We start from the raw sequence: 144179 nt of genomic DNA, 5'->3' as shown, positions 1-144179 counted from the left end.
TGAAAGAGAAAACGAACCTAGTAAAGTTAATAATATTAATATAATTCAATAAAACACACACAGAGACGTCTCACACAACGGTCAACACCCTACCTGGTTGATTGACGTTGGAAGACCACGCCCACACACGTGATCGTCTAACACGGTCGATTCCCACGTATTTACAGTAGGAATCGATTAATGAAGGTTCATTTTAGACCACTGTTGAGTCCCATGTTATCACAACGGAAATCGATTTCATTAGCCTAATCCATTATAAATCGATTCCCATGTTATCCCAAAGGAAATCGACTCCATACATTCATAACTCACCTATAATCGATTCCTAATTTTATCCCACGAGGAATCGACGCGTGTAAAGTTAATCGAACCTTAAATCGATTTTCTCTGCACGTGACTTGGCGTGTTGTGAATGGCGATGCGGAAACTCTTCGTCCTCCACCTCGTCACGTGGTGCAGCAGCCACGGTGAGCCGAGCCAATCGATACATCGGTGGAGCGGTGGTGCAGTGGTTAGCGCACTGTGTGTGTGTGGGGAGCGGTGGTGCAGCGCACTGTGTGTGTGTGGGGAGCGGTGGTGCAGTGGTTAGCGCACTGTGTGTGTGGGGAGCGGTGGTGCAGTGGTTAGTGCACGGTGTGTGTGGGGAGCGGTGGCGCAGTGGTTAGCGCACTGTGTGAGTGGTGTGTCTGTGTGTTGTGTGGTGTGTGTGTGGTGTGTGTGTGTGGTGTGTGTGTGTGGTGTGTGTGTGGTGTGTCTGTGTGTTGTGTGTGTGTGTGGTGTGTGTGTGTGGTGTGTGTGTGGTGTGTCTGTGTGTGGTGTGTGTGTGGTGTGTGTGGTGTGTCTGTGTGTGGTGTGTGTGTGTGGTGTGTGTATGGTGTGTGTGGTGTGTCTGTGTGTGGAGTGTGTGGTGTGTCTGTGTGTGGTGTGTGTGTGGTGTGTCTGTGTGTGGTGTGTGTGGTGTGTCTGTGTGTGGTGTGTCTGTGTGTGGTGTGTGTGTGGTGTGTGTGGTGTGTCTGTGTGTGGTGTGTGTGTGGTGTGTGTATGGTGTGTGTGGTGTGTCTGTGTGTGGTGTGTGTGGTGTGTGTGGTGTGTCTGTGTGTGGTGTGTGTGGTGTGTCTGTGTGTGGTGTGTGTGTGTGGTGTGTCTGTGTGTGGTGTGTGTGGTGTCTGGTGTGACTGTGTGTATGGTGTGTCTGTGTGTTGTGTGTGTGTGTGTGGTGTGTGGTGTGTCTGTGTGTGGTGTGTGTGTGTGGTGTGTGTCTGTGTGTGGAGTGTGTGGTGTGTCTGTGTGTGGTGTGTGTGTGGTGTGTGTGGTGTGTCTGTGTGCGGTGTGTCTGTGTGTGGTGTGTCTGTGTGTGGTGTGTGTGTGGTGTGTGTGGTGTGTCTGTGTGTGGGGTGTGTGTGGTGTGTGTATGGTGTGTGTGGTGTGTCTGTGTGTGGTGTGTGTGGTGTGTCTGTGTGTGGTGTGTCTGTGTGTGATGTGTGGTGTGTCTGTATGTGGTGTGTGGTGTATGTGGTGTGTCTGTGTGTGGTGTTTGTGTGTGTGGTGTGTCTATGTGTGGTGTGTGGTGTTTGTGTGTGTGGTGTGTCTGTGTGTGGTGTGTGTGGTGTTTGTGTGTGTGGTGTGTGACTGTGTGTGTGTGGTGTGTGTGTGTGGTGTGTGTGGTGTTTGTGTGTGTGGTGTGTGTGACTGTGTGTGTGGTGTGTGTGACTGTGGTGTGTCTGTGTGTGACTGTGTGGTGTGTCTGTGTGTGGTGTGTGACTGTGTATGTGTGGTGTGTGTGGTGTGTGACTGTGTGGTGTGACTGTGTGTGTTCTTCTCAGCCCCTCCTCAGAATTCACGCGTGCATTAACGTTAATGGAAGTCAGCTTGAACTATTTGTTAAAATAAATTAAATTACCCCGATGTGATTTGTTAAAATAAATATCACCCTGTATATTTCATTTCAGGCAATGTTATTGACTGTTTATTTTTTGTAAACGTTTAGAAGGTTGGTTTATAAAGGGTAGCGCTCAAAGCCTTACAGAAACCAATGAAAATATATATTTTTTAAAACAAAATATTTAAAGTGACTGAAACATATTCTTGGTTCTTAATTACTTTCATCCAACTTGTTTTCCATTTGTAGGAGTTCTCAAAGTGAAGAAAGGAAGCATGTCCCTTCCCATCGACGACCTTTCAAAACACATTTATCGCCTTGGCCGGTTTGTAAATTGCCCATCAAACTTACAGCCGCTGATGCAGGATCTGGCCAAAGCTGGATTTGTTTTTACATCGGAAAGGTAAGACATTGTTGAATGCTTCTCCTGCAAAGGGGTGATCGGTCATTGGAAGTCAGGTGACTCAGCTTAAAGGTCGCGGTCTGAGCTTGGCTGTGTTCGCTCCAACGCTGTCCTCTGGACAGCCCGGTCCCTTCACCTGATGAAGGCTGCTTGTGTTGTGGCCGAAACGTCGTGAGAATTTTATAGTGTTATTTTATCAATTTATTATTTTATTCTCATTCTACGTGGTGGTGACTTTACCGAAAGAACCAAAGAAGATGAATCCTTGCAGTCACGAAAGCTTTAAATCGAAATTTGGGTCGAACTTGCCGCACTATTACCAATTATCTTTCGTCGTTTTATTTTGGCAATCCGGTGTTTGGGAAATACTTTCCAGTGTCGCTGATTAGAAGGAATCTAATAGCTGGGGGTCCCTTTGATTAGGGGTAGGCAATGAAATATTTGATTGTGTTTACTTCTGCTTTGGATTTTTTTAAAAGTTGACCTTCATTAGGAGTTGGAATCGCCATTAACCCCCCCCCCCCCACCCTGTTTCTACTCATATCCTTAATTGTGTTACTGAGGGCATTCTTCCCTCGGCAGTGGTGCCTCAGGAAGTATCTATAGCTACAACTTAAAACGTATTGAAATATCTTCTGCATATCATAGCATAAACATGATTCATCGAGAAAATATGAATATCGAATATGCACAAACGCTTTTTTGTTACTTTCTGTGTATCCCTCCAGCAATGTGTGAGTGCGTGTCCATGAGATAGGTCAAATGCAGCGCAGGAGAATAACGTGCGGTACATATGTGTGTGGTCACAGGCGATGGCGACGGCGTGAAGTGCTTCCACTGTGACTGCGGTTTACCCAACTGGGAACGAGGTGACAATCCTTGGCATGAACATGCCACGTGGTTTCCCAGGTAATGCATTTGGGCACCTGCTACGTGGTGAAACGAACACCAGGTGGGTGGACATCTCGATTTGAAGCTTTCGCGACTGCAAGGGTTCATCTTCTTTGGTTCTGTCGGTAAAGTCACCACCTAGAATGAGAATAAAATAATAAATTAACACCATAAAATTCTCACGTCGTCCCGACAGTTCTGTACCTTTCACCTGAAGACGGCCGCTTGCGTTGTGGCCGAAACATCGTGAGAATTTTATTGTTTTATATTTTTATTTTTCTATTTAAAGCTTTCGCGACTGCAAGGGTTCATCTTCTTTGGTTCTTTCGGTAAAGTCACCACCACGTAGAACGAGGATAAAAATAATGAAATGAAACGGAACGTCGCGAGAATTTTATTGCTTTATTTTATTATTTTATTCTCATTCCACATGGTGACTTTACCGAAAGAACCAACGAAGACCAGATGGGCACTTCAAATACCCGAGCAACGTGATGTTCTATCAAGAGCTCTGACAAAGGGCTTGAAGTGAATGCACTTGAATGTTGAATCACAAATGACGGCTGTGGCACTGACACCTGCTCTGTTTTGCTCTACAGATGTTCATTTCTTTTGCAACAGAAGGGTGAAGCTTTCGTGAATGAAATAATGATGCAACATCCACAATTGATAGGACTTAGGGTAATGCGCACTCGTTTTGTTGGGTATTATATAATGTGCATACTGACATTGAAAAACACAGTTCCCGTTTGTCTTAAATGTAGTGAAAAATACAATTGTCCGAGCCGACTTTCGTTTCATGTAGTTGATATAGATTTATGTTTATAGAGTATTTAACAAAAAAAATGTTTTACGTGATTGGGTTTGCTCTGAATTCTGTTTGGTATTTTGAAGCTTTTGTCTGTCGTTGTTTTGGCGCTGATTCTATTAATTCTGTTCTGATTTAGATTTGCTTCGATGTATGTACTGCTACGTTATTGCTTTTGTCATTTTGGTGACCTACGTCAGTGAGTTCTCAGCTGTTAAACAAAACAGACTAATGTTAAACTAAGCATGCAACAGAAATGCTGTAAATCGTTCAGCGTAATAATCTAGAGTATTTGGCTGGTCACCAATATGCTTCGTGGTAAATAGAGCCTAGACTTAACAGGGCCTAAGCCCTCTTCCACTCGATACAAACATTGCCCCGGACCAATGCAGATGTCACTCCCCCACTAATATTAGCCGTGGCTCATCTGTGTACTGGACGTCTGTGAAAAAGAGCTTCATAGCTCATCAGATTCGCCCAGTATATTCTGATTGCAACGCGCCAGCGTCTGGACCAAATCTCTAACCCAACAGCATAAAAACCCAGTTTGAATAGCTGCCAATTAAATATTGAATGCACAAGTTGTTAAAATGCAATTATTTTATTTCGATTTAAAAGCTTTCTTGACTGCAGGGATTCATATTCTTGGTTCTTTCGGTAAAGTCACCACCACGTAGAAGGGAAACGATAAAATAATAAAAAATAAAACGATTAAATTCTCACGACGTTTCGACTGCAACACAAGCAGCAATCATCGTCAGGTGTGAGAACCACAGCAAGAAATTTTTTGGAATTTTTTTCTCTTGCTCACTCACAAAGACAAAGGTCCCCCGTGTAGCCTTAACAGACTGTAGGGGCAAGTGCTGTTAGCGAGTAGCAGCGCCTATGAAGGCCGGTACGGCACACGTGGGGGTGGGTGGCCAGCACCACGCCCGGCCGCTTTTGTCTCCCCAGTGCTAGCGATGTTGACTACTACACACCGCTACACCAGCTACCCATTTGAGTCTGAGTCGACCTAGGGGAGGCCCAGGACCGGTTCAGATAATCGTCACTGACGGTGTTTGACCGTGAGCGGGAATCGAACCCGGGTCGCCAATTTCGTAGCAAAGCGCAGCGCTAACCACTACACCCACCACTCCCCCACACGACAACATAATTGATCGTCGATTCATAGCATCGATCATCGATTCCACCGCCCCCTTTGTTGAAATGGTGGAAGAATCGATTCGCAATTTTTTATACGAAGCGAGTATCAATTACTATGCGCGTGCTGGTTCAGTTTCAGTTTATTTTGGTGTGACTGTGCAAACAGCACTCCCCCTGCTCTAAGCCACTCCCTCACCCGCTATAAGCCACTCCACCCACTCTAAGCCACTCCCCCACGCTCTAAGCCACTACTCCCCCCGCTCTAAGCCACTCCTGCCGTCCTAAGCCACGCCCCCCCCACTCTAAGCCACTCCCCCCCGCTCTAAGCCACTCCCCCCTGCTCTAAGCCACTCCCCCACGCTCTAAGCCACTCCCCCCACTCTAAGCCACTCCCCCACGCTCTAAGCTACTCCCCCCGCTCTAAGCTACTCCCCCCGCTCTAAGCCACTCCTGCCGTCCTAAGCCACTCCCCCCCGCTCTAAGCCACTCCCGCCGTCCTAAGCCACGCCCCCACCCGCTATAAGCCACTCCCCCGCTCTAAGCCACTCCCGCCGTACTAAGCCACTCCCCCCGCCGCCGTGGCCCCTCCCCTGGAGGCGGGGCTAGTGGCTTCGAACCGCCTCATTCCTGTTTGGCGCCAGCAAGCGCGACCGCCATTGTCTTCACGGGTCTCAGGTAAATGTTTACTTTAAAACTTTCGTGGCTGAGGTAGCAGCAGCCGCCTCCTCCTCACCACCTCCTCCTCACTCTCACCACCTCCTCCTCACTCACCACCTCCTCACTCTCACCACCTCCTCACCACCTCCTCACTCTCACCACCTCCTCCTCACTCTCATCACCTCCTCCTCACCTCCTCACTCTCACCACCTCCTCACTCTCACCTCCTCTCTCTGAGGGGAAGGCGCCAAGCTCTCTCTCTCACCACACTCACGGTGTGCGCCCTTCCCTCTCTCTGTTACTCACCACCTCACCACCTCCTCCTCCTCACTCTCACCACCTCCTCACCACCTCCTCACTCTCACTACCTCCTCCTCACCTCACTCTCACCACCTCCTCACCTCCTCCTCACTCTCACCACCTCCTCACTCTCACTACCTCCTCCTCACCTCACTCTCACCACCTCCTCACCTCCTCCTCACTCTCACCACCTCCTCACTCTCACCACCTCCTCACCTCCTCACTCTCACCTCCTCACCACCTCCTCCTCACTCTCACCTCCTCACCACCTCCTCACTCTCACCACCTCTCTCTGAGGGGAAGGCGCCAAGCTCTCTCTCACTCACTCACGGTGTGCGCCCTTCCCTCTCTGTTACTCACCACCTCCTCACCACCTCCTCACCACCTTCTCACCACCTCCTCACCACCTCCTCCTCACCCTCGCCTCTCTCACCGAGGGGAAGGCGCCAAGCTCTCTCTCACGAACCCTCTCTCTCTGTTCCTGACGTGGTGTACTCTGTGTGTGTGTAGATACAGTCTGTGTGTGTACACACAGTCTGTCTCTACACACAGTCTGCATGTACACACAGTCTGTCTCTACATACAGTCTGTCTCTACACACAGTCTGTATGTAGAGACAGTCTGTCTCTACATACAGTCTGTCTCTACACACAGTCTGTCTCTACATACAGTCTGTCTCTACATACAGTCTGTCTCTACACACAGTCTGTCTCTACACACAGTCTGTCTCTATACACAGTCTGTCTCTACATAGTCTGTCTCTACACACAGTCTGTCTCTACACACAGTCTGTCTCTACACACAGTCTGTCTCTACACACAGTCTGTCTCTACACACAGTCTGTCTCTACACACAGTCTGTCTCTACACACAGTCTGTCTCTACACACAGTCTGTCTCTACACACAGTCTGTCTCTACACACAGTCTGTCTCTACACGCAGTCTGTCTCTACACGCAGTCTGTCTCTACACGCAGTCTGTCTCTACACGCAGTCTGTCTCTACACGCAGTCTGTCTCTTCTTGTACACTCTCTGTGTACAGTGTCTGTGTACAGTATCGGTCTGTTTACAGTATCTCTCTGTGTACAGTATCTCTGTGTACAGTATGTGGCTGTGTACAGTATCTGTCAGTGTACAGTATCTGTCCGTGTACAGTATCTGTCAGTGTACAGTATCTGTCCGTGTACAGTATCTGTCAGTGCACAGTATCTGTCCGTGTACAGTATCTGTCCGTGTACAGTATCTGCCCTCACACCCACCCACACGCTCACCTCTCCCCCACTCTCCCTCCCCCCCCCCGCAGACTGAGGGACACAGCCACCACCACCACCACCATGGTCACCTCCACCACCATCATGGTCACCTCCACCACGGCCCTCACGACCCCGCGCCCTGCCGCCGCTGCTGCTGCTGCTGCTGGCTCCCCGCACCGCTGGTGGAGCTGCTTCCTGGGAACCTTTAGACGCCTCTTCACCAACACCACCACCTCCAACACCACCAAAAACACCAACAACAACACCACTAACACCACCAACAATTCCTCCAACACCAACAACACCGCCAAAACCACCACCTCCAACACCGCCAACAACACCACCTCCAACACCACCAAAAACACCAACAACACCACCTCCAACACCACCAAAAACACCAATAACAACACCACTAACACCACCACCTCCAACACCGCCAACAACACCACCTCCAACACCGCCAACAACACCACCGCCAAAACCATCAAAACCACCAACAACACCACCACCAACACCACCACCACCAACACCACCACCGCCGCCACCAGGGTGTTGCAGCAGGCAGCGAGAGGGCGCCGCTCCGTGGGGGAGGGCGTTGGCGGTGGCGGTGGCGTTGGCGGTGGCGTTGGCGTTGGCGAGCAACCCAGTGAGTTGGTGCTGGCGGTGGTGAGGGCGGCCGGGTCGCTGCGCCAACTCCTGACGCTGCTCGCTGCCCGTGAGGTCGACGACCAGGTGAGACCACGTGTGGGGCAGTGGGAGTCTGTGTGTGTCTGTCTGTGTGTGTGTCTGTGTGTGTCTGTGTGTGTGTGTCTGTTTGTATGTCTGTGTGTGTGTGTGTCTGTCTGTGCTCGCTAACAGCACTTGCCCCTACAGTCTGTTCAGGCTATACGGGGGATCTTTGTCTTTGTATCTTTGTCTGTCTGTGTGCGTGTGTCTGTGTGTGTGGGGAGCGGTAGTGTAGCGGTTAGCGCTACACCGCGCTATGAACCTGGCGACCCGGGTTCGATTCCCGCTCACGGTCAACACCGGTGACGATTATCTGAACCGGTCCCGGGCCTCCCCTAGGTCGACTCAGCCTCAAATGAGTACCTGGTGTGGTGTGTAAACATCGCCACTAGGGAGACAAAGGCGGTCGGGCGTAGTGCTGGCCACCCACCCCCTCGTGTACCGTTCCGGCCTTCATAGGTGCTGCTCGCTAACAGCACTTGCCCCTACAGTCTGTTAAGGCTACACGGGGGATCTTTGTCTTGTCTGTGTGTGCATCTCCTCACCTCCGCGTGCCCCCACAGGTGTGTGTGTTCGTGTGCGTGTGTGTGTATGTGTGTGTCTTGTGTGTATGTGTGTGTGCATCTCCTCACCTCCGCGTGCCCCCACAGGTGTGTGTGTGTGTGTGTATGTGTGTGTGTCTGTATGTGTGTGTGTGTCTTGTGTGTGTGCGTGTGTCTGTGTGTGTGTGCATCTCCTCACCTGCCCGTGCCCCCACAGGTGTGTGTGTTCGTGTGTGTGTGTCTTGTGTGTGTCTGTGTGTGTGTGTCTGTGTGTCTGTGTGTGTGTAGTCCGGCAAAACAACCCCCGACCTCCTCGCGGTGCCGGACGGGCAACTCTGTCGTGGACAGTGCTGTGGGGGAAGATCCAATTTTGATTGGCTCCTCCCCTCATGGCATATGTGTCCACCACAGGGGCTAAACGGGGGCTCTGGACGGGCGCGAGGGGCTGGTAACCCCTTCACCTTCAATTAATTACCACGAAACCACGAGTTAAACTGAAATATGTAACTAATAAGCTTGTGCCGGAGGCCCCGGGGGGCCAGGCGTCTATGACGTCTCCTGGCCAAACCCCAATTGGCGGAGCCAGGAGATTGAATACCTACCCTCGGGGCTACTCCAGAAACAACGAAAAGCCACTACGGGTGGCCACGTGGAATGTTCGAACGCTCACTGCAGAGGAGAGGCTGCCACTCCTCTGTCGGGAGCTGGACCGGTACCGCCTGGATCTATGCGGCATTCAGGAGGTCCGGTGGACCGGCTCTGGCTCCTGCCACCATGAGGGGTGGACAGTCCTCTACTCGGGGCAGCAGACTGCCAAACAACAGAGTGTGGGTCTTCTTTTGAACAAAAGAATGAAGGGGGCATGGGAGCGTGGCGGTGAGGTGTGGGAAGCTGTAAGCCCCAGGCTACTTTGGGCTCGCCTTCCCATCAACCGGAGGCGAGGAATAATGGTCGTGGTTACTTATGCCCCCACCGAAGATGAACATCCGTGGAGGGATGCAGGCAAAGCCGATGAGTCAGATGCCTTCTATGACCTCCTGTCACAGGTGCTGGCTAAAGTGGCCCCTCGGGATAGAGTCATCATGTTGGGTGACTTCAATGCCCGAGTTGGTCATGATACTGGCACCTGGTCTGGAGTGATTGGAGGGCATGGGCCAGATCAGCTCAATAACAACGGTAAGAGGCTGCTAGATTTTTGTGCAGCCCATGGGCTTGTAATTACCAACACGCTGTTCCGGAATTGGCGCATCCACACAACATCATGGATGCATGCCGGGTCCAAGCAAGAACATCTGCTGGACTACATAGTGACGGACCAGCGAATGCGAGCCCATGTTCTTGACACCAGGACCTACCGTGGAGCTGATCTGCCCTCTGACCATCGACTAGTCATCTGTAAGATGCGCCTGCCATTCTTCCACTCCGGTGGTGGGTGTGCACCCAGGACCCCATTCCGACCTAAAGTGGCCTGGTCTCAGTTATCTGATGAAAGTTGCAAGCGAGAATTTCATCATCGCTTGCGGCTGGGATTGGCATCGTCCCCGACTCCTCCTGATGTCGAGGGTAAATGGGCGAGGTTTAGGACTGTGACTCATGCAGCTGCAATGGCTGCTTTAGGTACGCGGTCCAGACCTCCTCAGAGACCCTGGCTGACAGAGGATGTGTTCAGGATGGTTGAGAAAAAGCGACAGGCCCACTGTCATCGGCTACAGAATCCCACGTCAGAGAATGAGGAGGCTTACCGCAGCCTTCGCTCGGAGGTTCGGAGAGCCGTGAGGCGCTGCAAGGATGGGTGGTGGTCGCGGGTTGCTGAGGAGATGAAGTCTGCCTCAGTGGCCCGTGATCACAAATCTCTATTTAACTCCATCAAAAAAGTAACCTGCAGCGCCACACCTATTACCATCATTAGGGGAAAAAACGGTGATCCAATCTCCGACCCCCAGGAACAGGTTTGCAGATTTGCTGAGCATTTCTGTGAGGTCCTGGGGGAGGGAAAATCCCTCAGCCAGGAAAACATCGTGGCACAAAGTGAGGATGACCCTGCTGAGGCTGCGGTGCCTCAAATATTGGAAGAAGTCACCCCCTGTGAGTGGCTGGCTGAGGTGACGTCTGCTGAGGAAGTACTGAAGGCGATCCGGAGTCTGAGACCAGGAAAGGCAGCGGGCAGAGATGATCTCCTAAGCGAAATGCTGAGGGAGGGTGGCGTTTGTGCACAGACTGCCCTATATGACATCATAACAACAGTCTGGACCACTGGACGGGTTCTGCAGGATTGGAAGGATGCCCTGGTGGTCCCCCTTTTTAAGAAGGGGGACCGCACAGACTGTAACAACTACAGGGGCATCTCACTCAGTGTGCCAGGAAAGGTCCTGGCAAGGATTATTCAGCATCGCCTTGCCAGGCACGCTGAGGAGAGGCGGAGCCCCAATGTGGTTTCAGGAAAGGGCGGTCCTGCACAGATGCCATATTTTCTGTCCGTCTGCTACAGCAGAGGTGTAGGGAATTCCAACAAGACCGACATCTCTGCTTTATTGACCTGGTCAAGGCCTATGATACCATCAGTAGGCCTGGGCTCTGGGTCGTTCTTCGTGCTTTTGGAGTACCTGACCCTCTGCTCACGATCATTAAGGACCTTCATGATGGTGAGCGGGCCCGGGTAAAACTACGTGGCCGGGAGTCAGAGCCATTCCCTGTACACCTTGGGGTGCGACAGGGATGTCCTCTGGCTCCCACATTATTTAACATCTATTTTGACCACGTAGTTCGTGAAGCCTTCAATAGCTCTACCGGGGGAATCTCCATATGGTACAGATATAATGGGAGGCTGATTGATGCCCGGGTGCGGTCAAGGGATGGCTCCCTATTGCTCAAACACGTTATGTATGCTGATGATTTGGTAATAGCTGCTCAGTCAGAGGAGGAGTTGGAGACGCTGCTGCTGAGACTGGAGCATGCCACTAAGAGGTGGGGCCTTACCATCAGCCCCACCAAAACTAAGCACCTGCCTGGGTATTTTGTACCATCGGACACTCCACCCCCACAACTCCCAATCGGTGATGGGGCAGTTGTGGAGAAAGTGGAGTGTTTCCCATACCTGGGCAGTGTGCTTATGACTGGCTCCAGTTTAACAGCAGAGGTCTCACTCCGAATCAGTCGAGCGGCAATATCCTTTCATCGGTTGCGTAACGCTGTGTGGAAGCTACCTGGTCTGTCGCTCTGCACTAAGCGTCAGGTCTTCTCGGCCACGGTCATTCCCTCCCTTCTCTACGCTTGCGAAACGTGGACCCCGCTAATGGAACATCTTCGCCGGTTAGAAACATTTAGGCTGGCCTGCCTACGATCCATACCGGGTTGAACCAGACTGGATTGTGTGAGGAGCTCACAAATCCTTGAAAGATCTGGGCAAGGTCCCATCGGTGAGCTTCTCCGGCGGGCAAGGCTGCGATGGCTGGGTCATGTAGCCCGCATGCCCAGCCACCGCATGCCGAAACAGCTTTTGTTCGGCCGGATTGAGGGGGCTAAGCGGGCGCTGCACGGGCTAGAGAAGAGATGGAGTGATATGGTACAGGAGGAACGTGGAGCTGAGTGGACTTGCCGATGACTGGTACCAGCGGTGTCAAGATCGGCCTCTGTGGAGGAGGCTCGTGAAGGATGCTACTGGGCAGTTGGAGGTAGTCGCCCTCCAACAACAACGGAGGGCGGAGGAGCGACGCTCACAACAACGAGCGGAGCGCCGGGTGGCGAAAGCACAGCAGGTTGGCACAGTAGGGGGCACAGGTGGTGCATCAGCCAGTCATCTCAGTCAGTCGACCCGTGGCACCTGGGTCTGCCCCGTGACCTCCTGCCAGCGGGCGTTCGACACTTCACGTGGCCTCAGGGTGCACATAGCCTGGCACAAGCGTCGTGGTGACGTCACCGCCACTTAGTGGCGAATGGCGGTTGTTATTGTTGTGTCTGTGTGTGTCTTGTGTGTGTATCTCCTCACCTCCGCGTGCCCCCACAGGTGTGTGTGTGTGTGTCTGTGTGTATGTGTGTGTGTCTTGTGTGTGCATCTCCTCACCTCCGCGTGCCCCCACAGGTGTGTGTGTTCGTGTGCGAGGCGTTGCAAGCCCTCAGCTCCAGCCGTGTTGGTGCGTTGGCGCTTTGCAACAGGGGCGGCGTCGCCGCCCTCGCCAGCCTGCTGGGACGCACTCGAAACCCTCACGCCCTGGAGAGGATCACCGGTAACAACGCACCAGCCTTCGTGGTGACCTGCTGGTGGTGGTGATGATCTGGTGATGATGATGATGATCTGGTGATGATGATGATGTGATGACGATGATGATGATGATCTGGTGATGATGATGATCTGGTGATGATGATGTGATGATGATGATCTGGTGATGATGATAATGATCTGGTGATGATGATGATGATCCGGTGATGATAATCTGGTGATGATGATGATGATCTGGTGATGATGATGTGATGATGAACTGGTGATGATGATGATCTGGTGATGATGATGATCTGGTAATGATGATGATGATGATAATATGGTGATGATGATGATCCAGTGATGATGATGCCCCAGGCACGCTGTGCAACCTGACGTACCACGAGTCTCTGAGGGTGGCACTGGTGTGCTGCCTGCCGGCACTGGTGGAGCTCGTGATGGTGCCGGAGAGCGGCTGGATCAGCAACCGGGGAGCCTCGCCCACCTCACCCACCTCGTTCACCTCATCCACCTCGCTCACCTCATCCACCTCGCTCACCTCATCCACCTCGCTCACCTCATCCACCTCGTTCACCTCATCCACTTCGCCCACCTCACCCACCTCGTTCACCTCATCCACCTCGCTCACCTCATCCACCTCGTTCACCTCATCCACCTCGCTCACCTCATCCACCTTGCTCACCTCACCCACCTCGCTCACCTCGCCCACCTCACCCACCTCGCTCACCTCACCCTCCTCGCCCACCTCACCCTCCTCGCCCACCTCATCCACCTCGCCCACCTCATCCACCTCGCTCACCTCGCTCACCTCACCCTCCTTGCCCACCTCATCCACCTCGCTCACCTCGCTCACCTCGCCCGCCTTGCCCTGCTCGCCTTCCTCGCCCTCCGCGGCATTCTGCAACACCCTGAAGTGCCTGCGGTAAGGCGCGCCGAGGCAGACGTCACGGCGGTGACGTCGTGGTTGATGTGACGTCGGTGACGTCGTGGTTGATGTGACGTCGGTGACGTCCTGGTTGACGTCACGGCGGTGACGTCAACCACAACGTCACAGCGGTGACGTCATGGTTGTTGTGACGTCGTGGTTAACGTCACGGCGGTGACGTCAACCACGACGTCACGGCGGTGACGTCGTGGTTGATGTGACGTCGGTGACGTCGTGGTTGATGTGACGTCAGTGACGTCAGGGTTGACGTCACGGCGGTGACGTCGTGGTTGTTGTGACGTCCGTGACGTCGTGGTTGACGTCACGGCGGTGACGTCGTGGTTGATATCACGGCGGTGACGTCGTGGTTGATGTGACATCGGTGACGTCAGGGTTGACGTGACGGCGGTGACGTCAGGGTTGACGTCACGGTGGTGACGTCAGGGTTGACGTCAGGGTTGACGTCACGGCGGTGACGTCAGGGTTGACGTCACGGCGGTGACGTCGTGGTTGACGTGACGTTCGTGACGTTCCAGGGAGTTGAGCTCGAACATGTGGCTGAGCGTGCGGCAGTGCGAGGGGCTGGTGGACTGCGTGCTGCACTTCATCCGCTCGGCACTCAAAGGGCACAACACCGAGACTCAGGTGACCCCCACACCAAGGTGCTTGTGTGTGCATGTGTGTATGTGTGTGTGCGCGTGTGTATGTGTGTATGTGTACGTGTGTGTATGTGTGTATGTATGTATGTATGTGTGCGCGTGTGTATGTATGCGTGTGTGTATGTCCACGTGTGTGTAGGTGTGTATGTATGCGTGTGTGTATGTATGTGTGTGTATGTATGTGTGTGTGTATGTGTGCGTGTGTGTATGTATGTGTGTGTGTATGTCTGCGTGTATGTGTGTGTGTGTAATGTCCGCGGCGCTGGCCATCCACCCCCTCATGAGCAACTAACAGCACTGTCCCCTACGGTCTGCCACGGGCTACACGGGGGATCTTTGCCTTCATCTGCCGTGGTCTGTCTGTGTCCGCAGGCGGTGGAGGATGCAGTCTGCATCATGCACCAGCTGAGCGTGCACATCACGACCCGTAAAACAGGTGGCCACTGTCACCCCCCCTCACTCACACCCTCACTCACACCCTCACTCCCCTCTCACACCCTCACTCACTCCCCTCTCACTCCCTCACTCACTCCCCTCTCACTCACTCCCTCACTCACTCCCTCACTCCCTCACTCACTCCCTCACTCACTCACTCACTCCCTCACTCACTCACACCCCTCTCACACCCTCACTCACACCCTCACTCACACCCTCACTCACACCCTCACTCACACACTCACTCACACCCTCACTCACACCCTCACTCACACCCTCACTCACTCACTCACACCCTCACTCACACCCTCACTCACACCCTCACTCACACACACTCACTCACTCACACCCTCACTCACACCCTCACTCACACCCTCACTCACCCCCTCTCCCCCTCCCTCCCCCCTCCCTTCCCCCTCCCTCCTCCCCGCGGTCAGTCCTGAGTCGCAGCACTCACAGATACAGCAGCAGCCTCCTTCCCTTCCTCCTTCTCATCCTCGCCTCCTCCTCCACCTCCTGCTCATCCTCCTCCCCCCCTCCTCCCCCTCCTCGACCTCCTCCTCCCCCTCCTTCACCCCCTCCTTCTCACTCTTCTCCCCCTCACCCCCCTCCTCATACCCCTCCCTCCTCCTCCTCACAGTGAGTCCTGAAACTGCGCGCCTACTTCTCTCTGTGTAGTGTATAGTGTAGTGTACAGTGTAGTGTACAGTGTAGTGTATATTCGTGTCGTGTGTAGTGTAATGTATAGTTAGTGTATAGTCGTGTATAGTGTACATAATAGAGTTTTTTTGGGTTAGATCACGTAAATATATAAATGTTGAGTCGTTAAAACCCACCACCACCCGACACAGCCACCTAGTAAGGGTTGTCACGTAAACAGAACGTGGCCAATTCGTCACTAGTACAGCACTAGTGTGTAGTGTAGTGTATAATGTAGTGTATAGTGTAGTGTATAGTGTAGTGTAGTAGTGTGTAGTGTAGTGTCTACTAGTGTAGTGTATAGTGTATAGTAGTGTATAGTGTATAGTAGTGTAGTGTATAGTAGTGTAGTGTATAGTGTAGTATATAGTAGTGTAGTGTATAGTAGTATATAGTGTAGTGTATAGTGTAGTGTATAGTGTCTTGTATAGTGTAGTGTATAGTAGTGTATAGTGTAGTTTATAGTGTATAGCAGTGTATAGTGTAGTGTATAGTGTTGTGTATAGTGTAGTGTACTGGTACAGATTCCTTGTAAAAGGTTTCAGTTTGGTGTTTTAACATCTTAACACAGCTGTTTTGTTGCCAGAAAAAGGGGAAAAACGTATTATCAGTGTAGTGTATGGTAGGGTGGTGTAGTGTATAGTGTAGTATAGTAGTTTAGTGTAGTCTGTAGTGTAGTTTATAGTGTAATATAATGTGTTGTGTATGGTATAGAGTGTAGTGTAGTCTGCAGTGTATAGTAGTGTAGTGTATAGTAGTGTAGTGTATGGTAGTGTGGTGTATAGTGTAGTGTATAGTAGTGTATAGTGTAGTGTATAGTAGTGTAGTGTATTCTGCAGTGTATAGTAGTGTAGTGTATAGTACTGTATAGTAGTGTAGTAGTGTATAGTATTGTGTATAGTAGTGTAGTGTATGGTAGTGTGGTGTGTAGTAGTTTATGATGTACGGGCGTTGTGCAGGCTGTGAGCTGCTGTACCAACCCGACGCGGTCAGCTGCTACGTGTCCCTGCTGCAGCAGTCACACAACCCGGTCGTCCTGGAATCGGCAACCAGCATCATCTACACCCTGGCCAGCAGAGACACCGAGGTGGGGGCTCACTGCACCATAAAACCAACACCCGCGCCAGGCCGTGTGCACGTCTAGGGCCGGCAGGAGGTCGCGGTGCGGACCCGCCAGGTGCCGTGGGGTCAACCGACTGAGGAGATGACCGCCGGCCGTTGCACCACCACCCGTGCCCCCTACTGCGCCAACTCGCCGCGTTTTAGCCACCCCGGCGCTCCGCTCGTTGTTGTGAGCGTCGCTCCTCCTGCCCCCGTTCGCTAACAACGCTCCCTAGCAACACTCGCTACTAAAGCTCCCTAGCAACGCTCGCTACCAACGCTCGCTACTAACGCTCCCTAACAACGCTCCCTAGTAACATTCGATACCAACGCTCCCTAGCAACACTCGCTACTAACGCTCGCTATCGACGCTCCCTACCAACGCTCCCTACCAACGCTCGCTACCAACGCTCGCTAGCAACGCTCGCTACTAACGCTCCCTAGCAACGCTCGCTACTAACGCTCCCTAACAACGCTCGCTACTAACGCTCCCTAGCAACGCTCACTACTAACGCTCCCTAGCAACGCTCCCTGCCAACGCTCGCTAGCAACGCTCGCTAGCAACGCTCCATAGCAACGCTCGCTAACAACGCTCCCTAGCAACGCTCCCTACCAACGCTCGCTAGCAACGCTCGCTACCAACGCTCCCTAACAACGCTCCCTACCAACGCTCCCTAACAACGCTCCCTAGCAACACTCGCTACTAACTCTCCCTACCAACGCTCGCTACCAACGCTCGCTAGCAACGCTCGCTACTAACGCTCCCTAGCAACGCTCGCTACTAACGCTCCCTAGCAATGCTCGCTACTAACGCTCCCTAGCAACGCTCCCTGCCAACGCTCGCTAGCAACGCTCGCTCGCAACGCTCGCTAGCAACGCTCGCTAGCAATGCTCACTAACAACGCTCCCTAGCAACGCTCCCTACCAACACTCGCTAGCAACGCTCGCTACCAACGCTCCCTAGCAACGCTCGCTACTAACGCTCCCTACCAACGCTCCCTAACAACGCTCCCTAGCAACACTCGCTACTAACGCTCCCTACCAACGCTCCCTACCAACACTCCCTAGCAACGCTCCCTAGCAACGCTCCCTAGCAACGCTCACCGTGTGACGCGCCGTCTGCGTGGTGCTGTCTTGTTGCCGTGCGTCGTCGCGAGCAGTGGTCGGCGTTGGCAGGCGTGGTTGTCGCTCACAGCGGGGGGCTGCCCTGCCTCCTGAAGCAGCTGCGGAGCCATCGACGGCTGCTGGCGTTCACCTCGGTCAACGCTGTGCGAGTCCTCGCTCGGAATGACCCCAACAGCCAGAGACTCATCGGTGGGACGCGGGGGAGGTGGTAATGGGGGGTGGAGGGAGGTGGTGATGGGGGTGGTGATAGAGGTGATGGGGGGGAGGGAGGTGGCGATGGGGGTGATGATAGAGGTGATGGGAGGGAGGTGGTGATGGGGGTGGTGATAGAGGTGATGGGAGGGAGGTGATGATGGAGATGTGGATGGAGGTGATGATGGTGGTGATGGAGGTGATGATGATGATTCAGGTGGTGATGGGAGTGGTGATGGAGGTGGTGATGGAGGTGATGATTCAGGTGGTGATGGGGGTGGTGATGGAGGTCATGACGATGATGATTCAGGTGGTGATGGGGGTGGTGATGGAGGCCGCTCACCACCGTCTCCCCGCACTCCCCAGGGCTGTACAACGGCGTGAGGATCCTCACCCTGATGCTGCCGGTTGTTGGCGAGGGTGGTGAGGGTGGTGAGGGTGGTGTGGAGGGTGGTGATGGTGGTGGTGATGGTGAGGGTGAGGGTGGTGAGGGTGGTGAGGGTGAGTGTGGTGAGGAGGGTGGTGGTGAGGGTGGTGAGGGTGGTGAGGGTGGTGAGGGTGAGGGTGGTGAGGGTGGCGAGGGTGGTGAGGAGGGTGGTGGTGAGGGTGGTGGTGAGGGTGCTGAGGGTGGTGAGGGTGGTGAGGGTGGTGAGGGTGGTGGTGAGGCCTCCCGGCTGGGTGAGGACAGGGTGTCGGCGGTGCTCTGGGCGCTCACTGCGCTGGTGTGCGGCAGCGCCGCCAACGCTCAGCGCCTGCAGGCCAGCGGTGGCGTGGGGCGAGTCGTGGACATCCACACCAGCCGGTGGGTGGGGGGGAAGTACACACTCACCACTCACACTCACACTCACCACACTCACTCACCACTCACCACACTCACTCACCACTCACTCACCACTCACCACTCACACTCACCACACACACTCACTCACACTCACCACTCTCTCACTCACCACTCACACTCACCACCATCACTCACCACTCACACTCACCACTCACTCACCACTCTCACTCACTCACCACTCTCTCACTCACCACTCACCACTCTCACTCACCACTCACACTCACCACTCACTCACCACTCTCACTCACCACTCACTCACCACTCACTCACTCATCACGCTCACCACGCTCACCACTCTCACCACGCTCACCACCCTCACCACACTCACCACTCTCACCACTCTCATCACTCTCACCACACTCACCACTCTCACCACGCTCACCACCCTCACCACTCTCACCACTCTCACCACGCTCACCACGCTCACCACGCTCACCACTCTCACCACCCACACTCACCACCACTCTCACCACTCTCACCACCCACACTCACCACACACACTCACCACTCTCACTCACCACGCTCACCACTCTCACCACACTCACCACTCTCATCACTCTCACCACCCACACTCACCACTCTCATCACTCTCACCACGCTCACCACCCACACTCACCACCACTCACCAGGCGTGGTGCTGACCACCCACCACGTGGTATGTCACAGCGCCGGCTGTCATAGGCGCTACTGCTCGCTACTAACAGCACTTACCCCTACATTCCGCTGAGGCTACACAGCTGGGGATCTTTGGCTTTGTGTGTGTGTGTGTGTATCTGCGTGTGTGTATCTGTGTGTGTGTCTGTGTGTATCTGTGTTTGTGTCTGTGTGTATGTGTCTATGTGTATCTGTATGTATCTGTGTGTGTGTCTGTGTGTGTGTGTGTGTATCTGTGTGTGTGTGTGTCTGTGTGTATCTGTGTGTGTATGTGTGTGTGTCTGTGTGTGTGTGTGTCTGGCCTTCATAGGTGCTCGCAAACAGCACTTGCCCCTACAGTCTGTTAAGGCTATATGGGGGATCTTTGTCTTTGTGTCTGTGTGTGTGTCTGTGTGTGTGTCTGTGTGTGTATCTGTGAGTGTGTACTTGTATGTGGGAGCGGTAGTGTAGCGGTTAGCGCTACGCCGCGCTAGGAACCTGGCGACCCGGGTTCGATTCCCGCTCAATGGCCAACACCAGTGATGATTATCTGAACCGGTTCTGAGTCTCCCCTAGGTCGACTCAGCCTCAAATGAGTACCCGGTGCTGTGTGTAGCAAACATCGCCACTAGGGAGACAAAGGCGGCCGGGCGTGGTTCTGGCCACCCACCCCCTCGCGTGCCGTTACCGGCCTTCACAGGCGCTCGCTAACGGCACCACTCGCCCCTACGGTATGTTAAGGCTACACGGTGGACCTTTGTATCTTTGTTGAGCGTCTGTGGCGGGCGTGTGTCCGTGCTTGCTGCTGCCTCAGGACGGCGCTGAGCCAGGATCGGTTTGCCGCCAAGGTTCTGCTCGCCGCTCTCTGGGCTCACCGCGAGTTGCACGACAGCTTCAGGAATGGCGGCTGGGGCAGGGAGCACTTCCTGTCGCAGAGATGCCTGGAGCGGCAGCGGCAGCAGCAGCGCCAGCAGCAGTGGCAGCAGCAGCACCACCAGTGGCAGCGCCAGTGGCAGTGGCAGCTGTGGCAGCTGCGGCAGCAGCAGCAGCAGCTGCAGCAGCGGCAGTAGCGGCAGCTGTGGCAGCGGCAGCAGTGGCAGCTAAGGCAGCTGAGGCAGCAGCAGCAGTAGTAGGAGTAGTAGTGGTTGTAGCAGTAGTGGTAGTTGATGATGATGTTGTTGTTGATGTTGTTGATGTTGTTGATGTTGTTGATGATGTTGTTGATGATGTTGTTTATGATGTTGATGTTGTTGATGATGTTGTTGTTGATGATGATGTTGTTGATACTCTTTGGTTCTATTGGGTAAAGTCACGTAGTTGAAAATAAAATAACAAAAAATCACGACGTTTCGGCCAGAACACAAGCGGCCTTCATAAGGTGAAGGGACGAGACTGTCTGGAGGACAGCGCTGGAGTGGAAGAAGCCACGCTTAGATCACGACCTTTAAGCTGTGTGAGAAGAAAAACACAAATTGCCTTGACAAAGGAATTAGCATATAATTTAGCATTGAAATGGCTCATTGAAATAGCTAAGTGAAAGTATACACATCCGCAGAGGTACCCCTTGACAAAGGAATTAACGCAGGAGTGGAAGAAGCCACGCTTAGATCACGACCTTTAAGCTGTGTGAGAAGAAAAAGGCCAAGTGCCTTGACAAAGGAATTAGCATATAATTTAGCATTGAAATGGCTCATTGAAATAGCTAAGTTAAAGTATACACATCCGCAGAGGTACCCCTTGACCAAGGAATTAGCATAGAATTTAGCATTGAAATAGCTGAGTGATTAGCTTGTAACTGGTCACAGAAACAGCTATGTTAAAGTTAGAGCATATACATTCACCGAGGCACCTAGTACTCATCAAACAGGAGAATTTAGCGAAACACAACCACGCTCAGACATCGGACCTGTGTGCGAGCAAACAAAGTGTTCTGACAAAGAAATTAGCATAAAAATTAGCATTTGATTGGCGGATTTTAGGAAAGAGGTGGTGTACGTGCCGGTGGACTTGCAGTTTGGCGCGGGGCGGGGGGGGGAAAGGGGGGAGGGGGAGTTTACCTATTGATGGTGTGAAAAGGGGGAATTTATAAGAGCTGCGAAAGTTTGGGGTACCACTACTTGAAAAATATACTGTACCATTGAAATTAGTTTAATGTTTAGTTCGATTTAGAACATCTTTCCAATGGTTCCTTAATTTGAAACCATCCTCTCCGTTTAAATTGTGTCTGTGTTTGTAGATCTGAATTGCTTCATGAACAAATCTCTCAAAAGCCCATGGGTTTACAAAGAACCTTGGTATCGGAGAAAATTATATCGTGATCCCCCACAGCGTTGTAACAGTGATCAGCTACGGCAGAAGAATTCATTTTCAACCGAGAGGATGGTTTCAAATTAAGCAACCATTGGAAAGATGTTCTAAATCGAACTAAACATTAAACTAATTTCAGTGGTACAGTATATTTTTCAAGTAGTGGTACCCCAAACTTTCGCAGCTCTTATAAATTCCCCCTTTTCACACCATCAATAGGTAAACTCCCCATCCCCCCTTTCCCCCCCCCCCCCACGCCAAACTGCAAGTCCACCGGCATGTACACCACCTCTTTCCAAAAATCCGCCAATCAAATGCTAATTTTTATGCTAATTTCTTTGTCAGAACACCTTGTTTGCTCGCACACAGGTCCGATGTCTGAGCGTGGTTGTGTTTCGCTAAATTATCCTGTTTGATGAGTACTAGGTGCCTCGGTGAATGTATATGCTCTAACTTTAACATAGCTATTTCTGTGACCAGTTACAAGCTAATTACTCAGCTATTTCAATGCTAAATTTGATGCTAATTCCTTGGTCAAGGGGTACCTCTGCGGATGTGTATACTTTAACTTAGCTATTTCAATGAGCCATTTCAATGCTAAATTATATGCTAATTCCTTTGTCAAGGCACTTGGCCTTTTTCTTCTCACACAGCTTAAAGGTCGTGATCTAAGCGTGGCTTCTTCCACTCCAGCGCTAATTCCTTTGTCAAGGGGTACCTCTGCGGATGTGTATACTTTAACTTAGCTATTTCAATGAGCCATTTCAATGCTAAATTATATGCTAATTCCTTTGTCAAGGCGCGTGGTCTTTTTCTTCTCACACAGCTTAAAGGTCGTGATCTAAGTGTGGCTTCTTCCACTCCAGCGCTGTCCTCCAGACAGTCTCGTCCCTTCACCTGATGAAGGCCGCTTGTGTTGTGGCCGAAACGTCGTGATTTTTTGTTATTTTTTCACCTACGTGACTTTACCCAATAGAACCAAAGAGTATGGATCCTAGCAGTCACGAAAGCTTTAAATCTAGAAGAGATGTTGATGATGTTGATGTTGTTGATGATGTTGTTGATGATGATGTTGTTGATGGTGTTGATGATGTTGATGGTGTTGTTGATAATGATGTTGATGGTGTTGATGTTGTTGATGGTGTTGTTGATAATGATGATGTTGATGGTGTTGATGGTGTTGATGTTGTTGATGGTGTTTATAATGTTGTTGATTTAAAAGCTTTCGTGCCCGCAGGAATTCATATTCTTTGGGTAAAGTCACGCAGATAGAACAATAAAATACAAAAAACCCACGAAGTTTCGATCTCCCCTGCCACCCTTTTCCTGATGTCGACCGCTTGTGTTGCGATCGAAACGTCGTGATATTTTAAATTATTTTTGTATTCACTTTATGATTTTATTGTTCTGTGCGACTTTACCGAAAAACCCAAAGAATATAATCGCGTTGTTTATGATGTTGATTGGGAATTTCCAGCGATGCGTCGCACTCAAATTTTAAATATTAATTCACTCTTCAACGTCACAATTTTTTTTACCGATTGGCCGTGTCGGGTGGTGTGAGGTTTGCGACACATTTTTACTTACGCGATCGTACCCAGAAATCCTCATTATGAATAAATACGTGTTAAACTGATGTTGTTGTTGTTCCACTCCGCACTTCCACAGTTTGGGTTGCATGTTACAAAATCGCCACACTCGACAGCGGCATTGTGACCATGTCTCTGGACTTGGTCACATGTCCAGGCGTGTAACTCACGCAGACGCTCGGACCTACTGACCAACCCACTTAGCCACTCACCCACCAACTCTCCCACCCACCCACCCACTCATTTACCCACCCACTCAGTCACACACCCACTCACTCACCCACCCACTCATTTACCCACTCACCCACTCAGTCACACACCCACTCATTCACCCATGCATGGACTAGTGGCCACGGGAGGTAATGACAGGAGAGTCATCCTGCAGTGAGTGGACTAGTGGCCACGGGAGGTAATGACAGGAGAGTCAGCCTGCAGTGTGAGTGGACTAGTGGCCACGGGAGGTAATGACAGGAGAGTCAGCCTGCAGTGTGAGTGGACTAGTGGCCACAGGGGGGTAATGACAGGAGAGTCAGCCTGCAGTGTGAGTGAGTGGACTAGTGACCATGGGAGGTACAGGAAAGTCAGCCTGCAGTGTGAGTGGACTAGTGGCCACGGGGGTTAATGACAGGAGAGTCAGCCTGCAGTGTGAGTGGACTAGTGGCCATGGGAGGTAATGACAGGAGAGTCAGCCTGCAGTGTGAGTGGACTAGAGCCACGGGGGGTAATGACAGGAGAGTCAGCCTGCAGTGTGAGTGGACTAGTGACCATGGGAGGTAATGACAGGAGAATCAGCCTGCAGTGTGAGTGGACTAGTGGCCACAGGAGGTAATGACAGGAGAATCAGCCTGTAGTGTGAGTGGACTAGTGGCCATGGGGGGTAATGACAGGAGAGTCAGCCTGCAGTGTGAGTGGACTAGTGACCATGGGGGGTAATGACAGGAGACTCAGCCTGCGGTGTGAGTGGACTACTTTTTTTAGACCATCTATAGGCCACACACATTCTGGGTGTGCATGATTTCCGCCGAATATCTACACTTGGCCAACAGCAAAAACAAACACAAAATCCAAAATAACTGTGCTGCAATACACGACCGTGACACGCAAACCTCGCCTGGCTAAAGGAAAACGATGCCTTATCTTTCCCGATGCAGGTGTACTAACTGACTCGGAGAGACACTAAGAGCAGGAGGCGCTCTGTTTATTAAAACGGCCTTAACAGTTCACACTTGCTCGCTACGGTTCCCGGTCAGGGCAGCCGGTAGACCGCCTGGCCGGCGACGCCGAGACGGTGGCGAAGACTCCAGCGGCACAACGGAGACCTCGCTGCTCCAAACGGACGGCCCCCCCAGTTCCCTCTCATACTGTCGGCGTGGCTCCCCCGCCCCCCCCCCCCCCCCCACCACGGCCACGCGCACAAAGACAGACGTCACATTTCGATTTGAAGCTTTCGTGACTGCAAGGATTCATTTTCTTTGGTTCTTTCGGTAAAGTCACCACCACGTAGAATGAGAATAAAATAACAAATTGATAAAATAAAATAACACAATACAATTCTCACGACGTTTCGGCCACAACACAAGCGGCCTTCATCAGACAGTCTCGTCCCTTCGCCTGATGAAGGCCCGCTTGTGTTGTGGCCGAAAATTCGTGAGAATTTTATTGTGTTATTTTGTTTTATCAATTTATTATTTTATTCTCATTCTACGTGGTGGTGACTTTACCGAAAGAACCAAAGAAGACAGACGTCACGCTCGCACACAAAGACAGACGTCACGCTCGCACACAAAGACAGACGTCACGCTCGCACACAAAGACAGACGTCACACACACAAAGACAGACGTCACGCTCGTACACAAAGACAGACATCATGCTCACACAAAGACAGAAGTCACGCTCGCACACAAAGACAGACGTCACACACACAAAGACAGACGTCACGTACACAAAGACAGACGTCACGCACACAAAGACAGACGTCACGCTCGCACACAAAGACAGACGTCACGCACACAAAGACAGACGTCACGCTCGCACACAAAGACACGTCACGCACACAAAGACAGACGTCACGCTCGCACACAAAGACGGGCACGCAGGCACCTTGCTCAGTGCTGGCTCCTCTGGTTGAGTTTTTTCTCTCCCCACCTCGACAGCGAGGAGCCCGCGGCCGCCCCGACAGATCCCCGAAGCCTTGGTGCTTGGGGGGAGCAGCGGTGGAGCGGCGGTGAGCGCGCCGTGCTACACGCCCACCCAAGGTTAGTTCCCACTCCTGGCCAACATCGCCGTCGATTATCTAAAGGCGGTTCTAATTCTTCCCTAGATCGAGCGACCAAACTCGGCCTTGGCTGAGTAACCGGTGCCGTGTGCAGACATCAACAGCCCGGGCGTCGCGTTGGCCATTCAACCCCCTCGCGTGTGCCGTTGCCGGCCTCGATAGGCGCTAACAGCGCTTGCCCCGGCAGTCTGTGATCTAAACCCGCGGGACTCTGGCACAAAATACAAAGAGGGCAATGAGCGAGGACATCCTCCACGGAGCTCGATGGCAAAAGACAAACCTCGACTTGAAGCTTTCGCGACTGCAAGGATTCATCTTCTTTGGTTCTTTCGGTAAAGTCACCACCACGTCGTCCCGACAGTTTCTGTACCTTTCACCTGAAGACGGCCGCTTGCGTTGTGGCCGAAACGTCGTGAGAATTTTATCGCGTTATTTTATTATTTTATTCTCACTCTACACGGCGGTGACTTTACCGAAAGAACCAAAGAAGATGAACCTCGACGTCAACTTTTCTGATGTCACCTTCAGACTGGGCCCGCATCCTCCTTCAGGACAAAACTGCACTCCATTGGTGGAAAAGACCTCACGTCTACGGGACTACCAACGCCCCCACAGGGACAACCTGCATGCCCCTTGCTTAAGAGATCCTACGTTAAATATGCTGTTATGCTTTACAGCTTCTTAAATTTACTTAGGAAAATTAACCAAAGCTTATGGATGCACAAATAGAAGCCTAAACGAAAATCTTGGGAGACATTGAGACTACAAATCGAGTCTTTTCTGTTTCCTTGATGCACCTGCCAGTACTAGGAAGACTTTTGTTTTCAAACTGCTCCTCGCTAAGGTTCCCCAGAGAGAGAAAATTGGTCTAGCTGTGGCATCATCGGGGATTGCTGTGTGAGTCGATGTGTGTGTCTTTGAGTCCATGTCTGTGCATTTAGGTCCGTGTGTGTGTGTAAGTCGATGTGTGTCTATGTCTTTTTTGCCCGGGCAACGCCAGATGTCTGTGTGTGTACGTCCATGTGTGTAAGTCCAAGTGTGCGTGTCAGTCCATATGTGTGTTAGTCGATGTGTGTGTGTTAGTCAATGTGTGTTCATGGCTCCATGTGAGTGTGTAAGTCTCTGTGTGTGTCTCTCTATCCCCGTGTGTCTCTCTCCCCGTGTGTCTCTCTCCCCGTGTCTCTCTCTCCCCATGTGTCTCTCACTCCCCGTGTGTCTCTCTCCCCATGTGTCTCTCTCCCCATGTGTCTCTCTCCCCATGTGTCTCTCTCCCCATGTGTCTCTCTCCCCGTGTGTCTCTCTCCCCGTGTGTCTCTCTCCCCATGTGTCTCTCTCCCCGTCTCTCTCCCCGTGTCTCTCACTCCCCGTGTCTCTCTCTCCCCGTGTCTCTCTCCCCGTGTGTCTCTCTCTCTCCGTGTCTCTCTCTCCCCGTGTCCCTCTCTCCCCGTGTCCCTCTCTCCCTGTGTCTCTCTCCGTGTGTCTCTCTCCCCGTGTGTCTCTCTCTCTCCGTGTCTCTCTCTCTTGTTGTATATGAGCCTTTTCCAAAATTGATATTAACAATAATATCTGCCGATATATATTTTAATAATAAAGGAAATAATGCATAAAAACACACAAACCCAAAAACCCGCAAACACAGATGGAGATCATAAACAGGCCATAAATAAATAATAAAACTCTCAAGGCGAGGATGTAACAGCTATCGGCGAAAATCTCCAGATGAACAAGAGTTTGATGGGCCCCTTAGGAAAGGTCCCTCCGAGGTCAGAACACCAAGAGACTAGACACGGAGACGCCAACAGGGTAAATCGTATACATATTTTTTTCCTTATTTGCCAGTAAAACAACAAAAAAATTAAAAGGCAACAACAAGAATAAGATGAAATTAGCGGTCCTAACGCTCACTCCAATTAAGAACAGGCCACCAGACACATCAGTGAATTATTATCCAATGATTAATTCGCTATCAAATGATTTTCACCTTTAACACTTACTGTTAAAACAAAGCTTTGAGACAAAATACAGTCACATCAAAGGTTTTCGAGAAGGAATGAGACAACGGGCAAACTTGCGAAAGAGTTTAAACAATATCCCAAGCAACCCCGACCACCTTTGCCTCTCTCGCTCGCGGGGAAGCAGGAATTACACCTTATCACAAGGGGCCATCTGGAAAAGCCAGCCGGGTTTGATGAGGAGACACACCCCACCCCACACACGGCAACCAGGCAAACAAAGTTTTAAAGAAATTGCAATATAACATTAGTAATAACGTGTTCACCTTACACGACATTCCATTATAGAACCTTACAGAACCAAGGGATATGGATTCCAACAATCAAGAAATGGACCTCTTAAACTCAGGATGATAATTATTTTTCTTTTTAATAATTCCATCATAACAATTCGAACCTCGGTAAAACCGAGAGGTGTCGGGAGGACGTAGTTACAAACACGAGTCTTGGCGAACATGGGACCAAATGGTATTTGAGAAAAATAAGTCGAAAGTATAAAGAGATAGGTACTCCCGACCACCTTTGTCTCTCCCGAAGAGCGCGAGAGAGGAATTTCACGCCAGGGCAAACAGATCGTTATCGCAGGAGCCATCTGTACACACACGAACTCACACACACAGACCCCGCCCTCCCCCTTTTCCACTGCGCAGAGAGAATTGTCTTTGAATATAACGGTCAGCCGCATTTTCAAAAGTTCAGTGAAACCTGCTGTCAGAGAAGTTAAGTCAAGAGTCAAGACATCAGCGAGTCAAGACGTCCACAGGACGAGCAGTCGCATGGAGCGGCTGGCTCCGAGCCTCGCTGAGTAGTGAGGATCGCTGAGTCGCGATGTATCAACAAAAGTGAGTCATACAGCAGTGGAGGAAACCTGCTGTCAGCGAACCAGCACGGGCGCGTTCGCGCACTTCAACAGAGAGAGCACGTGCGACTCAACTCACTCAACTGAAGAAAAAGGTTGGCCAGCCACCAACAAAGTATCAGCGAATCAGCGCTGAGAGCGCTCGAGCATCTCCACAAAGAAAGCACGTGCAACGTGGCTCAACCAGCAGCGGAAAAGCACGAGCAGCCGCCAACAACTTCAGCAAACCAGTGACCAAGCGCGTGCGACTTGAGTCATACAGCAGTGGAGGAAACCTGCTGTCAGAGAGCCGCCAACAACCTCAACAAAGAGAGCGCGTGCGACTCGGCTCACTCAGCAGAAGAAAAACTTGACCTGTCGCCGGCGAGCGCAGCGGCAGATACTACAGTAGCGGAAAGAGCGCGCGCCGGCGTAGCTCATCCAGCAGTGGAGGAAACTGCTGTCAGCGAATCAGCACGGGCGCGTTCGCGCATCTTCAAGGAGAAAGAGCGCGGCCAGCAACGCCAAGCAAGAGCGTGCAGCAGCTCAGCCAGCAGTGGAGAGAAACTGCTATCAGCGAATCAGCACGGGCGCGTTCGCGCATCTTCAAGGAGAGGGAGCGCGCGCCACCAGCGTGCCATCAGCATCAGCACCAGTGCGTGCCAACAGCGCGCCACCAGCGCGCCACCAGCACCAGCGCGTGCCAACAGCGTGCCACCAGCGTGCCACAGTGCGCAACTTCGCGTCACCAGCGCTGAGAGGGCAGCGGCCCCGCACTCAACACCCATCGGTGCGACGACGGCGAGTGTCGTGCTGACTCATCCAGCCAGCGGTGGACAGAAACTGGCAGCCGGTCGTATGCAACCCCTCCTCCACACTCTCCCCCTCACTCCCCCACCGCGCCGCAACACACAGGAAACACATTTTGGACACAAGAGATGCTAACCTCGGCGTCTGCTTTACGCAAAGAATTGAACCAGTGATAACGAAGACACAGATACGCATATCGGGATAATCAAGAAGGGTTGCCACTCCAAGGTGGTGCATTAAAAATCAATTCATAACGAAAAATACTGCTGTCATTGAGTTGCATAATAACCAATCGCCCTACTGTTAAAAACGTGATAAGAATTTACTTGAAGGTCTATGAATGGATGTGGTACTGTGTGGGCAATGTTTAAATACGAATTTACATTATAAGGTTAAGGTTTTGATAGAATAGTTCGCATGTTTTTAATCTCTCTCTCTCAACAACCGATCGATTGCGTTACGCGTCGGGAATTAACCATAGGTGCCGCTATCGAGGTGAAACAACGCAATCGTGATGGTATCATGTTAACGCTGTGTTGAAATTCCAAAATCCCGAGATTGAGTTTCATATTATCCAAAAATTAAAGTTAGCTAGAAAATAAAATTGATTAAAGCAGAAGGTTTGTGTGTGATTCTTCCTGAAATTCTGCATAATATTGTTCTGCGTATGAGATCTGAATCCTGGGGACCTATCATAAGTACACTATCACCACACATAATCCATAACACACATAATTCGTAATGTTCAATCGAGAGTAATCGTATCCTTATCGATAATACGGAATTAAAGAGCAGAGTCGAATCGACTCTCTCTCATTCACGCTCACAACGCCTGCATCACTGCATACGATTAATTGCGTCATTCCAATTCATAACACAATCCTCGTCACCGAGGCTCGACCTGATAATCCATAACGACTTGCATTATCCTAACCACGCCCACTCGCATAAATTAATACGATTATCTCTCGAATCAGCATAATTTATGCGCATAATTACACTAATTAACATAATTTCGGATAAATTATGCAAATCTCAAATTTCATTTAATTTTCATTATTTTCATCAATTTTCATAACACCTATATATACAACATGAATCTGTGGGTCTCTGTGTGGTGAGTCTGTGGGTGTCTGTGTGGTGAGTCTATGGGTCTCTGTGTGGTGAGTCTGTGGGTCTCTGTGTGTGGTGAGTCTGTGGGTCTCTGTGTGGCGAGTCTGTGGGTCTCTGTGTGGTGAGTCTATGCGTCTCTGTGTGGTGAGTCGGTGGGTCGCTGTGTGGTGAGTCTGTGGGTCTCTGTGTGGTGAGTCTGTGGGTCTCTCTGTGTGGTGAGTCTATGGGTCTCTGTGTGGTGAGTCTGTGGGTCTCTGTGTGGTGAGTCTGTGGGTCTCTGTGTGAGTCTGTGGGTCTCTGTGTGGTGAGTCTATGGGTCTCTGTGTGGTGAGTCTGTGGGTCTCTGTGTGGTGAGTCTATGGGTCTCTGTGTGGTGAGTCTGTGGGTCTCTCTGTGTGGTGAGTCTATGGGTCTCTGTGTGGTAAGTCTCTGGGTCTCTGTGTGGTGGGTCTGTGGGTCTCTGTGTGAGTCTGTGGGTCTCTGTGTGGTGAGTCTATGGGTCTCTGTGTGGTGAGTCTGTGGGTCTCTGTGTGGTGAGTCTGTGGGTCTCTGTGTGGTGAGTCTATGGGTCTCTGTGTGGTGAGTCTGTGGGTCTCTGTGTGGTGAGTCTATGGGTCTCTGTGTGGTGAGTCTGTGGGTCTCTCTGTGTGGTGAGTCTATGGGTCTCTGTGTGGTAAGTCTGTGGTACTCTGTGTGGTGGGTCTGTGGGTCTCTGTGTGAGTCTGTGGGTCTCTGTGTGGTGAGTCTATGGGTCTCTGTGTGGTGAGTCTGTGGGTCTCTGTGTGGTGAGTCTATGGGTCTCTGTGTGGTGAGTCTGTGGGTCTCTGTGTGGTGAGTCTATGGGTCTCTGTGTGGTGAGTCTGTGGGTATTATTTTGGCAATCGTCATCAGGAGGAGAAAAGAGGGGGATGAAAGCCGCTGAAGCAGCAGGCTGTTTTAAAGTTTTAAAGTTGGGTGTAGCCCAAGGGTCATAAACAAAGTGGGCACAACTTTACCGAAAGACCCAAAGAAAATGAATTCCTGCAGTCACGAAAGCTTTAGGTCGAGTCTAACTGTGTCTCTGTATATACACTACACTACTATATACTACACTATACACTACACTACACACTACACTACTATACACTACACTACTATACACTACACACTACACAGAATACGGAGAGAGACACGGATGGACTGGGCCTCTGTGTCCTGGCGGTGTGCCACTCACGGAGCCACGGTCGCCCTCCGCGTTTCTCCGCGGTGCCTTGGGGAGCGTGGGGGGATCCTCCCTGCACGCATGTGGGTAGTGGGGGGGTGGTGGGGTAGTGGTGGGGGGGGGCACAGTGGCAGGTCGTCACACAGACGACCCCGCGGGCACCGCCGACGTCCGCCCGACGTCCGAGAGAAGCGAGCGACTCACGAGGGGCCCCAGGGCTCGTGACGACGCTGACGCTGACGCTGACGGGGGTGGCAGTAGAGCAGCAGCAGCAGCAGCAGCGTGGCCACCAGGGCGAGGGACACGGCGAGGATCGCGGCCCAGCTGGCCCGGCCCGCCGCCGCTGCCGCCGCAGAATTCTCTGCGTGGCCAAACGGTCCCCCGCGTGGCGTCAGCGTGCCGCCGTAGCACGACGACAACCGCCGCGATGACCACACGCGCCAGGCTAGGCGCCCTTTGAGGCTCGCGGCGCTTGCACCCGGGCGTTGCGGGTCGAGGGAGCGAGACGGAGGGACGGACGGAGACAAAGTTCCCCCGTGAAGGCCACGGCGGACTGTCGGGGCGGGTGCCGTTAGCGAGTGTCAGCAGCTGAGAAGGCCGTGATTGTGACAAACGAGGGGATGGGTGGCCAGAACAGGGACACACACACGCACACACACACGCACATGGAAACACACACACATGCACACGAACACACACACACGCACACGGACACACACACACACACACACGGACACACACACACGCACACACACGCACACACACGGACACACATGCATGCACACGGACACACACACGGACACGCACACACGCACCAACACACACACAATGACACGGACACACACAAAGCAACACACACACGTGCACGTACACGGACACGCACACACACACACGTACACGGACACACACACATGCAACATTCAGAGATGCGAACAAACCTGTTCGTGTGTCCAGTTGCCTGTTCGGACCGAAAGTCGTGAGTTCAACCGGCGTGCAACAGACGGCGGTGGTGGCATCTACATCTGTAGAACGTGAAGAACCAGTTGCATTTACATCTGTAGAACGTGAAGAACCAGTGGCATCTACATCTGCAGAGCGTGAAGAACCAGTGGCATCTACATCTGTAGAACGTGAAGAACCAGTGGCATCTAAATCTGTAGAATGTGAAGAACCAGTGGCCTCTACATCTCCAGAAGGTGAAGAACCAGTGGCATCTACATCTCCAAAAGGTGAAGAACCAGTGGCATCTACATCTGCAAAACGAGAAGAACCAGTGACATTAATATCAACAGAATATGAAAAAACAGTGACATGTACATCTGTAGCACGTGAAGAACCAGTGGCATCTACATCTACAGAACATGAAGAACCAGTGGCATCTACATCTGTAGAACGTGAATAACCAGCGGCATCTACATCTGCTGAACGTGAAGAACCAGTGGCATCTACATCTGCAGAGCGTGAAGAACCAGTGGCATCTACATCTGCAGAGCGTGAAGAACCAGTGGCATCTACATCTGCAGAACGTGAAGAGAACGTCAATAACCAGTGGCATCTCCATCTGCAGAACGTGAAGAACCAGTGGCATCTACATCTGCAGAACGTGAAGAACCAGTGGCATCTACATCTGCAGAGCGTGAAGAACCAGTGGGATCTACATCTGCAGAACGTGAAGAACCAGTGGCATCTACATCTGCAGAACGTGAAGAACCAGTGGCATCTACATCTGCAGAGCGTGAAGAACCAGTGGCATCTACATCTGCAGAACGTGAAGAATCAGCGGCATCTACATCTGCAGAGCGTGAATAACCAGCGGCATCTACATCTGTAGAACGTGAAGAACCAGTGGCATCTACATCTGCAGAGCGTGAAGAACCAGTGGCATCTACATCTGCAGAACGTGAAGAACCAGTGGCATCTACATCTGCAGAGCGTGAAGAACCAGTGGCATCTACATCTGCAGAAGATAATGAGCTTTGGGTCTCCATGTGAGTCTATGGGTCTCTGTGTGAGTAGTCTATGGGTCTCGGTGTGATGAGTCTATAGGTCTCTGTGTGAGTCTATGGGTCTCTGTGTGAGTAGTCTATGGGTCTCTGTGTGAGTAGTCTATAGGTGTCTGTGTGAGTAGTCTATGGGTGTCTGTGTGATGAGTCTATGGGTGTCTGTGTGAGTCTATGGGTCTCTGTGTGAGTAGTCTATGGGTCTCTGTGTCAGTCTATGGGTCTCTGTGTGATGAGTCTATGGGTCTCTGTGTGAGTAGTCTATGGGTCTCTGTGTGAGTAGTCTATGGGTGTCTGTGTGGTGTGTCTATGGCTCTCTGTGTGAGTAGTCTATGGGTGTCTGTGTGATGAGTCTATGGGTCTCTGTGTGAGTAGTCTATGGGTGTCTGTGTGATGAGTCTATGGGTCTCTGTGTGAGTAGTCTATGGGTCTCTGTGTGAGTAGTCTATGGGTGTCTGTGTGAGTAGTCTATGGGTGTCTGTGTGAGTAGTCTATGGGTCTCTGTGTAAGTAGTCTATGGGTCTCTGTGTGAGTAGTCTATGGGTGTCTGTGTGAGTAGTCTATGGGTGTCTGTGTGAGTAGTCTATGGGTCTCTGTGTAAGTAGTCTATGGGTCTCTGTGTGATGAGTCTATGGGTCTCTGTGTGAGTAGTCTATGGGTGTTTGTGTGATGAGTCTATGGGTCTCTGTGTGAGTAGTCTATGGGTGTCTGTGTGATGAGTCTATGGGTCTCTGTGTGAGTAGTCTATGGGTCTCTGAGTGAGTAGTCTATGGGTGTCTGTGTGATGAGTCCATGGGTCTCTGTGTAAGTAGTCTATGGGTGTCTGTGTGAGTCTATGGGTCTCTGTGTGAGTAGACTATGGGTCTCTGTGTGAGTCTATGGGTCTCTGTGTGAGTCTATGGGTCTCTGTGTGATGAGTCTATGGGTCTCTGTGTGAGTAGTCTATGGGTGTCTGTGTGATGAGTCAATGGGTCTCTGTGTGAGTAGTCTATGGGTGTCTGTGTGAGTAGTCTATGGGTGTCTGTGTGAGTAGTCTATGGGTCTCAGTGTGAGTCTATGAGTCTCTGTGTGATGAGTCTATGGGTCTCTGTGTGAGTAGTCTATGGGTCTCTGTGAGTAGTCTATGGGTGTCTGTGTGAGTAGTCTATGGGTCTCTGTGTGAGTAGTCTATGGGTGTCTGTGTGATGAGTCTATGGGTCTCTGTGTGAGTAGTTTATGGGTGTCTGTGTGAGTAGCCTATGGGTGTCTGTGTGATGAGTCTATGGGTCTCTGTGTGAGTAATCTATGGGTCTCTGTGTGAGTAGTCTATGAGTGTCTGTGTGAGTAGTCTATGGGTCTCTGTGTAAGTAGTCTATGGGTCTCTTTGTGAGTAGTCTATGGGTGTCTGTGTGAGTAGTCTATGGGTGTCTGTGTGAGTAGTCTATGGGTCTCTGTGTAAATATTCTATGGGTGTCTGTGTGAGTAGTCCATGGGTCTCTGTGTGAGTAGTCTATGGGTCTCTGTGTGATGAGTCTATGGGTCTCTGTGTGAGTATTCTATGGGTCTCTGTGTGAGTAGTCTATGGGTCTCTGTGTGAGTCTATGGGTCTCTGAGTGAGTAGTCTATGGGTGTCTGTGTGAGTAGTCTATGGGTCTCTGTGTGAGTCTATGGGTCTCTGTGTGAGTAGTCTATGGGTCTCTGTGTGGGTAGTCTATGGGTGTCTGTGTGAGTAGTCTATGGGTCTCTGTGTGAGTAGTCTATGGGTGTCTGTGTGAGTAGTCTATGGGTGTCTGTGTGAGTAGTCTATGGGTCTCTGTGTGATGAGTCTATGGGTCTCTGTGTGAGTCTATGGGTCTCTGTGTGAGTAGTCTATGGGTGTCTGTGTGATGAGTCTATGGGTGTCTGTGTGATGAGTCTATGGGTCTCTGTGTGAGTAGTCTATGGGTCTCTGTGTGAGTAGTATATGGGTCTCTGTGTGAGTAGTATATGGGTCTCTGTGTGAGTAGTCTATGAGTCTCTGTGTGAGTCTATGGGTCTCTGTGTGAGTAGTCTATGGGTCTCTGTGTGAGTAGTCTATGGGTGTCTGCGTGAGTAGTCTATGGGTCTCTGCATGATGAGTCTATGGGTCTCTGCGTGGGGCAGTGTCAATTCTCACCGATGACAGAGAGGTTGACCCTCCCCTCGAAGTTACCGTGGGGGAAGGTGACAATGTGACAGAGGAAGAGGCCCCCGTCGCCAGGACGCACGTCCAGCAGCTCCAGCGAGACGTCGCCGGGAGGCCCCCCAACGCGGAACCGCAGTCGGCCCGCGAGGGACGAGTTGGAGTACGCCGTGCCGTGCAGCGGGCTGAGCGTGGCCAAATTGGCCCCCGCCCAGACGTAGTCACGGGAGGCCTTCAGCCAGTTGGCCTGCACCACCACCACGGCCGCACCCCACAGGACGCAGCGCAGCAGCGCCACCTTCTGGCCGACCACCGCCGTGACCTGGCCGTCCGTGTCGACACCCACACGAGGGGCTGGGTGGGAAGACCACGCAGAGACCCATAGACTACTCATAGAGACCCATAGACTACTCATAGAGACCCATAGACTACTCATAGAGACCCATAGACTACTCATAGAGACCCATAGACTACTCACGCAGAGACCCATAGACTACTCACGCAGAGACCCATAGACTACTCACAGAGACCCATAGACTACTCATAGAGACCCATAGACTACTCATAAGAGACCCATAGACTACTCATAGAGACCCATAGACTACTCATAGAGATCCATAGACTACTCACGCAGAGACCTATAGACTACTCAGAGACCCACAAGACTACTCACGCAGAGATCCATAGAGTACTCATAGAGACCCATAGACTATCTTCTTTGGTAATTTCGGTAAAGCCACGTAGAATGAGAATAAAATAATAAATTGATCAAATAAAATAACACAATAAAATTCTTACGACGTATCGGCCACAACACAAGCGGCCTTCATCAGGTGAAGGGACGAGACTGTCTGGAGGACAGTGCTGGTCTGAGCGTGGCTGTGTTCGCTCCAGCGCTGTCCTCCAGACAGTCTCGTTCCTTCACCTGATGAAGGCCGCTTGTGTTGTGGCCGAAACGTCATGAGAATTTTATTGTGTTATTTTATTTTATCAATTTATTTTATTCTCATTCTATGTGACTTTACCGAAAGAACCAAAGAAGATGAATCCTTGCAGTCACGAAAGCTTTAAATCGAAATCCATAGACTACTCATAGAAACCTATAGACTACTCACGCAGAGTCCCATAGACCACTCAAAGACCCACAAGACTACTCACACAGAGACCCATAGACCACTCATAGAGACCCACAAGGCTACTCACACAGAGACCCACTTCACACGCACAAAAATACCTCTCACTCATTCACCCAGCCACCCACTCACCCCCGGTGCTGTATGGTGGAGGGACAGAGACACACGACAGTGGAGACCACTCCCCTGCCTTCCACCGTGGCAAGTCGGCTACCATTCTCACGCGGACGCAGTACTCATCCTCGCGTCCCGGCAGAAGCATCATTCGGTGTTGGTACCGGCATCCGATGAAGCGCTCCTGGCAGTAAGCATCATCATCATCAGTAGTAGCAGCAGTAGTAGTAGCAGCAACAGCATCATCATCAGTAGTAGTAGCATCATCAGTAGTAGTGTCATTGGTAGTAGCATCATCAGTATCATCATCATCATTAGTAGTAGCAGTAGTAGTAGCAGCAACAGCATCATCATCAGTAGTAGCAGCATCATCAGTAGTAGTGTCATTGGTAGTATCATCATCATCATCAGTAGCAGCATCGCCACCCACCCACTCAACCACACACATCTCCCGCCACAACCTCCCGACCCCCGTCACAACTCCGGCAACCTCTCACCGTGAGTCTAACGCCGCCTCTTGTTGAGATGTCAACCTGATGGTGATACTTCACGTCGTGGGCCACCAGCGCCCTCCACCCCCGCCCGACGGAGACCAACAACGACAGCTTCCGCACCTCCGGCTCTCCGTCGACCGCCGCCTCCAACTCCCCAGCCACCCCAGGACCACCGTCATCACGGCGGTCATCGTCACCGCCGTCACGGTCATCGTCATCGCCGTCGTCGTTGTAGCCATCATCGTCGTTGTCTTCATCGTCACCCACAACACCGCACTCCTCATCCTCACCACCATCGCCCTCCTCCTCCTCCTCCCCCCGCGTCAGTTTGTCGAGCCTCAGGGTGAACGACGGAGCGCTGAGCACAGCTGAGACACGGGAGAGGGGGGGTCATGGCGAGGGATGTTTGTGTGATCTCTCCCTGTCCTACAGAGTGAGTGAGTGGAGTTTGTGTGATCTCCCCCTGTCCTACAGAATGTGTGAGTGGAGTTTGTGTGATCTCCCCCTGTCCTACAGAGTGAGTGGAGTTTATGTGATCTCCCCCTGTTCTACAGTGTGAGTGGAGTTTGTGTGATCTCCCCCTGTTCTACAGAGTGTGTGAGTGGAGTTTGTGTGGTCTCTCCCTTTCTTACAGAGTGAGTGAGTGGACTTTGTGTGATCTCCCCCTGTCCTACAGAGTGAGTGGAGTTTGTGTGATCTTCCCTTGTTCTACAGAGTGAGTGGAGTTTGTATGATCACCCCCTGTTCTACAGAGTGTGTGAGTGGAGTTTGTGTGATCTCCCCCTGTCCTACAGAATGAGTGAGTGGACTTTGTGTGATCTCCCCCTGTCCTACAGAGTGAGTGGAGTTTGTGTAATCTCCCCCTGTTCTACAGAGTGAGTGGAGTTTGTATGATCACCCCCTGTTCTACAGAGTGAGTGGAGTTTGTGTGATCTCCCCCTGTTCTACAGAGTGTGTGAGTGGAGTTTGTGTGATCTCCCCCTGTTTTATAGAGTGAGTGGAGTTTGTGTGATCTCCCCCTGTCCTACAGAGTGTGTGGAGTTTGTGTGATCTCCCCCTGTTCTACAGTGTGAGTGGAGTTTGTGTGATCTCCCGCTGTCCTACAGAGTGTGTGGAGTTTGTGTGATCTCCCCCTGTCCTACAGAGTGAGTGGAGTTTGTGTGATCTCCCCCTGTCCTACAGAGTGTGTGGCGTTTGTGTGATCTGCCCCTGTCCTACAGAGTGTGTGGAGTTTGTGTGATCTCCCCCTGTTCTACAGAGTGTGTGAGTGGAGTTTGTGTGATCTCCCCCTGTCCTACAGAGTGTGTGGAGTTTGTGTGATCTCCCCCTGTCCTACAGAGCGAGTGGAGTTTGTGTGATCTCCCCCTGTCCTACAGAGTGAGTGTGTGGAGTTTGTGTGATCTCCCCCTGTTCTACAGAGTGAGTGAGTGGAGTTTGTGTGATCTCCCCCTGTCCTACAGAGTGAGTGGAGTTTGTGTGATCTCCCCCTATCCTACAGAGTGAGTGAGTGGAGTTTGTGTGATCTCCCCCTGTCCTACAGAGTGAGTGAGTGGAGTTTGTGTGATCTCCCCCTGTCCTACAGAGTGAGTGAGTGGAGTTTGTGTGATCTCCCCTGTCCTACAGAGTGTGTGAGTGGAGTTTGTGTGATCGCCCCCTGTCCTACAGAGTGAGTGAGTGGAGTTTGTGTGATCTCCCCCTGTCCTACAGAGTGAGTGGCGTTTGTATGATCTCCCCCTGTTCTACAGAGTGAGTGGAGTTTGTGTGATCTCCCCCTGTCCTACAGAGTGAGTGAGTGGAGTTTGTGTGATCTCCCCCTGTCCTACAGAGTGAGTGAGTGGAGTTTGTGTGATCTCCCCCTGTCCTACAGAGTGTGTGAGTGGAGTTTGTGTGATCGCCCCCTGTCCTACAGAGTGAGTGAGTGGAGTTTGTGTGATCTCCCCCTGTCCTACAGAGTGAGTGGCGTTTGTATGATCTCCCCCTGTTCTACAGAGTGAGTGGAGTTTGTGTGATCTCCCCCTGTTCTATAGAGTGAGTGAGTGGAGTTTGTGTGATCTCCCCCTGTCCTACAGAGTGAGTGGAGGTTGTGTGATCTCCCCCTGTCCTACAGAGCGAGTGGAGTTTGTGTGATCTCCCCCTGTCCTACAGAGTGAGTGGAGTTTGTGTGATCTCCCCCTGTCCTACAGAGTGAGTGGAGTTTGTGTGATCTCCCCCTGTCCTACAGAGTGAGTGAGTGGAGTTTGTGTGATCTCTCCCTGTCCTACAGAGTGAGTGAGTGGAGTTTGTGTGATCTCCCCCTATCCTACAGAGTGAGTGGAGTTTGTGTGATCTCCCCCTGTCCTACAGAGTGAGTGGAGTTTGTGTGATCTCCCCCTGTCCTACAGAGTGAGTGAGTGGAGTTTGTGTGATCTCTCCCTGTCCTACAGAGTGAGTGAGTGGAGTTTGTGTGATCTCCCCCTGTCCTACAGAGTGTGTGAGTGGAGTTTGTGTGATCTCCCCCTGTCCTACAGAGTGTGTGGAGTTTGTGTGATCTCCCCCTGTCCTACAGAGCGAGTGGAGTTTGTGTGATCTCCCCCTGTCCTACAGAGTGAGTGTGTGGAGTTTGTGTGATCTCCCCCTGTTCTACAGAGTGAGTGAGTGGAGTTTGTGTGATCTCCCCCTGTCCTACAGAGTGAGTGGAGTTTGTGTGATCTCCCCCTATCCTACAGAGTGAGTGAGTGGAGTTTGTGTGATCTCCCCTGTCCTACAGAGTGTGTGAGTGGAGTTTGTGTGATCGCCCCCTGTCCTACAGAGTGAGTGAGTGGAGTTTGTGTGATCTCCCCCTGTCCTACAGAGTGAGTGGCGTTTGTATGATCTCCCCCTGTTCTACAGAGTGAGTGGAGTTTGTGTGATCTCCCCCTGTCCTACAGAGTGAGTGAGTGGAGTTTGTGTGATCTCCCCCTGTCCTACAGAGTGAGTGAGTGGAGTTTGTGTGATCTCCCCCTGTCCTACAGAGTGAGTGAGTGGAGTTTGTGTGATCTCTCCCTGTCCTACAGAGTGAGTGAGTGGAGTTTGTGTGATCTCCCCCTATCCTACAGAGTGAGTGGAGTTTGTGTGATCTCCCCCTGTCCTACAGAGTGAGTGGAGTTTGTGTGATCTCCCCCTGTCCTACAGAGTGAGTGAGTGGAGTTTGTGTGATCTCTCCCTGTCCTACAGAGTGAGTGAGAGGAGTTTGTGTGATCTCCCCCTGTCCTACAGAGTGTGTGAGTGGAGTTTGTGTGATCTCCCCCTGTCCTACAGAGTGTGTGGAGTTTGTGTGATCTCCCCCTGTCCTACAGAGCGAGTGGAGTTTGTGTGATCTCCCCCTGTCCTACAGAGTGAGTGTGTGGAGTTTGTGTGATCTCCCCCTGTTCTACAGAGTGAGTGAGTGGAGTTTGTGTGATCTCCCCCTGTCCTACAGAGCGAGTGGAGTTTGTGTGATCTCCCCCTATCCTACAGAGTGAGTGAGTGGAGTTTGTGTGATCGCCCCCTGTCCTACAGAGTGAGTGAGTGGAGTTTGTGTGATCTCCCCCTGTCCTACAGAGTGAGTGGCGTTTGTATGATCTCCCCCTGTTCTACAGAGTGAGTGGAGTTTGTGTGATCTCCCCCTGTCCTACAGAGTGAGTGAGTGGAGTTTGTGTGATCTCCCCCTGTCCTACAGAGTGAGTGAGTGGAGTTTGTGTGATCTCCCCCTGTCCTACAGAGTGTGTGAGTGGAGTTTGTGTGATCGCCCCCTGTCCTACAGAGTGAGTGAGTGGAGTTTGTGTGATCTCCCCCTGTCCTACAGAGTGAGTGGCGTTTGTATGATCTCCCCCTGTTCTACAGAGTGAGTGGAGTTTGTGTGATCTCCCCCTGTTCTATAGAGTGAGTGAGTGGAGTTTGTGTGATCTCCCCCTGTCCTACAGAGTGAGTGGAGGTTGTGTGATCTCCCCCTGTCCTACAGAGCGAGTGGAGTTTGTGTGATCTCCCCCTGTCCTACAGAGTGAGTGGAGTTTGTGTGATCTCCCCCTGTCCTACAGAGTGAGTGGAGTTTGTGTGATCTCCCCCTGTCCTACAGAGTGAGTGAGTGGAGTTTGTGTGATCTCTCCCTGTCCTACAGAGTGAGTGAGTGGAGTTTGTGTGATCTCCCCCTATCCTACAGAGTGAGTGGAGTTTGTGTGATCTCCCCCTGTCCTACAGAGTGAGTGGAGTTTGTGTGATCTCCCCCTGTCCTACAGAGTGAGTGAGTGGAGTTTGTGTGATCTCTCCCTGTCCTACAGAGTGAGTGAGTGGAGTTTGTGTGATCTCCCCCTGTCCTACAGAGTGTGTGAGTGGAGTTTGTGTGATCTCTCCCTGTCCTACAGAGTAAGTGGAGTTTGTGTGATCTCCCCCTGTCCTACAGTGAGTGAGTGAGTGGAGTTTGTATGATCTCCCCCTGTCCTACAGAGTGAGTGAGTGGAGTTTGTGTGATCTCCCCCTGTGCTATAGAGTGAGTGAGTGGAGTTTGTGTGATCTCCCCCTGTCCTACAGAGTGAGTGGAGTTTGTGTGATCTCCCCCTGTCCTACAGAGTGAGTGAGTGGAGTTTGTGTGATCTCCCCCTGTGCTACAGAGTGAGTGAGTGGAGTTTGTGTGATCTCCCCTTGTCCTACAGAGTGAGTGAGTGGAGTTTGTGTGATCTCCCCCTGTCCTACAGAGTGTGTGGAGTTTGTGTGATCTCCCCCTGTCCTACAGAGTGAGTGAGTGGAGTTTGTGTGATCTCCCCCTGTTCTACAGAGTGAGTGGAGTTTGTGTGATCTCCCCCTGTCCTACAGAGTGAGTGGAGTTTGTGTGATCTCCCCCTGTCCTACAGAGTGAGTAAGTGGAGTTTGTGTGATCTCCCCCTGTTCTACAGAGTGAGTGAGTGAGTGGAGTTTGTGTGATCTCCCCCTGTCCTACAGAGTGAGTGAGTGGAGTTTGTGTGATCTCCCCCTGTCCTACAGAGTGAGTGAGTGGAGTTTGTGTGATCTCCCCCTGTCCTACAGAGTGAGTGAGTGGAGTTTGTGTGATCTCCCCCTGTCCTACAGAGTGTGTGGAGTTTGTATGATCTCCCCCTGTTCTACAGAGTGAGTGGAGTTTGTGTGATCTCCCCCTGTCCTACAGAGCGAGTGGAGTTTGTGTGATCTCCCCCTGTGAGCCGAAGACACACACACAGGCAGAAAGAGTCACAGACATACACAGCGACACACACAGACAAAGATGACAAAGATCCTCCGTGTAGCCTGAAAAAGACCGTTGGGGAAAGTGCTGTTAGTGAGCACCAGACAGACACGGACAAAGAGAGACACAGAGAGAGAGACACAGAGAGACACACACACACAGAGACACAAAGAGAGAGACACAGAGAGACACACACACAGAGACACAGAGAAAGACACACACAGAGACACAGAGAGAGAGACACACATAAAGACAGAGGCATATGTACAATCTCGTGCCACTCACTTTCCATCAAGGGCAGGACTACAACGGCGACCCAGCGTGAGGATCGCGACGGCGAGGATGAGAAGGCGAATCTCACACGGAGGAGGTAGCGGTCACCGGGATCGTCCAGCGCCGAGGAGACGTCGCACCGTGTCTCCGTTGTGGAAGCGCAGACGGTCTGCCAGCGGGCTCGTCTGAAGCTGCGCAGACAGAGACACAGGGAGGAGTGGTGAGGGTGGTGAGGAGCCAGTGGGTGAGAGAGACGTGTGTGTGTGTGAGTGGGTTGGTGGATGAGTGGGTTGGTGAGTGAGTGGGTGAGTGGGTTGGTGAGTGGGTGAATGGGTTGGTGAGTGAGTGGGTGAATGGGTGAGTGGGTGATTGAGTGGGTGAGTGAGTGGGTTGGTGAGTGAGTGGGTTGGTGAGTGGGTTGGTGAGTGGGTGGGTCAGTGGGTTGGTGAGTGGGTTGGTGAGTGGGTTGGTGAGTGGGTGAGTGAGTGGGTGAGTGGGTGAGTGGGTTGGTGAGTGAGTGGGTGAGTGGGTTGGTGAGTGAGTGGGTAAGTGAGTGGGTTAGTGAGTGAGTGGGTGAGTGAGTGGGTTGGTGAGTGAGTGGCTGAGTGAGTGAGCATCTCACAGTTTGCTCTGAACTGTGTATGTAACATTCAGGAACGTTGAGTTGGTCGTGGTCGTGGTGGTCGAGTTGATGGTGAAAGGATCAACAAGTGGGGGTCTATCCCCTCCATCCCCACTGGGAGCCGCTTCAACGGGGTCCCAGCAAAGGGTCGCCAGGAGGTCTCGAGACTCCAAACGAACATTCAGTGGGAACAGCGGAGCTGGGCAGATGGGGAAAAACATTCAAGAGTGCGTTAACCACTGCACCACCACTCCTCACTCACACACACAGTGCGTGAACCACTGCACCACCACTCCCCACACACTTCCACACACAGTGTGCTAACCACTGCACCACCACTCCACACACACACAGTGCGTTAACCACTGCACCACCACTCCCCACACACACACACAGTGCGCTAACCACTGCACCACCACTCCACACTCACACAGTGCGCTAACCACTGCACCACCACTCTCCACTCACACTTACACAGTGCGCTAACCACTGCACCACCACTCTCCACACAGTGCGCTAACAACTGCACCACCACTCCCCACACAGTGCGCTAACCACTGCACCACCACTCACCCCACAATCACAACCTGGCACCCGATTTATCGACCACCTCGGGCTCTGCTCACCGTGGCTGCTGCACGTGACGAGGTGGTGGAGGAGGAGGAGAGGCAGGATGAAGGGGAAGAGTAGGCCAAGTTTGTAGAGTTTCGACATCGCCATTAACCCCACACGCAGCCACGCGTCCGCCTCACCCAAGTCACGTGCTGAGGAAATCGATTCAAGGTTTAATTAAAAACTCGGATCGATTCCTATGTGGATAACAAATGCGAATCGATAGTGGTCAAAAATGTAGCCGATGGCATCGATCCCTATTGAGACTGCATTGGAATTGACGTTGGTCGTGAGTGTAAAATGGAATCGAATACATTTTCGATAACATGGGAATTGATTATGGCGATTTGTTCTAACATAGGAATCGATCTAGCTAGTGATTTAAAGCGCATAGAATCGAATCCCATTGGGATACCTACCATGAGAATCGATTGTGTTAGAAAAGGAGAGCGTTCAGAATCGATTCCTATTGAGAATGAATCAGAATCAGAAAGGGTTTTATTCGCCATGAAATTTCACACCGACACGGAAATTACTTTGGCAGGATGGTGCATACATTCAACATATAGGAATCTAAAATCTTAAATAAGTTTTAAACAAGTCTTACTATAATAATAAGGGTTAAAAGTCTAACTAACACCAAGGGGCTGAAGTATATAAAATTGAATAAATATCGAATATAAAATAGCTTTAAGATATAATTTAAAAATAAAAAATACAAACAGGTTAACATAGTTAATATCGGCAAGGTGTCATCATGTAGATAAAATGTTAAAATCAGTGTTAGCCCTTGGCCTCGTTTAACAGGCCAGCAGCAGATGGGAAGAAACTGTTTTTATGGCGTGAGGTTTTGGTCCTGATGGACCGAAGCCTTCTGCCAGAGGGGAGTAGCTGAAACAGAGAGTGTCCAGGGTGGGAGGAATCGGCCATAATCTTCCTCGCTCGCCTCATGGACCTTGTCGTGTGCAGGTCCTCGAGGGTTGGTAGATTGCAGGCAATTACCTTCCCAGCAGTGTGGATGATACGCTGCAGTCTGCTCTCGTCCTTGGCAGTGGTAGCAGCGTACCAGACGGTTATGGAGGAGGTGAGGATGGATTCAATGATCGCTGTATAGAATTGCACCATCATTGTCTTTGGCAGGTTGAATTTCTTCAGCTGCCGTAGAAAGTACATCCTCTGTTGAGCTCTCTTGGTGAGGGAGCTGATGTTCAGTTCCCACTTGAGGTCCCGGGAGAGAATAGTGCCCAGGAAGCGGAAGGACTCTACAATTTTGACTGGGGAGTCTAACAGTGTGATGGGGTTGAGGGGGGCTGTATTCTTCCTGAAGTCCACAACCATCTCAACTGTCTTTAGAGCATTTAGCTCTAAGTTGTTCTGGCTACACCAGGTCACCAGGTTGTCAGCTTCCCACCTATAGTCAGACTCATCCCCACCAGAGATCAGCCCAATGAGGGTGGTGTCGTCCGCAAACTTCAAGAGTTTGACGGACAGATGATTGGAGGTGCAGCTGTTGGTATACAGGGAGAAGAGCAGTGGGGAAAGGACGCAGCCCTGAGGAGTTCCGGTGCTGATGGACTTGGAGTCGGAGATTTGTGTTCCCAGCTTAACGCACTGCTTCCTGTCAGACAGGAAGTCTGTGATCCATTTACAGGTGGTGTAGGGCACGTTCAGCTGGAAGAGCTTGTCCTGAAGCAGGGCAGGGATGATGGTGTTGAAGGCAGAGCTGAAGTCCACAAACAGGATCCTGGCGTAGGATGCTGGGGCATCCAGATGCTGTAGGGTGAAGTGGAGGGCCATGTTAACTGCGTCGTCCACAAACCTGTTGGCTCTGTAGGCAAACTGAAGGGGGTCCAGGAGAGGGTCTGTGATGGCTTTGAGGTGTGCCAGGACCAGGCGCTCAAAAGACTTCATTACCACAGATGTAAGGGTGACCGGTCTGTAATCATTTAGTCCTGTTGGCCTTAGCTTTGTGGGCACAGGGATGATGGTGGAGGACTTGAGACAGGCTGGTACATGGCATGTCTCCACGGAGGTGTTAAAGATGTTGGTGAACACCGGAGACAGCTGGTCAGCGCAGTGCCTGAGGATGGCTGGAGAGACAGAGTCCGGCCCGGCTGCTTTGCGTGGATTCAGCCTCTTGAAAAGTCTATTAACTTCTCCCTCCTGAAAGGAGAGAGTCGTCTCTGTAGTATGGGTGGGGGGTGGGGCCTCTTGGGTGGGAAGGGGTGGTTCAGGACAGTCCAATTGTCTTTCAAATCTACAGTAGAACTCGTTCAGGTCGTTGGCTAGGCGGGAGTCGTTAGTGGTGTGGGGGGCTCTGGGTTTGTAGTTGGTGATCTGCCTGAGCCCTCTCCAGACAGAAGCAGCGTCGTCGTTAGTAGAGAACTGGTGTTTTAGTCTCTCTGAGTACAGTCGTTTAGCCTCTCTCACCGCTTTGCTAAACCTGTTCTTCGACTCCTTGAATCTGTCTCTATCCCCACTCCTAAACGCTTCCTCCTTCTCCAACCTCAACCTTCTGAGCTTTGCTGAGAACCAGGGCTTATTGTTGTTAAAGTTCACCCTGGTACGTGTTGGGATACAGCAGTCCTCACAGAAGCTGATGTAGGACGTCACAGCCTCTGTGAGTTCATCCAGACTATTGGTAGCAGTCGTGAACATATCCCAGTCAGTACAGTCTAAGCACGCCCGCAAATCTTCCACAGCCACACTGGTCCACTGTTTAGATGTCCTCACAGCAGGTTTACAGAGTTTTAGTTTCTCCCTGTATGCAGGAATCAGGTGGACCATGGCATGGTCAGAGTGTCCTAGTGCTGCTCGGGGGACGGCGTGGTAGGCTCTACTGACTGTAGTGTAGCAGTGATCCAGAGTGTTCCCTTCTCTGGTTGCGCATTTAATGAATTGTATGTATATTCTTAGTTTTTTCGGTAAAGTCACGTTGAAGAGAAACAACAAAATAACAAAATATATATAAAACATTGACTTTTCCAAGAAGGAGGTTCTTTGTAAGCCATCTGGCTTCCATGAAAGATTCGTTCATGAGGCTATCCACATATACAAGCACAGAGACAATTTCAACCGAGAAGATGGATTCTATCTTAGCAATCATTGGAAAGATTTGATAAATCATTTCAGTTCTTGATTGATTGTTCACGCTTACAGTGGCTTTCAGACAGCATACATTATAAAAAATTTCGTCTCCCCCCTCCTCTTTTAAAAAAAAATAGATGGACTAGTCCTGGGCAAACTGCCAATCGCTGCGCGTGACGCCAACGTTTTTTTATAAATAAATAAATGTGCCGTTTAAAAATAAATTTATGCAAACCAACACACCTGATGATGACCGTTTGAGTTATGGTCTAAACGTCGTGAGAATTTTTTATTGTTTTATATATATTTTGTTATTTTGTTGTTTCTCTTCAACGTGACTTTACCGAAAAAACTAAGAATATGAATTACTGCAGTCACGAAAGCTTTAAATCAAAATTGAATTGTATGTATTTGGGGAGTTCGTGGCTGAGATTACCTTTGTTAAAGTCGCCAAGTACGATAACCAACGAATCTGGATTTGCTCGCTCCACACTCAGAATCTGATCGGTGAGCATGCGTTGGGCCTCTTTAACCTGTGGACAAGGCGGCAAATAAACTCCGACCAAAATGAGCGACGCGAACTCGCGAGGCGAGTAAAACGGTTTACAGGTTATAAAAATTGATTCAAGGAGTGGAGAACAATGTTGCAGAATCACTGTGACATCTACACACCAGCCACTGTTAATGTAAAAACAAATACCACCGCCTTTCGTCTTGCCGGAGAGTGCTATGTCACGATCCGATCTTACAAGATGGAATCCTGATAGTTGTAGCGAAGTGTCCGGAATAAAATCACACAGCCATGTTTCCGTGAAGCACAAAACAGAAGCTGAAAGAAAGTCTTTGTTTTTTACCATCAGTAGCTGAAGTTCATCCATTTTGTTGTACAGTGAACGTACGTTGGAGAGGAAAAAGCTCGGAAGCACTGTTCGGATCCCACGTCTGTGTAGCCGTACTAGAGCCCCCGACCGTTTACCCCTTTGGCGGAGTTTCGCTGCTTGAGCAAAGCCTAGCGCGGCATTGACTAGAATGCCTACTAATTCTGCCGCTGGAAGCAGAAAAGTAGGAAATAAATCCGCAGGAGTTGTTTCCCTGATATTTAAAAGTTCGTCTCTTGTTAGAGAACTCCGGAAATCTTGTCAAAACACTGAATTGACAGACAAAACAAGACAAAACAGGGCGCACAGACCAGCTGAGGCTACCATCATCGGCGCCATCTTCGCACCAGCATGGGTGTGCTGAACAGCAGGCTCCTCTCACCAGCACGGGTGTGATGAACAGTAGGCCTCTCTCACCAGCTCAGGAGTGGTGAACAGCAGGCCCCTCTCACCAACACGGGTGTGATGAACAGCACGCCCCTCTCACCAGCACGGGTGTGATGAATAGTAGGCCTCTCTCACCTGCACGGGTGTGTTGAACAGCAGGCCCCTCTCACCAGCACGGGTGTGCTGAACAGCAGGCCCCTCTCACCAACACGGGTGTGATGAACAGCAGGCCCCTCTCACCAGCACGGGTGTGCTGAACAGCAGGCCCCTCTCACCAGCACGGGTGTGTTGAACAGCAGGCCCCTCTCACCAGCACGGGTGTGCTGAACAGTAGGCCCCTCAACACGGGTGTGCTGAACAGCAGGCCTCTCTCACCAGCACGGGTGTGCTGAACAGCAGGCCCCTCAACAGCAGGCCTCTCTCACCAGCGCAGGTGTGCTGAACAGCAGGCCCCTCAACAGCAGGCCTCTCTCACCAGCGCAGGTGTGCTGAACAGCAGGCCTCTCAACAGCAGGCCCCATTCACCAGCACGGGTGTGCTGAACAGCAGGCCCCTCAACACGGGTGTGCTGAACAGCAGGCCTCTCTCACCAGCATGGGTGTGATGAACAGCAGGCCCCTCAACAGCAGGCCTCTCTCACCAGCACGGGTGTGATGAACAGCAGGCCTCTCTCACCAGCACGAGTGTGTTGAACAACTGGACAAAACAGGGCGCACCAACCGGCCGAGGCTGCCATCATCGGCGCCATCTTGTCCAAGCATTTTAGGGCCTTCGGCCAGGAAAGTCACAACATTTGCACATGAAGGACGCATTCACGCAAGCGGCCCATGCTCCGTTTTGAAGTTTTAAAATGAAACATCTTTGAATCGTGTTGTGTTTTGAATTAGATTATTGTTATTTCTTCATTAAAAGCTTATTTCATTTTACATCCGGAAGGCTTCGTTGAGGACATTTCGTGTGAATTTTCTCTCGTCATTAAGTAGATGGCCTTGCCGGGGGTTCGGTTCGATGCGGACTTTCACCTGTTTGGGATTGCGGGATCGAGATGAGGCGACACGGAGCTGCTATAATAATAATAATTATATATTATAATTATTATAACATATTATAATATTAATTATAATATGTTATAATAATTATAATATATTGGTGGGGGACATATCCCCCCACAATAATCAAATATGGTCAAAATGCCCCCCCCAATATATTGCTATAAAAATAAATATTTTTTTAAATAATAATTGCTATGCTATGTTAATAAAAACAACTTGCTAAACCTTGGCCACAAAATGTGGACTTGTCTTCATGTAACAATACGTAGATTTTTGTTTATATGATTGCCTTGTACTTTATGAATCCCTAATCTCTGCCATTACATACTATGAAACAAGAAAAGTTAAAAAAATAAACAACAGAGCAATGTAATACAATACAATATTATACATTATTGTATCAAATAAAAAAAATTCCATCCCATGTGTTAGTGAAATGTTTCAATATTTTAGGAAATGTCAGGAAATTAGTTTTCAAATTTAGATTTTTCTTTCTGGGGGGGGGGGACCCCAGACCGCCTGGTAGATTTGGTCCCCACCAATGTTGACTCCATGGCTACAGCCTTGCATTGACTCGCGGATTTCTCTACACCCCCTCCCCTCTCTCTCTGCCCCCCTCTCTCTCTATTTAAGGCCTCGACACAGAGGCGTTGTTTCTCTGTGTGCCTACAGTGAGGGAAAAAAGTATTTGATCCCCTGCTGATTTTGTACGTTTGCCCACTGACAAGGAAATGATCAGTCTATAATTTTAATGGTAGGTTTATTTGAACAGTGAGAGACAAAATTATGAATTGATTCGCATTTTAATGAGGGAAATAAGTATTTGACCCCCTCTCAATCGGAAAGATTTCTGGCTCCCAGGTGTCTTTTATACAGGTAACGAGCTGAGATTAGGAGCACACTCTTAAAGGGAGTGCCCCTTATCTCAGCTCGTTACCTGTGTAGAGGTGTTAACTACGCGCTGTTGCGTAACCTGCGTTGCAACCAGGGCAGTGCAGCATTACCCCTGGGTACAACGGGGTCAGTCGAGGTGAAACGGATCGTGGCCAGGGTTTGGTGCGAACCAATCAGACGGTTCCACGTGGGAATGTATGATTGGTTCTACCTGGCCACGAAGGGGTATAAGACGGGTGACCCAACGGACCTCGGGGAGTTCTCTCCCTGCACGAAGATAGAAGACTGGGCTGAAGCCTAGCTAGGACCCTGGACCAGCCTTTCAGCCCTTCTAAGGGCTAAGGCTCGGCATACCCAGTGGTCAGGACCCACCGGGCCAGCGGTGGGTCAGATAGACTCCCCTAGGTCCTAGCCGGAGGACTAGGATAGCGGTAGACGTGTGAGTCCCGCCATGTCCGGAGGTTGTACCTCCTTAGGTATCAAGGAGGTTGGCGGTAGACGTGAGAGTCCCGCCAGGTCCGGAGGCTGTACCTCGCTAGGGTATCGAGTGAGGGGACCGAATATCCCTCTGTGTGTGTTAAGCGTTGTATAAGGAAATAATACAATAAACAGAGTGTGCCTCCTAAAGAAGTCTGCTTGTCCTTACAACACTACACCTGTATAAAAGACACCTGTCCACAGAAGCAATCAATCAATCAGATCCCAAACTCTCCACCATGGCCAAGACTAAAGAGCTCTCCAAGGATGTCAGGGACAAATATTGTAGACCTACACAAGGCTGGAATGGGCTACAAGACCATTGCCAAGCAGCTTGGTGAGAAGGTGACAACAGTTGGTGCGATTATTCGCAAATGGAAGAAACGCAAAAAAAACTGTCAATCTCCCTCGGCCTGGGGCTCCATGCAAGATCTCACCTCGTGGAGTTGCAATGATCATGAGAACGGCGAGGAATCAGCCCAGAACTACACGGGAGGATCTTGTTAATGATCTCAAGGCAGCTGGGACCATAGTCACCAAGAAAACAATTGATAACACACTTCACCGTGAAGGACTGAAATCCTGCAGCGCCTGCAAGGTTCCCCTGCTCAAGAAAGCACATATACATGCCCGTCTGAAGTTTGCCAATGAACATCTGAATGATTCAGAGGACAAATGGATGAAAGTGTTTTGGTCGGATTAGACCAAAATGGAGCTCTTTGGCATCAACTCAACTCGCCGTGTTTGGAGGAGGAGGAATGCTGCCTATGACCCCAAGAATACCATCCCCACCGTCAAACATGGAGGTGGAAACATGCTTTGGGGTGTTTTTCTGCTAAGGGGACAGGACAACTTCACCGCATCAAAGGGACGATGGACGGGGCCATGTACCGTCAAATCTTGGGTGAGAACCTCCTTCCCTCAGCCAGGGCATTGAAAATGGATGGTGGATGGGTATTCCAGCATGACAATGACCCAAAACACATGGCCAAGGCAACAAAGGAGTGGCTCAAGAAGAAGCACATTAAGGTCCTGGGGTGGCCTAGCCAGTCTCCAGACCTTAATCCCATAGGAAATCTGGAGGGAGCTGAAAGTTCAAGTTGACAAACGTCAGCCTCGAAACCTTAATGACTTGGAGAAGATCTGCAAAGAGGAGTGGGACAAAATCCCTCCTGAGATGTGTGCAAACCTGGTGGCCAACTACAAGAAACGTCTGACCTCTGTGATTGCCAACAAGGGTTTTGCCCCCAAGTACTAAGTCATGTTTTGCAGAGGGGTCAAATACTTTTTTCCCTCATTAAAATGCAAATAAATTTATAACATTTTTGACATGCGTTTATCTGGATTTTTTTGTTGTTATTCTGTCTCTCACTGTTCAAATAAACCTTCCATTAAAATTATAGACTGATCATTTCTTTGTCAGTGGGCAAACGTACAAAATCAGCAGGGGATCAAATACTTTTTTCCTTCACTGTATGTGTGTATCTCTCTCTGTGTGTCTCTGTGTTATCAGCAAAAATGAACGCTCTGAACTCGCGAATTTAAAAAAAACAGAAGTGATATAGTCATCCTCTCAGCCGATAAAGGCAACGCTACTGTTATTATGGATAAAGATTCATACAACAACAAAATCCAGAATCTGCTCAACGATGGAAGTTACTCAAAAATAAAAAAATGACCCTACTAATAGCCTAGCGATAAAAACCAACAAGATCATCACAAGTTCGACCTCCCTAATCGACCCAACTAAACGTCCCTCCCTAAAACCTTCTGCTGCAAGACCCCCTAGATTCTGTGGTCTTCCCATGATTCATAAAGAAGGCACCCCACTTCGACCCATCGTATCCACGATCAACTCCCCTACCTATAGACTAGCCCGTTTTCTGTCAGATACCTTGCTGCCTTTCACTGGCAAGACCACCTCAGCAGTACTTAACTCAGCCCAATTGGTCTCTATGGTCAAAGACGTTGTACTGTCCCCTGACGATATCCTTGTCAGCTTCGATGTGGTCTCTTTGTTCACCAAGGTCCCAGTACCTGACACCATTGAAATAATTGAAAATTTAGTCCAACATGGACTAGACCCGACACACCTGCACTGGTTAGGCACTGCCTCAACAATACCTACTTTACTTGGAATGGCTCCTTCTACAAACAAAATGAGGGTACCCCCATGGGATCCCCCTTATCACCAGTGATAGCCAATATTTTCATGGAGAAATTTGAATCAGACGCCATCCAGACTTCCACCCTCAGACCTTCTCTGTGGAAGAGATATGTGGATGACACTTTGGAGAAAGATGGCAAGCTACCATTCTTAGATGTTCTGTTTGAGAGGAGACCTGATGGCTCATTGGGGCATTCTGTCTACAGGAAACCCACCCACACAGATTCCTACTTGAAACCTGATTCCCACCACCACCCAGCCCAAAAGAATTCTCTCATCAAAACTTTATACCATAGGGCTCATTGCATTTCGGACCAACACCACCTGACCAGTGAATTAAAACACGTACACCTGGCCCTCAAAAGGAATGGTTAGTCTGACCGTACCATCCGCCAAGCTGTCTCTCCCTCCATACAGAAACAACCACTTGATACTCCGGTCAAAACCATCACACTTCCATATATAGCAGGCGTTACTAAAAAGATTTCCAAAATTCTAAACAAACACAAGATCCAGGTCCGGTTCAATACAGTACACAAAATTCGTGATCTGATCCCATCCGTGAAGGATGTCATTCCTGATTTACAGTACCCCGGGGTTTACAAATTGAGTTGTACCTGCGGTGATTGCTATATCGGTGAGACAAAGCGACATGCCTCTGACCGAATTCGCGAGCACAAATCAGATTTGAAACACGGTAAAACGAATTCTTCTGCCGTGGCTGATCACTGTTACAACGCTGTGGGGGATCACAATATAATTTTCTCCGATACCAAGGTTCTTTGCAAACCCACGGGCTTTTATCAGAGATTTGTTCATGAAGCAATTCAGATCTACAAACACAGACACAATTTCAACCGAGAGGATGGTTTCAAATTAAGCAACCATTGGAAAGATTTTCTAAATCGAACTAAACATTAAACTAATTTCAATGGTACAGTATACTTTTTCAAATAGTGGTACACCAAACTTTTGCAGCTCTTATAAATTCCCTTCTCACACCATCAATAGGTAAACTCCCCCCCCCCCCCGCGCCAAACGGCAAGTCCACCGGCACGTACACCACCTCTTTCCGAAAATCCGCCAATCAAATGCTAATTTTTATGCTAATTTCTTTGTCAGAACACCTTGTTTGCTCGCACACAGTTTAAAGGTCCGCTGTCTGAGCGTGGTTGTGTTTCGCTAAATTCTCCTGTTTGATGAGTACTAGGTGCCTCGGTGAATGTATATGCTCTAACTTTAACATAGCTATTTCTGTGACCAGTTACAAGCTAATCACTCAGCTATTTCAATGCTAAATTCCATGCAAATTCCTTTGTCAAGGGGTACCTCTGCGGATGTGTATACTTTAACTTAGCTATTTCAATGAGCCATTTCAATGCTAAATTATATGCTAATTCCTTTGTCAAGGCGCTTGGTGTTTTTCTTCTCACACAGCTTAAAGGTCGTGATCTAAGCGTGGCTTCTTCCACTCCAGCGCTGTCCTCCAGACAGTCTCGTCCCTTCACCTGATGAAGGCCGCTTGTGTTGTGGCCGAAACGTCGTGATTTTTTGTTATTTTATTTTCAACTACGTGACTTTACCCAATAGAACCAAGAGTATGGATCCTAGCAGTCACGAAAGCTTTAAATCTAGAATGCATTTAATAACCCAACTTGTTTCTGTGATACTGTGCAAGCCCAGAGTTAATAAATACTCGTCAGGGCGCTTTGTCCGAGCTGTGTGTGTGTGGCGCTGACCCCTGGTGACCAGCACAGAGGGCACGGCACGGAGCCACAGCAATTCCACCACAGCTGTTGACGACCACGCCTTGTTCAACACCACACACACGTGACTTCCTCCTCATGCACCTAGCCTGGCACAGCAGTACAACACACACACGTCACCTGCTGGGTCTGTCACGTGACTTCATGCAACTAGCCTGGCACAGCAGTACAACACACGGCACCTGCTGGGTCTGTCTCTGTCACCTCCTGGTGCACCTAGCCTGGCACAGCAGTACAACACACACGCCACCTGCTGGGTCTGTCACGTGACTTCCTCGTGCACCTAGCCTGGCACAGCAGTACAACCCACGTCACCTGCTGGGTCTGTCTCTGTGACCTCATGCACCTAGCCTGGCACAGCAGTACAACACATGGCACCTGCTGGGTCTGTCTCTGTGACCTCATGCACCTAGCCTGGCACAGCAGTACAACCCATGGCACCTGCTGGGTCTGTCTCTGTGACCTCATGCACCTCGCCTGGCACAGCAGTACAACCCATGACACCTGCTGGGTCTGTCTCTGTGACCTCCTCATGCACCTAGCCTGGCACAGCACTACAACCCACGGCACCTGCTGGGTCTGTCTCAGTGACCTCATACACCTAGCCTGGCACAGCAGTACAACCCATGGCACCTGCTGGGTCTGTATCTGTGACCTCATGCACCTAGCCTGGCACAGCAGTACAACCCCGGCACCTGCTGGGTCTGTCTCAGTGACCTCATGCATCTAGGCTGGCTGATTTTAACGACACAACATTTATATATTTACGCCATCTAAACCAACAAAACCTCTATTACGGACTCAATCACTCACTCGGCACTCACTCACTCAGCCAGTCACTCACTCAGCCAGTCACTCACTCAGCCAGTCACCCACTCAGCCAGTGACTCACTCAGCCAGTCATTCACTCAGCCAGTCACTCACTCACTCAGCCAGTCACCCACTCAGCCAGTCACTCACTCACTCAGCCAGTGACTCACTCAGCCAGTCACTCACTCACTCAGCCAGTCACTTAGCCAGTCACTCTGCCAGTCACTCACTCAGCCACTCACTCACTCAGCCAATCACTCACTCACTCACTCAACCACTCACTCACTCACTCAGCCAGTCACTCACTCAGCCAGTCACTCACTCACTCAGCCAGTGACTCACTCACTCAGCCAGTGACTCACTCAGGAGCTCAGCTGCTTACTCAGTCGCTTGCTCACGAAATTACTCAATCACTGAGCCAGTTTGACAGTAAACTTTATGTTTATATATCCAACAACACAGCACGAAATAACATCATCGTCTGGCTAATCAGGACCTCCGTCAGCCTACCCCACACCACACAATGGTACCCACATGCTTACCCCTCCACCGTGGTGGTGGTGGTGCTGGAATTGGTGGTGGTGGTGCTAGCATTGGTGGTGTTGGATCGTGGTGGTGTTGGTGGTGTCGTTCAGTGGGTGTTAGCGGTGGTGGTGTTGGTGGTGGTGTCGTTCAGTGGGTGTTAGCGGTGGTGGTGTTGGTGGTGGTGTCGTTCAGTGGGTGTTAGCGGTGGTGGTGTTGGTGGTGGTGTCGTTCAGTGGGTGTTAGCGGTGGTGGTGTTGGTGGTGGTGTCGTTCAGTGGGTGTTAGCGGTGGTGGTGTTGGTGGTGGTGTCGTTCAGTGGGTGTTAGCGGTGTTGGTGGTGGTGTCGTTCAGTGGGTGTTAGCGGTGGTGGTGGTGGTGTCGTTCAGTGGGTGTTAGCGGTGGTGGTGGTGTTTATGGTGGTGTTGGTGGTGGTGTCGTTCAGTGGGTGTTAGCGGTGGTGGTGGTGTTGGTGGTGTCGTTCAGTGGGTGTTAGCGGTGGTGGTGTCGTTCAGTGGGTGTTAGCGGTGGTGTTGGTGGTGGTGTTGGTGGTGGTGTCGTTCAATGGGTGTTAGCGGTGGTGGTGGTGTTGGTGGTGTCGTTCAGTGGGTGTTAGCGGTGGTGGTGGTGGTGTCGTTCAGTGGGTGTTAGCGGTGGTGGTGGTGTTGGTGGTGGTGTTGTTCAGTGGGTGTTAGCGGTGGTGGTGTTGGTGGTGGTGTCGTTCAGTGGGGGTTAGCGGTGGTGGTGGTGTTGGTGGTGGTGTCGTTCAGTGTGTGTTAGCGGTGGTGGTGGTGTTGGTGGTGGTGTCGTTCAGTGGGTGTTAGCGGTGGTGGTGGTGTTGGTGGTCGTGTCCTTCAGTGGGTGTTAGCGGTGGTGGTGGTGGTGTCGTTCAGTGGGTGTTAGCGGTGGTGGTGGTGGTGGTGTCGTTCAGTGGGTGTTAGCGGTGGTGGTGGTGTTGGTGGTCGTGTCCTTCAGTGGGTGTTAGCGGTGGTGGTGGTGGTGTCGTTCAGTGGGTGTTAGCGGTGGTGGTGGTGGTGTCGTTCAGTGGGTGTTAGCGGTGTTAGCGGTGGTGGTGTTGGTGGTGGTGTCGTTCAGTGTGTGTTAGCGGTGGTAGTGGTGGTGGTGGTGTCGTTCAGTGGGTGTTAGCGGTGGTGTTGGTGGTGGTGTCGTTCAGTGGGTGTTAGTGGTGGTGGTGTTGGTGGCGGTGTCGCTCAGTGGGTGTTAGCGGTGGTGGTGTTGGTGTCGTTCAGTGGATGTTAGCGGTGGTAGTGGTGGTGGCGGCGTCGTTCAGTGGGTGTTAGTGGTGTTGGTGGTGGTGTCGTTCAGTGGGTGTTAGCGGTGGTGGTGTTGGTGGTGGTGTTGTTCAGTGGGTGTTAGCGGTGGCGTCAGCGATGTGCTCCAGCTCGTCGAGGTACCGCTGTCTCAGCGACCCCAGGTACGTGGCCAGGCTGGCTCCGTCCAGCCGCGAGTGTCGCGCCGCCTGGCCCAGCCGCGTCGCGAGGCGGTGGACGGCCGCTCGGCGCAGCACGGGCGCGGAGTCGGCCTGACGCTCCATCTGGGGGGGGTCGCGGAGGGGTCACGGGGGGGGGGGTCACGGGCGGGTCGCGGGGGGGTCGCGGCGGGGGTGTCGGCGGGGGTCAGCGTTGTTACCCAGCTCTTGCCGCCGATCCGAGCCAGCAGCCCCGTGGCGTCGCGCAGCAGGGAGGGCGGCAGCGATGACAGCGTGGCCATCTCCAGACCTGGACGCGGGGCACGCGGAGGGGGAGGGGGAGGGGGGGTGGGAGGGGGAGGTGGCCGTGAGACGCCGACCGCGTCGCGGAAGGCGACGGCTTCTTCTTCACGATGTTTGAGGCGCCGGCGGCCTCGGCAGGGCCGTCCCCACTTTGTGCCGCGATGAGTTTTTCCGGGCCGAGGGGTTTCCCCCCTCCCACTACCGGGACCTCGCGGAAATGCTCGGCAAATCTGAAAACCTGTTCCCTGGGGGTCGGAGATCGGGTCACCGTTCTTTCCCCCAATGATGGTAATTGGTTGTGGCGCCGCAGGTTACTTTCTTGATGGGAGTTAAAGAGCGATTTGTGATCGCGGGCCACTGATGCAGACTCCATCTCCTCGGCAACCCGCGACCGCCACCCATCCTTGCGGCGCCTCGCGGCTCTCCGAACCTCCGAGCGAGGGCTGCGGTAAGCCTCCTCATTCTCCGCCGTGGGATTCTGTAGCCGATGATAGTGGGCCTGTCGCCATCCTGAACACCTCCTCTGTCAGCCAGGGTCTCTGGGGAGGTCTGGACCGCGTACCCAAAGCAGCCATTTCAGCTGCATGAGTCACAGTCCTAAACCTCGCCCATTTACCCTCGACATCAGGAGGAGTGGGGGACGATGCCAATCCCAGCCGGCAGAGCATGCCACTAAGGGTTTGAATGGGGTCCTGGATGTACACCCACCACCGGAGTGGAAGAATTGCAGGTGCATCTTACAGATTACAAGTCGATGGTCAGAGGGCAGATCAGCTCCACGGTAGGTCCTGGTGTCAGGGACATGGGCTCGCATCCGCTGGTCCGTCACTATGTAGTCCAGCAGATGTTCTTGCTTGGACCCGGCATGCATCCATGATGTTGTGTGGATGCACCGATGCCGGAACAACGTGTTGGTATTTACAAGCCCATGGGCTGCACAAAAATGTAGCAGCCTCCTGCCGTTGTTATTGAGCTGGTCTGGCCCATTCCTTCCAATCACTCCAGACCAGGTGCATCATGACCAACTCGGGCATTCACCCAACAAGATGACTATCCCGAGGGGCCACTTTAGCTCGCACCTGTGACAGGAGGTCATAGAAGGCATCCGACTCATCGGCCTTGCCTGGATCCCTCCACGGATGTTCGTCTTCGGTGGGGGAATAAGTAACCACGACCACCACTCCTCACATCCGGTTGTTGGGAAGGCGAGCCCAAAGTAGCCTGGGGCTTACAGCTTCCCACACCTCACCACCACGCTCCCACGCCCCCTTCATTCTTTTGTTTAGAAGAAGAGCCACTCCCTGTTGTTTGGCAGTCTCCTGCCGTGAGAAGAGGACTGTCCACCCCTCATGGTGGTAGGAGCCAGAGCCGGTCCACCGGACCTCCTGAATACCACAGAGATCCAGGCGGTACCGGTCCAGCTCCCGACAGAGGAGTGGCAGCCTCTCCTCCGCAGTGAGCGTTCGAACATTCCACGTGGCCACCCGTAGTGGTTTTTCGTTGTTTCTGGAGGAGCCCCGAGGGTAGATATTCAGTCTCCTGGCTCTGCCAAATGGGGTTTGGTCAGGAGACGTCATAGACGCCTGTCCCCCCGGGGCCTCCGGCACAAGCTTATTAGTTACATATTTCGGTTTAACTCGTGGTTTCGTGGTAATTAATTGAAGGTGGAAGGGTTACCAGCCCCTCGCACCTGTCCAGAGCCCCCGTTTAGCCCCTGTGGTAGACACATTTGCCATGAGGGGAGGAGCCAATCAAAATTGGATCTCCCCCCAAAGCACTGTCCACAACAGAGTTGCCTGTCCGGCACCGCGAGGAGGTAGGGGGTTGTTTTGCCGGACCACACACACACACATGTACACACACACACACACGTACACACACACACACGTACACAACAACAACAACAACAACCGCCATTCGCCACTAAGTGGCGGTGACGTCACCACGACGCTTGTGCCAGGCTATGTGCACCGTGAGGCCACGTGAAGTGTCGAACGCCCGCTGGCAGGAGGTCACTGGGCAGACCCAGGTGCCACGGGTCAACTGACTGAGATGACTGGCTGATGCACCACCTGTGCCCCCTACTGTGCCAACCTGCTGTGCTTTAGCCACCCGGCGCTCCGCTCGTTGTTCTGAGCATCGCTCCTCCGCCCTCCGTTGTTGTTGGAGGGCGACTGCCTCCAACTGCCCAGTAGCATCCTTCATGAGCCTCCTCCACAGAGGCCGATCTTGACACCGCTGGTACCAGTCATCGGCAAGTCCACTCAGCTCCACGTCCTCCTGTACCACATCACTCCATCTCTTCTCTAGCCCGTGCCGCGCCTGCTTAGCCCCCTCAATCCGGCCAAACAAAAGCTGTTTCGGCATGCGGGCTACATGACCCAGCCATCGCAGCCTTGCCTGCCGGAGGAGCTCACCGATGGGACCCTGCCCAGATCTTTCAAGGATTTGTGAGCTCCTCACACAATCCAGTCTGGTTAAACCCAGGATGGATCGTAGGCAGGCCAGCCTAAATGTTTCTAACCGGCGAAGATGTTCCACTAGGGGGGTCCACGTTTCGCAAGCGTAGAGAAGGGAGGGAATGACCGTGGCCGAGAAGACCTGAAGCTTAGTGCGGAGCGACAGACCAGGTAGCTTCCACACAGCGTTACGCAACCGATGAAAATATATTGCCGCTCGACTGATTCGGAGTGAGACCTCTGCTGTTAAACTGGAGCCAGTCATAAGCACACTGCCCAGGTATGGGAAACTCTCCACTCTCTCCACAACTGCCCCATCACCGATTGGGAGTTGTGGGGGTGTAGTGTCCGATGGTACAAAATACCCAGGCAGGTGCTTAGTTTTGGTGGGGCTGATGGTAAGGCCCCACCTCTTAGTGGCACGCTCCAGTCTCAGCAGCAGCGTCTCCAACTCCTCCTCTGACTGAGCAGCTATTACCAAATCATCAGCATACATAACGTGGTTGAGCAATAGGGAGCCATCCCTTGACCGCACCCGGGCATCGATTAGCCTCCCATTATATCTGTACCATATGGAGATTCCCCCGGTACAGCTATTGAAGGCTTCATGAACTACGTGGTCAAAATAGATGTTAAATAATGTGGGAGCCAGAGGACATCCCTGTCGCACCCCAAGGTGTACAGGGAATGGCTCTGACTCCCAGCCACGTAGTTTTACCCGGGCCCGCTCACCATCATGAAGGTCCTTAATGATCGTGAGCAGAGGGTCAGGTACTCCAAAAGCACGAAGAACACACACACGTACACATACACACACGTACACACACACACGCGTAGTACCGTAGTGCGTGTCCGGCGTGTGCCCCTGCACCAGCTTGTACGTGCACGTCACACGTGGCACCGTCCGCGAGTCGTCGGCACCAGCGGCTTTACCGTCACGACGGCCGGCCCAGGGCAGCTGCTGCTGCTGCTGCTGCTGATTGCGCGACTCCACCAGGAAGTGGCTGTTGGAGACGTTGGGGTAGAGGGTAGAGAGGTGGCTCAGCTCCAGGTGGTGGGTGGCGAAGATGGTGAACGTCTGGGGGGGGGGGGGGGGAGACACACAGGGGTGGTGAGGGTGGTGAGGGTGGTGAGTGTGAGTGGTGAGTGTGAGTGGTGAGTGTGAGTGGTCACCACCTTGCGCTGCAGGAGACACTCACAGACCGAGTGACAGATCCCCAGGGCCTCGTGGACCCCGGTGCCCCTCCGAGCTCGTCGATGATCACCAGAGAGCGGTCGGTGGCTGTGCGAACTATGTAGTTCACCTGGGGTCATGGGGGTCACCGGGGGTCACCCACCCACCCACTCACCCACACCACCACACCCACCCCACTCACCAACTCACTCACTCACCCACCCACCCACACACCCACACCACCCACCCACCCACCCACTCACTCACTCACCCACCCACCCACACACCCACCCACCACCCACCCACCCACCCACCACCCACCCACCACCCAACCCCCCACCCCACACCCACCCACCCCCCCACCCCCCCCACCCCCCACCCACTCACCCAACCCAACCCACCCACCCACCCACCACTCACCCACCCACCCCCACCCCACCCACCCACCACCCACCCACACCCACTCCCTCACCACCACCCACCCACCCACCCACCCCACCCACCACCCCCCACCCACCCACCCCCCACCCACCACCCACTCACTACTCACCCACCCACTCACCACCCACCCACTCACCCACCCACCACTCACCCACACACTCACACCCACCACCAACCACTCACCCACCCACCACCACCCACCAACCCACCCACCCACTCACCCACCCACTCACTCACACACCCACTCACCCACTCAATCACACACCCACCCACCCACTCACCCACCCACTCACACACCAGCCCACCCACCCACTCACCCACCCTCTCACTCACCCACCCACTCACCCACCCACTCACACACCCACTAACCCACCCACTCACCCACCCACTCACCAACCCACTCACCCACCTACCCAACCACTCACCCACCCACTCACCCACCCAACCACTCACCCACCCACTCACTCACTCACCCACCCACTCACACACCCACCCACCCACTCACCCACCCTCTCACTCAACCACCCACTCACTCTCTCACACACCCAACCAACCACTCACCCACCCACTCACACACCCACCCACTCACCCACCCAACCACTCACCCACCCACTCACTCACCCACCCACTCACACACCCACCCACCCACTCACCCACCCTCTCACTCAACCACCCACTCACTCTCTCACACACCCAACCAACCACTCACCCACCCACTCACACACCCACCCACTCACACACCCAACCAACCACTCACCCACCCACTCACCCACCCACCCACCCACTCACCCACCCACCCTCTCACTCCCCACCCACCTCTCTCATCTCGATGGTGAAGGTGGAGGAGAGTGGCTGGATGTCGTCGTCCACACCGATGCGAGTGAAGATCTGATCAGCGATCCTCACGCAGGCAAAGTCGGCTGGCACGAAGCAACCTGAAGCAGTGGTAGCACCCAAACACTCACTCACTTACTTACTCACCTACTCACTCACTCAAACACTCACTCACTCACTTACTCACCTACTCACTCACTCAAACACTCACTTACTTACTCACCTACTCACTCACTCACTCAAACACTCACTCACTTACTTACTCACCTACTCACTCAATCACTCAAACACTCACTCACTCACTTACTCACCTACTCACTCACTCAAACACTCACTCACTTACTTACTCACCTACTCACTCACCAACTCACTCACTCACTCACCCACCCACTCACTCACCAACTCACCCACTCACTCACCAACCAACTCACTCACCAACTCACCCACCCACTCACCAACTCACTCACTCACTCACCCACCCACTCACTCACTCACCAACTCACCCCCCCACCCACTCACCGATCTGTGCCATCACCTGGCAGAGTGCCACCTGTCTCAGCAGCGTGGACTTGCCGCTGTTGTTGGGCCCCGTGACAATGAGGAAGTTGGAGGCGTCCGACAGGAAGACGTCGTTAGGCACCAGCGGCCAGCCCAGCACCCGCTCCAGGATGGGGTGGCGAGCCCCTTTGAGGGCCAGCGTGTCAGAGAATTCCGGACGGACTGCAGCTCACCACAGACAGTGGGGGGGAGGTCACGGGAGGTCACGGGGGTGAAGGTCATGGGGGTGGAGGTCAAGGGGGGGAGGTCACGGGGGGGAGGTCATGGGGGGGAGGAGTCAAGGGGGGAGGTCGCGGGGTAGAGGTCACAGGGCGGAGGTCACGGGGGCGGAGGTCATGGTGGCGGAGGTCACATGGGGAGGTCACAGGGGTGAAGGTCACGGGGGCGGAGGTCACGGGGGCGGAGGTCACGGGGGGAGGTCACGGGGGGTGAAGGCCACTCACTCACTCACTCATCCACTCACCCACTCACTCACTCCCTCACTCACTCACCCACCCACTCACTCACCCACCCACCCACTCACTCACTCCCTCACTCACCCACTCACCCACTCACTCACTCACTCACCCACCCACCCACCCACTCACTCACTCCCTCACTCACCCACTTACCCACTCACTCACCCACCCACCCACCCACTCACTCACTCACCCACCCACCCACTCACTCACTCACCCACCCACCCACTCACTCACTCACTCACCCACCCACCTACTCACCCACTCACCCACTCACTCACCCACCGACTCACTCACCCACCCATCCACTCACCCACTCACTCACCCACTCACTCACCCACCCACCCACCGCGTACCGGACTTGGTGAGCGTGGTGCGGTGAGCAAATGCCAGCAGCATGTCCACCATGGACACTGCGTCAGCAAGCTTGTAGAGACACACAATGTCCTCCCGGATCTCCGCAAACAGCTTAGACAACACCCTGGGCACGGAGACAGAGCGGGGGTCACCCTCCCCCCCCCCCCCCCAAAGGGTGTTGTGTAAAGAGTAGTGTACAGTAGTGTATAGTGTGCATAGTGTAGTGTACAGTAGAGTATAGTGTAGTGTATAGTGTAGTTCATAGTGTAGTGTAGTAGTGTACAGTAGTGTATAGTGTAGTGTATAGTGTAATGTATAGTGTAGTGTAGTAGTGTACAGTACTGTATAGTGTAGTGTATAGTAGTATAGTGTAGTGTATAGTGTAGTGTATACTGTAGTGTATCGTGTATAGTGTAGTGCATAGTGTAGTGTATAGTGTAGTGTACAGTAGTGTATAGTGTAGTGTATAGTGTAGTGCATAGTGTAGTGTACAGTAGAGTATAATGTAGGGTATAGTGTAGTGTAGAGTGTAGTGTATAGTGTAGTGTATAGTGTAGTGTATAGTAGTGTATAGTGTAGTGTATAGTGTAGTGTATAGTGTAGTGTAGTAGTGTACAGTAGTGTATAGTAGTGTATAGTGTAGTGCATAGTGTAATGTATAGTGTAGTGTATAGTAGTGTATAGTGTAGTGTATAGTGTAGTGCATAGTGTAATGTATAGTGTAGTGTATAGTGTAGTGTAGTAGTGTACAGTAGTGTATAGTGTAGTGTATAGTGTAGTGTATAGTGTAGTGTATAGTAGTGTATAATGTAGTGTATAGTGTAGTGTATAGTGTAGTGCATAGTGTAGTGTATAGTAGTGTATAGTGTAGTGTATAGTGTAGTGTATAGTGTAGTGTATATTGTAGTGTATAGTGTAGTGTATAGTAGTGTAGTGTATAGTGTAGTGTATGGTGTAGTGTATAGTGTAGTGTATAGAAGTGTAGTGTATAGTGTAGTGTATAGTAGTGTAGTGTATATTGCAGTGTATATTGTAGTGTGTAGTAGTGTAGAGTATAGTGTAGTGTATAGTGTAGTGTATAGTGTAGTGTATAGTAGTGTATAGTGTAGTGTATAGTAATGTATAGTGTAGTGTATAGTGTAGTGTATAGTAGTGTATAATGTAGTGTATAGTGTAGTGTATAGTAGTATAGTGTAGTGTATAGTGTAGTGTATAGTAGTGTATAGTGTAGTGTATAGTGTAGTGTGTAGTGTAGTGTATAGTGTAGTGTATAGTGTAGTGTATAGTAGTGCAGGGCATAGCCAGGGGGTTCCTCTGCAACCCCCACAGGTAGAAGCGGCAGTGAGTCAAGGAACAGATGGAGATTAGTCCACCACACTCTGCCTGGGGCAGGGGTGTTCCCTCACACGTTGGACATGAGGTAGATCTCCTCCACGGCCTCTTGGCTGCGGCAGTTCAGCCTCATGAGGTCCATGGTGGTGTAGCTGAGAAGGTTCCCACGTTTGCTCACCTGGTGAGTGAGGGGTGTTGAGTGATGAGTGAGGGGTGGTGAGTGGTGAGTGAGGGGTGTGGTGAGTGGTGAGTGAGGGGTGGTGAGGGGTGGTGAGTGGTGAGTGAGGGGTGGTGAGTGGTGAGTGAGGGGTGGTGAGTGGTGAGTGAGGGGTGGTGAGTGGTGAGTGAGGGGTGGTGAGTGGTGAGTGAGGGGTGGTGAGTGGTGAGTGGTGAGTGAGGGTGGTGAGTGGTGAGTGAGGGGTGGTGAGTGGTGAGTGAGGGGTGGTGAGTGGTGAGTGAGGGGTGGTGAGTGGTGAGTGGTGAGTGAGGGTGGTGAGTGGTGAGTGAGGGTGGTGAGTGGTGAGTGGTGGGGTGAGTGGTGGTGATTGGTGAGTGGGGGGTGGTGAGTGATGAGTGAGTGGTGGTGAGTGGTGAGTGAGGGGTGGTGAGTGGTGAGTGATGAGTGAGTGGTGAGTGAGGGGTGGTGAGTGGTGAGTGAGGGGTGGTGAGTGGTGAGTGAGGGGTGTGGTGAGTGGTGAGTGAGGGTGGTGAGTGGTGAGTGAGGGGTGGTGAGTGGTGAGTGAGGGGTGGTGAGGGGTGAGTGAGGGGTGTGGTGAGTGGTGGGGTGAGGGGTGAGACTCACACGTAGACACATAGACTCACACATAGACTCACACATAAACACATAGACTCACACATAGACACATAGACTCACACATAGACTCATAGACTCACACATAGACACATAGACTCACACATAGACTCACACGTAGACACACACATAGACTCACACATAGACACATAGACTCACACATAGACTCATAGACTCACACATAGACACATAGACTCACACATAGACTCACACGTAGACACACACATAGACACATAGACTCACACATAGACACATAGACTCACAGATAGACTCACACACAGATACACATAGACTCACACATAAACACATAGACCCACACATAGACACATAGACTCACACATAGACACATAGACTCACACATAGACTCACATATAGACTCACACGTAGACACATAGACTCAAACATAGACTCATAGACTCACACATAGACTCACACGTAGACACATAGACTCACACATAGACACATAGACTCACACATAGACACAGACCCACACGTAGACACATAGACTCACACATAGCCTCACACCTAGACACATAGACTCACACGTAGACACAGACTCACACATAGTCTCACACCTAGACACATAGACTCACACATAGACTCACACATAGACACAGACTCACACATAGATACAGACTCACACTTAGACACATAGACTCACACATAGACACAGACTCACACCTATACACATAGACTCACACCTAGACACAGACTCACACCTATACACATAGACTCACACATAGACTCTGGGTCTATGAGTGGTGAGTCTGTGAGTGGTGAGTCTATGAGTGGTGAGTCTGAGTCTCTGTGTGATGAGTCTATGGGTCTCTGCGTGGTGAGTCTGTGGGTCTCTATGTGATGAGTTTATGGGTCTCTGCGTGGTGAGTCTATGGGTCTCTGTGTGATGAGTCTCTGGGTCTCTGTGTGATGAGTCTATGGGTCTCTGTGTGATGAGTCTATGGGTCTCTGTGTGAGTCTATGAGTCTCTGTGTGGTGAGTCTGTGGGTCTCTGTGCGATGAGTCTATGGGTCTCTGTGCAATGAGTCTATGGGTCTCTGTGTGATGAGTCTATGGGTCTCTGTGTGATGAGTCTATGGGTCTTTGTGTGATGAGTCTATGGGTCTCTATGTGATGAGTCTATGAGTCTCTGTGCGGTGAGTCTGTGGGCTCTGTGCGATGAGTCTATGGTTTCTGTGCGATGAGTCTATGGGTCTCTGTGCGATGAGTCTATGAGTCTGTGTGGTGAGTCTGTGAGTCTCTGTGTGGTGAATCTGTGAGTCTCTGTGCGTTGACCTTGATGAAGACCTCTGGCAGACGCTGTTCGGGCTGCAGGGAGTGAGCGGACGTCTGGATGTAAAAGCCACGCACGGCGCTGTAGCTCATGGACATGGGCAGGTTGTGAATCTCGGAGAGCTGTTTGATGATCTCTGGGAGAGAGAGAATGGGCAGGTTGTGAATCTCGGAGAGCTGTTTAATGATCTCTGGGAGAGAGAGAATGGGCAGGTTGTGAATCACGGAGAGCTGTTTGATGATCTCTGGGAGAGAGAGAATGGGCAGGTTGTGAATCACGGAGAGCTGTTTGATGATCTCTGAGAGAGAGAATGGGCAGGATGTGAATCACGGAGAGCTGTTTGATGATCTCTGGGAGAGAGAATGGGCAGGTTGTGAATCACGGAGAGCTGTTTGATGATCTCTGAGAGACAGAATGGGCAGGTTGTGAATCACGGAGAGCTGTTTGATGATCTCTGGGAGAGAGAGAATGGGCAGGTTGTGAATCTCGGAGAGCTGTTTGATGATATCTGGGAGAGAGAGAATGGGCAGGTTGTGAATCTCGGAGAGCTGTTTGATGATCTCTGAGAGAGAGAATGGGCAGGTTGTGAATCTCGGAGAGCTGTTTGATGATCTCTGAGAGAGAGAATGGGCAGGTTGTGAATCTCGGAGAGCTGTTTGATGATCTCTGGGAGAGAGAGAATGGGCAGGTTGTGAATCACGGAGAGCTGTTTGTTGATCTCTGGGAGAGAGAGAATGGGCAGGTTGTGAATCACAGAGAGCTGTTTGATGATCTCTGGGAGAGAGAGAGTGGGCAGGTTGTGAATCACGGAGAGCTGTTTGATGATCTCTGGGAGAGAGAATGGGCAGGTTGTGAATCACGGAGAGCTGTTTGATGATCTCTGAGAGACAGAATGGGCAGGTTGTGAATCACGGAGAGCTGTTTGATGATCTCTGGGAGAGAGAGAATGGGCAGGTTGTGAATCTCGGAGAGCTGTTTGATGATATCTGGGAGAGAGAGAATGGGCAGGTTGTGAATCTCGGAGAGCTGTTTGATGATCTCTGAGAGAGAGAATGGGCAGGTTGTGAATCTCGGAGAGCTGTTTGATGATCTCTGAGAGAGAGAATGGGCAGGTTGTGAATCTCGGAGAGCTGTTTGATGATCTCTGGGAGAGAGAGAATGGGCAGGTTGTGAATCACGGAGAGCTGTTTGTTGATCTCTGGGAGAGAGAGAATGGGCAGGTTGTGAATCACAGAGAGCTGTTTGATGATCTCTGGGAGAGAGAGAGTGGGCAGGTTGTGAATCACGGAGAGCTGTTTGTTGGTCTCTGAGAGAGAGAGATTGGGCAGGGGAGAGAGGGGGAAGAGTGGGGGAGAAAGGAGGAGAGGGGGGGGGAGATGATGGTGGAACCCACGACCTCCTGCGTACCAGGCGAGGTAGTTGACATCTCGCAGCCACCGTGATGATGACGATGATGAGAGAGACACGCAAACTCCAAACGTACAGCAGCAGGCGGTAGAGAGAGAGAGAGGAAAAGAGAGATACAAAGACGGCCGGGGAGGGCTACGGGTGGGTCAGCCGTGCCGTGCCTTCGATGTCTCCGACGGCCTCGGAGAGGATGCGCCGAGCGAGGTCCAGGAAGCCGTTGAGGCCGGGGCGCACGACGTGGCAGCGCCGTGTCCTGGCCGAGAGGAGGTTGCCCTTGCGGAAGGGCAAATCGTCGGTCAGCACCGTGCGCAGCTTGCCCAGGATCGCAGGGAACCTGGCACGGGGACAGCGGGGGAGGAGACGCGGTGGGGGTTGTGGTGTCGCCGCCGCCATCGACGCCGCCACCGTCGCCGACAACAACAACGACGACGGCAACCGCCGTTCACCACTAAGTGGCGGTGACGTCACCACGACGCTTGTGCCAGGCCATGTGCACTTCGAGGCCACGTGAAGTGTTGAACGCACGCTGGCACGAAGGTCACGGGGCAGACCCAGGTGCCAGGGGGGGACTGAGTGAGATGAGTGGCTGATGCACCACCTGTGCCTCCTACTGTGCCAACCCGCTGTGCTTTAGCCACCCGGCGCTCCGCTCGTTGTTGTGAGCATCGCTCCTCCGCCCTCCGTTGTTGTTGGAGGGCGACTGCCTCCAACTGCCCAGTAGCGTCCTTCACGAGCCTCCTCCACAGAGGCCGATCCTGACACCGCTGGTACCAGTCATCGGCAAGTCCACTCAGCTCTACGTACTCCTGTACCACGTCACTCCATCTCTTCTCTAGCCCGTGCCTCCTGTACCACACCACTCCATCTCTTCTCTAGCCCCCTTGATCCGGCTGAACAAAAGCTGTTTCGGCATGTGATCGCTGGGCATGCGGGCTGCATGACCCAGCCAACGCAGTGTTGCCTGCCGGAGGAGCTCACTGATGGGACTTTGTCCAGATCTTTCAAGGATTTGTGAGCTCCTCACACAATCCAGCCTGGTTAAACCCAGGATGGATCGTAGACAGGCCAGCCTAAATGTTTCTAACCAGCAAAGATGTTCCATTAGGGGGGTCCACGTTTCACAAGCATAGAGAAGGGAGGGAATGACTGTGGCCGAGAAGACCTGAAGCTTAGTGCGGAGCGACAGACCAGGTAGCTTCCACACAGCGTTACGCAACCGATGAAAATATAATGCCGCTTGACCGATTCCGAGTGCTGTTAAACCGGAGCCGGTCATGAGCACACTGCCCAGGTATGGGTAACTCTCCACTCTCCCCACAACTATCCCATCACCAATTGGAAGTTGTGGGGGTGGAGTGTCCGATGGCAGAAAATACCCAGGCAAGTGCTTAGTTTCAGTGGGTAAGGCTCCACTTCTTAGTGGCAAGCTCCAGGTTCAGCAGCAGCGCCTCCAACTCCTCCTCTGAGTGAGCAGCAATTCCCAGATCATCGGCATACATTACATGGTTGAACAATCGGGAGCCATCCCTTGACCGCACCCGGGCATCGATCAGCCTCCCATTCTATCTGTACCAGATGGGAATTCCTCCGGTACAGCTACTGAAGGCTTCACGAACTACGTGGTCAAAATAGATGTTTAATAATGTGGGAGCCAGAGGACATCCCTGTCGCACCCCAAGGTGTACAGGGAATGGCTCCGACTCCCGGCCACGTAGTTTTGCCTGGGCCCGCTCACTATCATGAAGGTCCTTAATGATCATGAGCAGAGGGTCAGGGACTTCGAAAGCACGAAGAACAACCCAGAGCCCAGGCCTACTGATGGTGTCATAGGCCTTGACCAGGTCAATAAAGCGGAGATGTAGGTCTTGTTGGAATTCCCTACACCTATACTATACTGTAGACAGAAAATATGACATGTTGCAGGAACGCCTTTTCCTGAAACCGCATTGGGGTTCCGCATGCCTCTCCTAAGCGTGCCTTGAAAGGCGATGTTGAATAATCCTTGCCAGGACCTTTCCCGGCACACTGAGGAGTGAGATACCCCTGTAGTTGTTACAGTCTGTGCGGTCCCCTTACTACAAAGAGGGGGACCACCAGGGCATTCTTCCAATCCTGCGGAACCCATCCAGTGGTCCAGACTGTTGTTATGATGTCATGTAGGGCAGTTTGTGAACAAACGCCACCCTCCCTCAGCATTTTGCTTGGGAGATCGTCTCTGCCCGGTGCCTTTCCTGGTCTCAGACTCTGGATCGCCTTCAGTACTTCCTCAACAGATGGCACCTCAGCCAGCTACTCACAGGGGGTGACTTCTTCCAATATTTGAGGCACCGCAGCCTCAGTAGTGTCATCCCCACTTTGGCCCACGATGTTTTCCAGGTTGAGGGATTTTCCCTCCCCCAGGACCTCACAGAAATGCTCAGCAGATATGCAAACCTGTTCCTCGGGGTCGGAGATCGGATCACTGTTCTTTCCCCTAATGATGGTAATAGGTGTGGCGCTGCTGGTTATATTTTTTATGGAGTTAAAGAGCGATTTGTGATCGCGGGCCATTGAGGCAGACTCCATCTCCTCAGCAACCCGCGACCACCACCCATCCTTGCAGCGCCTCACGGCTCTCCAAACCTCCGAGCGAAGGTTGCGGTAAGCCTCCTCATTCTCCGACGTGGGATGCTGTAGGCTATGAGAGTGGGCCTGTCGCTTTTTCTCAGCCAGCCTGAACACCTCCTCTGTCAGCCAAGGTCTCTGGGGAGGTCTGGACCGTGTACCCAAAGCAGCCATTGCAGCTGCATGAGCCACAGTCCTAAATCTCGCCCATTGTCCCTCGACATCAGGAGGAGTGGGGGACGATGCCAACCCCAGCCGCACTGAGACCAGGCCACTATGAGTTTGAATGGGGTCCTGGGTGTACACCCACTACCGGAGTGGAAGAATGGCAGGCGCATCTTACAGATGACTAGTCAATGGTCAGTGGGCAGATCAGTACCATGGAAGGTCCTGGTGTCAAGGACATGGGCCCGCATCCGCTGTTCCGTCACTATAACATCCAGTAGATGGCCTTGCTTAGACCTGGCATGCATCCATGATGTTGTGTGGATGCGCCGATGCCGGAACAGCGTGTTGGTAATTATAAGCCCATGGGCTGCACAAAAATCTAGCTGCCTCCTGCCGTTGTTATTGAACGGATCTGGCTCATGCCTTCCAATCACTCCAGACCAGGTGCCAGCATCATGACCAACTCGGGCATTGAAGTCACCCAACAAGATGACTCTATCCCGAGGGTCCACTTTAGCTAGCACCTGTGACAGGAGGTTATAGGAGGCATCTGACTCATCGGCCTTGCCTACATCCCTCCACGGATGTTCATCTTCGGTGGGGGCATAAGTAACCACGACCACTACTCCTCACCTCCGGTTGATGGGAAGGCGAGCCCAAAGTAGCCTGGGGACTACAGCTTCCCACACCTTACCACCACGCTCCCACGCCCCCTTCATTCTTTTGTTTAGAAGAAGAGCCACTCCCTGTTGTTTGGCAGTCTCCTCCCCTGAGTAGAAGACTGTCCACCCCTCACAGTGGCAGGAGCCAGAGCCGGTCCACCGGACCTCCTGATTACAACAGAGATCCAGGCGGTACCGGTCCAGCTCCCAACAGAGAAGTGGCAACCTCTCCTCCGCAGTGAGCATTCGAACATTCTACGAGGCCATCCGTAGTGGCTTTTCGTTGTTAAAGGAGGAGCCCCGAGGGGAAGGATTCAGTCTCCTGACTCCGCCAAATAGTGTTTGGCCAGGAGACGTCATAGATGCCTATCCCCCCGGGGCCTCTGGCACAAGCTTATTAATTACATTTTTCATTCATGGTTTGGTGATAATTAATTGAACGTGGATGGGTTACCAGCCCCTCGCACCCATCCAGAGCCCCCAATTGGCCGCTGTGGTGGCTACAAACGTCATGAAGGGAAAAGCCAAAAATCTAAATAGGCACCTCCCCCCATGGCACTGCCCACCACAGCGTTGCCATCCAGCACCAAAGAGGAGGTAGGGGGTTGTTTTTGCCACCGTCACAACCCCCACCATCACCACCATCACCCTCACTACCGTCACCACCACCACCATCACCACCACCCCCACCACCACCCACACCACCACCCCCACTACCACCACCGTCACCACCGTCACCACCGTCACCACCACCCCCACCACCACCCCCACCACCAGCACCACCACTACCACCGTCACCACCATCACCCCCACCACCACCACCACCCCCACCACCACCCACACCACCACCCCCACCTCCACCCCCACCACCACCACCACTGTCACCACCCCCACCATCACCACCACCTCCTCCACCACCCCCACCCACACCACCACCTCTTCCTCCACCACCATCACAAACCACCACCACCCCCACCACCACCCACACCCCCACCACCGTCACCACAGTCACCACCATCACCACCACCACCACCCCCACCACCACCACCAGCCTGGTCTCCTCGTCACCTGCAGTCCAACAGGGAGCTCTGGTAGGCTGTCAGCAGTGGAGTCTTGCAGGGGCTAAGCGCTCGCTGGGAACACAGCAGGGGAGAGATAGGTGAGGGTGACACCTGCACCTGTCACTCACCACTCACCACCTCACCACTCAACTCACCTCACCCTTCACTCAACACTCACCCACCCCTCACCAACCCCTCACCTCACCACTCACCACCTCACCACTCACCACCTCACCACTCACCACCTCACCACTCACCCCACCACCCACCTCACCACGCACCACCTCACCACTCTCCTCACCACTCAACTCACCTCACCCTTCACTCAACACTCACCCACCCCTCACCAACCCCTCACCTCACCACTCACCACCTCACCACTCACCTCACCACCCACCTCACCACTCACCTCACCACGCACCTCACCACTCACCTCACCACTCACCTCACCACTCACCTCACCACCCACCTCACCACTCACCTCACTACTCACCTCACCACTCACCTCACCACCCAACTCACCACGCACCACCTCACCACTCACCTCACCACCCAACTCACCACGCACCACCTCACCACCCAACTCACCACGCACCACCTGACCACTCAACTCACCTCACCCTTCACTCAACACTCACCCACCCCTCACCAACCCCTCACCGCACCACTCACCTCACCTGCCACTCACCCTACCTGTGGGTGTTGTGGAGGCACCCCCAGTGGCAGCTGTCTCTGTGTGTGAGTCTGCTGTTGCCTAGGGGCACCCCCAGTGGCAGCTGTCTCTGTGTGTGTCTGCTGTGGCCTAGGGGCACCCCCAGTGGCAGCTGTCTCTGTGTGTGAGTCTGCTGCTGCCTAGGGGCACCCCCAGTGGCAGCTGTCTCTGTGTGTGAGTCTGCTGTGGCTTAGGGGCACCCCCAGTGGCAGCTGTCTCTGTGTGTGAGTCTGCTGTTGCCAGGGGCACCCCCAGTGGCAGCTTAATGATAATGATAGTGATGATAGTGATGATAGGGATTAACGATAATTAGTGATGACAGTGATTAATAATAATTAGTGATGATAGTGATTAACAATAATTAGTGATGATAGTGATTAACAATAATTAGTGATGATAGTGATTAACAATAATTAGTGATGATAGTGATTAACAATAATTAGTGATGATAGTGATTAACAATAATTTGTGATGACAGTGATTAATAATAATAATTAGTGATGATAGTGATCAACAATAATTAGTGATGATAGTGATCAACAATAATTAGTGATGATAGTGATTAACAATAATTCGTGATGATAGTGATTAACAATAATTAGTGATGACAGTGATCAATAATAATTAGTGATGATAGTGATCAACAATAATTAGTGATGACAGTGATCAACAATAATTAGTGATGATAGTGATTAACAATAATTAGTGATGATAGTGATTAACAATAATTAGTGATGATAGTGATTAATAATAATTAGTGATGATAGTGATTAACAATAATTAGTGATGATAGTGATTAATAATAATTAGTGATGATAGTGATTAATAATAATTAGTGATGATGGTGATCAACAATAATTAGTGATGATAGTGATTAATAATAATTAGTGATGATGGTGATCAACAATAATTAGTGATGACAGTGATCAATAATAATTAGTGATGATAGTGATTAACAATAATTAGTGATGATAGTGATTAATGATAATTAGTGATGATAGTGATCAACAATAATTAGTGGTGATAGTGATCAATAATAATTAGTGATGATAGTGATTAACAATCATTAGTGATGATAGTGATTAATGATAATTAGTGATGATAGTGATTAACGATAATTAGTGATGACAGTGATTAACAATAATTAGTGATGATAGTGATTAACAATAATTAGTGATGACAGTGATTAATAATAATTAGTGATGATAGTGATTAATAATAATTTGTGATGACAGTGATTAACGATTAGTGATGATAGTGATTAATAATAATTAGTGATGATAGTGATTAACAATAATTAGTGATGACAGTGATCAATAATAATTAGGGATGATAGTGATTAATAATAATTAGTGATGATAGTGATCAACAATAATTAGTAATGATAGTGATTAACAATAATTAGTGATGATAGTGATTAACAATAATTAGTGATGATAGTGATTAACAATAATTAGTGATGATAGTGATTAATAATAATTGGTGATGATAGTGATTAACAATAATTAGTGATGACAGTGATCAATAATAATTTGTGATGATAGTGATTAACAATAATTAGTGATGATAGTGATTAATAATAATTAGTGATGATAGTGATTAACAATAATTAGTGATGATAGTGATTAACAATAATTAGTGATGATAGTGATTAGCGATAATTAGTGATGATGGGTGATCAACAATAATTAGTGATGACAGTGATCAATAATAATTAGTGATGACAGTGATCAACAATAATTAGCGATGATAGTGATTAACAATAATTAGTGATGATAGTGATTAACAATAATTAGTGATGATAGTGATTAACAATAATTAGTGATGACAGTGATTAATGATAACTAGTGATCATAGCGATGAACAATAATTAGTGATGACAGTGATCTTGGGCAGGCGATGTAACCTGCAGTGGAGACACCAACTCCAGGACATGCTTGAGGTGGATGGCGTAGTTGATCTTAGACTCAGCAGTTCTCAACTGGAACAGGGTAGATGGATAGACAGATACATAGATAGATACATTTTGATTTAAAGCTTTCGTGACTGCAGGGATTAATATTCTTGGTTCTTTCGGTAAAGTCACCACGTAGAAAGGGAAACTATAAAATAATAAAAATATAAAACAATAAAATTATCACGAAGTTTCGACTGCAACACGAGCAATCATCATCAAGGTGTGAAAACCACAGCAAGAAAATGTTATTCTTTTATATTTATATTATTTCCCTTCTACGTGACTTTACCGAATATAGATAGATACATGTAGAGATAAATATAGACAAATAAATAGATCACTAAATAGCCTCTCTCTCTACATCACGGGTGGGGAACCTTTTTTCTACCAAGGGCCATTTGGATATTTACAACATCATTCGCGGGCCATACAAAATTGATCAACTTAAAAATTAGCCCGTTATATCTGGTCAAACGTTTAATTAACTCGCCCCTAATGTGATGGCCTGGAACTGCTTCTCTTTGGCGAGGCGTTTGGTGATGTTAGCCGGTATTGATGATGTTGTTGCTACTCACAACTGCTCTTCCAGGATTGCTCTACCTAGATTTATTGAATTTCGAGTCCCGCCTGCGGTTGCCTTGGCAGGGCCAGAGGCTGGACGTTCCCCACCCCTGTTTAACGTGATGAAGGGGTACTGTGTGGTGCTGAGCGAGGTGATGCTGATGATGATTAAAGTGATCATCTCACCGTCTCTGTCTTAGGGATTTGAATCAGCATTGAGAGCAGGTGGTCTACATCCAGAAACTGACTGATAGCTGCACACACATACACACAGACATCACACATATACACACAGACACACACACACAGACATACACAACAACAACAACCGCCATTCGCCACTAAGTGGCGGTGACGTCACCACGACGCTTGTGCCAGGCCATGTGCACCTTGAGGCCACGTGAAGTGTCGAACGCCCACCGGCAGGAGGTCACGGGGCAGACCCAGGTGCCACGGGTCGACTGACTGAGATGACTGGCTGATGCACCACCTGTGCCCCCTACTGTGCCAACCTGCTGTGCTTTAGCCACCCGGCGCTCCGCTCATTGTTGTGAGCGTCGCTCCTCCGCCCTCCGTTGTTGTTGGAGGGCGACTGCCTCCAACTGCCCAGTAGCGTCCTTCACGAGCCTCCTCCACAGAGGCCGATCTTGACACCGCTGGTACCAGTCATCGGCAAGTCCACTCAGCTCCACGTCCTCCTGTACCACATCACTCCATCTCTTATCTAGCACAAGCAGCATCCGTTTAGCCCCCTCGATCCGGCCGAACAAAATCTGTTTGGGCATGTGGTGATTGGGCATGCGGGCTACATGGCCCAGCCAACGCAGTCTTGCCTGCCGGAGGAGCTCACCGATGGGACTTTGTCCAGATTTTTCGAGGATTTGTGAGCTCCTTACACAATCCAGCCTGGTTAAACCCAGGATTGATCGTAGGCAGGCCAGCCTAAATATTTCTAACCGGCGAAGATGTTCCATTTGGGGGGTCCACGTTTCACAAGCGTAGAGAAGGGAGGGAAGACCCAAAGCTTCGTGCGGAGCGACAGACCAGGTAACTTCCACACAGCGTTACGCAACCGATGAAAAGACATTGCCGCTCGACTGATTCGGAGTGCGATCTTTGCTGTTAAACCAGAGCCGGTCATGAGCGCACTGCCCAGGTATGGGAAACTCTCCACTCGCTCCACAACTGCCCCATCACCCACCCACCCACTCACCCACCCACATACCCACTCACCCACCCACGCAACCACTCACTCACCCACTCAACCACCCACGCACTCACTCACCCACTCACGCACTCACTCACCCACTCACGCACCCACTCACCCGCCCACCCACATACCCACCCACCCACTCAGCCACCCACCCACCAACCCACCCACCCACCGGCCTGCACTCTATAGAAGTTGTCTTCCTGCATCAGCTCATCCACACAGTCGAGACGGCCTCTGAGCGTCTCTTCGTCCACCAGCGGCTCGTGGATGTTGGCTCTGAGCCGGCGCGCTCCTCCACGCGTCCTCGTGTAGTTGAGCACCCCGAATAGCGAGTGGGAGCTCCTGGGTGCACGCTCGCACGCACACACACACACACATGCACACACACGGGTGGAGGAGGGTCACACACACACACACACCAACACACACCCACACACACTCATACCACACTCGCACCCACACATACACGCACACACACCAACACACACACACACTACCACACTCGCACCCATACACACCCCCACACACACCAACACACACCAACACACACACTAACACACACACACCAACACAAACCACAAAACAACAACAACAACCGCCATTCGCCACTAAGTGGCGGTGACATCACCACGACGCTTGTGCCAGGCTATGTGCACCCTGAGGCCACGTGAAGTGTCGAACACCCGCTGGCAGGAGGTCACGGGGCAGACCCAGGTGCCACAGGTCGACTGACTGAGATGACTGGCTGATGCACCACCTGTGCCCCCTACTGTGGCAACCTGCTGTGCTTTAGCCACCCGGCGCTCCGCTCGTTGTTGTGAGCGTCGCTCCTCCGCCCTCCGTTGTTGTTGGAGGCCGACTGCCTCCAACTGCCCAGTAGCGTCCTTCACGAGCCTCCTACACAGAGGCCGATCTTGACACCGCTGGTACCAGTCATCGGCAAGTCCACTCAGCTCCACGTCCTCCTGTACCACATCACTCCATCTCTTCTCTAGCCCGTGCCGCACCCATTTAGCCCCCTCAATCCGGCCGAACAAAAGCTGTTTCGGCATGCGGTGGCTGGGCATGCGGGTTGCATGACCTATCCGAGGGGCCACTCTATCCCGAGGGGCCACTTTAGCCAGCACCTGTGACAGGAGGTCATAGAAGGCATCTGACTCATCGGCTTTGCCTGCATCCCTCCACGGATGTTCATCTTCGGTGGGGGCATAAGTAACCACGACCACCATTCCTCGCCTCGGGTTGATGGGAAGGCGAGCCCAAAGTAGCCTGGGGCTTACAGCTTCCCACACCTCACCGCCACGCTCCCACGCCCCCTTCATTCTTTTGTTCAAAAGAAGAACCACTCCCTGTTGTTTGGCAGTTTGCTGCCCCGAGTAGAGGACTGTCCACCCCTCATAGTGGCAGGAGCCAGAGCCGGTCCACCGGACCTCCTAAATGCCACATAGATCCAGGCGGTACCGGTCCAGCTCCCGACAGAGGAGTGGCAGGCTCTCCTCCGCAGTGAGCGTTCGAACATTCCACGTGGCCACCCGTAGTGGTTTTTCGTTGTTTCTGGAGGAGCCCCGAGGGTAGATATTCAATCTCCTGGCTCCACACACAACCACACACACCACACACACCCACACACCCACACACCCACACCACACCAACACCCACACACACACACCACACACACCAACACACACACACCAACACACAGAAGGGGGAGTGGCTATCCCCGCTAGCGAGGGAGGAGGAGGAGGAGGCATCGTCTACCGAGGGTCGTGGGAGTTGCGCAGCAGCTCCAGGTTGGCGGCCGTGGTGCCGTCGATCATGGCGGTGCGCTCACTGCCGCAGAAGGAGACGCGCACGGAGGCCGGGGCGAGCACCACGCCCTGGATGAACTCCACATACTGCAGCAGCGCCGCCAGCGAAGCCAGGCAGTAGTATCTGGGGGTGGTGGGCAGGGGCGAGGGTGAGTGGGAGGGTGAGAGGGGGGTGGGTGAGTGGATGGGTGAGTGGGTGGATGAGTGGATGGGTGAGTGGATGGGTGGGTGGGTGAGTGAGTGGGTAACCCTAACCCTAACCACTCCATCTCTTCTCTAGCCCGTACCGTGCCCGTTTAGCCCCCTCGATGCGGCCGAACAAAAGCTGTTTGGGCATGCGGTGGCTGGGCATGCGGGCTACATGGCCCAGCCAACGCAGCCTTACCTGCCGGAGGAGCTCACCGGTGAGCTCCTCACCCACTCACCCACACACTCACCCATAGACCCACACACTCACCCACACACTCACCCACACACTCACCCACACACTCACCCACACAATCACCCACAAACTCACCCACTCACCCACATACCCACACACTCACCCACACACTCACTCACCCACTCACCCACCCACTCACCCACCCACACACACACCCATAGACCCACACACTCACTCACCCACCCACTCACCCACACACACCCACACACTCACCCACACACACCCACTCACTTCCCCTGCACGTCCATGAGCACGGTGGCCATGTGGGGCACGCAGAGCCTTCGCACGGCGTCCATGCCCCGCTCCTCGTTGAAGTATTTCCTCAGCACCGTGGTCACGTGGGCCTCCTGCACACGCACTCACCACGAGGTGGCAGCACCCACTGTGGTGCGTCTGTGGGTCTCTGTGTGATGAGTCTATCGGTCTCTGTGTGGTGAGTCTATGGGTCTCTGTGTGGTGAGTCTGTGGGTCTCTGTGTGATGAGTCTATGGGTCTCTGTGTGATGAGTCTATGGGTCTCTGCGTGATGAGTCTATGGGTCTCTGCGTGATGAGTCTATAGGTCTCTGTGTGGTCTGTGGGTCTCTGTGTGGTGAGTCTATAGGTCTGTATGTGATGAGTCTATGGGTCTCTGCGTGGTGAGTCTATGGGTCTCTGTGTGATGCGTCTGTGGGTCTCTGTGTGGTGAGTCTATGGGTCTGTATGTGATGAGTCTATGGGTCTCTGCGTGGTGAGTCTATGGGACTCTATGTGGTGAGTCTATGGGTCTCTGTGTGGTGAGTCTATGGGTCTCTGTGTGGTGAGTCTAGGAGTCTCTGTGTGATGAGTCTATGGCTCTCTGTGTGATGAGTCTATGGGTCTCTGTGTGATGAGTCTATAGGTCTCTTTGTGATGAGTCTATGGGTCTCTGCAGGATGAGTCTATGGGTCTCTGTGTGGTGAGTCTATGGGTCTCTGTGTGGTGAGTCTATGGCTCTCTGTGTGATGAGTCTATGGGTCTCTGCGTGATGAGTCTATGGGTCTCTGTGTGGTGAGTCTATGGGTCTCTGTGTGGTGAGTCTATGGCTCTCTGTGTGATGAGTCTATGGGTCTCTGTGTGATGAGTCTATGGGTCTGTATGTGATGAGTCTATGGGTCTCTGCGTGATGAGTCTAGGAGTCTCCGTGTGCTGAGTCTATAGGTCTCTGTGTGATGAGTCTATGGGTCTCTGTGTGATGAGTCTATGGGTCTCTGTGTGATGAGTCTATGGCTCTCTGTGTGATGAGTCTATGGCTCTCTGTGTGATGAGTCTATGGGTCTCTGTGTGATGAGTCTATGGCTCTCTGTCTGATGAGTCTAGGAGTCTCTGTGTGATGAGTCTAGGAGTCTCCGCGTGGTGAGTAGTGGCGATGCCGTCCGTGCGTGCTCACAGGGAAGTAGTCCCTCAGCAGGGTGAACATTTTGCTGGCGTTTGGGTTGCAGGCCGTGTGGGGCATCACCACCTCCAGTGGGCGTAGCACCTGCAGCTTGGTGATCGCCTGAACAAGCAGCAGCAGCAGCAGCGCCAGCAACGAGAACAACAGGCTGAGGTGCAGCAGGAGGAAGTCACGGGACAGACCCAGGTGCAGTGGGTTGACTGCTGTGCCAGGCTAGGTGCGCCAGGAGGAGGTCACGGGACAGACCCAGGTGCAGTGGGTTGACTGCTGTGCCAGGCTAGGTGCACCAGGAGGAGGTCACGGGGCAGGCCCAGGTGCAGTGGGTTGACTGCTGTGCCAGGCTAGGTGCACCAGGAGGAGGTCACGGGACAGGCCCAGGTGCAGTGGGTTGACTGCTGTGCCAGGCTAGGTGCACCAGGAGGAGGTCACGGGACAGACCCAGGTGCAGTGGGTTGACTGCTGTGCCAGGCTAGGTGCACCAGGAGGAGGTCACGGGACAGACCCAGGTGCAGTGCGTTGACTCCTGTGCCAGGCTAGGTGCACCAGGAGGAGGTCACGGGACAGATCCAGGTGCAGTGCGTTGACTCCTGTGCCAGGCTAGGTGCACCAGCAGGAGGTCACGGGACAGACCCAGGTGCAGTGGATTGACTGCTGTGCCAGGCTAGGTGCACCAGGAGGAGCTCACGGGACAGACCCAGGTGCAGTGCGTTGACTCCTGTGCCAGGCTAGGTGCACCAGGAGGAGGTCACGGGACAGACCCAGGTGCAGTGGGTTGACTGCTGTGCCAGGCTAGGTGCACCAGGAGGAGGTCACGGGACAGACCCAGGTGCAGTGGGTTGACTGCTGTGCCAGGCTAGGTGCACCAGGAGGAGGTCACGGGACAGACCCAGGTGCAGTGGGTTGACTGCTGTGCCAGGCTAGGTGCACCAGGAGGAGCTCACGGGACAGACCCAGGTGCAGTGCGTTGACTCCTGTGCCAGGCTAGGTGCACCAGGAGGAGGTCACGGGACAGACCCAGGTGCAGTGGGTTGACTGCTGTGCCAGGCTAGGTGCACCAGGAGGAGGTAACGGGACAGACCCAGGTGCAGTGGGTTGACTGCTGTGCCAGGCTAGGTGCACCAGGAGGAGGTCACGGGACAGACACAGGTGCAGTGGGTTGACTGCTGTGCCAAGCTAGGTGCATGAGGTAAGATAAAATAAAAAAAACTAGTGTTTAATAGTTTAAGACTAACCTAACCTGTCAATGTATATATACTGCATACCGTCAGAATAACGACACGCACACATTGGCACGTAGCTACTTACGTGGCTACGGGGCCCCGCACTTTCAAGGGCCCTGCGCTAAACGCTTTCAAGCGATCAATTCCGGTTCGGTGATTCCGCTCTCTTACCAGAGTACGAAACCGCCCTTCAGCTTTTACGAACGGCCGAGTGTGTTGAAGGTTCAGTTTCAGTTTTCAGTTTATTTTGGGTATAGTCCTGTGAGCCATCCGGCTCTTGAATCGGAGTGCAACCGCAACAAACCAACAAAAACACGAGCAAGAAAAGCATCAAATTTTGACTTAAAGCTTCCGTGACTGCAGTGGTTCATATTCTTAGCTCTTTCGGTAAAGTCACGTTAAAGGGAAATAATAAAATAATAAGCACAGAGACAATTTAAACCGAGAAGATGGATTCTGGCTTAGCAATCATTGGAAGGATTTGATAAACCATTTCAGGTCTTAATTGATTGTTCACGCTTACGGTGGCATTTAGACAGCATACATTAATTTTTCGTCTCCCCCCTCCTCTTTTCAGAACATAGATGGACTCGTCCTTCTAAATAAACTGTCAAATCGCTGCCCGTGGTGCTAACGTTTTATAAATAAATAAATGCACCCTTTAAAAATAAATACATAAATGCAAACCGACACACCTGATGACGACTGTTTGTGTTATGGTCGAAACGTCGTGAGAATTTTTATTGTTTTATATATATTTTATTATTTTATTGTTTCCCTTCAACGCGACTTTACCGAAAGAGCTAGGAATATTAATTACTGCAGTCACGAAAGCTTTAAATCAAAACAACCACAGCCACAAGCAAACTTAGGTTAGAAATGCGTCGCATTATCCGGCCGTACGGCAAGTGACAAAAATGACAATCGCTATACCGCACAGGTGAAGAATGTGCGTGTTTTAGTTTTTAATTCAGGGCCCGCTTCATAACACGCACTGCACGGGGGGGGGGGGCCCTTTATGTTCATGCACGGAGAGAGAAGGAGGCTGACCTTGACGTAGGGCTGGCTGTCGGGGAACTGACACAGGACCAGCTCGGGGCAGCGCAGGTCGATGCTGGCCAGGCCGACCTCGCCCCGAGCGATACCTCGGCCCTCTGCCAACGCCACCACCACCGACCTCGCCTCCACCTCCTCCTCCTCGTCGTCGTCGCCGGCGTCGGCGTCGTCAGTCGTGGAGAACGAGGTCGCTGCGGGGCCACAAGAGAGACGGGGTGCTGCCTCCTGTCGTGAGTCGATGAACGGTGGTGAGTCTACGGGTCTCTGTGTGAGTCTACGGGTCTCTGTGTGAGTCTACGGGGCTCTGTGTGTGAGTCTACGGGTCTCTGTGTGAGTCTATGGGTCTCTGTGTGAGTCTACGGGTCTCTGTGTGAGTCTACGGGGCTCTGTGTGTGAGTCTACGGGTCTCTGTGTGAGTCTATGGGTCTCTGTGTGTGAGTCTACGGGTCTCTGTCTGAGTCTATGGGTTTTTGTGTCAGTCTATGGGTCTCTGTGTGAGTCTATGGGTCTCTGTGTGATTCTACGGGTCTCTGTGTGAGTCTATGGGTCTCTGTGTGAGTCTACGGGTCTCTGTGTGAGTCTATGGGTCTCTGTGTGAGTCTACGGGTCTCTGTGTGAGTCTATGGGTCTCTGTGTGAGTCTACGGGTCTCTGTGTGAGTCTATGAAGGGTGGTGAGTCTATGGGTCTCTGTGTGAGTCTATGGGTCTCTGTGTGAGTTTACGGGTCTCTGTGTGAGTCTATGTGTCTCTGTGTGAGTCTATGGGTCTCTGTGCGAGTCTACGGGTCTCTGTGTGAGTCTATGAAGGGTGGTGAGTCTATGGGTCTCTGTGTGAGTATATGGGTCTCTGTGTGAGTTTACGGGTCTCTGTGTGAGTCTATGTGTCTCTGTGTGAGTCTATGGGTCTCTGTGCGAGTCTACGGGTCTCTGTGTGAGTCTATGAAGGGTGGTGAGTCTATGGGTTTCTGTGTGAGTCTGTGGGTCTCTGTGTGAGTCTATGGGTTTCTGTGTGAGTCTATGGGTCTCTGTGTGAGTCTACAGGTCTCTGTGTGAGTCTATGGGTTTCTGTGTGAGTCTATGGGTCTCTGTGTGAGTCTATGGGTCTCTGTGCGAGTCTACGGGTCTCTGTGTGAGTCTATGAAGGGTGGTGAGTCTATGGGTCTCTGTGTGAGTCTATGGGTCTCTGTGTGAGTTTACGGGTCTCTGTGTGAGTCTACGGGTCTCTGTGTGAGTCTACGGGACTCTGTGTGAGTCTACCGGTGGACGTGGTGGCCCTGCTGCTGCTGCCGGGCGCATGCCTCTGGCGTTGCCGCCGCGAGCTGCCCGGCGCTGCACGGAACCGGGAAGCGGGGAGGGGCACCCGCGGGGCCCAGGAGGAGAAGCCTGGCATCACCACGGTGGGAGCATCACCGCAGCCGCCACCGCCACCACCGCCGCCGCGGGCCCTGCCGCCGCCGCTGGTGGTTGTGGCGGTGTCGGCGTTGCCGCTCCGGTCGGCCCAACCCGACTCTGGGAACAAGAGAAACGGGGGGGCGGCGGACGGAGACTTAATTAAAGCGATCCGTTTTCTTTGAGGCTTCTCACGCTCTCGGCCCTGTTCTAACGTGGCACGTGGGGAGTGCGATGGCGTCCCCAGTGGACGCGGGCACCAGAAGACCGACATCGTTCAAGAGAGAGGCTTCACCAAAAACAGAAGCGAGAGAGCTTGCATACTTCGACAGCTGGCGAGGAACGACGCCTCCCTCTCGTCTCCCACCCACCAACCCCAGCGAGGTCTTCTGCAAAAATCCTGTTCGGCAGGATTAACGGTGCTCCCCTTTGACAAGACCCTAGCGGAGGGTGCGAGCTGATTTTTGAAAGGGGGGGGGGGGGGTGGAGAGGCTGCGTAGGGCCACACATTCGCTCGACGCAATATCACAGAACGGTGCCCGGAATGGAAAGCCGTGGGCTTGTTGGGGCCTTAACGCTCCGCAGGGAGCAGAGAGCAGCGAGATGCAATCTGTTCCTTAAAACTGCCGTGACCGCAGGAATTCGTGTTGTTGAGTTATTTCGGCAAAAACTCACGTAGGTACGAAAACATTTTAATGGATCACGACGTTTGGATCGCGACACAAGCAACCGTCACCAGGTGTGAAACGAACACAGAAGGTGGACCGCCGACGTAGGAGCTGACGTAGGAGCAGTCCACGTGACCTCACCGAAAGAACCAAAGGATAAGGAGCAAGAGGATCCAAAGTACGGTAATCCGTCAACATCAAAATAATCCGCGGAGAGGCGTCATCCCCCTCAGGGGCGGAGCCAGGATTTTCAGCCCGGGGTGACATTCAACAAATGTTAACTTCAAAAATGATTAGAGATTTCGATTTAAAGCTTTCGTGACTGCAAGGATTCATCTTCTTTGGTTCTTGCGGTAAAGTCACCACGTAGAATGAGAATAAAATAATAAAACAATAAAATTCTCACGAAGTTTCGGCCACAACACAAGTGGCTTTCTTCAGGTTTAAAGGGACAGACCTGTTTGGACGACAGGTGGCCTGAAGAAGGCCACCTGCGTTGCGGCCGAAATGTCGTGAGAATTTTATTGTTTTATTTTATTATTTTATTCTCATTCTACGTGGTGGTGACTTTACCGAAAGAACCAAAGAAGATGATTAGAGAGTCAGGCTTGTTGAACCAGACGCCATCGGTTTGGCGACACGCTCTGACGGTGCAGTTACACGAAGTCCGCCAGACCAAGTGTCGTGCACTTACACGCACAATGTTTCAGATTTTTCGATTTTTTTTCAGGGGTGACAATTGTCTAACCCTGTCACCCCCCCCGCCCCCTGGCTCCGCCGCTGATTGCCCTCCTGCACTCTCTCCGACCTTGCATCCTGGAGTGGCGTGCCGCGGGCGTGGAGCTGAGCAAAGACGAGGAGGCGGAGGAGGTGGTGGTGCTGTGTAGCTTGGCTCTGGTCTTTGTGCGCCGGGGAGGAGAATCCAGCAGTAGGCCAAACGAGTACTTGGGACCCTTCGTGGACATCCTGCAACCAAGCCTGGGGGTGAGCGAGATGTTGACTACCTCACCTGGTATACAGCAAGACGTCGTGTGTTCCACCACCATCATCATCACGGTGGCTAGGAGATGTTGACTACCTCGCCTGGTATACAGCAGGAGGTTGTGGGTTCCACCATCATCATCATCACGGTGGCTAGGAGATGTTGACTACCTCGCCTGGTATACAGCAGGAGGTCGTGGGTTCCACCACCAACATCATCATCACGGTGGCTAGGAGATGTTGACTACCTCACCTGGTATACAGCAGGTCGTGGGTTCCACCACCACCATCATCATCATCACGGTGGCTAGGTGATGTTAACTACCTCGCCTGGTATACAGCAGGAGGTCGTGGGTTCCACCACCACCATCATCATCACGGTGGCTAGGAGATGTTAACGTCTGAGCCTGGCAGTGATTAGGAAGCTTGGGGAATATTCAAATCTGTGCGAGGGGCTTAACGCTGCTCAAACGATGAGGATCTGCGAGATTACCTCATCCGATTTCAAAAGAGCGGATCACCTGTCAGACACACACACAGACATCACACACACACACAAGACACACACAGACATCACACACACACACAAGACACACACAGACATCACACACACAAGACACACACACAGACATCACACACACACATCACACAAGACACACACAGACATCACACACACACAGACACACACAAGACACACACAGACATCACACGCACACAGCCATCACACACACACACAAGACACACACAGACATCACAAACACACAAGACACACACACACAAGACACACACACAGACATCACACACACAGACATCACACACACAAGACACACACACACACAGACATCACACAAGACACACACACATCACACACACATCATACACACAGACATCACACACAGACACACACAAGACACACACAGACATCACATACACACAGCCATCACACACACACAAGACACACACAGCCATCACACACACACACATCACACACACACAGACACACACAAGACACACACAGACATCACACACACACAGCCATCACACACACACACACAAGACACACACAGACATCACACACACATCACAAAAGACTCACACAGACATCACACACACATCACACACACAAGACACACACAGACATCACACGCACACAGCCATCACACACACACACACACAAGACACACACAGACATCACAAACACACAAGACACACACAGACATCACACACACAGACATCACACACACAGACATCACACACACAGACATCACACAAGACACACACAGACATCACACACACATCATACACACAGACATCACACACACACAGACACACACAAGACACACACAGACATCACATACACACAGCCATCACACACACACAAGACACACACAGACATCACACACACATCACACACACACAGACACACACAAGACACACACAGACATCACACACACACAGCCATCACACACACACACGCACAAGACACACACAGACATCACACACACATCACACACACACAGACACACATAAGACACACACAGACATCACACACACACAGCCATCACACACACACACAAGACACACACAGACATCACACACACAACACACATACAAGACACACACAGACATCACACACACAAAGACATCACACACACACGACACACACAGACATCACACACAGACATCACACACACACACACAGACATCACACACACACGACACACACACAGACATCACACACACACAGACATCACACACACATCACACAAGACACACACAGACATCACACACACAGACACACACAAGACACACACAGACATCACACACACACAGCCATCACACACACACACAATACACACACAGCCATCACACACACACACACAAAAGACTCACACAGACATCACACACACATCACACACACAAGACACACACAGACATCACACGCACACAGCCATCACACACACAAGACACACACAGACATCACAAACACACAAGACACACACACAGACATCACACACACAAGACACACAGACACACACACAGACATCACACAAGACACACACAGACATCACACACACATCATACACACAGACATCACACACACACAGACACACACAAGACACACACAGACATCACATACACACAGCCATCACACACACACAAGACACACACAGACATCACACACACACAGCCATCACACACACACACACAAGACACACATAAGACACACACAGACATCACACACACACAGCCATCACACACACACACAAGACACACACAGACATCACGCACACACAGCCATCACACACACACACACAAGACACACACACGACACACACAGACATCACACACAGACATCACACACACACACAGACATCACACACACACGACACACACACAGACATCACACACACACAGACATCACACACACATCACACAAGACACACACAGACATCACACACACAGACACACACAAGACACACACAGACATAACACACACAGCCATCACACACACACACAATACACACACAGACATCACACACACACACAAAAGACTCACACAGACATCACACACACATCACACACACAAGACACACACAGACATCACACGCACACAGCCATCACACACACAAGACACACACAGACATCACAAACACACAAGACACACACACAGACATCACACACACAGACATCACACACACAAGACACACAGACACACACACAGACATCACACAAGACACACACAGACATCACACACACATCATACACACAGACATCACACACACACAGACACACACAAGACACACACAGACATCACATACACACAGCCATCACACACACACAAGACACACACAGACATCACACACACACAGCCATCACACACACAGCCATCACACACACACAAGACACACACAGACATCACACACACAACACACACACAAGACACACACAGACATCACACATACAAAGACATCACACACACACGACACACACACAGACATCACACACAGACATCACACACACACACAGACATCACACACACACAGACATCACACACACAGACATCACACACACATCACACACACACAGACATCACACACACACAGACATCACACACACACAAGACACACACAGACATCACACACAAAGATCCCCCGTACAGCCTTAACAATCTGTAGGGGCAAGTGCTGTAAGAGAGTAGCAGCACCTATAAGGGCCGGCACTGTGGTACACAAGGGGGTGGGTGGCCAGTACCACGCCCGACCGCCTTTGTCTCCCCCAGTGGTGATGTTTACTACACACCACCACACCAGGTACTCATTTGAGGCTGAGTCGACCTAGGGGAGGCCCAGGACCGGTTCAGAGAATCGTAGCGCGGCGTAGCGCTAATCACTACACTACCGCTCCCCACATACACACACACAGACACACACACAGAGACACACACATCACACACAGAGACACACACACATCACACACAGAGACACACCCAGAGACACACACACAGAGACACACACATCACACACGGAGACACACACATCACACACAGAGACACACACAGAGACACACACACAGAGACACACACCACACACAGAGACACACACAGAGACACACACAGAGACACACACGGAGACACACACACACATCACACACAGAGACACACACCACACACAGAGACACACACACAGAGACACACACGTACACACACAGAGACACACACCACACACAGAGACACACACACGTACACACACGGACACACACGGAGACACACAGAGACATACACAGATACATACTCACATACACACAGATACACACACATACACACAGATACACATACACACACAGAGATAAATACACATACACACAGACACACAGATACACACACTATTACACTATTCAACTACAGACGAGAGACCTTCTGCAGTGATCTGTCAGTGCAGGAGCGGAGCTGCTGTGAGGCGAGGCGCTTGGAGCTCTCTGATTGGTCCAAGCGGCGACTTGGAGCCAATCAGATTTGGTTCCTCCCTAGCCACGTGACGCGGGATTTTTTTTTTCCCGCAAAATTTTTGAGGCTCCTCCTCGGCCAGGCGCCATTTTGAGAGTCGTGAGGTGCGGATTTGATTTTTTTCGGAGCAGAAATTAACGACGATGACGACCCCCCAGGGGTGCGAGATCGCCTCTCGTGAGGGAAAACATGAGGTAAAAAGTGGCCTCAAATGTCCAGCCCGTGATTCGCAGATAGTTTAAATATGCACTGTTGAATTTATGGGCAGTGTTGGGTCTATGGGGCGGTGCTGAATCTATGGGGCAGTGTTGAGTCTATGGGCAGTGCTGAGTCTATGGGGCAGTGCTGAGTCTATGGGGCAGTGTTGAGTCTATGGTGCAGTGTTGAGTCTATGGGGCAGTGTTGAGTCTATGGGCAGTGCTGAGTCTATGGGGCAGTGCTGAGTCTATGGTGCAGTGTTGAGTCTATGGGGCAGTGTTGAGTCTATGGGCAGTGCTGAGTCTATGGGGCAGTGTTGAGTCTATGGTGCAGTGCTGAGTCTATGGGGCAGTGCTGAGTCTATGGGGCAGTGCTGAGTCTATGGGGCAGTGCTGAGTATATGGGGCAGTGCTGAGTCTATGGGGCAGTGCTGAGTCTATGGGACAGTGCTGAGTCTATGGGCAGTGCTGAGTCTATGGGGCAGTGCTGAGTTTATGGTGCAGTGTTGAGTCTATGGGCAGTGTTGAGTCTATGGTGCAGTGCTGAGTCTATGGGACAGTGCTGAGTCTATGGGGCAGTGCTGAGTCTATGGCACAGTGTTGAGTCTATGGGACAGTGCTGAGTCTATGGGGCAGTGCTGAGGCTATGGTCATTGACAAAATACAAACGATTTAATTTGTGAATAGTTTACCTCGTGAGGGGCATAAGATGTGCCAGTATTCGTCGAGATGACTGTTTTCTTTACACCCCGCGAGTAATTTATTGCTTAAAGGAGACATCGTGGAGGGAAACAATGGGAGTGATATAAAACTACATCTGTGTGCTTTGTGGTTGTTCCTACACGAATGTAGACTGTAGTAATGGTTATTAACCAGAGTGTACTGACAGTCTATAATGTAGACTGTAGCCTGGTTATTAAGTATGGTGAGTGTACTGACAGTCTATAATGTAGACTGTAGTAATGGTTATTAAGTATGGTGAGTGTACTGACAGTCTATAATGTAGACTGTGGTAATGGTTATTAAGTATGGTGAGTGTACTAACAGTCTATAATGTAGACTGTAGCCTGGTTATTAAGTATGGTGAGTGTACTGACAGTCTATAATGTAGACTGTAGTAATGGTTATTAAGTATGGTGAGTGTACTGACAGTCTATAATGTAGACTGTAGTAATGGTTATTAAGTATGGTGAGTGTACTGACAGTCTATAATGTAGACTGTAGTAATGGTTATTAACCAGAGTGTACTGACAGTCTATAATGTAGACTGTAGTAATGGTTATTAAGTATGGTGAGTGTACTGACAGTCTATAATGTAGTCTGTAGCCTGGTTATTAAGTATGGTGAGTGTACTGACAGTCTATAATGTAGACTGTAGTAATGGTTATAAAGTATTGTGAGTGTACTGACAGTCTATAATGTAGACTGTAGCCTGGTTATTAAGTATGGTGAGTGTACTGAGAGTCTATAATGTAGACTGTAGCCTGGTTATTAAGTATGGTGAGTGTACTGACAGTCTATAATGTAAACTGTAGCCTGGTTATTAAGTATGGTGAGTGTAATGAGAGTCTATAATGTAGACTGTAGTAATGGTTATTAAGTATGGTAAGTGTATTGAGAGTCTATAATGTAGACTGTAGCCTGGTTATTAAGTATGGTGAGTGTACTGACAGTCTATAATGTAGACTGTAGTCATGGTTATTAATTCTGGGTGAGTGTACTGACAGTCTATAATGTAGACTGTAGTAATGGTTATTAAGTATGGTGAGTGTACTGATAGTCTTTAATGTAGACTGTAGTAATGGTTATTAAGTATGGTGAGTGTACTGGCAGTCTATAATGTAGACTGTAGTAATGGTTATTAAGCTGAGTGAGTGTACTAGCAGTCTATAATGTAGACTGTAGCCTGGTTATTAAGCTGGGTGAGTGTACTGAAAGTCTATAATGTAGACTGCAGTAATGGTTATTAAGTATGGTGAGTGTACTGACAGTCTATAATGTAGACTGTAGTAATGGTTATTAAGTATGGTGAGTGTACTGACAGTCTATAATGTAGACTGTTGTAATGGTTATTAAGTATGGTGAGTGTGCTGACAGTCTATAATGTAGACTGTAGCCTGGTTATTAAGTATGGTGAGTGTACTGACAGTCTATAATGTAGACTGTAGTAATGGTTAAGTATGGTGAGTGTACTGACAGTCTATAATGTAGACTGTAGTAATGGTTATTAAGTATGGTGAGTGTACTGACAGTCTATAATGTAGTCTGTAGCCTGGTTATTAAGTATGGTGAGGGTACTGACAGTCTATAATGTAGACTGTAGTAATGGTTATTAAGTATTGTGAGTGTACTGACAGTCTATAATGTAGACTGTAGCCTGGTTATTAAGTATGGTGAGTGTACTGACAGTCTATAATGTAGACTGTAGTAATGGTTATTAAGCTGAGTGAGTGTACTGACAGTTTATAATGTAGACTGTAGTAATGGTTATTAAGTATGGTGAGTGTACTGAGAGTCTATAATGTAGACTGTAGTAATGGTTATTAAGTATGGTGAGTGTACTGGCAGTCTATAATGTAGACTGTAGTAATGGTTATTAAGCTGAGTGAGTGTACTAGCAGTCTATAATGTAGACTGTAGCCTGGTTATTAGGCTGGGTGAGTGTACAGAAAGTCTATAATGTAGACTGTAGTAATGGTTATTAAGTATACTGAGTGTACTGACAGTCTATAATGTAGACTGTAGCCTGGTTATTAAGTATGGTGAGTGTACTGAGAGTCTATAATGTAGACTGTAGTAATGGTTATTAATTCTGGGTGAGTGTACTGACAGTCTATAATGTAGACTGTAGTAATGGTTATTAAGTATTGTGAGTGTACTGGCAGTCTATAATGTAGACTGTAGTAATGGTTATTAAGCTGAGTGAGTGTACTAGCAGTCTATAATGTAGACTGTAGCCTGGTTATTAAGCTGGGTGAGTGTACTGAAAGTCTATAATGTAGACTGTAGTAATGGTTATTAAGTATGGTGAGTGTACTGACAGTCTATAATGTAGACTGTAGTAATGGTTATTAAGCTGAGTGAGTGTACTGATAGTCTTTAATGTAGACTGTAGTAATGGTTATTAAGTATGGTAAGTGTACTGAGAGTCTATAATGTAGACTGTAGCCTGGTTATTAAGTATGGTGAGTGTACTGACAGTCTATAATGTAGACTGTAGTAATGGTTATTAATTCTGGGTGAGTGTACTGACAGTCTATAATGTAGACTGTAGTAATGGTTATTAAGTATGGTGAGTGTACTGATAGTCTTTAATGTAGACTGTAGTAATGGTTATTAAGTATGGTGAGTGTACTGGCAGTCTATAATGTAGACTGTAGTAATGGTTATTAAGCTGAGTGAGTGTACTAGCAGTCTATAATGTAGACTGTAGCCTGGTTATTAAGCTGGGTGAGTGTACTGAAAGTCTATAATGTAGACTGTAGTAATGGTTATTAAGTATGGTGAGTGTACTGACAGTCTATAATGTAGACTGTAGTAATGGTTATTAAGTATGGTGAGTGTACTGACAGTCTATAATGTAGACTGTTGTAATGGTTATTAAGTATGGTGAGTGTGCTGACAGTCTATAATGTAGACTGTAGCCTGGTTATTAAGTATGGTGAGTGTACTGACAGTCTATAATGTAGACTGTTGTAATGGTTATTAAGTATGGTGAGTGTGCTGACAGTCTATAATGTAGACTGTAGCCTGGTTATTAAGTATGGTGAGTGTACTGACAGTCTATAATGTAGTCTGTAGCCTGGTTATTAAGTATGGTGAGGGTACTGACAGTCTATAATGTAGACTGTAGTAATGGTTATTAAGTATTGTGAGTGTACTGACAGTCTATAATGTAGACTGTAGCCTGGTTATTAAGTATGGTGAGTGTACTGACAGTCTATAATGTAGACTGTAGTAATGGTTATTAAGCTGAGTGAGTGTACTGACAGTTTATAATGTAGACTGTAGTAATGGTTATTAAGTATGGTGAGTGTACTGAGAGTCTATAATGTAGACTGTAGCCTGGTTATTAAGTATGGTGAGTGTAATGACAGTCTATAATGTAAACTGTAGCCTGGTTATTAAGCATGGTGAGTGTACTGAGAGTCTATAATGTAGACTGTAGTAATGGTTATTAATTCTGGGTGAGTGTACTGACAGTCTATAATGTAGACTGTAGTAATGGTTATTAAGTATGGTGAGTGTACTGACAGTCTATAATGTAGACTGTAGTAATGGTTATTAAGCTGAGTGAGTGTACTGACAGTTTATAATGTAGACTGTAGTAATGGTTATTAAGTATGGTGAGTGTACTGAGAGTCTATAATGTAGACTGTAGCCTGGTTATTAAGTATGGTGAGTGTAATGACAGTCTATAATGTAAACTGTAGCCTGGTTATTAAGCATGGTGAGTGTACTGAGAGTCTATAATGTAGACTGTAGTAATGGTTATTAAGCTGAGTGAGTGTACTAGCAGTCTATAATGTAGACTGTAGCCTGGTTATTAGGCTGGGTGAGTGTACAGAAAGTCTATAATGTAGACTGTAGTAATGGTTATTAAGTATGGTGAGTGTACTGACAGTCTATAATGTAGACTGTAGCCTGGTTATTAAGTATGGTGAGTGTACTGAGAGTCTATAATGTAGACTGTAGTAATGGTTATTAATTCTGGGTGAGTGTACTGACAGTCTATAATGTAGACTGTAGTAATGGTTATTAAGTATTGTGAGTGTACTGGCAGTCTATAATGTAGACTGTAGTAATGGTTATTAAGCTGAGTGAGTGTACTAGCAGTCTATAATGTAGACTGTAGCCTGGTTATTAAGCTGGGTGAGTGTACTGAAAGTCTATAATGTAGACTGTAGTAATGGTTATTAAGTATGGTGAGTGTACTGACAGTCTATAATGTAGACTGTAGTAATGGTTATTAAGCTGAGTGAGTGTACTGATAGTCTTTAATGTAGACTGTAGTAATGGTTATTAAGTATGGTAAGTGTACTGAGAGTCTATAATGTAGACTGTAGCCTGGTTATTAAGTATGGTGAGTGTACTGACAGTCTATAATGTAGACTGTAGTAATGGTTATTAATTCTGGGTGAGTGTACTGACAGTCTATAATGTAGACTGTAGTAATGGTTATTAAGTATGGTGAGTGTACTGACAGTCTATAATGTAGTCTGTAGCCTGGTTATTAAGTATGGTGAGTGTACTGACAGTCTATAATGTAGACTGTAGTAATGGTTATTAAGTATTGTGAGTGTACTGACAGTCTATAATGTAGACTGTAGCCTGGTTATTAAGTATGGTGAGTGTACTGACAGTCTATAATGTAGACTGTAGTAATGGTTATTAAGCTGAGTGAGTGTACTGACAGTTTATAATGTAGACTGTAGTAATGGTTATTAAGTATGGTGAGTGTACTGAGAGTCTATAATGTAGACTGTAGCCTGGTTATTAAGTATGGTGAGTGTACTGACAGTCTATAATGTAAACTGTAGCCTGGTTATTAAGTATGGTGAGTGTACTGAGAGTCTATAATGTAGACTGTAGTAATGGTTATTAAGTATGGTAAGTGTATTGAGAGTCTATAATGTAGACTGTAGCCTGGTTATTAAGTATGGTGAGTGTACTGACAGTCTATAATGTAGACTGTAGTCATGGTTATTAATTCTGGGTGAGTGTACTGACAGTCTATAATGTAGACTGTAGTAATGGTTATTAAGTATGGTGAGTGTACTGATAGTCTTTAATGTAGACTGTAGTAATGGTTATTAAGTATGGTGAGTGTACTGGCAGTCTATAATGTAGACTGTAGTAATGGTTATTAAGCTGAGTGAGTGTACTAGCAGTCTATAATGTAGACTGTAGCCTGGTTATTAAGCTGGGTGAGTGTACTGACAGTCTATAATGTAGACTGTAGTAATGGTTATTAAGTATGGTGAGTGTACTGACAGTCTATAATGTAGACTGTTGTAATGGTTATTAAGTATGGTGAGTGTACTGACAGTCTATAATGTAGTCTGTAGCCTGGTTATTAAGTATGGTGAGGGTACTGACAGTCTATAATGTAGACTGTAGTAATGGTTATTAAGTATGGTGAGTGTACTGACAGTCTATAATGTAGTCTGTAGCCTGGTTATTAAGTATGGTGAGGGTACTGACAGTCTATAATGTAGACTGTAGTAATGGTTATTAAGTATTGTGAGTGTACTGACAGTCTATAATGTAGACTGTAGCCTGGTTATTAAGTATGGTGAGTGTACTGACAGTCTATAATGTAGACTGTAGTAATGGTTATTAAGCTGAGTGAGTGTACTGACAGTTTATAATGTAGACTGTAGTAATGGTTATTAAGTATGGTGAGTGTACTGAGAGTCTATAATGTAGACTGTAGCCTGGTTATTAAGTATGGTGAGTGTAATGACAGTCTATAATGTAAACTGTAGCCTGGTTATTAAGCATGGTGAGTGTACTGAGAGTCTATAATGTAGACTGTAGTAATGGTTATTAATTCTGGGTGAGTGTACTGACAGTCTATAATGTAGACTGTAGTAATGGTTATTAAGTATGGTGAGTGTACTGATAGTCTTTAATGTAGACTGTAGTAATGGTTATTAAGTATGGTGAGTGTACTGGCAGTCTATAATGTAGACTGTAGTAATGGTTATTAAGCTGAGTGAGTGTACTAGCAGTCTATAATGTAGACTGTAGCCTGGTTATTAGGCTGGGTGAGTGTACAGAAAGTCTATAATGTAGACTGTAGTAATGGTTATTAAGTATGGTGAGTGTACTGACAGTCTATAATGTAGACTGTAGCCTGGTTATTAAGTATGGTGAGTGTACTGAGAGTCTATAATGTAGACTGTAGTAATGGTTATTAATTCTGGGTGAGTGTACTGACAGTCTATAATGTAGACTGTAGTAATGGTTATTAAGTATTGTGAGTGTACTGACAGTCTATAATGTAGACTGTAGTAATGGTTATTAAGCTGAGTGAGTGTACTGATAGTCTTTAATGTAGACTGTAGTAATGGTTATTAAGTATGGTAAGTGTACTGAGAGTCTATAATGTAGACTGTAGCCTGGTTATTAAGTATGGTGAGTGTACTGACAGTCTATAATGTAGACTGTAGTAATGGTTATTAATTCTGGGTGAGTGTACTGACAGTCTATAATGTAGACTGTAGTAATGGTTATTAAGTATGGTGAGTGTACTGATAGTCTTTAATGTAGACTGTAGTAATGGTTATTAAGTATGGTGAGTGTACTGGCAGTCTATAATGTAGACTGTAGTAATGGTTATTAAGCTGAGTGAGTGTACTAGCAGTCTATAATGTAGACTGTAGCCTGGTTATTAAGCTGGGTGAGTGTACTGAAAGTCTATAATGTAGACTGTAGTAATGGTTATTAAGTATGGTGAGTGTACTGACAGTCTATAATGTAGACTGTAGTAATGGTTATTAAGTATGGTGAGTGTACTGACAGTCTATAATGTAGACTGTTGTAATGGTTATTAAGTATGGTGAGTGTGCTGACAGTCTATAATGTAGACTGTAGCCTGGTTATTAAGTATGGTGAGTGTACTGACAGTCTATAATGTAGACTGTAGTAATGGTTAAGTATGGTGAGTGTACTGACAGTCTATAATGTAGACTGTAGTAATGGTTATTAAGTATGGTGAGTGTACTGACAGTCTATAATGTAGTCTGTAGCCTGGTTATTAAGTATGGTGAGGGTACTGACAGTCTATAATGTAGACTGTAGTAATGGTTATTAAGTATTGTGAGTGTACTGACAGTCTATAATGTAGACTGTAGCCTGGTTATTAAGTATGGTGAGTGTACTGACAGTCTATAATGTAGACTGTAGTAATGGTTATTAAGCTGAGTGAGTGTACTGACAGTTTATAATGTAGACTGTAGTAATGGTTATTAAGTATGGTGAGTGTACTGAGAGTCTATAATGTAGACTGTAGCCTGGTTATTAAGTATGGTGAGTGTAATGACAGTCTATAATGTAAACTGTAGCCTGGTTATTAAGCATGGTGAGTGTACTGAGAGTCTATAATGTAGACTGTAGTAATGGTTATTAATTCTGGGTGAGTGTACTGACAGTCTATAATGTAGACTGTAGTAATGGTTATTAAGTATGGTGAGTGTACTGACAGTCTATAATGTAGACTGTAGTAATGGTTATTAAGCTGAGTGAGTGTACTGACAGTTTATAATGTAGACTGTAGTAATGGTTATTAAGTATTGTGAGTGTACTGGCAGTCTATAATGTAGACTGTAGTAATGGTTATTAAGCTGAGTGAGTGTACTGATAGTCTTTAATGTAGACTGTAGTAATGGTTATTAAGTATGGTAAGTGTACTGAGAGTCTATAATGTAGACTGTAGCCTGGTTATTAAGTATGGTGAGTGTACTGACAGTCTATAATGTAGACTGTAGTAATGGTTATTAATTCTGGGTGAGTGTACTGACAGTCTATAATGTAGACTGTAGTAATGGTTATTAAGTATGGTGAGTGTACTGACAGTCTATAATGTAGTCTGTAGCCTGGTTATTAAGTATGGTGAGTGTACTGACAGTCTATAATGTAGACTGTAGTAATGGTTATTAAGTATTGTGAGTGTACTGACAGTCTATAATGTAGACTGTAGCCTGGTTATTAAGTATGGTGAGTGTACTGACAGTCTATAATGTAGACTGTAGTAATGGTTATTAAGCTGAGTGAGTGTACTGACAGTTTATAATGTAGACTGTAGTAATGGTTATTAAGTATGGTGAGTGTACTGAGAGTCTATAATGTAGACTGTAGCCTGGTTATTAAGTATGGTGAGTGTACTGACAGTCTATAATGTAAACTGTAGCCTGGTTATTAAGTATGGTGAGTGTACTGAGAGTCTATAATGTAGACTGTAGTAATGGTTATTAAGTATGGTAAGTGTATTGAGAGTCTATAATGTAGACTGTAGCCTGGTTATTAAGTATGGTGAGTGTACTGACAGTCTATAATGTAGACTGTAGTCATGGTTATTAATTCTGGGTGAGTGTACTGACAGTCTATAATGTAGACTGTAGTAATGGTTATTAAGTATGGTGAGTGTACTGATAGTCTTTAATGTAGACTGTAGTAATGGTTATTAAGTATGGTGAGTGTACTGGCAGTCTATAATGTAGACTGTAGTAATGGTTATTAAGCTGAGTGAGTGTACTAGCAGTCTATAATGTAGACTGTAGCCTGGTTATTAAGCTGGGTGAGTGTACTGAAAGTCTATAATGTAGACTGTAGTAATGGTTATTAAGTATGGTGAGTGTACTGACAGTCTATAATGTAGACTGTAGTAATGGTTATTAAGCTGAGTGAGTGTACTGATAGTCTTTAATGTAGACTGTAGTAATGGTTATTAAGTATGGTAAGTGTACTGAGAGTCTATAATGTAGACTGTAGCCTGGTTATTAAGTATGGTGAGTGTACTGACAGTCTATAATGTAGACTGTAGTAATGGTTATTAATTCTGGGTGAGTGTACTGACAGTCTATAATGTAGACTGTAGTAATGGTTATTAAGTATGGTGAGTGTACTGACAGTCTATAATGTAGTCTGTAGCCTGGTTATTAAGTATGGTGAGTGTACTGACAGTCTATAATGTAGACTGTAGTAATGGTTATTAAGTATTGTGAGTGTACTGACAGTCTATAATGTAGACTGTAGCCTGGTTATTAAGTATGGTGAGTGTACTGACAGTCTATAATGTAGACTGTAGTAATGGTTATTAAGCTGAGTGAGTGTACTGACAGTTTATAATGTAGACTGTAGTAATGGTTATTAAGTATGGTGAGTGTACTGAGAGTCTATAATGTAGACTGTAGCCTGGTTATTAAGTATGGTGAGTGTACTGACAGTCTATAATGTAAACTGTAGCCTGGTTATTAAGTATGGTGAGTGTACTGAGAGTCTATAATGTAGACTGTAGTAATGGTTATTAAGTATGGTAAGTGTATTGAGAGTCTATAATGTAGACTGTAGCCTGGTTATTAAGTATGGTGAGTGTACTGACAGTCTATAATGTAGACTGTAGTAATGGTTATTAAGTATGGTGAGTGTACTGATAGTCTTTAATGTAGACTGTAGTAATGGTTATTAAGTATGGTGAGTGTACTGGCAGTCTATAATGTAGACTGTAGTAATGGTTATTAAGCTGAGTGAGTGTACTAGCAGTCTATAATGTAGACTGTAGCCTGGTTATTAAGCTGGGTGAGTGTACTGAAAGTCTATAATGTAGACTGTAGTAATGGTTATTAAGTATGGTGAGTGTACTGACAGTCTATAATGTAGACTGTAGCCTGGTTATTAAGTATGGTGAGTGTACTGACAGTCTATAATGTAGACTGTAGTAATGGTTATTAAGCTGAGTGAGTGTACTGACAGTTTATAATGTAGACTGTAGTAATGGTTATTAAGTATGGTGAGTGTACTGAGAGTCTATAATGTAGACTGTAGCCTGGTTATTAAGTATGGTGAGTGTAATGACAGTCTATAATGTAAACTGTAGCCTGGTTATTAAGCATGGTGAGTGTACTGAGAGTCTATAATGTAGACTGTAGTAATGGTTATTAATTCTGGGTGAGTGTACTGACAGTCTATAATGTAGACTGTAGTAATGGTTATTAAGTATGGTGAGTGTACTGACAGTCTATAATGTAGACTGTAGTAATGGTTATTAAGCTGAGTGAGTGTACTGACAGTTTATAATGTAGACTGTAGTAATGGTTATTAAGTATGGTGAGTGTACTGAGAGTCTATAATGTAGACTGTAGCCTGGTTATTAAGTATGGTGAGTGTAATGACAGTCTATAATGTAAACTGTAGCCTGGTTATTAAGCATGGTGAGTGTACTGAGAGTCTATAATGTAGACTGTAGTAATGGTTATTAATTCTGGGTGAGTGTACTGACAGTCTATAATGTAGACTGTAGTAATGGTTATTAAGTATGGTGAGTGTACTGATAGTCTTTAATGTAGACTGTAGTAATGGTTATTAAGTATAGTGAGTGTACTGGCAGTCTATAATGTAGACTGTAGTAATGGTTATTAAGCTGAGTGAGTGTACTAGCAGTCTATAATGTAGACTGTAGCCTGGTTATTAGGCTGGGTGAGTGTACAGAAAGTCTATAATGTAGACTGTAGTAATGGTTATTAAGTATGGTGAGTGTACTGACAGTCTATAATGTAGACTGTAGCCTGGTTATTAAGTATGGTGAGTGTACTGAGAGTCTATAATGTAGACTGTAGTAATGGTTATTAATTCTGGGTGAGTGTACTGACACTCTATAATGTAGACTGTAGTAATGGTTATTAAGTATTGTGAGTGTACTGGCAGTCTATAATGTAGACTGTAGTAATGGTTATTAAGCTGAGTGAGTGTACTAGCAGTCTATAATGTAGACTGTAGCCTGGTTATTAAGCTGGGTGAGTGTACTGAAAGTCTATAATGTAGACTGTAGTAATGGTTATTAAGTATGGTGAGTGTACTGACAGTCTATAATGTAGACTGTAGTAATGGTTATTAAGCTGAGTGAGTGTACTGATAGTCTTTAATGTAGACTGTAGTAATGGTTATTAAGTATGGTAAGTGTACTGAGAGTCTATAATGTAGACTGTAGCCTGGTTATTAAGTATGGTGAGTGTACTGACAGTCTATAATGTAGACTGTAGTAATGGTTATTAATTCTGGGTGAGTGTACTGACAGTCTATAATGTAGACTGTAGTAATGGTTATTAAGTATGGTGAGTGTACTGATAGTCTTTAATGTAGACTGTAGTAATGGTTATTTAGTATGGTGAGTGTACTGGCAGTCTATAATGTAGACTGTAGTAATGGTTATTAAGCTGAGTGAGTGTACTAGCAGTCTATAATGTAGACTGTAACCTGGTTATTAAGCTGGGTGAGTGTACTGAAAGTCTATAATGTAGACTGTAGTAATGGTTATTAAGTATGGTGAGTGTACTGACAGTCTATAATGTAGACTGTAGTAATGGTTATTAAGTATGGTGAGTGCACTGACAGTCTATAATGTAGACTGTTGTAATGGTTATTAAGTATGGTGAGTGTGCTGACAGTCTATAATGTAGACTGTAGCCTGGTTATTAAGTATGGTGAGTGTACTGACAGTCTATAATGTAGACTGTAGTAATGGTTAAGTATGGTGAGTGTACTGACAGTCTATAATGTAGACTGTAGTAATGGTTATTAAGTATGGTGAGTGTACTGACAGTCTATAATGTAGTCTGTAGCCTGGTTATTAAGTATGGTGAGTGTACTGACAGTCTATAATGTAGACTGTAGTAATGGTTATTAAGTATTGTGAGTGTACTGACAGTCTATAATGTAGACTGTAGCCTGGTTATTAAGTATGGTGAGTGTACTGACAGTCTATAATGTAGACTGTAGTAATGGTTATTAAGCTGAGTGAGTGTACTGACAGTTTATAATGTAGACTGTAGTAATGGTTATTAAGTATGGTGAGTGTACTGAGAGTCTATAATGTAGACTGTAGCCTGGTTATTAAGTATGGTGAGTGTAATGACAGTCTATAATGTAAACTGTAGCCTGGTTATTAAGTATGGTGAGTGTACTGACAGTCTATAATGTAGACTGTAGCCTGGTTATTAAGTATGGTGAGTGTACTGACAGTCTATAATGTAGACTGTAGCCTGGTTATTAAGTATGGTGAGTGTACTGACAGTCTATAATGTAGACTGTAGTAATGGTTATTAATTCTGGGTGAGTGTACTGACAGTCTATAATGTAGACTGTAGTAATGGTTATTAAGTATGGTGAGTGTACTGATAGTCTTTAATGTAGACTGTAGTAATGGTTATTAAGTATGGTGAGTGTACTGGCAGTCTATAATGTAGACTGTAGTAATGGTTATTAAGCTGAGTGAGTGTACTAGCAGTCTATAATGTAGACTGTAACCTGGTTATTAAGCTGGGTGAGTGTACTGAAAGTCTATAATGTAGACTGTAGTAATGGTTATTAAGTATGGTGAGTGTACTGACAGTCTATAATGTAGACTGTAGTAATGGTTATTAAGTATGGTGAGTGCACTGACAGTCTATAATGTAGACTGTTGTAATGGTTATTAAGTATGGTGAGTGTGCTGACAGTCTATAATGTAGACTGTAGTAATGGTTATTAAGCTGAGTGAGTGTACTGACAGTTTATAATGTAGACTGTAGTAATGGTTATTAAGTATGGTGAGTGTACTGAGAGTCTATAATGTAGACTGTAGCCTGGTTATTAAGTATGGTGAGTGTAATGACAGTCTATAATGTAAACTGTAGCCTGGTTATTAAGCATGGTGAGTGTACTGAGAGTCTATAATGTAGACTGTAGTAATGGTTATTAATTCTGGGTGAGTGTACTGACAGTCTATAATGTAGACTGTAGTAATGGTTATTAAGTATGGTGAGTGTACTGATAGTCTTTAATGTAGACTGTAGTAATGGTTATTAAGTATGGTGAGTGTACTGGCAGTCTATAATGTAGACTGTAGTAATGGTTATTAAGCTGAGTGAGTGTACTAGCAGTCTATAATGTAGACTGTAGCCTGGTTATTAGGCTGGGTGAGTGTACAGAAAGTCTATAATGTAGACTGTAGTAATGGTTATTAAGTATGGTGAGTGTACTGACAGTCTATAATGTAGACTGTAGCCTGGTTATTAAGTATGGTGAGTGTACTGAGAGTCTATAATGTAGACTGTAGTAATGGTTATTAATTCTGGGTGAGTGTACTGACAGTCTATAATGTAGACTGTAGTAATGGTTATTAAGTATTGTGAGTGTACTGGCAGTCTATAATGTAGACTGTAGTAATGGTTATTAAGCTGAGTGAGTGTACTAGCAGTCTATAATGTAGACTGTAGCCTGGTTATTAAGCTGGGTGAGTGTACTGAAAGTCTATAATGTAGACTGTAGTAATGGTTATTAAGTATGGTGAGTGTAGTGACAGTCTATAATGTAGACTGTAGTAATGGTTATTAAGCTGAGTGAGTGTACTGACAGTCTATAATGTAGACTGTAGTAATGGTTATTAATTCTGGGTGAGTGTACTGACAGTCTATAATGTAGACTGTAGTAATGGTTATTAAGTATGGTGAGTGTACTGATAGTCTTTAATGTAGACTGTAGTAATGGTTATTAAGTATGGTGAGTGTACTGGCAGTCTATAATGTAGACTGTAGTAATGGTTATTAAGCTGAGTGAGTGTACTAGCAGTCTATAATGTAGACTGTAGCCTGGTTATTAAGCTGGGTGAGTGTACTGAAAGTCTATAATGTAGACTGTAGTAATGGTTATTAAGTATGGTGAGTGTACTGACAGTCTATAATGTAGACTGTAGTAATGGTTATTAAGTATGGTGAGTGTACTGACAGTCTATAATGTAGACTGTTGTAATGGTTATTAAGTATGGTGAGTGTGCTGACAGTCTATAATGTAGACTGTAGCCTGGTTATTAAGTATGGTGAGTGTACTGACAGTCTATAATGTAGACTGTAGTAATGGTTAAGTATGGTGAGTGTACTGACAGTCTATAATGTAGACTGCAGTAATGGTTATTAAGTATGGTGAGTGTACTGACAGTCTATAATGTAGTCTGTAGCCTGGTTATTAAGTATGGTGAGGGTACTGACAGTCTATAATGTAGACTGTAGTAATGGTTATTAAGTATTGTGAGTGTACTGACAGTCTATAATGTAGACTGTAGCCTGGTTATTAAGTATGGTGAGTGTACTGACAGTCTATAATGTAGACTGTAGTAATGGTTATTAAGCTGAGTGAGTGTACTGACAGTTTATAATGTAGACTGTAGTAATGGTTATTAAGTATGGTGAGTGTACTGAGAGTCTATAATGTAGACTGTAGCCTGGTTATTAAGTATGGTGAGTGTAATGACAGTCTATAATGTAAACTGTAGCCTGGTTATTAAGCATGGTGAGTGTACTGAGAGTCTATAATGTAGACTGTAGTAATGGTTATTAATTCTGGGTGAGTGTACTGACAGTCTATAATGTAGACTGTAGTAATGGTTATTAAGTATGGTGAGTGTACTGACAGTCTATAATGTAGACTGTAGTAATGGTTATTAAGCTGAGTGAGTGTACTGACAGTTTATAATGTAGACTGTAGTAATGGTTATTAAGTATGGTGAGTGTACTGAGAGTCTATAATGTAGACTGTAGCCTGGTTATTAAGTATGGTGAGTGTAATGACAGTCTATAATGTAAACTGTAGCCTGGTTATTAAGCATGGTGAGTGTACTGAGAGTCTATAATGTAGACTGTAGTAATGGTTATTAATTCTGGGTGAGTGTACTGACAGTCTATAATGTAGACTGTAGTAATGGTTATTAAGTATGGTGAGTGTACTGATAGTCTTTAATGTAGACTGTAGTAATGGTTATTAAGTATAGTGAGTGTACTGGCAGTCTATAATGTAGACTGTAGTAATGGTTATTAAGCTGAGTGAGTGTACTAGCAGTCTATAATGTAGACTGTAGCCTGGTTATTAGGCTGGGTGAGTGTACAGAAAGTCTATAATGTAGACTGTAGTAATGGTTATTAAGTATGGTGAGTGTACTGACAGTCTATAATGTAGACTGTAGCCTGGTTATTAAGTATGGTGAGTGTACTGAGAGTCTATAATGTAGACTGTAGTAATGGTTATTAATTCTGGGTGAGTGTACTGACACTCTATAATGTAGACTGTAGTAATGGTTATTAAGTATTGTGAGTGTACTGGCAGTCTATAATGTAGACTGTAGTAATGGTTATTAAGCTGAGTGAGTGTACTAGCAGTCTATAATGTAGACTGTAGCCTGGTTATTAAGCTGGGTGAGTGTACTGAAAGTCTATAATGTAGACTGTAGTAATGGTTATTAAGTATGGTGAGTGTACTGACAGTCTATAATGTAGACTGTAGTAATGGTTATTAAGCTGAGTGAGTGTACTGATAGTCTTTAATGTAGACTGTAGTAATGGTTATTAAGTATGGTAAGTGTACTGAGAGTCTATAATGTAGACTGTAGCCTGGTTATTAAGTATGGTGAGTGTACTGACAGTCTATAATGTAGACTGTAGTAATGGTTATTAATTCTGGGTGAGTGTACTGACAGTCTATAATGTAGACTGTAGTAATGGTTATTAAGTATGGTGAGTGTACTGATAGTCTTTAATGTAGACTGTAGTAATGGTTATTAAGTATGGTGAGTGTACTGGCAGTCTATAATGTAGACTGTAGTAATGGTTATTAAGCTGAGTGAGTGTACTAGCAGTCTATAATGTAGACTGTAACCTGGTTATTAAGCTGGGTGAGTGTACTGAAAGTCTATAATGTAGACTGTAGTAATGGTTATTAAGTATGGTGAGTGTACTGACAGTCTATAATGTAGACTGTAGTAATGGTTATTAAGTATGGTGAGTGCACTGACAGTCTATAATGTAGACTGTTGTAATGGTTATTAAGTATGGTGAGTGTGCTGACAGTCTATAATGTAGACTGTAGCCTGGTTATTAAGTATGGTGAGTGTACTGACAGTCTATAATGTAGACTGTAGTAATGGTTAAGTATGGTGAGTGTACTGACAGTCTATAATGTAGACTGTAGTAATGGTTATTAAGTATGGTGAGTGTACTGACAGTCTATAATGTAGTCTGTAGCCTGGTTATTAAGTATGGTGAGTGTACTGACAGTCTATAATGTAGACTGTAGTAATGGTTATTAAGCTGAGTGAGTGTACTGACAGTTTATAATGTAGACTGTAGTAATGGTTATTAAGTATGGTGAGTGTACTGAGAGTCTATAATGTAGACTGTAGCCTGGTTATTAAGTATGGTGAGTGAAATGACAGTCTATAATGTAAACTGTAGCCTGGTTATTAAGTATGGTGAGTGTACTGACAGTCTATAATGTAGACTGTAGCCTGGTTATTAAGTATGGTGAGTGTACTGACAGTCTATAATGTAGACTGTAGCCTGGTTATTAAGTATGGTGAGTGTACTGACAGTCTATAATGTAGACTGTAGTAATGGTTATTAATTCTGGGTGAGTGTACTGACAGTCTATAATGTAGACTGTAGTAATGGTTATTAAGTATGGTGAGTGTACTGATAGTCTTTAATGTAGACTGTAGTAATGGTTATTAAGTATGGTGAGTGTACTGGCAGTCTATAATGTAGACTGTAGTAATGGTTATTAAGCTGAGTGAGTGTACTAGCAGTCTATAATGTAGACTGTAACCTGGTTATTAAGCTGGGTGAGTGTACTGAAAGTCTATAATGTAGACTGTAGTAATGGTTATTAAGTATGGTGAGTGTACTGACAGTCTATAATGTAGACTGTAGTAATGGTTATTAAGTATGGTGAGTGCACTGACAGTCTATAATGTAGACTGTTGTAATGGTTATTAAGTATGGTGAGTGTGCTGACAGTCTATAATGTAGACTGTAGTAATGGTTATTAAGTATTGTGAGTGTACTGACAGTCTATAATGTAGACTGTAGCCTGGTTATTAAGTATGGTGAGTGTACTGACAGTCTATAATGTAGACTGTAGTAATGGTTATTAAGTATTGTGAGTGTACTGACAGTCTATAATGTAGACTGTAGCCTGGTTATTAAGTATGGTGAGTGTACTGACAGTCTATAATGTAGACTGTAGTAATGGTTATTAAGCTGAGTGAGTGTACTGACAGTTTATAATGTAGACTGTAGTAATGGTTATTAAGTATGGTGAGTGTACTGAGAGTCTATAATGTAGACTGTAGCCTGGTTATTAAGTATGGTGAGTGTAATGACAGTCTATAATGTAAACTGTAGCCTGGTTATTAAGTATGGTGAGTGTACTGACAGTCTATAATGTAGACTGTATTAATGGTTATTAAGTATGGTGAGTGTACTGACAGTCTATAATGTAGACTGTAGTAATGGTTAAGTATGGTGAGTGAGTTTACTGACAGTCTATAATGTAGACTGTAGTAATGGTTATTAAGTATGGTGAGTGTACTGACAGTCTATAATGTAGACTGTAGTAATGGTTATTAAGTATGGTGAGTGTACTGACAGTCTATAATGTAGACTGTAGTAATGGTTAAGTATGGTGAGTGTACTGACAGTCTATAATGTAGACTGTAGTAATGGTTATTAACCTGAGTGAGTTTATTGACAGTCTATAATGTAGACTGTAGTAATGGTTATTAAGTATGGTGAGTGTACTGACAGTCTATAATGTAGACTGTAGTAATGGTTATTAAGTATGGTGAGTGTACTGACAGTCTATAATGTAGACTGTAGTAATGGTTATTAAGCTGAGTGAGTGTACTGACAGTCTATAATGTAGACTGTAGCCTGGTTATTAAGCTGAGTGTACTGACAGTCTATAATGTAGACTGTAGTAATGGTTATTTATTATGGTGAGTGTACTGACAGTCTATAATGTAGACTGTAGTAATGGTTATTAAGTATGGTGAGTTTACTGACAGTCTATAATGTAGACTGTAGTAATGGTTATTAACCTGAGTGAGTGTACTGACAGTCTATAATGTAGACTGTAGCCTTGTTCTTAACCTTGGTGAGTGTACTGACAGTCTATAATGTAGACTAGTAATGGTTATTAACCTGAGTGAGTGTACTGACAGTCTATAATGTAGACTGTAGTAATGGTTATTAAGCTGAGTGAGTGTACTGATAGTCTTTAATGTAGACTGTAGTAATGGTTATTAAGTATGGTAAGTGTACTGAGAGTCTATAATGTAGACTGTAGCCTGGTTATTAAGTATGGTGAGTGTACTGACAGTCTATAATGTAGACTGTAGTAATGGTTATTAATTCTGGGTGAGTGTACTGACAGTCTATAATGTAGACTGTAGTAATGGTTATTAAGTATGGTGAGTGTACTGATAGTCTTTAATGTAGACTGTAGTAATGGTTATTAAGTATGGTGAGTGTACTGGCAGTCTATAATGTAGACTGTAGTAATGGTTATTAAGCTGAGTGAGTGTACTAGCAGTCTATAATGTAGACTGTAACCTGGTTATTAAGCTGGGTGAGTGTACTGAAAGTCTATAATGTAGACTGTAGTAATGGTTATTAAATATGGTGAGTGTACTGACAGTCTATAATGTAGACTGTAGTAATGGTTATTAAGTATGGTGAGTGCACTGACAGTCTATAATGTAGACTGTTGTAATGGTTATTAAGTATGGTGAGTGTGCTGACAGTCTATAATGTAGACTGTAGTAATGGTTATTAAGTATTGTGAGTGTACTGACAGTCTATAATGTAGACTGTAGCCTGGTTATTAAGTATGGTGAGTGTACTGACAGTCTATAATGTAGACTGTAGTAATGGTTATTAAGTATTGTGAGTGTACTGACAGTCTATAATGTAGACTGTAGCCTGGTTATTAAGTATGGTGAGTGTACTGACAGTCTATAATGTAGACTGTAGTAATGGTTATTAAGCTGAGTGAGTGTACTGACAGTTTATAATGTAGACTGTAGTAATGGTTATTAAGTATGGTGAGTGTACTGAGAGTCTATAATGTAGACTGTAGCCTGGTTATTAAGTATGGTGAGTGTAATGACAGTCTATAATGTAGACTGTAGTAATGGTTATTAAGTATGGTGAGTGTACTGATAGTCTTTAATGTAGACTGTAGTAATGGTTATTAAGTATGGTGAGTGTACTGGCAGTCTATAATGTAGACTGTAGTAATGGTTATTAAGCTGAGTGAGTGTACTAGCAGTCTATAATGTAGACTGTAACCTGGTTATTAAGCTGGGTGAGTGTACTGAAAGTCTATAATGTAGACTGTAGTAATGGTTATTAAGTATGGTGAGTGTACTGACAGTCTATAATGTAGACTGTAGTAATGGTTATTAAGTATTGTGAGTGTACTGACAGTCTATAATGTAGACTGTAGCCTGGTTATTAAGTATGGTGAGTGTACTGACAGTCTATAATGTAGACTGTAGTAATGGTTATTAAGCTGAGTGAGTGTACTGACAGTTTATAATGTAGACTGTAGTAATGGTTATTAAGTATGGTGAGTGTACTGAGAGTCTATAATGTAGACTGTAGCCTGGTTATTAAGTATGGTGAGTGTAATGACAGTCTATAATGTAAACTGTAGCCTGGTTATTAAGTATGGTGAGTGTACTGACAGTCTATAATGTAGACTGTATTAATGGTTATTAAGTATGGTGAGTGTACTGACAGTCTATAATGTAGACTGTAGTAATGGTTAAGTATAGTGAGTGAGTTTACTGACAGTCTATAATGTAGACTGTAGTAATGGTTATTAAGTATGGTGAGTGTACTGACAGTCTATAATGTAGACTGTAGTAATGGTTATTAAGTATGGTGAGTGTACTGACAGTCTATAATGTAGACTGTAGTAATGGTTAAGTATGGTGAGTGTACTGACAGTCTATAATGTAGACTGTAGTAATGGTTATTAACCTGAGTGAGTTTACTGACAGTCTATAATGTAGACTGTAGTAATGGTTATTAAGTATGGTGAGTGTACTGACAGTCTATAATGTAGACTGTAGTAATGGTTATTAAGTATGGTGAGTGTACTGACAGTCTATAATGTAGACTGTAGTAATGGTTATTAAGCTGAGTGAGTGTACTGACAGTCTATAATGTAGACTGTAGCCTGGTTATTAAGCTGAGTGTACTGACAGTCTATAATGTAGACTCTAGTAATGGTTATTTATTATGGTGAGTGTACTGACAGTCTATAATGTAGACTGTAGTAATGGTTATTAAGTATGGTGAGTTTACTGACAGTCTATAATGTAGACTGTAGTAATGGTTATTAACCTGAGTGAGTGTACTGACAGTCTATAATGTAGACTGTAGCCTTGTTCTTAACCTTGGTGAGTGTACTGACAGTCTATAATGTAGACGGTAGCCTGGTTATTAAGTATGGTGAGTGTACTGACAGTCTATAATGTAGACTGTAGTAATGGTTATTAAGCTGAGTGAGTGTACTGACAGTCTATAATGTAGACTGTAGCCTGGTTATTAAGCTGAGTGTACTGACAGTCTATAATGTAGACTGTAGCCTGGTTATTAAGTATGGTGAGTGTACTGACAGTCTATAATGTAGACTGTAGTAATGGTTATTAAGTATGGTGAGTGTGCTGACAGTCTAGAATGTAGACTGTAGCCTGGTTATTCAGCTGGGTGAGTGTACTGACAGTCTATAATGTAGACTGTAGTAATGGTTATTAAGTATGGTGAGTGTACTGACAGTCTATAATGTAGACGGTAGCCTGGTTATTAAGTATGGTGAGTGTACTGACAGTCTATAATGTAGACTGTAGTAATGGTTATTAAGCTGAGTGAGTGTACTGACAGTCTATAATGTAGACTGTAGCCTGGTTATTAAGCTGAGTGTACTGACAGTCTATAATGTAGACGGTAGCCTGGTTATTAAGTATGGTGAGTGTACTGACAGTCTATAATGTAGACTGTAGTAATGGTTATTAAGCTGAGTGAGTGTACTGACAGTCTATAATGTAGACTGTAGCCTGGTTATTAAGCTGAGTGTACTGACAGTCTATAATGTAGACTGTAGTAATGGTTATTTATTATGGTGAGTGTACTGACAGTCTATAATGTAGACTGTAGTAATGGTTATTAAGTATGGTGAGTTTACTGACAGTCTATATTGTAGACTGTAGTAATGGTTATTAAGTATTGTGAGTGTACTGACAGTCTATAATGTAGACTGTAGCCTGGTTATTAAGTATGGTGAGTGTACTGACAGTCTATAATGTAGACTGTAGTAATGGTTATTAAGCTGAGTGAGTGTACTGACAGTTTATAATGTAGACTGTAGTAATGGTTATTAAGTATGGTGAGTGTAATGACAGTCTATAATGTAGACTGTAGCCTGGTTATTAAGTATGGTGAGTGTAATGACAGTCTATAATGTAAACTGTAGCCTGGTTATTAAGTATGGTGAGTGTACTGACAGTCTATAATGTAGACTGTAGTAATGGTTATTAAGTATGGTGAGTGTACTGACAGTCTATAATGTAGACTGTAGTAATGGTTAAGTATGGTGAGTGAGTTTACTGACAGTCTATAATGTAGACTGTAGTAATGGTTATTAAGTATGGTGAGTGTACTGACAGTCTATAATGTAGACTGTAGTAATGGTTATTAAGTATGGTGAGTGTACTTACAGTCTATAATGTAGACTGTAGTAATGGTTAAGTATGGTGAGTGTACTGACAGTCTATAATGTAGACTGTAGTAATGGTTATTAACCTGAGTGAGTTTACTGACAGTCTATAATGTAGACTGTAGTAATGGTTATTAAGTATGGTGAGTGTACTGACAGTCTATAATGTAGACTGTAGTAATGGTTATTAAGTATGGTGAGTGTACTGACAGTCTATAATGTAGACTGTAGTAATGGTTATTAAGTATGGTGAGTGTACTGACAGTCTATAATGTAGACTGTAGTAATGGTTATTAAGTATGGTGAGTGTACTGAGAGTCTATAATGTAGACTGTAGCCTGGTTATTAAGTATGGTGAGTGTAATGACAGTCTATAATGTAAACTGTAGCCTGGTTATTAAGTATGGTGAGTGTACTGACAGTCTATAATGTAGACTGTAGTAATGGTTATTAAGTATGGTGAGTGTACTGACAGTCTATAATGTAGACTGTAGTAATGGTTAAGTATGGTGAGTGAGTTTACTGACAGTCTATAATGTAGACTGTAGTAATGGTTATTAAGTATGGTGAGTGTACTGACAGTCTATAATGTAGACTGTAGTAATGGTTATTAAGTATGGTGAGTGTACTTACAGTCTATAATGTAGACTGTAGTAATGGTTAGGTATGGTGAGTGTACTGACAGTCTATAATGTAGACTGTAGTAATGGTTATTAACCTGAGTGAGTTTACTGACAGTCTATAATGTAGACTGTAGTAATGGTTATTAAGTATGGTGAGTGTACTGACAGTCTATAATGTAGACTGTAGTAATGGTTATTAAGTATGGTGAGTGTACTGACAGTCTATAATGTAGACTGTAGTAATGGTTATTAAGTATGGTGAGTGTACTGACAGTCTATAATGTAGACTGTAGTAATGGTTATTCAGCTGGGTGAGTGTACTGACAGTCTATAATGTAGACTGTAGTAATGGTTATTAAGTATGGTGAGTGTACTGACAGTCTATAATGTAGACTGTAGTAATGGTTATTAAGTATGGTGAGTGTACTGACAGTCTAGAATGTAGACTGTAGCCTGGTTATTCAGCTGGGTGAGTGTACTGACAGTCTATAATGTAGACTGTAGTAATGGTTATTAAGTATGGTGAGTGTACTGACAGTCTATAATGTAGACGGTATCCTGGTTATTAAGTATGGTGAGTTTACTTACAGTCTATAATGTAGACTGTAGTAATGGTTATTAACCTGAGTGAGTGTACTGACAGTCTATAATGTAGACTGTAGCCTGGTTATTCAGCTGGGTGAGTGTACTGACAGTCTATAATGTAGACTGTAGCCTGGTTATTAAGAATGGTGAGTGTACTGACAGTCTATAATGTAGACTGTAGTAATAGTTATTAAGTATGGTGAGTGTACTGACAGTCTACAATGTAGACGGTATCCTGGTTATTAAGTATGGTGAGTTTACTTACAGTCTATAATGTAGACTGTAGTAATGGTTATTAACCTGAGTGAGTGTACTGACAGTCTATAATGTAGACTGTAGCCTGGTTATTCAGCTGGGTGAGTGTACTGACAGTCTATAATGTAGACTGTAGCCTGGTTATTAAGAATGGTGAGTGTACTGACAGTCTATAATGTAGACTGTAGTAATAGTTATTAAGTATGGTGAGTGTACTGACAGTCTACAATGTAGACTGTAGTAATGGTTATTAAGTATGGTGAGTGTACTGACAGTCTAGAATGTAGACTGTAGCCTGGTTATTCAGCTGGGTGAGTGTACTGACAGTCTATAATGTAGACTGTAGTAATGGTTATTAAGCTGAGTGAGTGTACTGACAGTCTATAATGTAGACTGTAGCCTGGTTATTAAGTATGGTGAGTGTACTGACAGTCTATAATGTAGACTGTAGTAATGGTTATTAAGCTGAATGAGTGTACTGACAGTCTATAATGTAGACTGTAGTAATGGTTATTAAGTATGGTGAGTGTACTGACAGTCTAGAATGTAGACTGTAGCCTGGTTATTCAGCTGGGTGAGTGTACTGACAGTCTATAATGTAGACTGTAGTAATGGTTATTAAGTATGGTGAGTGTACTGACAGTCTATAATGTAGACTGTAGTAATGGTTATTAAGTATGGTGAGTGTACTGACAGTCTAGAATGTAGACTGTAGCCTGGTTATTCAGCTGGGTGAGTGTACTGACAGTCTATAATGTAGACTGTAGTAATGGTTATTAAGTATGGTGAGTGTACTGACAGTCTATAATGTAGACGGTATCCTGGTTATTAAGTATGGTGAGTTTACTTACAGTCTATAATGTAGACTGTAGTAATGGTTATTAACCTGAGTGAGTGTACTGACAGTCTATAATGTAGACTGTAGCCTGGTTATTCAGCTGGGTGAGTGTACTGACAGTCTATAATGTAGACTGTAGCCTGGTTATTAAGAATGGTGAGTGTACTGACAGTCTATAATGTAGACTGTAGTAATAGTTATTAAGTATGGTGAGTGTACTGACAGTCTACAATGTAGACGGTATCCTGGTTATTAAGTATGGTGAGTTTACTTACAGTCTATAATGTAGACTGTAGTAATGGTTATTAACCTGAGTGAGTGTACTGACAGTCTATAATGTAGACTGTAGCCTGGTTATTCAGCTGGGTGAGTGTACTGACAGTCTATAATGTAGACTGTAGCCTGGTTATTAAGAATGGTGAGTGTACTGACAGTCTATAATGTAGACTGTAGTAATAGTTATTAAGTATGGTGAGTGTACTGACAGTCTACAATGTAGACTGTAGTAATGGTTATTAAGTATGGTGAGTGTACTGACAGTCTAGAATGTAGACTGTAGCCTGGTTATTCAGCTGGGTGAGTGTACTGACAGTCTATAATGTAGACTGTAGTAATGGTTATTAAGTATGGTGAGTGTACTGACAGTCTATAATGTAGACTGTAGCCTGGTTATTAAGTATGGTGAGTGTACTGACAGTCTATAATGTAGACTGTAGCCTGGTTATTAAGTATGGTGAGTGTACTGACAGCCTATAATGTAGACTGTAGTAATGGTTATTAAGCTGAATGAGTGTACTGACAGTCTATAATGTAGACTGTTGTAATGGTTATTAAGTATGGTGAGTGTACTGGCAGTCTATAATGTAGACTGTAGTAATGGTTATTTTGTATGGTGAGTGTACTGACAGTCTATAATGTAGACTGTAGTAATGGTTATTAAGTATGGTGAGTGTACTGATAGTCTTTAATGTGTACTGTGTACTGATAGTCTTTAATGTCACAAGCGACCTGCCCATCACAAATGAAAGCTCAACACAAAGTGACTTCATCGTGTGGAAATGTATTGCAGTTAAATATTTTAAATGCGTGATGTTAATTCTAAATCTGGAGGGGGGGAAACCGGAGGAACCAGAAACAAATCCACGTGACCACGAGGCGAGAGACACTCACACTCCAAATATACTACCAGCAGCTCCACTGTCAACAACAACAACCGCAGTTCGCCACCAAGTGGCGGTGACGTCACCACGATGCTTGTGCCAGGCCATGTGCACCTTGAGGCCACGTGAAATGTCGAACGCCCGCTGGCAGGAGGTCACGGGGCAGACCCAGGTGCCACGGGTCGACTGACTGAGACGACTGGCTGATGCACCACCTGTGCCCCCTACTGTGCCAACTTGCTGTCGTCAACGGATGGCACCTCAGCCAGCCAATCACAGTGGGTGACTTCCTCCAATATTTGAGGCACCGCAACCTCAGCAGGGTCATCCCCACTTTGTCCCACGTTTTCCTGGCTGAGGGATTTCCCCTTTACTAGGACCTCAGGAATGCTCAGAAAATCTGCAAACCTGTTCCTCGGGGTCGGATATTGGATCACCGTTCTTTCCCCTAATGACGGTAATAGGTGTGGCGCTGCAGGTTACTTTTTTGATGGAGTTAAATAGAGATTTGTGATCGCGGGCCACTGAGGCAGACTCCATCTCCTCAGCAACCCGCGACCACCACCCATCCTTGCAGCGCCTCACGGCTCCCCGAACCTCCGAGCGAAGGCTGCGGTAAGCCTCCTCATTCTCCGACGTGGGACGCTGTAGCCAATGAGAGTGGGCCTGTCGATTTTTCTCAGCCAGCTTGAACACCTCCTCTTGTCAGCCAGGGTCTCTGGGGAGGTCTGGACCGTGTACCCAAAGCAGCCATTGCAACTACATGAGCGACAGTCCTAAACCTCGCCCATTTCCCCTCGACATCAAGAGGAGTGGGAGACGATGCCAATCCCAGCCGCAAGCGATGATGAAATTCTCGTTTGTAACTTTCATCAGCTAGCTGAGACCATGCCACTATGGGTTTGAATGGGGTCCTGGGTGTACACCCACCACCGGAGTGGAAGAATTGCAGGTGCATCTTACAGATGACAAGTCGATGGTCAGTGGGCAGATCAGCTCCGCGGTCGGTCCTGGTGTCAAGGACATGGGCTCGCATTCGCTGTTCAGTCACTATGTAGTCCAGCAGATGTTCTTGCTTGGACCCGGCATGCATCCATGATGTGGTGTGGATGCTCCGATGCCGGAACAGTGTGTTGGTAATTACAAGCCCATGGGCTGCACAAAAATTTAGCAGCCTCCTGCCGTTGTTATTGAGCTGATCTGCCCGATGCCTTCCAATTACTCCAAACCAGGTGCCAGCATCATGACTAACTTGGGCATTGAAGTCACCCAACAAGATGACTATCCCGAGGGGCCACTTTAGCCAGCACCTGTGACAGGAGGTCATAGAAGGCATTTGACTCATTGGCCTTGCTTGCATCCCTCCACGGATGTTCGTCTTTGGTGGGGGCATAAGTTACCATGACCACCACTCCTCGCCTGTGGTTGATGGGAAGGCGAGCCCAAAGTAGCCTGGAGCTTACAGCTTCCCACACCTCATCACCACGCTCCCACAGCCCTTCATTCTTTTATTCAGAAAAAGAGCCACACCCTGTTGTTTGGCAGTCTCCTGCCCCGTATAGAGGACTGTCCACCCCTCATGGTGGCAGGAGCCAGAGCCGGTCCACAGGACCTCCTTATTACCACAGAGATCCAGGCGGTACCGGTCCAGCTCTTGACAGAGGAGTGGCAGCCTCTCCTCCGCAGTGAGCATTCGAACATTCCACGTGGCCACACGTAGTGTTTTTTTTGTTGTTTTTGGAGGAGCCCCGAGAGGAAGGATTCAGTCTCCTGGCTCCGCCAAATGGGGTTTGGTCAGGAGACGTCATAGACGCCTGTCCCCCCGGGGCCTCCGGCACAAGCTTATTTATAAAATGTTGTGGTCGTGGTTTAGTGGTAATTAATTGGAGGTGGAGGGGTTTCCAGCCCTTCACACCTGTCCAGAGCTCCCACTTAGCCACTGTGGTGGTTACAAACGCCATGAGGGGAAAGGCCAATCCGAATTGGCCCTCCCCCCCGGCACTGCCCACGGCAGCATTGCCCGTCCGGCACCACAAGGAGGTAGGGGGTTGTTTTGCCGGACACCACCACCATTACCACCACTACTACCACCAACACTACCACCACCATTACACCAACACTACTACCACCACCACTAGCACCACCACCACTTCCACCACTTCCACCATTACCACCACTACTACCATACACTACCATCACTACCACCACCACCATTACCACCACTACTACCAGCAACACTACCACCACCATTACACCACCACTACTACCACCACCACTAGCACCATCACCACCACCACTTCTACCGCCACTTCCACCATTACCACCACCACCACCACTACTACCATACACTACCATCACTACCACCAATACCACCACCACCACTACTACCGTACACTACAATCACTACCATCACCACCACCATTACCAACATCACTACAATCACTGACCACCACCACTACCACCAATACCACCACCACTACCAGGACGTTTGCGTGCTGAATGTTGGAATCTGATCCCGCGTCTCCTCCCTCTCCTCCGGCCCTCCCCCCTCACCAGTGGCCTCCCAGACGGCCTCCCCCGGCCCGGGCCCCGGCCCCGGCCACGGCCACGGCCGCCCCCTCCGTGAGGGCTCGCTCCTCCTGGCCCATCCGGGTGCCCAAGCGCTCCGCGGACGACGCCGGAGGAGGAGGAGCCGAGTCCCACGCGGCGCCCTTCAAGGTCGCTCGCCCGCTCCACGATGACGACGCCAGGGGGCCGGGGCCCGCGCCGGGGCCTCCCCGCCGCGACCGTCATCTTCGTCGCCCCGTGACGTTCCGGGCTCTCGAGGGGGGGCGCCGCTGCCGGGAGACTCCGGCGGCGGCGGCGGCGGCGCCCCCCCAGGAGAGCTCCCGCGGCGGCAGCGGCGGCAGCGGCGGCGCCCGGACGACGCCGACGCCGGAAATCGGCCCGAGGGTCGCCCCGGAGCGTGGAGACGGCGGCGGAGAGTCGGGGCCGGCGCTCGGCGCTGACGAGGCGGCGGGCAAGGAGGAGGCGGAGGAGGCGGAGAGACGCAGGGAGGCCGCGGTTGGACCGCGTGCGGCGCGGAAGAGACACTTCGACTTTTGGTGGCAGGGCGTGGGCAGGAGGGGGAGCAGCAGGAGGGGCGGAGGAGGAGGAGCGAGAGGAGGAGGGGAAGAGGAGGCCGAGGCGGCGGCGGAGGAAGAGGAGGAGGAGGTTTTGGCCGGGCGGTCACCGCTAAGCAAGCGGCGGGAGGCAGCGGCGGCGGCGGATTGCCCGGCGGGACCGAATCCCAATCCCTGCCCGGGCTCCTCTACCTGCCACGCTCCTCCGCCTCCTCCGCCTCCTCCGTCTCCTCCGACGCCGCCGGCTCCTCCTCCGACGCTGCTGGCGCCGGCGGTCGCGGGCAAGCGGCGCTCGGCCCCGCGTGGGGCGACGTTCCACTTCTCCTCGCTGATGCCGCGGCCGCTGGCTGAGCCGCCGCCACCCACCGAGAGGCGCCGGGGTCGCGCCCTGGAGAAGCAGCGGCAGCGACGGAAACAAATTCAGCAACAATACCGGCAGCAGAGAGCGTCGTCATCGTCGTCCAACTGTTGGTCGTTCTCGGACGCATCGTCGTCGTCGTCGTCGTCTTCAACGCCGGAGGAGGTGGTGGAGGGTGACGAGGTGAAGGAGCGGAGGGACGACGAGGAGGAGGAGGGGGAGGTGGTGGTGGAGGGTGACGAGGTGAAGGAGCGGAGGGACGACGAGGAGGAGGAGGGGGAGGTAGTGGTGGAGGGTGACGAGGTGAAGGAGCAGAGGAACGAGGAGGAGGAGGAGGAGGTGGTGGAGTCTACGGGGGGCGTCCGCAGGCTGCTGCTGAAATTTTACGCCAGCCGCCTGCAGCCGAGTGTCGACATAGCACGAGACGATGAGGAGGTGGCGGACGAGGAGAAGGAGGAGGAGGAGGAAGAAGAAGAAGAGGACGAGGAGGAGGAGGAGGGGACTACGGAGATCACGCAGTGCAGCCGATGATGGCGACTGCAAGTCGGGCGACGAGGAGGAGGTGGAGGAGGAGGAGAGGGTGGCGAGTCTCAAGAGGGTGGAGGAGTGCCGGATTCTCAAGCAGATAGACGACATCATGGCTGAGATACACCAGCTGGAGGGGAGATGCAGGGTGAGGAGGAGCAGATGAGGTGTAGGGTGGTGAGGAGGGGCTGGGTGGTGAGGTGTAGGGTGGTGAGGAGGGGCTGGGTGGTGAGGTGTAGGGTGGTGAGGAGGGGCTGGGTGGTGAGGTGTAGGGTGGTGAGGAGGAGGGTGAGGAGACTCCAGGCCAGCGGGTGAGGGCGTTGGGAGTGGTTCACTCGCTCGCTCGGACACAGTCAGTCAGTTACTCACTCAGACACTCACTCAGTCACTCAGTTACTCACTCAGACACTCATTCAGTCACTCGCTCAGTCACTCACTCAGACACTCAGTCACTCATTCAGACACTCACTCAGACACTCAGACACTCAGTCACTCAGACACGTACTCAGACACTCAGTCACTCACTCAGACAGTCACTCAGTCACTCACTCATACACTCAGTCACTCAGACACACACTGACACACACACACTGACACACACACTGACAACAACAACAACAACCGCCATTCGCCACTAAGTGGCGGTGACGTCACCACGACGCTTGTGCCAGGCTATGTGCACCCTGAGGCCACGTGAAGTGTCGAATGCCCGCTGGCAGGAGGTCATGGGGCAGACCCAGGTGCCACGGGTCGACTGACTGAGATGACTGGCTGATGCACCACCTGTGCCCCCTACTGTGCCAACCTGCTGTGCTTTAGCCACCCGGCGCTCCGCTCGTTTTTCTGAGCGTCGCTCCTCCGCCCTCCGTTGTTGTTGGAGGGCGACTGCCTCCAACTGCCCAGTAGCATCCTTCACGAGCCTCCTCCACAGAGGCCGATCTTGACACCGCTGGTACCAGTCATCGGCAAGTCCACTCAGCTCCACGTCCTCCTGTACCACATCACTCCATCTCTTCTCTAGCCCGTGCCGCGCCCGCCTAGCCCCCTCAATCCGGCCGAACAAAAGCTGTTTCGGCATGCGGTGGCTGGGCATGCGCGCTACATGACCCAGCCATCGCAGCCTTGCCCGCCGGAGGAGCTCACTGATGGGACCTTGCCCAGATCTTTCACACAATCCAGTCTGCTTAAACCCAGGATGGATCGTAGGCAGGCCAGACTAAATGTTTCTAACCGGCGAAGATGTTCCATTAGGGGGGTCCACGTTTCGCAAGCGTAGAGAAGGGAGGGAATGACCATGGCCAAGAAGACCTGAACCTTAGTGCGGAGCGACAGACCAGGTAGCTTCCACACAGCGTTACGCAACCGATGAAAAGATATTGCCGCTCGACTGATTCGGAGTGAGACCTCTGCTGTTAAACTGGAGCCAGTCATAAGCACACTGCCCAGATATGGGAAACTCTCCACTCTCTCCACAACTGCCCCATCAACGATTGGGAGTTGTGGGGGTGGAGTGTCCGATGGTACAAAATACCCAGGCAGGTGCTTAGTTTTGGTGGGGCTGATGGTAAGGCCCCACTTCTTAGTGGCACGCTCCAGTCTCAGCAGCAGCGTCTCCAACTCCTCCTCTGACTGAGCAGCTATTACCAAATCATCAGCATACATAACGTGGTTGAGCAATAGGGAGCCATCCCTTGACCGCACCCGGGCATTGATCAGCCTCCCATTATATCTGTACCATATGGAGATTCCCCCGGTACAGCTATTGAAGGCTTCACGAACTACGTGGTCAAAATAGATGTTAAATAATATGGGAGCCAGAGGACATCTCTGTCGCACCCCAAGGTGTACAGGGAATGGCTCTGACTCCCGGCCACGTAGTTTTACCCGGGCCCGCTCACCATCATGAAGGTCCTTAATGATCGTGAGCAGAGGGTCAGGTACTCCAAAAGCACGAAGAACAACCCAGAGCCCAGGCCTACTGATGGTATCATAGGCCTTGACCAGGTCAATAAAGCAGAGAGTTAATCACACACTGACACAAAGATAAAAACAAAGATCCCCCATATAGCCTTAACAGACTGTAGGGGCAAGTGCTGTTAGCGAGCACCTATGAAGGCCGGAACGGTACACGAGGGGGTGGGTGGCCAGCACCACGCCCGACCGCCTTTGTCTCCCTAGTGGCAATGTTTACACACCGCACCAGGTACTCATTTGAGGCTGAGTCGACCTAGGGGAGGCCTGGGACCGGTTCAGATAATCGTCACTGGTGTTGGCCGTGAGCGGGAATCGAACCCGGGTCGCCAGGTTCATAGCGCAGCGCGCTAACCGCTACACTATCGCTCCCCACACTGACACACACACTGACACACACACACTCAGACAACAACAACAACCGCCATTCGCCACTAAGTGGCGGTGACGTCACCACGACGCTTGTGCCAGGCTATGTGCACCCTGAGGCCACGTGAAGTGTCGAACGCCCGCTGGCAGGAGGTCACGGGGCAGACCCAGGTGCCACGGGTCGACTGACTGAGATGACTGGCTGATGCACCACCTGTGCCCCCTACTGTGCCAACCTGCTGTGCTTTAGCCACCCGGCGCTCCGCTCGCTGTTGTGAGCGTCGCTCCTCCGCCCTCCGTTGTTGTTGGAGGGCGACTGCCTCCAACTGCCCAGTAGCATCCTTCACGAGCCTCCTCCACAGAGGCCGATCTTGACACCGCTGGTACCAGTCATCGGCAAGTCCACTCAGCTCCACGTCCTCCTGTACCACATCACTCCATCTCTTCTCTAGCCCGTGCCGCGCCCGCTTAGCCCCCTCAATCCGGCCAAACAAAAGCTGTTTCGGCAAGCGGTGGCTGGGCATGCGGGCTACATGACCCAGCCACTCAGACACACACTGACACACACACTGACACACACACCATGATACACACACTGACTGGAGGAGGTGGAGCGTGGTCAACACATCTACGCCTGAAACATTTTAGAAAGAAGCGGAGAATACGGAACAACCCACCTGTTGTCCATTTCGATTTCCGCGTTGCCTCTAATCTTCAGTCTTGCTGTGTATCCACCGTCTGCTGGAGCTCACCTTCTATAGCGAGGATATCCATCATCTCCAGTTTGTGTGTCTTTAATAAATTGTCTCGGATATTTCTTGCTGCTCTCTATATCCTTCATACATGCTGCTACATTGACATTAAGGTTTCTGCATGGCCCATGAATCATATTTGCGGTCACTACTGCAAACAGATTTTGGGTCTTCCTCTGGATTTGGAAACTCGGCAGATATAACATCGATTTGGATTGGATGATTTTTTTCTTTCAGCCGGATTAAAATATGAGCGTGGGGAAGTCATCTACATCATTAGACCTCCTTTGCCAGTACCAAAATATAATAATAGGGGTTTTTCCCCTTTTTTCTGGCAACAAAACTGAAACCTTTTTACAAGGATTCATGTCTACTGCATTAACCACAATACCTGCAGTCAAAATGCAAACAAAACACACGCACTATGATAATATATGTGGCATTGTCCTTGAAACCGATTGGTCCAGACCAAGGGACGGCTTTCTTTAGAGCCTCGACCCAATTGGTGCTCGACCAGAGGACGCCAAAAGGTTTCAGTTTTGTTGCCAGAAAAAAAGGGGAAACCCCTATGATGTGGAAGTCCTCGTTTCTGCCACTCAGTTGAGTACATCCAGCATCTTGTTTCTCCAAAAAACACGACTCTCAGTGAATGCTCTCGATGAATTTGACTTGCTTTTGTCTGAACACCCTGGCTGTGAAGTCGTATCGACGGCTGGGTGTCTGGCCGAATGAAAGTTATTACTTTTTTTGTTTTATCTGAGGCCAAGTTGGATTACATGTAAAGGTAATAAATAAGTCGGGGACATCCATACGCTCGAACGTATGACATGGCACCTTGAGCATATTCGTGCATGCGTCTAGGGCTTCCTGTGAACGTAGCAGACGCCTGGATGCTACGGGGGGGGGGGGGGGGGGGATGATGTAGCGCCATGTTGGGCTGTATGCGTATTACCACGGGAGCTGACCTGTAAAGCGGACATGCGTCAACAGGGGGTGGTGTACAGACCAGGTGGGACGAACAGGGCCCCCAGACCCCAAGAGGGGAGGGGGGGGGGGCTGAGGGATGTTCCAGGGCCCCCTAGAGAGTTCCAGAAGGCTTGGCCAGGGGCAGAGAGACCCTGGAACGGGGATAAAAGCCGGACCCCTGAACGGGTTTGGCGGTCCTTGTCCACCTGAAGCTCTGAAGAAGACTCTGAGCACTACCCTGAAGACTCTGAAGACCCTGAAGCGAAGAGCCCAGTGACCCTGGCTAGGGTCGGGTTCAGACATAACCAGTGTAGGGTTAGCGCTAGAACCAGAGTAAGGGCACCGTAGTGTGGAGGGACTGCCTCCTGAGGTTATCGGCTGTGAGGGGTCGTCACCCCTCTGTGCTGTGGTTCCCTTGTTGAATAAACGTGTTGCCTCTAGCGAACCGTCTCGCCTCGTCTTGGGCCCACTGCACGTGTAACCTGTGGTAATGAAACCTCTTGTCGCAAAAAAATAGCGGCGTGTGAAAGTGAAAGGTGTTAGCGGAGTAATAATAAATGTTGATTTAAAGCTTTCGTGACTGCAGGGATTCATATTTGCAGCCAGCTATGGCTCTAGGGTTTGGTGTTACATGTTATTTATGTAGTTTATTGTTAAAAGTTCGGTCACAGTCCCTATGATCACGGTTACATTGCATTTATGGCTCTATTTTGGTGATTTCGAAAACGTTTTTTTGGTTTGGCCATGTTTTTGTTTATTGTAGCACGGAGTTAGACTGATGGCCTTAATCTTAGTTGTCTTGTGGTTGTTGTTGTTGTTGTTGTTTGACTTGCATCCCACTGGGATTTTTGCACACAGCGTTGGTGTACGGTGCTATTTCAGGAATATTTTGATGTTTTTTTCCTGGATTTTCTGTTTGCACAGTCACGTAATCACTTTAAGATGTTTTCTTGTTCATGTTTTTGTATGTTGCGGTTGCACCCAATTCAAGAGCCGAATGGCTCACAGGGCTATACCAAATAAATGGAACTATGAACTATTCTTGGTTCTTTTGGTAAAGTCACCACGTAGAAGGGAAACAATCAAATAATAAAAATATAAAACAATAAAATTCTCACGACGTTTCGACTGCAACACAAGCAATCATCATCAGGTGTGAAAACCACAGCAAGAAAATAAAAAAAGTGGCGTTTTTTTAACGTTAGCACCACGGAGAGCGATTTGACAGTCATTCAGATGGACGAGTCCATATATGTTGGGGATAGAGGAGGGGGGAGACGAAAATAATGGATGCAGTCTGGAAGCCACCATAAGTGTGAACAATCATTTAAGACCCGAAATGGTTTATCAAATCCTTCCAATGATTCCTAAGCCAGAATTCCTTCCTCTCGGTTGAAATTGTCTCTGTATATGTGGATAGCCTCATGAACGAATCTCTCATGGTAGCCAGATGGATTGCAAATAACCTCCGTCTTGGAGAAGTCAATGTCATGTGAGCCTACTGAATTATAAGTCATCTGCCACGGCCGAGGTGTTGGTCCTACCGTGTTTTAGGTCTGCATTCTGTTCACGAATGAGGTCCGAGACATGTCGTATGGTTTCTCCAATGTAACTACTACCACAGAGGCAACTTAGTTTATAGACACCAGGATACTGTATGTCCGGAATCACATCTTTTACAGACGGAACCAGATCACGGATTTTATGTTATGTGTTGAAACGGACCTGGATCTTGTGTTCATTCAAGATTTTGGAGATCTTTTTTGTGATCCCCGCAATGTAGGGCAAAGTGATGGTTTTGAAAGGCTCCTCAAGAGGGTCCTTCTTCATGGTTGCAGTGATAGCTTTGCGGATTGTGTAGTCAGAGTAACCATTAGCCTTAAGAGCTTGGTGTACGTGCTTTAGTTCACTGGCTATGTGTTCCTGGTCGGATATGCATTGGGCTCTATGGTGCAGAGTCTTGATGAGGGAATTCTTCTGGGATGGATGGTGGTGGGAATCCTGTTTCAGGTAAGCATCCATATGGGTAGCTTTCCCCTAGACAGAGTGGCTCATTGAACCATCTATTTTTTTTTACCAATTCCACTTTACAGTAAAATTGTAGACACGGCACAATATATATTTCTGAATCTTTATTTTTACCAACATTTAAAAAAATATTCTCCCTTAAGTCAAAATTATGAAATATTGGATTTTTTACAAAGCCTTGTGAATTCACCTTGTATCTGAACAAGTTCAATTTGTGCAAATATATTTTTTCAAACGTATAAATAAAAAAACTGCTTAAAACTATCAGCTCTATGTTTTCAAGTCAATACAGTTTGGGTAGTGAATAAATTATAGTCTAAATAAGCTACACATGACGAATTGTAGGCAATTATAGTTATAATCAAAGACATTTTTAAACAATCACGTGGTCCCTGTAGTCGCCGTTAGAGACACAAACTATGCTTGAAAACAGTTTATCAACATATATGAATACATTTATTCTAATAAGCAGAGTTAATTTCCTATTTATGGCATGCCAGTTACGTGTCAGTTTTCGATATCAACATCACCTGACATGTGGAGCGATTTAATTGTTTCATCTCCCTACTGGGCATCCTCTCGGATGACCACCTCGCCGCCCATCGGCATCACTCGCCCCCGTCGCGCCCTCCACCGTCACCCTCAACTCCACCCGCGGTGTTTTCAACACTGCCTGGTTGGGCACTGGAACGGTATCCCAGACAGTGCCGGATTAAGCTCGTGCGGGTCCTGTGGCATGTATTATAAAGGTGCCCAAAATAAAATAAAAAAACAATTATTAAAACGCAAAGTTTACACATCTACCGGGTCTCCACTTGACTTTGTATTGTCTCGGAGGAAGTCCACCCACACCTCCACTTCCACAAACTGCTGGGAGTTGCCTCGCTCTGCCTCAGTCAGAATTCTCCTCCTGCTTTACGATGTGAAGGTCCCATTTTGGAGTTGAATCTTCATCTTCACATTTTACCTTCACTTCTTCCCTCTTCACCATCACCTCTTCACATTTCACCTTCACCTCTTCATATGTCACCTCGATACCTTTAAAAGTGTCCAAGCTGGGATTTTCATCCGGTTCGTGTTTCATGAGGGATGGGCTCATTGCGGCACTTTCACTTTCACAAGCTGATTTCAGACTCCACTCCTTGTGGATCTTCTATTGCAGGGGTCGGGAACCTATGGCTCGCGAGCCAGATGTGGCTCTTTTGATGATTGCATATGGCTCGCAGATAAAACAAAATATTCTCACTTGTTTTAATCCATCCATCGATTTTTCACTGCGCATGTCCTGTTCAGGGCTGCAGGAGCAATTGTCCATTATTTTAATTGGATGATACTGGCCTACGTTTGCCGTTGCTGGGTAAAACAGGTAAACGCCCCCTTTTGATTCAGTCTGAGACTGCGTCTGCTCGGTCATTAGCTCAAAGCTAACCCTTCGACGAAGAAGATGGCGAAAAGAAAAAAAGACGACGAGTATCGTACATTTCAGGACGAATGGACCGAAGAATTCGCCTTTGTGGAGAGAGCGGGTTCTGCGGTGTGTCTAATTTGCAATGACAAAATTACATCGTTGAAACGGTCGAATGTAAAGCGGCACTTCGACACGCGCCACGCTACCTTTGCATCAAAATACCCTGCGGGAGACAGCAGAAAGAAAGCGTGCCAAGAGCTTCTGAGCAGGGTGCAAGCTAGCCAGCAGCAACTCCGCGTATGGACCCGGCAAGGTGACTATAATTCGGCTAGCTTTGCTGGTTCTTTAGCAATAGTGAGGAACGGAAAACCATTCACAGATGGCGAGTATGCTAAAACGTTCATGCTGGATGTAGCCAATGAACTTTTTGATGATCTTCCGAACAAAGACAAGATAATCAAACGGATACAAGACATGCCTCTGTCGGCAAGAACTGTTCATGATCGTACCATCGTAATGGCAAACAAAGTGGAGGAAACGCAAGTGAAGGACATAAATGCAGCGCCGTTCTTTTCTCTGGCTTTGGATGAGTCAACAGACGTGAGCCATTTGTCGCAGTTCAGCGTGATTGCAAGATATGCTGTTGGTGACACACTGCGCGAAGAAAGTCTTGCTGTTCTGCCATTAAAAGGGTCCACAAGAGGTGAGGATTTATTCAAGTCTTTCATGGAGTTTGCTCAAGAAAAAAGTCTACCTATGGATAAACTTCTCTCAGTGTGTACTGATGGTGCTCCGTGTATGGTGGGGAAAAACAAAGGATTTGTGGCGCTTCTCCGTGAACATGAAAATAGACCCATCCTAAGTTTCCATTGCATTATACACCAGGAGGCACTTTGTGCTCAGATGTGTGACAGGCAGTTTGGCGAAGTGATGTCGCTGGTCATTCGTGTGATCAACTTTATTGTTGCCCGAGCCTTAAATGATCGCCAGTTTAAAACACTGCTGGATGAAGTTGTAAATAACTATCCTGGTCTGCTTTTGCACAGCAATGTGCGTTGGTTGTCAAGAGGGAAGGTGCTTAGCCGTTTTGCGGCTTGCCTGAACGAAATCCGGACTTTCCTTGAAATGAAAGGCGTCGGGCATCCTGAGCTAGCCGACACCGAGTGGCTCCTCAAGTTTTACTATCTCGTAGATCTGACTGAACATCTGAACCAGCTCAACGTGAAAATGCAAGGCATTGGAAATACAGTGTTATCCCTTCAACAAGCTGTATTTGCTTTTGAAAACAAGCTGGAGCTTTTCATCACGGATCTTGAAACAGGTCGTTTACTACATTTTGAAAAACTGAGCCAATTTAAAGATGCATGCACAGCAAGTGAGCCCATTCAAAACCTTGATCTCCACCAGCTAGCTGGCTGCACATCCAGTCTCCTACAGTCATTCAAAGCACGCTTTGGAGAATTTCGTGAGCACACTCGTCTTTTTAAGTTCATCACCCATCCAAACGAGTGTTCACTGAACACAGCCGACCTGAATTACATCCCTGGTGTCTCCGTCAGAGATTTTGAAGCAGAAGTGGCTGACCTGAAGGCCTCAGACATGTGGGTGAATAAGTTCAAGTCACTGAATGAAGATTTGGAAAGAATCACACGACAGAAAGCGGAGTTGGCGAGCAAGCACATGTGGACAGAAATGAAAAAACTCCAACCCGAAGACCAGCTGATTCTCAAAACTTGGAACGCGCTTCCTGTCACATACCACACACTGCAGCGTGTGAGTATTGCTGTATTGACCATGTTTGGATCTACGTATGCATGTGAGCAGTCATTCTCACATCTTAAAAACATCAAGTCCAACCTACGATCACGTTTAACGGATGAAAGCCTCAACGCTTGCATGAAGCTTAACCTCACCAAGTACCAACCCGACTACAAAGACATCAGCAAATCCATGCAGCACCAGAAGTCGCATTAATGGTGAGTGTTATAACAACATTATTTAAAAGAATAAATTCAGAGGCTTATTATACTGACATTTAGTTGAATTCACTTTTAAAATATATTATATGGCTCTCACTGAAATAAATTTCCAAATTTTTTGCTTTCATGGCTCTCTTAGTCAAAAAGGTTCCCGACCCCTGGTCTACACTGTGCGTGTACACTTGTGTGTGTACACTATGTGTATACACTGTGTGTGTTACTGTGTGTCACTGTGTGTCGCTGTGTGTCACTGTATGTGTCACTGTGCCTGGCACAAGCGTCGTGGCGACGTCACCGCCACTTAGTGGCGAATGGCGGTTGTTGTTGTGTCACTGTGTCACTGTGTGTGTGTCAGTGTGTGTACACTGTGTGTGTACACTCCGTGTGTGTACACTGTGTGTGTACACGGTGTGTATACACTGTGTATACTATGTGTATACACTGTGTGTGTACACTGGGTGTGTACACTGTGTGTGTGTACACTATGTGTATACACTGTGTGTGTGTACACTGTGTGTACACTGTGTGTGTGCACTGTGTGTGTGTACACTGTGTGTGTACACTGTGTGTACACTGTGTGTGTACACTGTGTGTGTGCACTGTGTGTGTGTACACTGTGTGTGTACACTGTGTGTACACTGTGTGTGTACACTGTGTGTGTACACTGTGTGTGTGTACAATGTGTGTATACACTATGTGTGTGTGTACACTGTGTACACAGTGTGTACACTGTGTGTATACACTGTGTGTGTACACTGTGTGTGTACACTGTTTGTGTCCGCATTGAACCGAACCCCCGGCAAGGCCATCTACTTAATGACGAGAGAAAATTCACACGAAATGTCCTTTTCAATGAAGTCTTCCAGATGTAAATTGATACAAGCTTTTAATGAAGAAATAAAATCATCTATTTCAAAACACAACACAATTCAAAGATGTTTCATTTTAAAACTTCAAAACGGAGCATGGGGTACTTGCGTGAATGCGTCCTTCGTGTGCAAATGTTGTGACTTTCCTGGCCTGAAGGCCGTCAATGTGTTGGACCCTTATTGGTGCACAGCGTCTCAACAACAGCAGTGGGGTTTGCTTCAACCAATAGGTACGAACATCCAGACGTGAATCAGCAAGGAGCATTTCTAGTCCCAGTTAGACAAAATCTACGTCAACACGTAAGACAAATCTACAATTCGTGTTGTAGAGAATGTACCTCCTCCTATACGTGTAACTTTCAAGTGGTATGCCTTGTAACTGATGAATGATCCGAGCATGCTTCCTACTTCAAAGAGAATTAGTTGCTCCAGAGGCAGACGCTTCGTGAAACACAAAAGTACCCTTTGACCTGTATCACAAGAACAACGGGTCTCACCCGAGTTCTCTGTACAGGTTACTTCCAAAACACACACACACACTTTGTCCTAACATCACTTATTCAATGTTTGTTCCTCATACAAAATGTTACACGTACGCACACAATCAGACAAGTATTCATTCTAAATTATCATTGACGGGCATATTAACATTGAATTACTGCAGCGAAATTGACTGCATCGCGTTACATCGTATTAACAAGAAGTTATTTTACAAATACGCACCGTCAGCTTAACAGTGTATGTACACCGTACTATTGTTGCGTCATTCAAAACGAGTAGGCCGTTGCATGCTGGCGTCTGGGTCAAAATGTAGCAAATTCTAAACATTACGCTACAAATAATAGATCACGGCGTTTCGATGGCAACACAAGCAATCGTCATCAGGTGGGACAAGCACAGCAGCAAGAAGAAGAAACTGCTGGAGTAGGCGCCTACTACTTCAGCATCTTCTTCTTGCTGTGGTTGTCCCACCTGATGACGATTGCTTGTGTTGTGATCTAAACGCCGTGATCTGTTATGTTTCTACCCACGTGGTGACTTTACCGAAATAACTAAAGAGTGTGGATTCCTGCAGTCACAAAAGCTTTGAATCAAGATTACCTACAAACTACGCAACTGAGATGACGCATAAATCATCGCCCCCTACTGACAGGCTCTTGTCCACATGCAGGCCGGTGCAGGGCCACCACCTTGTGCCACACAGGGGCAGCTGCTACTTGGGGATGCTCTTCGTGTGTCTGAGACGAGACACAAAACTCCGAATTGCCAGAGGCGATTAAGCAAGCACCATATAAGTGGAATAATTAAATAACAAAAATCACGACGTTTCGGCCACAACACAAGTGGCCTTCATCAGGTGAAGGGACCGTGCTGTCATGATGAAGGCCACTTGTGTTGTGGCCGAAACATCGTGATTTTTGTTATTTTATCTTTTAACCTACGTGACTTTACCGAATAGAACAAAAGAGTATGGATCATTGCAGTCACGAAAGCATCAAATCTAGAATGGAATCATTAAAACTGAGTGAATGCTTGGGAGCTTATTGGCTCTCGCTCCTGGTTAGAGATCTACCCAACCCACAGGTCCACAAAGACTGGCCGCTCTAACCATGCAGGTTGCACCTAGAAACTGAGTGTTCAACTTCACATTCTTGTCATTAAAGGCCTGTGACTAAGCTGCATCCATTGGAGCGACCAGAGTGGAGTCGGCTCCGGGAGAGGCAACCACCTCGCCCCACGCTGCTCCTCCACTTCGAGGTCTGCGGAGAACTTCGCCACCACCACCACCAGCGTGGCGATCTTCACGGCTGTGCTCACTGTGGTTCTGCTGCTCACGCAGCCGGTGGTGGGACTCCTCGGAGGATCTCGGCGTGGGGGTTCGAACATCAACGGCTCCACCGCCACCACCACCACGATCAACAACTACTCGGGACTCGTGAAGGACGTCTCTCCACCGGCAGCGGTCGCCACCTGGGGACCGATGTTCACCAGCGGCCATGCAGACGGACAGGAGAGGGACGGCCCAGCCTGGCCCCCCGGGATGTCCTGGCTCATGGACAGCGCGCCGACTCCTCTCCTGCACGCTGCGGGTCAGCTGTGCAGTAGCCACAGTGAGGACATAGTGAACAGCGTGCTCCCTGCCCTAGTGCAGGCTATGGGTCAGCTGTGCAGTAGCCACAGTGAGGACATAGTGGACAGCGTGCTCCCTGCCCTACTGCAGGCTATGGGTCAGCTGAGCGGCAGCTGACAGGACATAGTGGACAGCGTGCTCCCTGCCCTGCTCCACGTCGTGCGTCAGCTGTACAGCGGCTGCAAGGAGGCCATAGGCTCCACCGTGCCGCTGAACACCCCGCACATCGCCGTGCGTCTCCGGCGTTTCGTACGTCGCAGAGTTGAGTGAGCAACATCCATCGTCGTCGTCATCACCAACAGCCACGGTCAATCCACTGGCGGGTAGAGACCTCCACGTGCCGTCGCCACCTCCCACGATGCCGCTGTGCGGTGATCCACCCAGCGCCTGACACGGGGAGCGATTTCATTGCTTCGTCTCCCCACTGGGCATCATCTCGGATGACCCCCTCACCGCCCATCGGCATCACTCGCCCCCTTCGCGCCCTCCACCGTCACCCTCAACTCCACCCGCGGTTAAATTTTGATTTAAAGCTTTCGTGACTGCAGTAATTCATATTCTTAGCTCTTTCGGTAAAGTCACGTTGAAGGGAAACAATAAAATAATAAAATAAATATAAAACAATAAAAATTATCACGACGTTTCGACACACCTGATGACGACCGTTTGTGTTATGGTCAAAACGTCGTGATAATTTTTATTGTTTTATATGTATTTTATTATTTTATTGTTTCCCTTCAACGTGACTTTACCGAAAGAGCTAAGAATATCCACTCACGGTGTTTTCAACAGCCTGGTTGGGCACTGGACAGTGCCGGATTAAGCTCGTGCAGGTCCTGTGGCATGTATTATAAAGGTGCCCAAAATAAAATAAAAAAAACACAATTATTAAAACGCGAAGTTTACACATCTACCGGGTCTCGACTTGACTTTGTATTGTCTCGGAGGAAGTCCACCCACACCTACACTTCCACAAACTGCTGGGAGTTGCCTCGCTCTGCCTCACAGTCAGAATTCTCCTCCTGCTTCACGTTGCCTCCGTCGATGTGAAGGTCCCATTTTGGAGTTGAATCTTCATCTTCACATTTCACCTTCACTTCTTCCCTCTTCACTTCTTCCCTCTTCACCATCACTTCTTCATATTTCACCATCACTTCTTCCCTCTTCACCATCACTTCTTCCCTCTTCACCATCACCTCTTCATATTTCACCCCGATAACTTTAAAAGTGTCCAAGCTGGGATTTTCTTCAGGTTCGTGTTTCATGAGGGATGGGCTCATGGTGGCACTTTGACTTTCACGAGATGATTTCAGACTCCACTCCTTGTGGATCTTCTGATGCTTCTGTGTTCTCTGGTGTACTTGAAGATGTTGCTGTGCAAACGCCTTCCCACACAGAGTGCACTTGAAGGGTTTCTCTCCCGTGTGTGTCCTCTGGTGTATTACAAGAGCAAATGAACGTGCAAACGCCTTCCCACACACAGTGCACTTGAAGGGTTTCTCTCCCGTGTGTGTTCTCTGGTGTATTACAAGAGCAGATGAATGTGCAAACGCCTTCCCACACACACTGCACCTGAAGGGTTTCTCTCCTGTGTGTGTTCTCTGGTGTTTTTTAAGAGTAGATAAATCTGAAAATGCCTTCGCACACACACTGCACTTGAAGGGTTTCTCTCCTGTGTGTGTTCTCTGGTGGTTCTGAAAAACTGATGGCCATGCAAATGCCTTGTTACACACAGTACATTTGAAGGGTTTCTCTCCTGTGTGAGTTCTCTGGTGCCGTGTCAAATCTCCAGTCCGATCCGTGCTGTATGCACACCGGTCGCATTGGAGCCTTGTCCTACCGAGCTGCGCTGAGTGCATTTGCTCCATCAGACCAATTCTGCGGAGGAAGCGTCAGAGGAAGTGTCAGCTGCAGACAGAAAAAAATAATATCCACACCATCTACACGTCAGTATCGAGGCACAGAGGAATGCATATATAGTCACATGTGACTTACACGCCTATATTCATGATGTAGTAAAAACTTTCCCAAATTCATCACAGGGCTGTTATGGCACACAATGAGAGGGCAAATGGTTATAAACATGCCTGGAAGCCCTCGTATCTTCAAAATTAATGTTCACCCAAAACTCCGAGCACACAATTTCGGCTGTCAGGCTACAAAAGGAATATTTATGAGTGCTAAATTCAGCTGACATAGCAAAGGGTGTTAAAAACAATGCTATCTGTGTTAATTCATAAATTAATTCATAAATTAATGTTCAATCGCAACTTAGAGGTGTGAATCCAGGCTCAGATCTCCTTAAATGCTGGGATGAACAGTTCCGACTTCAGCTGCATGTGTGTGCTGTGTTCACATCCTGTTTCCATTCATATAAAGAGTTCCAGAGGAAAACAAAAGTAAACTATTGTTATGATATAACCTCCGTGTTCAACAGAGTTAATAGACGTTACTGCAAACACAAACTGTACACTGTCACTGGGTAAACAGGCGGTGGCGTGTCTAGAATCACGCCTGGCCACCTTCATCTGCTTGGCATGAATGCTTCCTCACTTCACCAAGTAATTAATTGAGGATCAACGAACATAACCGAGGCTAACTGGAGTTTGCGTGTCTCTCTCCGTGGTGAGATGTTAACTACCTCACCTGGTATACAGGAAGTCGTGGGTTCGATCCCGACCCTGACGCCTGCTGTATATTTGGAGTTTACGCGTCTCTCCGCTGAGTGTCTTTGACCGATAGACATTGACACACGTATTCTTGTTGATTTCAGTAAAGTTACGTAGATAGAAAATAACAATAACAGATAATACAATTACATTAAATAAAGACCACTTGTGTTGCGATCAAAACGTGAGTTTTTTTGCTTTATTTACAATTTATTTTTATTTTATTTTTTATTTTCTATCTACGTGACTTTACCGAAAGAACCAAAAATATTAATTCCTGCAGTCACCAAAGTTTTAAGTCAAAACATTCACACACGTTGACAAAGCCTCACCTTGTGTTGTTGTGGGCAGGTCGCTTCTGATAACAAGAGCGATATAGCAGCTCAAGCGGGCTTGGCCTGCTAACAAAAGAACTAAAATAAAAACTGCGTGAATATTTACAATAAAACAAAGTTACAAAGTGGCGAGCCGGGTGAAGACAAATAAAACTTAAGCGAGAAAATTAAAGTGAATGCAAATCAGGCGAGGGCAGGAGGCAAGGCCCCACGTGGCTAGGCCCCGCGTTGTAAAGATCCAACCTGGACATCGATTCCCATGCTCGCTGCTACTCAACTGACATCCCTACGAGAGAGAGCGAGGCTCTACCTTGGTAAACAACAACAACCACCACAACCACCACCACCACAACGATGAGAATTTCTCACCTCGGATTTCAGTGCAAGCGCGCTCACGGCAGCTTCCTGTTACCTCGCGACAGCAGGAAGTAGTATGACATCCCTTCCCTCCTACGAGCGGCTCTCCAACTGAATAAATTATAATCTTAGTTTTTTCGGTAAAGTCACGTTGAAGAGAAACAACAAAATAATAAAATATATATAAAACAATAAAAATTCTCACGACGTTTCGACCATAACTCAAACGGTCATCTTCAGGTGTGTTGGTTTGCATAAATTTATTTTTAAACGGCACATTTATTTATTTATAAAAACGTTAGCGTCACGCGCAGCGATTTGGCAGTTTACCCAGGACTAGTCCATCTATATTTTGAAAAGAGGAGGGGGGAGACGAAATTTTTTTTTATAATGTATGCTGTCTGAAAGCCAATGTAAGCGTGAACAATCAATTAAGAACTGAAATGGTTTATCAAATCTTTCCAATGATTGCTAAGATAGAATCCATCTTCTCGGTTGAAATTGTCTCTGTGCTTGTATATGTGGATAGCCTCATGAACGAATCTCTCATGGAAGCCAGATGGCTTACAAAAAACCTCTGTCTTGGAAAAGTCAATGGCATGTGAGCCTACTGAATTAGAACAATGATTTGCTACGGCCGAGGTGTTGGTCCTACCGTGTTTAAGGTCTGCTTTGTGTTCACGAATGCGGTCCGAGACATGGTGTTTGGTTTCTCCAATGTAACTACTACCACAGAGGCAACTTAGTTTGTAGACACCAGGGTATTGTATGTCCGGAATCACATCTTTTACAGACGGAACCAGATCACGGATTTTATGTAATGTGTTGAAACGGACCTGGATCTTGTGTTTATTCAAGATTTTGGAGATCTTTTTTGTGATCCCAGCAATGTAGGGTAAAGTGATGGTTTTGAAAGGCTCCTCAAGAGGGTTCTTCTTCATGGTTTGAGTGATAGCTTTGCGGATTGTATAGTCGGAGTAACCATTAGCCCTAAGAGCTTGGTGTACGTGCTTGAGTTCACTGCTTATGTGTTCCTGGTCGGATATGCATTGGGCTCTATGATAGAGAGTCTTGATGAGAGAATTCTTCTGTGATGGATGGTGGTGGGAATCCGGTTTCAGATAAGCATCCGTATGGGTAGCTTTCCTGTAGACAGAGTGGCTCATTGAACCATCAGGTCTCTTTTTAATTAGGACATCCAAAAAAGGTATCTTGGATGTCCTAATTAAAAAGAGACCTGATGGTTCAATGAGCCACTCTGTTTACAGGAAAGCTACCCATACGGATGCTTATCTGAAATCGGATTCCCACCACCATCCATCACAGAAGAATTCTCTCATCAAGACTCTGTATCATAGAGCCCAATGCATATCCGACCAGGAACACATAAGCAGTGAACTCAAGCCGTACACCAAGCTCTTAGGGCTAATGGTTACTCCGACTATACAATTCGCAAAGCAATCACTCAAACCATGAAGAAGAACCCTCTTGAGGAGCCTTTCAAAACCATCACTTTACCCTACATTGCTGGGATCACAAAAAAGATCTCCAAAATCTTGAATAAACACAAGATCCAGGTCCGTTTCAACACATTACATAAAATCCGTGATCTGGTTCCGTCTGTAAAAGATGTGATTCCGGACATACAATACCCTGGTGTCTACAAACTAAGTTGCCTCTGTGGTAGTAGTTACATTGGAGAAACCAAACGCCATGTCTCGGACCGCATTCGTGAACACAAAGCAGACCTTAAACACGGTAGGACCAACATCTCGGCCGTAGCAGATCATTGTTCTAATTCAGTAGGCTCACATGCCATTGACTTTTCCAAGACAGAGGTTCTTTGTAAGCCATCTGGCTTCCATGAGAGATTGGTTCATGAGGCTAACCACATATACAAGCACAGAGACAATTTCAACCGAGAAGATGGATTCTATCTTAGCAATCATTGGAAAGATTTGATAAACATTTAAGTTATTAATTGATTGTTCATGCTTACATTGGCTTTCAGACAGCATACATTATATATAAAAAAAAAAAAATTTCGTCTCCCCCCTCCTCTTTTCAAAATATAGATGGACTAGTCCTGGGTAAACTGCCAAATCGCTGCGCGTGACGCTAACGTTTTTATAAATAAATAAATGCGCCGTTTAAAAATTAATTTATGCAAACCAACACAACTGAAGATGACCGTTTGAGTTATGGTCGAAACGTCGTGAGAATTATTTATTGTTTATATATATATTTTATTATTTTGTTGTTTCTCTTCAACGTGACTTTACCGAAAAAACTAAGAATATGAATTACTGCAGTCACGAAAGCTTTAAATCAAAATTTGAATAAATTATGTTAACGAGGCCGGCCCACACGTCGAGGGATGGGGGCGTCGGCGCTGAACCCGTCGCAACTCGCCAGTCACTGGGCGTAGCTTTGCCCAAATAAGGATTGCCACTGGAACGATATCGGCAGTGACCCAAGCGGAGGTGACGTCACGCACAAGGGCGCGGTGGACGGGGGAGGGGTGAATACCTTGGTGACATGACGTCACTAGCGAGGTACACCTCCCACTGGCGATTCACGCCGATGAGGTAATGCAGAGTGGTGACGTCACAGAGTTGGAGTTTAAGTTGATTTCGATTCATTCTCCATTGCTCCCTCCCTTGGGTGTGTGAGCTCAGCAACAACGTGGACATTATTGTGTATACACCGTGTGTGTGTACACTGTGTGTGTGTACACCATGTGTCACTGTGTGTGTCACTGTGTGTCACTGTGTGTCGCTGTGTCACTGAGTACCTAGTGTGGTGTAAACATCGCCACTAGGGAGACACAGGCGGTCGGGCGTGGTGCTGGCCACCCACCTCCTCGTGTACCGTTCCGGCCTTCATAGGTGCTCGCTAACAGCACTTGCCCCTACAGTCTGTTAAGGCTATACGGGGGATCTTTGTCTTTGTGTGTCACTGTGCCTGGCACAAGCGTCGTGGTGACGTCACCGCCACTTAGTGGCGAATGGCGGTTGTTGTTGTGTCACTGTGTGTGTACATTGTGTGTGTACACTATGTGTATACATTGTGTGTGTACACTGTGTACACTGTTTGTGTGTACACTGTGTGTGTACATTGTGTGTGTACATTGTGTGTGTACACTGTGTATAAACTGTGTGTACACTGTGTGTGTGTACACTGTGGGTGTACAATGTGTGTGTACATTGTGTGTACACTGTGTGTATACTGTGTGTACACTGTGTGTACAGTGTGTGTACACTCTGTGTGCACACACACAGTGTACACTGTGTGTGTGCGCACTGTGTGTACATTGTGTGTACACTGTGTGTGCACACTGCGTGTTTGTACACTGTGTGTATACACTGTGTGTACACTGTTTGTGTCCAAACCCCCGGCAAGGCCATCTACTTAATGACGAGAGAAAGTTCACACGAAATGTCCTTTGCAATGAAGTCTTCCAGATGTAAATTGATACAAGCTTTTAATGAAGAAATAAAATCATCTAATTCAAAACACCACACAATTCAAAGATGTTTCATTTTAAAACTTCAAAACGGAGCATGGGGTGCTTGCGTGAATGCGTCCTTCGTGTGCAAATGTTGTGACTTTCCTGGCCTGAAGGCCGTCAATGTGTTGGACCCTTATTGGTGCACAGCGTCTCAACAACAGCAGTGGGGTTTGCTTCAAGCGATAGGTACGAACATCCAGACGTCAATCAGCAAGGTGCCTTTCTAGTCTCAGTTAGACAAAATCTACGTCAACACGTATGCCAAACTACAATTCGTGTTGTAGAGAATGTACCTCCTCCTATACGTGTAACTTTCAAGTGGTATGCCTTGTAACTGATGAATGATCCGAGCGTGCTCCCTATTTCAAAGACAATGAGTTGCTCCAGAGGCAGACGCTTCGTGAAACACAAAACACCCTTTGACCTGTATCACAAGAACAACGGGTCTCACCCGAGTTCTCTGTACAGGTTACTTCCAAACACACACACACACTTTGTCCTAACATCACTTATTCAATATTTGACCCTCAGACAAAATGTTACATGTACGCGCACAATCAGACAAGTATTAATTCTAAATTATTGACGGGCATATTGACGGGCATATTAACAACATTGAATTACTGCAGCGAAATTGACTGCATCATGTTACATCGTATTAACAAGAAGTTATTTTACAAATACGCACCGTCTGCTAAACCGTGTATGTACACCATACTATTGTTGCGTCATTCAAAACGAGTAGGCCGTTGCATGCTGGCGTCTGGGTCAAAATGTATCAAATTCTAAACATTACGCTACAAAAAATAGATGAGGGCGCTTCGATGGCAACACAAGCAATCGTCATCAGGTGGGACAAGCACAGCAGCAATAAGAAACTGCTGGAGTAGGCGCCTACTACTTCAGCAGTTTCTCTTGCTGTGGTTGTCCCACCTGATGACGATTGTGCGTGTTGTGATCTAAACGCCGTGATCTGTTATGTTTCTACCCACGTGGTGACTTTACCGAAAGAACTCAAGAGTGTGGATTCCTGCAGTCACGAAAGCTTCGAATCAAGATTACCTACGAACTACACAACTGAGATGACGCATCAATCATCGCCCCCTACTGAAAGGCTCTTGTCCACATGCAGGCTGGTGCAGGGCCACCACCTTGTGCCACACAGGGGCAGCTGCTACTTGGGGATGCTCTTCGAGCGTTTCAGACGAGGTACGACACAAAACTCCGAGTTGCTGAGGCGATTAAACAAGCACCGTGTAAAAGCAATTATTATGATAACATAGTGAATGCTTGGGAGCTTATTGGCTCTTGCTCCTGGTTAGAGATCTACCAAACCCACGGGCCCACAAAGTGGTCAACTTCACATTCTTGTCATTAAAGGCATGTGACAAAGGTGCATCTATTGCAGCGACATCGTCTCTGGCTTACACATCTACCGGGTCTCCACTTGACTTTGTATTGTCTAGGAGGAAGTCCACCCACAGCTCCACTTCCACAAACTGCTGGGAGTTGCCTCGCTCTGCCTCAGTCAGAATTCTCCTCCTGCTTTACGATGTGAAGGTCCCATTTTGGAGTTGAATCTTCATCTTCACATTTTACCTTCACTTCTTCCCTCTTCACCATCACCTCTTCACATTTCACCTTCACCTCTTCATATGTCACCTCGATACCTTTAAAAGTGTCCAAGCTGGGATTTTCATCCGGTTCGTGTTTCATGAGGGATGGGCTCATTGCGGCACTTTCACTTTCACAAGCTGATTTCAGACTCCACTCCTTGTGGATCTTCTATTGCAGGGGTCGGGAACCTATGGCTCGCAAGCCAGATGTGGCTCTTTTGATGATTGCATATGGCTCGCAGATAAAACAAAATATTCTCACTTGTTTTAATCCATCCATCGATTTTTCACTGCGCATGTCCTGTTCAGGGCTGCAGGAGCAATTGTCCATTATTTTAATTGGATGATACTGGCCTACGTTTGCCGTTGCTGGGTAAAACAGGTAAACGCCCCCTTTTGAATCAGTCTGAGACTGCGTCTGCTCGGTCATTAGCTCAAAGCTAACCCTTCGACGAAGAAGATGGCGAAAAGAAAAAAAGACGACGAGTATCGTACATTTCAGGACGAATGGACCGAAGAATTCGCCTTTGTGGAGAGAGCGGGTTCTGCAGTGTGTCTAATTTGCAATGACAAAATTACATCGTTGAAACGGTCGAATGTAAAGCGGCACTTCGACACGCGCCACGCTACCTTTGCATCAAAATACCCTGCGGGAGACAGCAGAAAGAAAGCGTGCCAAGAGCTTCTGAGCAGGGTGCAAGCTAGCCAGCAGCAACTCCGCGTATGGACCCGGCAAGGTGACTATAATTCGGCTAGCTTTGCTGGTTCTTTAGCAATAGTGAGGAACGGAAAACCATTCAAAGATGGCGAGTATGCTAAAACGTTCATGCTGGATGTAGCCAATGAACTTTTTGATGATCTTCCGAACAAAGACAAGATAATCAAACGGATACAAGACATGCCTCTGTCGGCAAGAACTGTTCATGATCGTACCATCGTAATGGCAAACAAAGTGGAGGAAACGCAAGTGAAGGACATAAATGCAGCGCCGTTCTTTTCTCTGGCTTTGGATGAGTCAACAGACGTGAGCCATTTGTCGCAGTTCAGCGTGATTGCAAGATATGCTGTTGGTGACACACTGCGCGAAGAAAGTCTTGCTGTTCTGCCATTAAAAGGGTCCACAAGAGGTGAGGATTTATTCAAGTCTTTCATGGAGTTTGCTCAAGAAAAAAGTCTACCTATGGATAAACTTCTCTCAGTGTGTACTGATGGTGCTCCGTGTATGGTGGGGAAAAACAAAGGATTTGTGGCGCTTCTCCGTGAACATGAAAATAGACCCATCCTAAGTTTCCATTGCATTATACACCAGGAGGCACTTTGTGCTCAGATGTGTGACAGGCAGTTTGGCGAAGTGATGTCGCTGGTCATTCGTGTGATCAACTTTATTGTTGCCCGAGCCTTAAATGATCGCCAGTTTAAAACACTGCTGGATGAAGTTGTAAATAACTATCCTGGTCTGCTTTTGCACAGCAATGTGCGTTGGTTGTCAAGAGGGAAGGTGCTTAGCCGTTTTGCGGCTTGCCTGAACGAAATCCGGACTTTCCTTGAAATGAAAGGCGTCGGGCATCCTGAGCTAGCCGACACCGAGTGGCTCCTCAAGTTTTACTATCTCGTAGATCTGACTGAACATCTGAACCAGCTCAACGTGAAAATGCAAGGCATTGGAAATACAGTGTTATCCCTTCAACAAGCTGTATTTGCTTTTGAAAACAAGCTGGAGCTTTTCATCACGGATCTTGAAACAGGTCGTTTACTACATTTTGAAAAACTGAGCCAATTTAAAGATGCATGCACAGCAAGTGAGCCCATTCAAAACCTTGATCTCCACCAGCTAGCTGGCTGCACATCCAGTCTCCTACAGTCCTTCAAAGCACGCTTTGGAGAATTTCGTGAGCACACTCGTCTTTTTAAGTTCATCACCCATCCAAACGAGTGTTCACTGAACACAGCCGACCTGAATTACATCCCTGGTGTCTCCGTCAGAGATTTTGAAGCAGAAGTGGCTGACCTGAAGGCCTCAGACATGTGGGTGAATAAGTTCAAGTCACTGAATGAAGATTTGGAAAGAATCACACGACAGAAAGCGGAGTTGGCGAGCAAGCACATGTGGACAGAAATGAAAAAACTCCAACCCGAAGACCAGCTGATTCTCAAAACTTGGAACGCGCTTCCTGTCACATACCACACACTGCAGCGTGTGAGTATTGCTGTATTGACCATGTTTGGATCTACGTATGCATGTGAGCAGTCATTCTCACATCTTAAAAACATCAAGTCCAA

At 48.4% G+C, this 144179-nt stretch overlaps 3 protein-coding genes and 1 pseudogene across 4 annotated transcripts; 2 read left to right on the top strand and 2 right to left on the bottom strand.

Moving 5' to 3' along the window:
• Positions 1-387: 387 nt before the first annotated feature.
• On the top strand, positions 388-18485 carry LOC142921849 (uncharacterized). Its single transcript, XM_076063183.1, has 13 exons — positions 388-467; positions 2129-2282; positions 3092-3191; positions 3773-5802; positions 7387-8068; positions 12683-12827; positions 13178-13742; positions 14282-14390; positions 14777-14840; positions 16498-16625; positions 17800-17953; positions 18323-18433; positions 18475-18485. Exons 5-13 carry the CDS (start codon positions 7418-7420, stop codon positions 18483-18485), a joined length of 1938 nt encoding a protein of 645 aa, XP_075919298.1. The 5' UTR covers positions 388-467; positions 2129-2282; positions 3092-3191; positions 3773-5802; positions 7387-7417.
• An 8682-nt stretch (positions 18486-27167) lies between these two features.
• On the bottom strand, positions 27168-44325 carry LOC116937264 (uncharacterized). Of its 2 annotated transcripts, none has more exons than XM_032944336.2 (9): positions 44170-44325; positions 43544-43742; positions 42934-43112; positions 37461-37825; positions 36982-37147; positions 35711-36070; positions 32515-32829; positions 31781-32129; positions 27168-31649 (listed from the first exon to the last, which is right to left on the bottom strand). In XM_032944336.2, exons 1-9 carry the CDS (start codon positions 44261-44263, stop codon positions 31523-31525), a joined length of 2154 nt encoding a protein of 717 aa, XP_032800227.2. In that variant the 5' UTR covers positions 44264-44325; the 3' UTR covers positions 27168-31522. The 2 variants fall into 2 exon arrangements, with proteins under 2 accessions (XP_032800227.2, XP_075919265.1); XM_076063150.1 differs by having other exon boundaries at positions 32515-32598.
• Positions 44326-56091: 11766 nt separating this feature from the next.
• Positions 56092-87940, bottom strand: LOC142921848 (mutS protein homolog 4-like; annotated as a pseudogene).
• A 3109-nt stretch (positions 87941-91049) lies between these two features.
• On the top strand, positions 91050-125214 carry LOC142921847 (uncharacterized). Its single transcript, XM_076063182.1, has 3 exons — positions 91050-91161; positions 119490-120656; positions 125209-125214. Exons 1-3 carry the CDS (start codon positions 91111-91113, stop codon positions 125212-125214), a joined length of 1224 nt encoding a protein of 407 aa, XP_075919297.1. The 5' UTR covers positions 91050-91110.
• The last annotated feature ends 18965 nt before the right edge of the window (positions 125215-144179 follow it).

This window comes from Petromyzon marinus, unplaced genomic scaffold (assembly GCF_048934315.1).
Source record: "Petromyzon marinus isolate PM22_M1 ecotype Great Lakes invasive population unplaced genomic scaffold, UKy_Petmar_22M1.pri1.0 PM_G_Scaffold_9, whole genome shotgun sequence".
Taxonomy (NCBI): Eukaryota; Metazoa; Chordata; class Hyperoartia; order Petromyzontiformes; family Petromyzontidae; genus Petromyzon; species Petromyzon marinus.
Note: the sequence above shows the minus strand (reverse complement) of the source record. Positions and strands in the feature narration are given on the sequence as shown.

Excerpts from the sequence above, each read along its gene's own strand:
- LOC142921849 (XM_076063183.1), top strand. The coding sequence starts at position 7,418 with ATGGTCACCTCCACCACCATCATGGTCACCTCCACCACGGCCCTCACG. Across the intron at positions 16,626-17,799 it reads TGGCCAGCAGAGACACCGAG|TGGTCGGCGTTGGCAGGCGT; the intron begins GTGGGGGCTCAC and ends CGTCGCGAGCAG. Across the intron at positions 17,954-18,322 it reads CAACAGCCAGAGACTCATCG|GGCTGTACAACGGCGTGAGG; the intron begins GTGGGACGCGGG and ends CGCACTCCCCAG.
- LOC116937264 (XM_032944336.2), bottom strand. The coding sequence starts at position 44,263 with ATGGCGATGTCGAAACTCTACAAACTTGGCCTACTCTTCCCCTTCATC. Across the intron at positions 43,113-43,543 it reads TACACAGTTCAGAGCAAACT|CTTCAGACGAGCCCGCTGGC; the intron begins GTGAGATGCTCA and ends CTGTCTGCGCAG. Across the intron at positions 36,071-36,981 it reads TCCACCATACAGCACCGGGG|CCCCTCGTGTGGGTGTCGAC; the intron begins GTGAGTGGGTGG and ends CTTCCCACCCAG.
- LOC142921847 (XM_076063182.1), top strand. The coding sequence starts at position 91,111 with ATGACGACCCCCCAGGGGTGCGAGATCGCCTCTCGTGAGGGAAAACAT. Across the intron at positions 91,162-119,489 it reads CTCGTGAGGGAAAACATGAG|TGGCCTCCCAGACGGCCTCC; the intron begins GTAAAAAGTGGC and ends CCCCCTCACCAG.